This window comes from Rhinoderma darwinii, chromosome 8 (assembly GCF_050947455.1).
Source record: "Rhinoderma darwinii isolate aRhiDar2 chromosome 8, aRhiDar2.hap1, whole genome shotgun sequence".
Lineage (NCBI taxonomy): Eukaryota > Metazoa > Chordata > Amphibia > Anura > Rhinodermatidae > Rhinoderma > Rhinoderma darwinii.
Window position 1 is genome coordinate 71,044,969 of NC_134694.1, and position 144,179 is coordinate 71,189,147.

Consider the following 144,179-nt stretch of genomic DNA (forward strand, 5'->3'; position numbering starts at 1 on the left):
GACACTGTCCAATCAGCTGCGGACATCGTCAGGGCGGCTTGCGCTGTGTTCCTTCCCGCGAGAATACACACAGACTTGGTGGTTGTGCTGCAGATAACGTACGCGCACCCTCACACATGCGCGGATGGCCGTTCGCGCGCACATTGACGTTACCACTCCCGCCGCCACGGAACGAGGAGAAGAGACGAGGAGGAGAAGCATAGACGAGGAGAAGAAGAAGAGACGAGGAGGAGATCTACTTACATCAGTCGATGTGCGCTTGAACGGCCGTGCACGCAAGTCTGTGTGTGTTCTCGCGGGAAGGAACACAGCGCAATCCGCCCTGACACTGTCCGCAGCTGATTGGACTGTGTCAGAGCGAAGATATCACGCCCCTTGCCTTTTAGTTAGTTAGAAATGCCCCATTGACAGTTCAGGGGCTTATTTACATATTGGGTGCCAAATATAACGGCACCGATATGTAAATAATGGAGGGTGTTAGAAAAATTATTTTATGTGAGACAGGGTTTGTGAAGCCCTGCCTCTTTAAGGCCAGATTTACACGAACGTGGGGAAACTCGGAAGTGAAAAACGTAAAATTTTTCACATCCAAGGTGCCCCAGTGCGGGTCCCGTTTTCACGGATCCCCATAGACTTGAGCCTATGGGGGGATCCGTGAAAACGGAAGATAATAGGCCAGGTTCTATTTTTTCAACGGACCTTTCACGCGGTCATTCGAAACAATGGCCGTGTGTACGGCCCAATTGAAATACATGCGTCTGTGTGACGGCCATGTTTTAACCGCCATCACATGGATGTATTTTAACGTCCTCTGAATAATGCCTAAAAGTCAAATCTCTATGAAATTGTTATTGCTGCAAATAAAAGATGAATGTAAAGGTTGATGAATAGAACAGTTTTATCAAATAAAAAGAATACTTTATAAGGCTGAGTTCACACGGAATTTTTTTGCAGGAGGAAAATTCTGCAAGAGTCTGCAGATTTTGACCTTCCTGCACGCTGTTTGCCGTGATTTTCGCTGCGTTTTTCGCTCGCGCCCATTGAGTACTACGGGAAAAAAACTCTGTGAAATATGCTTTCTCTGCCTCCCATTGATGTCAATGGGAGGTCAGAGGCATAAATGCCCGAAGATAGGGCATGATGCTTCTTTTTACCGCGTGCGTTTTTTCCCGTTTTCAAAAAACGTGTCAAAAAACTCTGTGTGAATTGGCCCTAACAATGTCAATGTGTTGATCCTAATTTCTGGACAATTTAATGATACATTGATATAAAAAAAAAGAACCAGTTCTTGCAAAAACAAATGTCAGCGATTTCATCTGTTTCCACACAAGTTTCCACATTGTTCTTATAGGTGGGAGCAAATATGAAGATTTTTTCTAGATGCGTATTTATAAATACATGCAGTGAATATATTTAGCAAATGTGCAATATAGTCAGAAGCATGAAATATAAATGTAATAAACCACAAGAGAAAATAGTGCCGCCAGATACTCCTCATATATTACATGGAGCGACAGCGCTGACACCAGACACGAGGGTCACGACTGAAGTGTTTTACCTCATACAACTTCTTTATGAAAGGATTTCTGCCCTACATATTCCTCATACATTGTAAGACATATTGTACATGCTTCATGTGGCGGTGACATATCGTATTATGGTTCATATAGCGGCTTTACAACTCAGGGATGTAGAAGACAATGGGGCAGATTTACTAATGTGTTTGTGCCTAGAATCTGTCGAAAATGGGCCACAATTCAGCACATTTTGGCGTACTAATTTAATTTTAGAACAGATGTTTGCACCTCTCTAGGCACTTAAAAAAAAATTCCGGAAAAGGAGTGGGGCTTAACAGAAAGGAGGCGTGGTTTAAAATGCGCCAAAGATTTGGCTTCAAATTTTGTCATACATTAAGCCAAATTAAAAGTTCTATAAGGAGGAGAAAAGTGTCTAGCAAGTCTAGCGAGATGCACCAAATTTATTATACAGCCTGCACCACTGGGATGGATTTGGTGCCACTTCTGCCTGGTCTAAGTTTACACCGTCTCAAACATAGTAACTCTGCCCCATTATCTCCGCCATTTTCTGCTTCCACATGTTTTCATGTCTATCAAGTCTAAACTTACTCTCACACCTGGCACATCCATAGAAAGGAAATGTAGCCCCCTGGGTAGACCAACGTTTGAATACTCTTAGGGCATGACCACACATTGCGGAATTCCTCCGCAACTGTCCGCATCAATGCCGCACAGAATCTGCGTTGCAGATTCTGCAGCGGATCTGCACAAAATGTGCAGAAAATTGATGCGGACTGGCCGCTGCGGACTGCAGGAAAAGTGCTTCTCTTCTCCCTATTCAGTGCAGGATAGAGAGAAGGGACAGCACTTTCCCTAGTGAAAGTCAAAGAAATTCATACTTACCGCCCGTTGTCTTGGTGACGCGTCCCTCTTTCGGCATCCGGCCCGACCTCCCTGGATGACGCGGCAGTCCATGTGACCGCTGCAGCCTGTGCTTGGCCTGTGATTGGCTGCAGCCGTCACTTACACTGAAACGTCATCCTGGGAGGCCGGACTGGAGACAGACGCAGGGAGTTCTCGGTAAGTATGAACTTATATTTTTTTTTACAGATACATGTATATTGAGATCGGTAGTCACTGTCCCGGGTGCAGAAACAGTTACTGCCGATCGCGTAACTCTTTCAGCACCCTGGACAGTGACTATTTACAGACGTCTCCTAGCAACGCTCCCGTCATTACGGGAGCCCCATTGACTTCCTCAGTCTGGCTGTAGACCTAGAAATACATAGGTCCAGCCAGAATGAAGAAATGTCATGGTAGTAAAAACAATACGCTCCGCAGCACACATAAGATCTGCGGACTTCATTGCGGAATTTTGACTCTCCATTGAAGTCAATGGAGAAATTCCGCCATGAGTCCGCAACCAGTCCGCCACTGCTCCGCAACAGACAGAGCATGCTGCGGACACCAAATTCCGCTCCGCAGCCTATGCTCCGCAGCGGAATTGTACGCATCGTGTAAACGAACACTGCTAAATTAAAGTGAAAGTCAATGGAGAAACGGCTCCGCTGCGGATTAACGCTGCGGAGTGTCCGCAGCGGAATTTAAGTGAAATTCCGCCATGTGTGAACCCGCCCTTACTGTAAAGATCCCTTTCCTACATTGATGATGATACCGCTTTTCCTTCACATGTAATTGATCTCTCCTAGCCCCTCACTTATTTCATGTTCCAGTTGTTTGGGATCTCCTTGTATTTATTTATTCATATTAATAAGATCACTTCAAAGGAATCTTTTTACCAAATGCAATAATTTTTTTCAATATATTTTGTAATAGGAGACCATGAATTCCATGTAATCTTCCTCTCGCCCTCATTTGAACCCTCCCTAGCATTTCTATATCCCTTTCACAATGTGGAGCGCCAAACTGTACCCATATTCCAGACGTGGTCTTTGGGTTGAATCATGGAGGAGGATTTTAGAACATTATACATTGCTGAATCCTTCAGGCGGCCCTCAATATAGGAGAACCTCCAGTGGCCCAGCTCATTGTGTCAGTGGGAGGAGCAGCCAGTGACTACTGCACAGTTTATAGAGTTGTCATAGAAACAAAGATCTCTTTACACGGAGATAATCACCTGTCCCTGAACTGTGTCCTGATCGCTACATCCTGTGTGTGGCGGAGACATTGCTGCCATCATAGAGAATAATCAGCAGGTAGATAGATGAGCCTCCTGCACATGACATGGCAGCCACTGAGGGCGCCCCTTATCTCTGTTATGTATTGATATAGAGTGCAGGAAGGACCCGTGGCGGTAGTGTCAGGGTTAAGTCCCGGGGCAGATGTTCCCCTCCTCCCTCCCCTGGCAGAGCCCCCCTCCTCCCCCCAGGAGTGGATGGCACATAGCCTGCATGTCAGCACAGCCTGTGCGCTCCGCATGCGCGCTGCCCGCACTGCAGACTGAAGGGAGCAGCAGCAGCGCCGGCGTCTCCCTCTCCAGCCCGGGGCAGCGCGATCTGCTCACCCTTCCTGCACATCCATGGCTCCATCAGGTAGGAGGTCATGCCGTGCTGTGCCAGCGGCGCTGCCCTGATCCGCACTGCGTGATTTACTACCCATCTATCTATCAATCAGCTATGATAAGGGATTTCCCGTAAGTGTAACGTGGCTGCTGGATGCAATGGTTTATACAGGACTGTGCCAGGCAGCTGTAGGAGGAGGCTCAGAGGATCTCATCACGGGTGGGTCCTGAGCTCGGACTGGGATGAGGATGATGCTGATGCTGGGTAAATGCCCCATGGTGGGTGGGTAGAGGGGGTGGAGGGGGAGTAATGAGGCCGTGACACCTTGTTTACACCCTGATCACTGCCCACTGCCCACACACTGCCCACACTGGGTGGCATTAACTGTTTGCAGGCGGTGACATTATCATCATTATGATTATTAACCCTTCACATAGGAAGCAGGGCAGCAGCCATTCACCCACTGCTGCCCTCACATACAAGTGTCATGCACTGACTGCTGCTCCGCTCCTCCATTCATTGCATTGATGACTAGTGGACTACACGCTTACCTGTTGCCTTGTTATAATCACATGGGCTACAAGTATTAACTCCATCCTAGCTGGAAGTGCTCTCTTCTTTACCCTGCAGTTTGTGTTCCAATATTATTTCCTTCTGGCTAATAGCCTTCTATTATTCACACGTCATATTGATCCATGTTACTGTATTTCCCCATCCCAAAGGTTTGCATTTAATCAGTTAACGATTTTAATCATTTTGCTGGTAATACAGTGTCATTCATTTAAAGGGGAGTTCCTTGTTATCATTGTTATTATTAACATTCTTATTTGCTCATATTTTGCCTTGTAATATGTAAAATTGGAGTCAGACACCTCCTAATTTGCTTAAATAAAATGGATTCTGGTAATCTCGGAAATGCCAATACCAATTCAATCCAGAGATTTCCATAATGCTGACACAATGGCAGATCAAGAATGCCATTCATTTCCGTGGCACTATGTTGTACATCAGAACCTGCTTCAGTTAGGAGGTTGCTGATTCCAAAAATAGAACCTCCAAAAATCCTGACATGAATCTATATACAGTGATAAATATAGAGTTAATACATGATTAAATGGAATTTCCCTTTAAGAAATGATTTTCAGTATAATTGAATACATGATGCAATCTGACAATCCTGAATTTCATGTTGACAGATGCGCCATCGATTTCTGTTTGTCTTTCTATGACATGTTTACAGTAACAATGTTTATGGTGTTCTGTTTACTGGTGTGTCCTATATTGCAAAGTGCAATACATTTCATCATCTGCCGACTTGCTAATGGTACTTCACATGCACGTATGTCGTTACTGAGAGAGGTGGTAATTGATAGCCACCAACTCGTTAACAGATTCTATTTTCGACATAAGAAATGTTTATTTGGCCTTTAATTTCCTACTACAACCAAAATTATGTTTACAGAATTGGACTTTTGCTACGATCCAACCAAAATAACCGGTGATGGTGATAATTATATGGACCTGACTGGTGGCATAGTGGCAATGTGGAAAGCCAACCCAGTTTACTACCACCAGGTTACTACTCTTTTCCAGCTGCCAGTGGCACTGTATGTTTTAGGTTGTTTTAGCTTATCTGTTTTCTTTGTTGCAATTGAAAAATCATCCTAATTTCAGTGAGCATTGTAGATCGTTACAAATATTGCAAAATACCAAGTCATGACCTCATACCATTTGCTCTCATGTACAATTTAAAAGAATGTGAAGAACTTATTGTGTTTACAAAATGTATCAGCTACTACAGAGTATATATTGTTACCAGAAAATCCACAATCACGATTTAGGCAGCTGTAGATGTATATTAGATGTAGTCAGAAATTGTGGGCCTAACCTTTGTCTTTTCTGTTCACTCTACATGTCTTGAAAATGCATATTTTCTTCTCACTCCATGCCTACTGAGAGGGTTGGCTCTCTCTGATGTACTGTTTTAAGCACTCTGAACCAATCAGATATCTCTCCACTCCCCCTCCCCTCATTGAGAAACTGCAGCTGCATACCCCTCCTCCCCGTCTTCCATTTACTGTATTAGTCTAGATGGATTTTTTGGGGACTGAGGATTTTTTCTGAACATTTACAGAGAGACTGCAGGGAAAGGAGAACTCCAGGCTCCTAATAAGATATATTAAATTTCATGTATTCACATGTACTACTGATTAAAACAAAAATAAATTATGCTTGATACACTTTAAAGTATACCTGCTGTTACAAAACAGTAACTGAGTGGCCAGGTTCTTCCTGTTGTGAGGTTTTCCTGTGCAATGGAATGCAGGAGAAATCAGCTATAATAGATATAAAGCAAGCATAAAAGAGCATAATACTCTCCAACAGTATACAACGGTGGTGGCCATGGCAGAGGGTGGGCAATAATGATGTCAGGGCCCTGCAGCTACAACCAAGTAAGGAGTTCTCAAGACCTACTGCCTTAACACCCTTAGGCCTTATTCAGAAAAGCGTTGTATACGTCCGTGTACTGTTCGTTAAAAACACGGACAGCGCGCGGACCTATGCAATTCAATGGGGCTATTCAGACATCCGTAAATTTTCACGCAGCGTGTTTCCATCACTGCATGTCCTATTCTGGTCTGATTTTTGCGGACCACGTCGCCTAATGAAGTCTATGGGTGTGTGAAAATCACGGACAGAACACGGACGTCATACTGATGCCACACAGAATGCACACTGATGGCACACGGAACTGAAACGCATTAAATACGGTCCTTTTAGTATGTTTTTTAACCCTATTTAGGTCCATTTGGTGAAAGGTATTCTGCTTGGAGTGTCAACCTAAAGAGATACCCTGCATTGTTAGGGTATGTTCACACGTACACGTCCGATACACATTCAAATGAATGGGCAGATGTTTGCCGGCGCATTGGAGCTTTAATCATTCTGTGGAACAGTTAGCTTTTTGAACATCATATTACTATTCAGAGCATTGTGTAGACCACACTTCTCAGAAAATAAATAATCACAGCAAGCTGTATAAACATAGAACCAGCATTGTATACTGGGAGAGTTCAGCTCTGAAGCCCCTAGTTCAGCTCTGGACTATAATACTATATATCTACAGGCTAAACTCAGGACGAGTACAAATGAAATAATGAAGTGTAGTTGCAAAATTAGTAAACTTATACAGTATAGATTTCCGCATTTATCCTCTAGTTTGATGTATTGGAACCCTTCTATGTTCTTGTGTTCACAACAAAATTCAAGAAGTTCTCCCGGAAAAAACCCAAAACATGGCTAATCTAAGGGTATGTGCACAAACACTAATTACGTCCGTAATTGACGGACGTATTTCGGCCGCAAGTCCCGGACCGAACACAGTGCAGGGAGCCGGGCTCCTAGCATCATACTTATGTACGATGCTAGGAGTCCCTGCCTCGCTGCAGGACAACTGTCCCGTACTGTAATCATGTTTTCAGTACGAGACAGTTGTCTTGCAGCGAGGCAGGGACTCCTAGCATCGTACATAAGTATGATGCTAGGAGCCCGGCTCCCTGCACTGTGTTCGGTCCACTACTTGCGGCCGAAATACGTCCGTCAATTACGGACGTAATTAGTGTGTGTGCACATACCCTAACAGTTGTCGAATACTTTTAGGGTATGTTCAGACGTGGCCAATTTGACAGTAGCAGAAATTTTTGCAACAAATCTGCCCCATGCGAATATACTCTGAGATGTAAGTAAACAGACAAACTTCAGAGCCCAAAGCCTCTGTGGTCCCTGTTATTAAAGCTTGGGGTCCTAATTCTGACAGGCAGTATAGCCATATTTATTGATTGGAGAACATATTTATGCTGCTAGGCACATTCAGCCATTTATTTATTTTCTCTGTGTCCCCCTTCGGCTTTATGCTATTATTTGGTCATTTTTACATATGCTGTTTAGAAACTGGTATATTCCACAGGCCTAATAATAATGTGTGTCATGATTTACCAAGACGTCTTCTACCTTTTAGAATGTTTTTATGGATATGTTTTCATAACTATTTTATTACATATTTTGGCACCCAGATAGAAGCAAGTTGTGAATTTTATAGATAAAATTAACAAAATGTTTGGCTTGTTTTATGGTTTTGAAAAATGAATGCACAAGTTAAAGGACAGTAACCAGTGGCGTAGCTATAGGGGTCGCAGCGGTCGCAGCTGCGACCGGGCCCCTAAGCCTGGGGGGCCCACGGGCCCCCGTTGCCATACAGCATGTTTCCGAATTAAATATTCTGTGCCGTGAAGCCGGCACTTCCTGGTTACTGTCACATGGTACACTTAGTGTACCATGTGACCGTGTTGTCACGTGACATGGCTTCCAGACAGAGCAGAAGAATCGGTGCGGAGGACTCCAGGTAAGCTGCAGTTTAATGTAATGTAATGTATTGTGTTGTAATGTAATGTATTGTAATGTAATGTATTGTGTTGTGATGCCTTGTAATGTATTGTGTTGTTTGCGGTGGAGAGGGCGTTAAATCACAGCCCCCCCCCCTCCTCCACCGCAAACTGCACAATACAGTATAGTACACATGACTATGAGAGCGGGGCTGCGGCTGTGTAATACAGTCACTGCCCCGCTCCTGAGTCCTGACATGTGCGCGCCGTCAGGATGATGCGACGCTGCCGGCGCTGCACTAATGATCTGCGGCACTGAAGACAGAACATGGCGGGCGCACTACAAAACACCCCCATGTTCTGTCTTCAGTGCCTGAACCGCCGCTCATTAGTGCTCCGCCGGCCGCATCACCTCATGCTGACCGCGCGCGCACTTGTTGTCAGGAGCGAGGCAATGGCTGTATTACACAGCCGCAGCCCCGCTCTATAACGGCGGAGATCAGAGAGACCTCTCCTCTCCGCCACTATTCTCCTGAATGCTGCGATCACAGCGGACTGCAGCATTCAGGGGAAAGTGAGGAGGGGGGATGCCCCTGGATCGTGTCACAGGGAATTCCTGTGACGCGATTAAGGGACATACCATATATGGGCAGACAGCCCAGGGTCTATTGAAGGACCCCAGTGCTGTCTGACCATATTTCCTGTTAGGGCATACTGAGGTATGTCCTAACAACTGCCTGTGTACTATCAGTACACAGGCTAATGTACTGGCATATAGCTATAGGAGCACATTATTGAAGTTTAAAAATAAAGTAAAAACAAAGTAATGTTAAATAAAAAAAATACACATACACCTTTTTTACAATAAACATTAAAATAAGTCTCAATACATAAAACATGCACATAATCGGTATTGGCGCGGCTGTAATAACCTGCACAACTATTTTTTTGCATCATTTATGATGTGTACTCTGTAAAAAAATAAAATAAAAATTGCTTTCTATCACTTAGGCCCCATTTACACGACCGTGCCCGCAATCACGGCCCGCGATTGCGGGCACGGCCGGCCGCGACTGCCACCCGCATTTTCGGGCCGTGCTCCCATACTTTGTATGGGAGCACGGCCCGCAAAATGCAAAAGGACGGACATGTTCCATAATTTTCGGAACATTTCTACGGCACGGACACCCATCCGTAGCGCTACGGAAATGTGTCCGCGCTCAATGAAAGTGAATGGGTCCATTTTTGAATTTAACCTCCATGTGCCTCACATTAATAGTAATTAACCCCATCATGTACCTTACATATTAACCCATTATGACTGAGAAACATGATGGGGTTAATTACTATTAATGTGAGGCACATTCAAAATTCATCATCACACGTCGCGCCTCACATTAGAAAACGAAAGAACTTTTTTAATTTTTATTACTGTTGGCAAAGTAAATGAAGTATCGGTATCGAAGTCCAAATTTTGGTATCGTGACACCCCTACAATGTGGATCGCGTCCCCCTGGGGGTTCGTGAGTCACTCACCGAGGTCCCGGTTCCAATCAATGCTGGAGCAAGAAGCTGACATCTCCATGATCCAGCATTCCCTGTGCCCTGAGCGGCTCGACGCAGGCAGGCGGGATGTAGCGACATCATCACGCCTGCCTCGCTGAGTCACTCATAGCACACACCGGAGGAGGCGAAGGATCTTCCACTCGACGTGGGAACGGGGATAGGTAAGTAATTATGCACATATGGGGGCATTATACTGTATGGGGGGCTGATATTGTGGGGGGGGGCATTATACTGTATGGGGGCTGATATGGGGAGCATTATACGGTATGGGGCTGTTATGGGGGGGCAGTATACGTTATAGGGCATTATACTGTGTGGGGGCAGCTATGGGAGCATTAACTGTGTGGGGGCATTATACTATGGGGGCTGTTGGGCAAGGCGTCTGGGCATAGGAGTGCGCAGGGGTCTGATGATGATGGTGGTGCTGGGGACGGGTAGGGGGTCCCAAGCTGAATTCTTGCACGCGGGCCCATGAGCCTTTAGCTTCGCCCCTCACAGTAACATATATGATTTCTTTCAAGTTGCTTATAAAGCGCCAACAGATTCTATAAATCTGTGCAGAGATTGCCATCACTGACATCAGACCCTGTCACCAATGAGGCTCACAATCTAATTTGCCTTTCACATGCATAAACACACTAGGTCCAGTTTCATAGAAAGCTATACTAAAGGCTATGTACTCCTTTGGAAATCTTTTTTTTTTCTGTAAAAATTTCTCTCAGTGTGTCTTGTGCAACTTTCTAAATACTTTTTATTAAAAATTCTTATTACTTTTTGAGATACATTTGCTTTGTATCCTGTATATAGAGCAGCTGTATCGTGTGCTGAGAACTGAATCTGTCAGTTCAGCAGCACTGACGGGTTCAGTGTCAGCGGGTCCTGAGTGTCTCTGACACGCAGGATCCACCTGTAATCTATCACATCTAAGTTGTGAACTTAGATGTGATCAATAGCAGCTCGATCTGACCCCCTGACACTGAACCCGTCAGTCCCGCTGCCCTGACGGATACATATTTCAGCACTAGATACAGCTGCTCTGTATACAGTATACAAAGCAGCTGCATCTCAAAAAGTAAAAATAGTTTTTAATAAAAAGTATTTAGGAAGTTGCACAAAACACACTGATAGAACTTTTTATATATAAAAAAACCAATTTCAAAGGTGTACATACCTTTGAGCCTTTTTTAGAATGTGGGAGTAAACTAGACTACTGTATATGAAGGAAACCTATGCAAACTTGGAGAGAACATACAAACTCCATTCAGATGTTAAACCTGGAAAACCAGTACTTCAAACCACTGAGCCACCACTCTGCATATGAAGCAGCCTGTGAGTATTAGGGTATGTGCACACACACTAATTACGTCCGTAATTGACGGACGTATTTCGGCCGCAAGTACCGGACCGAACACAGTGCAGGGAGCCGGGCTCCTAGCATCATAGTTATGTACGATGCTAGGAGTCCCTGCCTCGCTGCAGGACAACTGTCCCGTATTGTAATCTTGTTTTCAGTACGGGACAGTTGTCCTGCAGCGAGGCAGAGACTCCTAGCATCGTACATAAGTCCGGGACTATGATGTTCGGTCCGGGACTTGCGGCCGAAATACGTCCGTCAATTACGGACGTAATTAGTGTGTGTGCACATACCCTTATTTTCCTCAGCACTGCTGAAAATAAAGCATTACACCAAGTCGGTTGATATCAATAGACCATCCATGCGTAACATTGGCCATTGAATTAATTGGGTACCATGTAAGGCTTCTTGTCCCCAGAGGGAGAACCCGTCTTTATAGCAGCTTTCCTCTCTATCTAATAGAGGGGTCCAGAGTAGTATATCACTCTCTATTACATTTGTATAAAACCACAATATTTTGTGTTCATTTATGTGTATGCAGACTCCTTAAAGGGTAACTAAACTTTCAACAAACTTCTGACATGTCATAGTGATATGTCAGAAGTTTTGATCAGTGGAGGTCCGAGCACGGAGACCCCCACCAATCGCTAGAACAAAGCGGCTGAGCCGCTTTTTTTCTGATCGGCTTTCCTCGGAAAGCAGATGTAGCGGTCTATGGACTCAATAGAAAGTCTATGGGCCCGTACGCCGCTAGATCGGCTTTCCGAAAAAAGCTGATCAGAAACTAGGCGGCTTAGCGCTCACCCGAGCGCTTCTGCCGCTTTGTTTTAGCGATCGGTGGCGGTCTCAGAGCTGCCCCCCACTGATCAAAACTTCTGACATTTCACTATGACATGTCTTAAGTTTGTTGAAGGTTTAGTTACACTTTAAGTTGTAGGTGATTTGCCTACTGGGAATTAAAGTGTTGCATAAGTTTTGATGGAAATTAGACATTTCTGGCTAGAGACAGAGGCGTTATAAGTAAGTGGTGCAGAAGAATACAATGATGCAATCACACTAGCTAAATATACAAATAAATGCTTCATTTTTATAGTATGTATGGATACTGTACAGTGGGACATCATCATAGTGGGAAACTCATGTAACTTGTACATCGCGGATCAAGACCTCTAAGGCTCTGTATGAAAGCATAGAATGTTAGTCACATATTCAGTATCTATGGTCTCCTTTGGGTAAATCTTTATCATAGAGCATCTGTTAGGAGTCAGACACAGATTTTCTGGGAGTTCAGCTGAGAGAAGTGATCCTATTAATGTACTGTTAGGGCCTGTTCACATCAGCGTTGGCTTTCCGCTAAGGGGTCCCGTCTGAGGTTTCCGTGGGGAAAGGCAAACGGAAACCTTAGCTTCCTCAACGGAAAGGCAAACGGAAACCTTAGCTTCCGTTTGCATCACCATTGATATCAATGGTGACGGAAACATTGCTAATGGTTTCCATTTGTCACCATTCTGTCAGGTTTCCGTTTTTTTGGACGGAAATCAATAGTGCAGAAGACTGCACTATTGATTCCATAAAAAAAACCCGGAAACCTGACGGAATGGTGACAAACTGAAACCATTAGCAATGTTTCAACCCTGCCCATACGGAAACCGGCCGTTTAGGCAAAAGTTAGCAAAATAATTGATTACTGAGGGGAGTCCGGCGACATCCGGTGCAGGCGCATCGTGCACATGTAGTCGTGGACAGTACACTTTGCTTTACTTGCAGTACACCTTGCTATTCGCATGTGCCTATTGCCGCTCATCTCAATAACTTGTATGTTATTTTACTAATTGCCTAAACGTTGGCAGGTTTAGAACACTAAATCCCAGCCATTTAATGGCATGATGGAGGTTTAGTGGCTCCCTTTACAGGGAGATTACATAAAACTATGCTTTACTCTAAAGCGCTGTGCCGTTTCGGAGAAAACATAGTTTTAATAAGTACAGGGTTCGGGGGGGGGGGGGCTGTCATGGGTGGCTCCTTTTATCTTCACTTCACACAGTTTAGCCTTATCCTCCTGTGATGGATACACATAGGGTACCTTGGCACCCATCACCCATAGGCGACCATGTTAAAAATTCACTATACATTGGTACTGGATGCCTCTAGATGCCTACGCTATACTACCCAGCAAAACAACTGTATACCCAGCGTATACCGCCCAAAGGAGGCCAAAAGAACACTCTTTTGGCTTCAATCAGTATAATGGGAGCCTATGGATACGTTTCACATATGCATCAGGAGCTTTTCTGCGTTAAACGTACAGCACAGTCTGAAAGAGGTCTAACCCAAACCACCTTGTAACGTCATTGTACATCACACTAAATTCTTTTTGATCTTAAAAAAAATGTGATAGGAGACAAAGGGAACCACAGTGAACACATAACACAGTTTTTGTATTATTAATGCATTTATTTAAGGAACAAATTATATAACACCTACTGTATACTGTAAGTTATGCGAGAACAAAGTGACAGCGGCACTTGGAAAACTATGTGCCACTTCATCTCCCCTCGGCTCCTTATGGAAATTCACAACTGGTCGGACCCGTACCAATCAGACATTGATGCTATCAATGTCTATCCTGAGACAACTTACATTTAATAACTGGTAGCGCCAACTTCAGCAGCAATGACAATATCAGACTGTCACATTGCTTTGAAGACTGTTAACCCACTGTAGAGCTGAAGAACCAACAATTGGTAGTTCATGCACGAGCTGCTTGTTTGAGGTTCTAACACTGCTTGCTTGACCAGGCTAATACAAATGCAACATTTTGAGTCTCAGCAAGTCAGGTGTAGTCTTGCTTGTGCATTATTTAGTCATTGCTTTGCTTAACCAATTCACCTTTAGGCTGGGTTCACACGAGCACATTAACGTCCGTAATGGACGGAACGTATTTCGGCCGGAAGTCCCGGACCGAACTCAGTGCAGGGAGTCGGGCTCCTAGCATCATAGTTATGTACGATGCTAGGAGTCCCTGCCTCTCCGTGGAACTACTGTCCCGTACTGAAAACATGATTACAGTACGGGACAGTTGTCCTGCAGAGAGGCAGGGACTCCTAGCATCGTACATAACTATGATGCTAGGAGCCCGGCTCCCTGCACTGAGTTCGGTCCGGGACTTCCGGCCGAAATACGTCCGTCCATTACGAACGTTAATGTGCTCGTGTGAACCCAGCCTCAGTTTCAGCTTACAGACAGGGGACTGGACAGTCAACGAAACACATTTCTGGTAAAGTGCAGTATTGACAGTTCCTTAAATTATGATGAGTTGTCCCGGTTCCAAAGTTGCATTATCACCACCATGTTTGACTATTCCTATGTTTTTCTTATGTATCCATAGAACATTAGTCAGGTTTGTAAGGTGAGAATAGCAATGGTTAACAATGATTATCTACTTGCTGCTCTCTCATGAATCCCATTTTTGCCCAATCTCTTATTGTTCTTTGAATGTCTTGAAATTTCCTGGGTTAGTAGTCACTGTGATCTTGGAACAATTTTGACAGGCTGGCTAGTCCTTGAAAAGTTTTACCTTTGTTCCAAGTCTACATGTGAATAAAATGTCTTTGGCTGTGGGTCGATAGAGATCAGAAATATCTTTTTAACCCTTCCCAGATGTAGTTCAAAAACTTTTAATTTACTTTTTTGTTTTCTCAAATTACACCTGATTGTGGCATAGCATTTTTGTAGAAACATTATGGTAACCACTTCACTCTGATGCTACAGGTAAGCTTCTATATATGGTGAAGTTTAGATACAACAGGGATATAAAATTCTAATGTCAAATTATTGGAAGCTTTTAACTTCAGTCATTGCTGCTAAAGATGATGTGACCAGTTTTTAATTTTAACTAGTCAATTCATTTTTCATATGGGTAATATCAGTGTTGAAACTTTCTTCTTTAAAATAGTAGAAATAAAAATGTTATTTGTGTTTTCTCAGGATCTGGTTCCAAATTCATTGCTATATGAGCTCCAGCATGCATGTGCCTTGATTTGTCAAAATTATTATTAGTTGAAAGATTGAAGATGTTTTACTTTTATTAAAATATAATAATGACCAGGACGGGATGAGTCCCTCAAACCAAATACCCAATGCATATACAGTGAAGGAAATAAGTATTTGATCCCTTGCTGATTTTGTAAGTTTGCCCACTGTCAAAGACATGAACAGTCTAGAATTTTTAGGCTAGGTTAATTTTACCAGTGAGATATAGATTATATAAAGAAAAAAACAGAAAATCACATAGTCAAAATTATATATATTTATTTGCATTGTGCACAGAGAAATAAGTATTTGATCCCTTTGCCAAACAAGACTTAATACTTGGTGGCAAAACCCTTGTTGGCAAGCACAGCAGTCAGATGTTTTTTGTAGTTGATGATGAGGTTTGCACACATGTCAGATGGAATTTTGGCCCACTCCTCTTTGCAGATCATCTGTAAATCATTACGATTTCGAGGCTGTCGCTTGGCAACTCGGATCTTCAGCTCCCTCCATAAGTTTTCGATGGGATTAAGGTCTGGAGACTGGCTAGGCCACTCCATGACCTTAATGTGCTTCTTTTTGAGCCACTCCTTTGTTGCCTTGGCTGTATGTTTCGGGTCATTGTCGTGCTGGAAGACCCAGCCACGAGCCATTTTCAATGTCCTGGTGGAGGGAAGGAGGTTATCACTCAGGATTTGACGGTACATGGCTCCATCCATTCTCCCATTGATGCGGTGAAGTAGTCCTGTGCCCTTAGCAGAGACACACCCCCAAAACATAATGTTTCCACCTCCATGCTTGACAGTGGGGACGGTATTCTTTGGGTCATAGGCAGCATTTCTCTTCCTCCAAACACGGCGAGTTGAGTTAATGCCAAAGAGCTCAATTTTAGTCTCATCTGACCACAGCACCTTCTCCAAATCACTCTCAGAATCATCCAGCTGTTCATTTGCAAACTTCAGACGGGCCTATACATGTGCCTTCTTGAGCAGGGGGACCTTGCGGGCACTGCAGGATTTTAATCCATTACGGCGTTATGTGTTACCAATGGTTTTCTTGGTGACTGTGGTCCCAGCTGCCTTGAGTTAATTAACAAGTTCCTCCCGTGTAGTTTTTGGCTGAGCTCTCACCTTCCTCAGGATCAAGTATACCCCACGAGGTGAGATTTTGCATGGAGCCCTAGATCGATGTGGATTGACAGTCATTTTGTATGTCTTCGATTTTCTTACTATTGCACCAACAGTTGTCTCCTTCTCACCCAGCGTCTTACTTATGGTTTTGTAGCCCATTCCAGCCTTGTGCAGGTCTATGATCTTGTCCCTGACATCCTTAGAAAGCTCTTTGGTCTTGCCCATGTTGTAGAGGTTAGAGTCAGACTGATTAATTGAGTCTGTGGACAGGAGTCTTTTATACAGGTGACCATGTAAGAGCTGTCTATAATGCAGGCACCAAGTTGATTTGGAGCGTGTAACTGGTATGGAGGAGTCTGAACTCTTAATGGTTGGTAGGGGATCAAATACTTATTTCTCTGTGCACAATGCAAATAAATATATATAATTTTGACTATGAGATTTTCTTTTTTTTTTTTTTTATATAATCTATCTCTCACTGGTAAAATTAACCTAGCCTAAAAATTCTAGACTGTTCATGACTTTGACAGTTGGCAAACGTACAAAATCAGCAAGGGATCAAATACTTATTTCCTTCACTGTATAATTCTGCTGCTGGACTACATTTTTATTTATTTTTATGAGTGCGATTATTGCTAGGTCACTAAAGAGTCAAAGTGGCTCCTGGAGTGGTCTAACTGTGGAGTGGTCTAATGTTGTCCGTCCCAGATAATGACCCATGTATGTGCTTTTCTTGCTTGATAAATGTGTTAACCATTTTTCCTTTCATATCTGAACTCTACATTGGCCCTCAGGCACTTATAATCATATCATCTATAACAGTTGCCTGGTCACAAATATAATATGTCTAAAGAGAAGATACAAATGTATTATGGGATTACCATTCTGGTAGCATAATGATGTATTTTACCGATTGTGTCTGTACCATGTTGATGATCCTGGGTGTAAACATTTGCCTTATATATTATCTTATCCTTGTATGATAATGTTGTATGAATAATCTAATATTTGCACCTTCTAATAACTAGTTGACTAGTCATTCATTATTTAGAGAATACAATGTCTAATGATTGACTGGCTGGTATATTACTTACTTTCAGAGCTATTAGGGTTTCTTCCTTAGCTGTTCTGACCACTAGTTTTTACACTTAGAAATGATGTTCTAAGGCTTCTTTCACATCTGCGTTTGGACTCCGTTCATGGGTTTCGTCGGACCTTTCCGTCAGGGGAACCCATGAACGGAAGCCAAACTGAAACAAACGTAAACCTATTGATTTCAATGGTGACGGATCCGGTGCAAATGGTTTCCGTTTGTCACGGTTGTGTAAGGGTTCCGTTGATTTGACGGAATCAATAGTGCAGTCGACTACGGTATTGATTGCATAAAAAAAATGGAACCTTTACACAACGGTACTCTAGACCTACATGGCAGATAACCACAATCCCCCTCTTCCTCTTAGTCATAGTCCAATAAATGTGCCATTAATTATATGTGGGGGAATGGCATATATAAGCCCGATACTTAGTCACCGGTGATGACTCATTAAATTGATAATAATAACAACCTACAGAAAGAGTCAATACCACACCATTGCTATAACACATATACATTTTATGGTTTAGAAAAACATTTAAAAGTACATAAAAAATGTATCAAAGATGATTGCCACAGAGTGTAAGATGGAGGCCGGACAGCACTCATCTAGAAGAGTAATAAATATATACAACATACATGTATGTAAAATATCAAAGTATCACAAGAAAGGGGTTTTAAGCTCCAAAATCAGAATAAACAATGGATAATCAATCCTAGGATATCTACGGGACTATGGGCTCAAGCAGCAATATTGACCTAGTAACAATAGTAAAGAATGAAGTAATCATTGCATAATAGTAAATGCATGTGTGTAGATGAGTAGTGTATACCCAACATAAAATAGGCGAATGTGTAAATCATCCATGCAAAATAGCAGCTGTACTGAACAAATAGATACGTATATCAAAGCATGTACATGATTGTTTAACGCTTACCCATGAAACAATGTCTGGCTGTCTGGCATCACACCCTGACGGCCGTTTCGGCAAAAAGCCTTAGTCTGTCACCGTTTACACAACGGTGACAAACGGAAACCGTTTGCACCGGATCCGTCAATGGTGATGCAAATAGAAACCTGTGGTTTCCATTTGTTTCAGTTTGGATTCCGTTCATGGGTTCCCCTAACGGAAAGGTCCGACGGGAACCCATGAACAGAGTCCCAACGCAGATGTGAACGAAGCCTAAATCACACACAAATTCAACATTAATAATTTAGTAACTTATTTAATCTTTACGTTTTGTGATTTACTATTTTCACAAAACCTGGTATGTTTCATATTTAAACATTAGTCCTGAGCATTATCTATAACTGATTGATACAGGATAATACATTGTTACATTGTTACTTCATTGTTACTGATTTCTGAAGCATCACCTGACAATCCAATAGATTTTAATATTCCTGATGCTTTGTTTCCCTGGGAGATAAGTGGTGTCTAGAAGAGGTTTATCCCCCTCTCCCTATTGAAATAAACAAACATGCATGGCTAATCTGATCATGCAGGCTTTTAGGGGAGTGAGGACAGACATCTATCTCATGTGTTACTAACAAAACTGGGAAATTATAAGAAATAAATACCAAAAGTCATGCCTGTGTTGTGCAACTGTATATGTGAATAGAAAGACATTTATGACTTTAAAAAACATGAATTGGCGAAATAATAATTATCGTCCTCCGTTTAAAGGGACTCTGTCACCAATTTATTAATTCCCTATCTCCTAACTAATCTAATAGGCGCTTTGCTCTTTCATATGCCACCACTAGGTGGTCCACAGCCCAAGGTATGGCTGTTTAAAGTGATCCCCCTTCCCTCCAGCCTCAGTCTCTCACACGGTGTGAAGCAGCTTCATTCTGATAGGACAGCGTCAGAGGCTGTGAGGTCGCTCCACCTCAGGAGAATCGCTGCTGTTACCTCCCAGTTGTCTAATAAAGGCTCATTTACATATTTAGAAAAATTCTCATAACTTTGCAAATAATAAACGTTTTTCAAAACAAATCACACTGTAGTTATCAGCAGCAAAGCGTCTATTAGACTAGTTAGGAGATAGGGAATTGATAAACTGGTGACAGAGTCTCTTTAACGTATATACCCTGGGAAAAATCTCTCAAGGCTTTGGGGAATGCCTAATAGTGGCATCCATGACCCATAGGCTATAATAATATTCATCTAATGGATATGTCATGGACTCCTATGACCCTTTTCATGATGTAAATGGATACCATTATAGCTTATGGGTGATGGATGCCACTATTGGGCACCATCACAGGCTTTGTCACTGGAGCTTTCCTGGGGCCTAGCTACCCCGGAGATAAGCCACAGAGACTGCGGCAGCTATAAAGGTCTTGCTGTCTTGCCGTTTTTAGCAGAGGGGTGGCCTCTACTGCATCAAGAAACTACATTGATAACAGTCCATATATTACGTCACTGGCGCTTCCCAATGTATACGTTTAACAAGGCTAATAAAAGATGCCATACAGTGACATCCGTCGCCATAGGCTTTTATCGCACTCATTAAATATATGCGTTTTTTTACTGGATGCCTCTGAATAGAATAGCGTAGCTGACGACACTATTCTATCCAGCGAAAAAACGGTACACACAACTTATGCCGCTTGATAATGGCTAAAAGGACACTTTTTCGGTATCTATCGGTACAATGGGAGCCTATGGGTACATTTGACGTATGAGTCAAACATACAGAAGAAACACAGTGTTAACAGGCTTTATCTGGGGCACTAACATCTGAGACCTCATTTCAAGTGGGCAAAGGCAAACCTCCAGGCCTGCACTCAGTATGTTAAAATCCAAACTTTAATAATAACTTAGCGCTCTTCCCGGGAAAGTTTTTACTTTGTTTTAAACGTATGAATTAAAGTTTGGATTTTAATGGCCAAGTGCTGGACATCACATTCTTCAATTTATCTACGGGTATGTTCACACGGCCTATTTACGGACGTAAATCGGGCGTTTTTGCCCCGAATTACGCCCGAAAATAGCGCCTCAATAGCGCTGACAAACATCTGCCCATTGAAAGCAATGGGCAGACGTTTGTCTGTTCACACGAGGCGTATATTTACGCGCCGCTGTCAAGTGACGGCGCGTAAATAGACGCCCGCGTCAAAGAAGTGACCTGTCACTTCTTTGGCCGTAATTGGAGCCGTTACTCATTGACTCCAATGAATAGCAGCGCCAATTACGTCCATAATTGACGCAGCGTTCAAGCGCCTGCACATGCCGTTACGGCTGAAATTACGGGGATGTTTTCAGGCTGAAACATCCCCGTAATTTCAGCCGTAACGGACGCCCTCGTGTGAACATACCCTACCACTTGCATCTTTTACCGACACAGAATCGTCTATGACTACAAGCACCAACATTATCAAAACGTGGTGTCTGAAACTTCTGAGGTGCATGGTAAGCGGATCCAGTTTTTTTTCGTATAAACCCCCAGGCCTCCCAGGTTATACCTAGTTCGACTTAAAGTACAACATTTATTCAAGGGAAAGGCTTTAATTGAATTCCCAACAATACATGTTTGAACAGGAAGGAAACTTATTGGAGTTCTGTAGTGCATGAGGTTGCCATGGCTATTTCATGGTTTGAGGGTCTGAGGGTTTACCCCCCCCCCCCAATTATGACCACTTAACACGAGATAGACATAGAAAGTCTTAATGTGGTGGTTAGTTCCCTGTTTGGAACTCCTGCTTGTCCCAAGAATCATGTATCTTTGGTAACTCTTTTAAACTATTGGCACTTACACCATCTATAAATCTCTGTCGTTTTTATCTCCGTCAAGTGAGGAAGTATTTCCTGCAGATCAGCCAGTTGATTTCTATCCAGACGACAGCTTTGTGCCTTATTGATCCAGGAAGCCCAGATCTTCAATGAAGATGTGACAACCTAACAAACTGAATTGTTTAAGAAGGAGGGAGAAATGACTAGTGATGCTGCCCACAGTCCTATGCCAAGGTGGTAGAACTTCAGGGACGTCTGCCAGCTTTGTTTTATCTCCTCTAGTTATTTATGTCTGTCAGCAGAAGCCCACCACTGATCAATTAAAGGGACCATTAGCTACGTAGTTGAATACAATCTTAGCAGTTGTTTATTCATGGATTGTGATAAATAGAAAACTGATGAAAATAGTATTCATTATTTGATTTTGATTTTTTGTAAAACCACTTTTTATAGGTTCTTATACTGTAGAAGTTCATTATCCATCGATATGCGTTTATAGTCAGTGTTCCCATTTTCCAATATTTCCTGTTTTCCAAATATTGTTTCTTTTTTTTTATAAAAAAAAATGGATTGAAAAGGAATAACAATGTGATATGTTTACTTTGACGCTAATGTAATTAAAAATACACATATCCTTATGTATGAACAAAGAATGCTAATGTATTCTCTATTCACAAGTCTCACATATCTTGCCTCGGTAGCAAATTCTTAAACTTATTCTGTACTGTGCTTAATGATAGCTTAATGATAGTGGAGTGCAGAAAATTGGTAATTTAGAGCAATTAACGGCAACGTCACTGTAGAACAAAAAAGCTTTTATGTGCCGTTTTTGCTGCTTATTTAGGGTATAACATGAGCTGTAGCTACTCGATAGATGGTATTGTACCATGATAATCTTCTGGTGCCTATATTCACAGGAAAATCAGGGATAAAAGGGTGCAGAAATTCCAGAGTTGTCCTATGGACGATTGATTGGTACCTGTAATGTGGAAAAATACATCCTTGTGTCTGACTGGAAGGACAGATTCTTGTGGTATACAGTCATTTAGTCCGAAATGTCAGGATCGTTATCTGAAATTCCAAATCCTTGTATTGATCTCCACATATGTACTCTCTCTCCAGAGCTTCGCTACTTGGGTTTTTTCTTTTTGAATGAAACCATTAGATCCGAGATTTAAGTGTCACCACCTGTCACATAGCACATAGTGCTGCCACTGCTTTTAGATGACTACTGGTCTCCATAGAATGCTGCTTCTACTCGAGTTGAACTATTAATGGTACATGGTAGGGAGACTTAGGCCCAGTTCACACAGAGTTTTTTTATGCTGATTTTGACGCAGAAACTGCGTCGGAATCAGCGCCAAAAAACTGCCGAATCCGCCTTTCCTTGATTTCAATGGGAGGCAGAGGCCTTTTTTCCCCACGGCTGCTTTTAGCCGCTCACGTTAAAAAAAGAGACATTCTCTTTCTTGCCGCGGTTCCGCCTCTGACCTTCCATTGAAATCAATGGAAGGCAGAGAAAGCGTTTTACGCAGTGTTTTCTGCCCGTGGCGCTCAATGGTCGCGGGCGAAAAACCGTGGCAAGAAAGTGCAGGCAGGTCAAAATCTGCCTTGAGGCAGTTTTTTTCTGCCTGCAAGTTCCACCGTGTTAACAGGGCCTTAAAGCGACCATCTGGTCCCCTCTGTGTTGTCTCAAAATGTCCACAGCGCTTCTCAGACTAAGACACTCCCTCTGTTAACGCATTGGATTTGAGCAGCTCTGGCCAATCCAAGAACAGTGGGAGTGTCTCAGACTCGTAGTCTAAGAAGCGCTGCAGCCATTTTAGGACAGCACAGAGGGGACCCTAAAACGGCGGATCCACGGCGGAGGGGCACAACTGGAGGGCACCAGTTACTATTACTGCATATACCCCATCAAATTTAAAATGTCTCGGGACCATAGGGTTGCGTTAATGGAATGCTCCCTGTGGAAAATATGCAAATAGCTCTCCTCTAAAAGCATGAATACTGTTTATACGGTGCCACATATTAGTGGCTACCCTGTAAGTTAAAGGATTGGCTGATTTAGAAAGCCCATTTTCAAATTCCCTGTTAGAGCATTCTAAATTAATATAGTGGTGTCCCTAATTCTGGACCTCCATCAATTAGCTAGAGTGGAGAGCAGCTAGAAAGAGCAGGTCACTTTTGAGAGGACTGGTATGTACATGCATTATAAAGACATGCTTGATTTAAATGGGCATCATGTAAGGATTCAATACCCATATGGTGGTGTTGTAGAATTGAAAACTTGCGGCCAGGTTTCACTGCAGATTACAGCTGATACCAGTAGTAACACCTTCTACGCTAGAAATCACAACCTCTGAATGTTTCTTGTAGCTAGCTTTTGTATTCATTAGGAACTTTTTCCCACTCTTCCCAGCAGAACTCTTCTAGTGCAGAAATATTGTTTGGTTTTCTTGACTATACATCTATAAAATCTACTCACAGATTTTCTAATAATTTTGGGAAAGTGAAGGCCGTTCTAAAATCTTACTCTTTTGATTCTTGAATTAAGTCAAGGTTTGTTTTCAGGTATGTTTTTGATCATTTAGCTTCAGTTTCTGCACTGACTATGGGACATTGGCTCCTGTATTACGGTAGTTTGATATTTAGTAGTATAACTTTTTTTCTCCTCTATCCCACAGTATTTCCTCTTGATTATTTTAGGGTTGTGTGGCATAATTGAGGTGTTGACTTTTATGAACAGATCGTAAATTCTGATGACTCTTGCATGCAGATCATGTTTGTGCAAGCACAATGGACTGGTGCGTGGCAGCTAAACATTCCTACAAGTGCGGAGTTCAGTTATGGTGGTTTTGCTTTCCACTCCTGGAAGAAACTAAAAGATTAAGGTTGTTAAAGGGCCTTCACTGTTCCAGACTTTTTATTTTTGCCTTTCAGGACAAGACTAATTTTCGTTTTTATGCTTTTGTTTTTTTCCTCACCGCCTTAAAAAAGTCCTAAGTTTTTTATTTTTTCGTTGACACAGCCTAATGAGGGCATAATTTTTACAGGACAAATTGTACTTTCTACTGTTACTATTTAAAATTATGTGCGATGTAATAGGAAGCTGGAAAAAAAATCAGAATGGGGTGGATTTGGAAAAAAACAACAGTTCCGCCATTTTCTTATGCATCGCCATATTGTGACCCTCATAACTTTTTTTTATATTTCTGTGTACAGATCTGTGTAAGGTGTCTTTTTGTACATGGAAAGATGTTGTTTTTATTACTACCATTTTGGGGAATGTCTGGCGTTTCAATCACTTTTTATTAAAAAAAAAATTTGGGGGGGGGGGGTTGAAATGGCAAAAAAACTGTTATATTTTTATAGTTGGGCCATTTTCAGATGCGGGGATACCTAATGTGTTTATGTTTATTTTTGTTTATTTTTATATGTGATCTAGGGAAAGGGGGGTAATTAGAATTTTTATATTTAAAAAAACAACAACTTTTTCCTCAATTTTTTAGCCCCCTTATGGGGCTTGAACCTGCGATCATTAGATTGCTTATGTCATAAACTGCAATATCAGTGCATTGCTATTGAGACCTACCACAGGCAGGTCTCAATAGCTATCTTCCTATAGCAGGGCTGGGAGCTTTCACAAGGCTCCCAGTTGCTAGAGGAATACACCGGTCCCGCGATCTCGCCGCGTCGGAGTCGGTGACCAGCCCCAAACAGAAAGTGACAGTGAAAACCCCTCAGATGCTGATGGTCACATCTGACACCGGCATCTGAGGAATTAAATGCTTGCGATCAGAGGTGTTTCTGATCGCAGGCATTGCTGCTGAGTCCCTGCTGTGTAACACAGCAGAGACCTGGCGGCTATGGTGCCCGCTCTACTTCTGAGCGGGCTCCATGTTCAAATACCCTTTCCGAACATTAATCTACAGATTAGCGATGTGAAAGGGTTAAGACTTGAGTAGATCTTAAAACATGTGGTGCATTTAATATATTTCTGAACTAGAAGCGTTCTGCAAGAAATGCGTTGGGAGGCTGTGATTCCTGCCAAAGGATGTGTTCCTACTGGTATTGAGTGACAGAATACCCCAAATTTATGTTTATTTATAAGTGCGGTAAATTCAGCAAATCATCAGCAATTACCGACGATTCCAATTTTCAGAGTTTTCAGAAATATATCAAATCATATTTCCTCTTCTGACATGTCTGTTTTAGTAAATAATTGTATTCCCCTTGAATTAACCATTCTGGAGCATCTTTTCTTAATAGTCTACGTTATGTCATTCATCGGTTATTCCTTCTGAAATGTATAAATACATTGGCAATGGGGTGTTACCAGTTGGGGGTGTTTCCCTGAACATTGAGCTTTGTACATTTTATTTTTGCATAGTCATTAAAAGAAAATACAGACTATTATAAAAGTCTCCCCACATAGGGAATAGTGGGCCTCATTGATCAAAACTGCCTAAAAGAAAAATACAGTCCACCTAGAAATGTATATAGTAATTTTTCTATTAGACTAATTTTATAAATGCGGCCTACTATCCCGCATGTATGGAAACTTTTTAAACACCCTATATATAACAATTAAATATTATTTAGTGTCACACATCAGAACCACAACTGCAACCAAGAATATTATGCTGAGTCCTGTCTGGTGGCAAGTATAACTGCTGACCATAAACATAAAATAGATGTTGGCCGAACACATTCTTGGCCGACAGCTATCAACCCGCACTCCCCCATAAGCATTCGGATCAGCTAAGCATGTATGTTCACTGTCATGTCGACAGGGGAGTCAGCTGCTTCCAGACACCTCTATAGCGGGAGCTAAAAATCGTCATGTTGAACTCCAACATGCCTGACCATTATTTCCTAATTCTAGACAGTCTGGTGGCCTCCATTCACATTGGATTGTCAATGAATCGATCCACCAACATGTATCTAATGTGTATGGCTAAATCAAGTCATTATCTTTTTTAGGAATATAAAAAACTTTATCATAAGTAAAGCCAAGCTTACCGAACTGAACCAGGTTTGTCAAGCAGCTTCTCAAGAATCCTGTAAGTAATTTTAGTAGGAAACATTGTGGGGGCAGGAACGGCGAGCTCAATCTTCTATAATTCATCTGCAGTATTTTGGTCACCAAGGAGACCTAGTCATTTGGATATGTTGCTGCCCTTGTATGAAAGAACAGTCTGCTGCAGTGGGCAGAGTACTTTAGAAATCCAATTCTCTGCTTTTATTATGTATGTGCCTTATATACGGATGAATATCTCTACCCCGGCATGGATGGCTAGAGAATATTTATTGGGTCACCTTTCCCACTAAGGTTCAGAAATCCATATTGTCAGGATTGGAATTATCACAGAGGTGCTCCAAACAGATGACATAATCCATGAGTCTTTGTCGCATTTTATTTTTGTAGCTTTAAAAAAAGAAGTAGATGAACGCTTCGTGTCATAAGGTATTCTTGCTGTTCTGTAATTCCGTAGTGTTAACAGTCCCTCCTTTCTTCAATCCACTATTATTGCTATCAAATTGAATATCTCATTCTGAAGGAGGCTTTAAGTAGGTAGGAATACTGACACAGAGAGACAGAAATTAATTTGATACAACATATTCAGCCAATCTGTTCTTTGTAAGTGGGGTGTGTTCCGTGAAATGTGCTTTTTGGTACAGGTTTTCTGGAGATTAAATTTGAAAAGCCATTAAATATGTTTCACGCTATAACAGAGGCAACAAATGTTAGACAAGCGGTTCCACGCTTGAGTGCCTCTACTTTATTACTAATCCAATACTCATTTCCAGTACTTGGAGCAGACGCTCAGGGCTTCATACTAACAACATTAGGAAGGAAAACAATGGAGATGCCAGATTTCCTTTCATTTTCAAGTTTAGTGACATTTCAATTGGGACCAAGCCAAATTGTAAAACTCCTTAGAGTACCAAACCCACACGGAAGGGAAACAAATGTGATATAGATGCTTTCTTTCATTTGGGGAGAATAATATTATGTTTCTAAATACCATGGCCAAGGCAAAGTGACTTGCTGCCCCCCCTTCTGTCAAACAGAACCCGGGGATCATGCCCCGCCAGTTTCCCATCCCCAGCTAGTCATTCCCGTGTAAAGTCTGTATAACTCTTTTAGCTAGTTTTTCCTTCCTCTAAGAGGCAGATAGATGTTAGAGAGGTTGCACTTGACATATGGACCAATGGACAACCTCACCTAAAAACATGAGTCAAAAGTATGTTAATAACTTGGCTCAAAAGTTTGTTAATTGCTAATAAAAACGGATCTGCAGGTTTCTTCAGCCTCGGCTAAAATCATTGCAATTTCACAACAAGAACGTGATTCCTTGGAGAGCAGCAAAGCGGAATCCACTGCAATCCAAGACTAACAACGTCTGCAAAAAAAAAAATAGAAATAAAACAAACAAAAAAACAGACGCTTGCAATAATTTCAAAGTAAGAACATCATAGTCCAAAATGGTGGAAGTAGCGTGGTGGCGGTAGGGTGATTTGCTACCTCAGACTTGGATTATGTGCGATCATGGAAAGACTAAGAATTCTACACTGTACCAGAAAATATTTTGTCCTAAATGAAAACTTGTTCTATCTCTGTTTTCTGTGCTTCTTATACTATTCCAGTCAGTTCTGCTATTGAGCTCTTGTTTCGGTTGTTGTTGGATCCAGGCAGCAGTATGTTATGGCAGCCATATTTTGCACATGAACATTTTCCGTCAGAAAACAGATATTGCGGCATGTTCCATGAAATGTTGAGAGGTAATCTCCAATAAAAGCACGGCTCCTTGGGCACAATACTTTATCTATAATATTGTATGATACAATGGCATACAGAGTGCCTACAACTCTGATTACTGGCATGGAATCCTTCATTACGCTTCACTTGCATGACTGTAATGAGGAGTAGATTGTTTGGAGCCGCGATATGTGGAGGGTGATAAATTGTGGAGGGTGATTATTGATTATTGTGGAAAGACCCCTTGAAGTTGTCCTCTATTCAGTTATTCCAGTTATACGGTATTTGCCTCTTTATCTGTGTCTTCCAAAAGTGACAGCCACTACTTAGTACTAGAGGGACTACTACTTTAATGGAGTTCCACTGAATTAATTCTCTATTGCAGAGATGTATTTGCTCTGGATACATATTTGTGCTTTACATCTTCTAACCACAAGCTCCTTCAGTCCTTGTCTCCCAGCTTCTCCAGACTCCTGAATGGCAAATATGCTTGGAGGTACAGTACATGCAGGATGATGTGGATTGTAGGGCACCTGGAGTTTTCCTGCTTTCTTTCTACTGCTATATTTATGTTACTGAGCGACCAGTGCCAGCGGTTTTCCTCAGCATGTCCCATCTCTAGTAAATGTGCAGTGTTTTCTAACCTGTTTTTTATATGTACCAAAGTGGTGTGGCATTGTGCTGCACCAAGCTGCACAATGCGTACTCGACCTAATTAGGCACGTTTGCCATTCATGGTTTTTGGAAAGATGGGTGACCGCCTTTGTGAGAGCCGTAAAGGTGGTCTGAACTTAAATATACCATACATATAACCAGAATATAAACTGTATAAAAGTAGATTTAGAACAGAACCAAGCCAAATCGCTTTGCTTAGGACATTGTTTTTTTTATTATTGTGTTGGAATATATTATTTCATGTTCACACATTTATACATCAGGCTGTCATCCTAACCTTGTAATAATTCATTTTCTACAAGAGTTACACTACACTGCTTTGAATAGCTACTGATCATGTATATAGCTTGAGATACAGCTAGATTGATCAGTATTGCCGAGGACCTGAGATGTAAATCATCAAGGCATTCTAGTGTAGACTACAGGGATATAACATGAACGATCTGTCTTCTCCCAAATAAATGACACAAGAGACTGAGTGTGGGTATAAAGTGGGGGAAGGCCACAGCTTTTATTATAGCTTGGAGGGAAAAAACCTTGTCCGCAGCTAAAAAAAGGGAGATCTTAATCTCGTTGACAATAACCATCGCCTCGCGTGCCCCGCCACCGCTGCCGCGGTGTGCATATCTTAGTTGGTATGGCAGGTGACTGTTCTCCCATCGTCCCTAGCCTGAACGGACAAGGCCCCTCCACACCGCGAGCTGTGACTAGGAACAAAGAAACAAAAGGACAAGATGAGTAATATAGAAATGACACGTATAACAAACAAAGGCACACCTGCTAACTTGCCAAGTTTACCACAACAACATAATTAGAACTGAGAGAAGAAACTATGACATTGCTTTACAACAATACAAGCCATTGGAACTACATTTTCGGGGCGGATGGGAGGGTTCCTTCCATGGCCCAGAGTGGGAGTCCAAGAGGAAGTAATTCCCCCGTGTAACGCAATTTATATGGGTGGGAGGGCCCACCCAGGATCCTGCCCGAAACCCCACTCTACCTAGGTGGAAAAGACTGCTGGGTAAATCCCTTAAGGGGACATACCCTATAGTCACCAGCCCCCAAGCCTAAACAGCATGGGGGCTGTGAGACTACAGGGATATGACATGAATGATCTGTCTTATCCCAAATAACTGACACAAGAGAATGAGTGTGGGTATAAAGTGGGGGTAGGCCACAGCTTTAATTATAGCATGGAGGAAAAAAACCTTGTCCGCAGCTAAAACCGGATGATCTTGTTCTTGTTGACAATCACCATCACATTGCGTGCCCGCCACCGGTGCCGCGGTGGGCACGTCTTAGTTGGTACGGCAGGTGACTGTTCTCCCATCGTCCCTAGCCTGAGCGGACAAGGCCCCTCCACACCGCCACAGGAGTGAGGTGTACCCCTATACCGAGCTCCTACCCCCACCAGCCAAAAGGAAAAGCGCCCTATCAATTGCATCCTGAAGGCCTGACAGGAAGATGTCCAGACCTATGTCATTGAGATGGACACCATCCTGTCACATCAAACCCTAGTTATCCCCTTCCAATTGGTGATGACGTATGACCGCTCCTCCTATGGATCTCACATGCCGAGACACCCGCATGTTGACCATACGTCTCGCCATTTCAATGGCCGAATGATTGCGAGCACCATTCTACAGTACCCTGAGGAGTATCTCAGACCACAATATGACCAACTCCGGAAAAAATGTGGCAAAACGATCAAAATCAGGCCTTATGACAGAAATGAGTTCCGCCACTCTAACAGAACATAGGTCGTTCCCCCCAGCATGCACGACCACAACTGCTGGTCCGTGCGTGACCTTGCTCAAGGCGACCACTTCAGGGAGAACCTGGAGCCATTTTAGGCCCCTGAAACCTTTCCAATTTACTTGACGGAAGCTAAGACTAGTACCCCCGGGCCGATAAGAAGCTCGTTGTGCAGCCCAATAAATGTAGGAGTGGCCCAGCAGCCACACCACAGGCCTCTTGAAACCTATAAAGAAAGAAAACAGAAATAATTATCAAACCAACAAATGAGGGTGAACATAACGGCGGAAAGCATCTGACTTCCAACGCCCCAACCTTTTAACCTCTGCCTCAGACATGCCCCCAGCCTCCGCCACAGTGGCAGCCCCAATGCGGAAAGAGTGGGTACCGTACTCAGACGGGTTTACCCCAGCAACACTCAAACAACGCTTAAATACCTTTGTAAATTGAAATTTTGTTAAGGGGGTACTATCGCTGTGGACCAAGAAACAAGGACCGGATGGACAAATTTCAACATATCTTGTGATAACGTTCACCGGGTACAAGGATGAAGAGAGCTTAAAAATGGACAACCAGGAGCCCTGCCCATATATGTCAGTTTTTGAACGACTAACCCGACGATTGAATCGGGCAGCAAAACTACATCCTCTCTGAGGAGGCCTGCTAAGGGGAAACTATCTCACCTATACGCAAAGTGCCAAAGAATGCTAACATAACAGCACACTGAAACAATAAACCCTCGTACGCGGACGCGCAGGTCTCTGCCGTGCTATCTACTAGCCGCTGCAATAATGAAAAAGAAACCGGCCTACGCATATCAACCGTTGGTTTTTCCTTTTTCCATCCCCGCAAAATCAAAGAGAAAACCGGACTCTTAGTGGCTTCCAGCAAACCCAACAACTTGAAAGCAAAGGCTACTCCAGACAAACGCTTTTGAGCCACCCCGGCAGACACCCCTTTTTCTCGCAACCAAGACAGGTAAGTAACTGTAATGCTATGGCAATTCTGAGGAGAGAGGAGCACATCCTCCTCCGCACAGGCTAACCACTCTCGCCACGCCTTACCATGACCGCTCCATGTAGCGGGAGCAATTAAGGACTGCACCAATGGTATTAGATGTTCCCCGGCAGATCCCAAAGGAAAGAGGGGCATGGGTAACCCTCCTGTTCCACCAGCGGGTGCAGGTCCCTGAAACAATGCCACTGGAAACGAGATAAATAATCAGAAATATCATTACATACACCAGGTACATGACGTGCCTTGACAACCATATTAAAAGACAAACATAAGAAAACAAGGTGACGTAATAAAGCCAGAACTGGCGGAGAACTCGAAGTAAGTTTGCTAATTGCTATGACAGTGCTCTCATTATCGGACCAAAACAATATCCTCTTATTGCGCATGTCACCTCGCCATATCTCTAAGGCAACGACGATCGGGAATAACTCCAACAGTGTCAAATTCTTAGTGAGTCCTGTTTCAATCCAATCCAGAGGCCATTGGTGGGCCGATCATTTATTGCCAAAAATCGCGCCATAAACCAAAGACCCCGCCGCATCAGTGAACAGTTCGAAATCAGCATTGCAACACTCTGGTTCAGGAAAACATGAGAGACCGTCGTATTCCGACAGAAATTTTATCCACATATGCAGATCGTCCTTCAAGGCTGCCTGCAGCCGGATGAAGTGATGAGGTAGTTTAACTCCCGCCGTAGCCAGTGACAGACGATGCGAAAAAACTCTGCCCATGGGGAATATCCTACAAGCAAAAGCTAATTGACCCAAAAGGGATTGTAAAACCTTCAGTGTCACTTTCTTTACTCTAATACACGAAACTATGCAGTTCTTCAGCCGGGCTAATTTTTCCTGTGGTAAACTAAGAATCATTCATTCAGTATCAATCATGATACCTAGGAAAGACAAAGAAGTAGAGGGACCTTCCGTTTTTTCTTCCGCCAATGGGACCCCGAATAGGGACATGAAATAACGAACACATTCTAACGTAGAACGACAAACCGGCGAATCAACTGGGCCGACGAACAAAAAATCGTCGAGATAATGCAATACCGCAAAATTACCCGATTCCGACGTCACCACACATTCGAGAAATGTGCTAAACATCTCGAAATAGCGGCAAGATATGGAACACCCCATCGGTAAACAAAGATCGACATAATATAGCCCATCCAATTGACAACCAAGCAGATGAAAACAATCAGGATGTATGGGGAGGAGGCGGAAAGCGGATTCAATATCGGACTTGGCTAACAGGACACCCTAACCTGCCTTCGATACTACTTGGACGGCCCAGTCAGAAGACATGTAAGACACTACCGCCTCCTCCTTAGGTATACCGTCATTGACTGAATCACCCTCAGGGAAAGACAAATGATGGATGAGTCTGTATTTTCCAGGTTCTTTCTTGGGGACCACACCCAAAGGAGAAATCCGAAGATTCTCCAAAGGTGGATTGGTGAAGGGGCCAGCCACGCGGCCCAGACTAACCTCTTTATCCAACTTTTCCTGAACCACTGAGGGAAATTCCATAACCGATTTTAAATTTGCAGCAAAAACAACAGCCGCTTGCCTAACGTGCGGAATATAAAAACCTTCAATTAGCATTACGGCTTCATCGGTCCTGTGATACCTGTCCAGCCATGGGCGCATCTTTTTGACGCTCACTGGTGTCCTCTGGCTTACCCGAAGGCACAAGTCTGGCAGGCATCTTACTTTTTTTTTTTTTTTTAATATATTTTTATTCAAAGCCAGAACAGTTACAAGTATGCAATGCATGTCACACATACAAGAATACATACATCAAATAACAATGTGTTCCAGCTTCAAAATTATTTTCCATTTTACTTGTCATCATTAAGTTACAAAGCAATTAATAAGGCAAAACAAAGCCAACAATTCCCTTCCCTCCCCCCAACTCTCCCCCATCTCGGTGAACATTTTCTTAACTAGACATCAGCATGCCTAGCGTGCCCTGGATACTCTGTGAACTATACCATGATGTGTGTCGAAATGTGCGCATGAACACCCCTATCTCTGCTGTGGGATAATGTTGCTCGATGAATGTACGCCAAGTTTTAAAAAATTGTTCTGTAGACCTTTCTTTGTGTCTTTCTAGGTCCGTTTTATCATATCCCAATAAAGTCTTGAGAGTAGTCACGACTTCCGCAATTTCCCGGACCGATGCCTGTAACCAGTGGCGCAAGATGCACTTCTTGATAGCCAAAAATGCCATATGTATTCCTTTCCGGGCCACTATAGGTGGTCCCTCCCCCCCTGGATCCAAGGGGATATAGTGAAACAACACTGCCTGTGGGTTTGCGTGCACCTCTTCCCAGGTGTCTTTAATAAATTGTAGAGCCAGATCCCAAAACGTCCGAATTTGTGGGCACAACCACATCCCATGAAGTAAATTAGCTTTGTGTAAGTCGCATTTAGGACAACTACGCAGATAGTGTGCTGGAGCGTCCCTATAGGATAAATTAAAGGCGTATGTTGCTCTGTGCATAAGCCGGAAGTGCATCTCACGCCACTGTTCATTTACCATGACCTTCCTCACCCTCTCCCATCCATCTCGAATTTTGCTGGAGATTTCTGGATCCTCCAGCTCCACCTCCCACGTTCTAAAGCAGGAAGTACTAAAGGAATCAAGATGAGCATTCCGAAGTTTACCATATAAACTTGCAAGACTTCTTCCCGTACCACCCTGCGGCACCATCCCATCAAATGCTCCCCGCATCTCCACTACATCAATATTGCAGACTTTGGTTTTACATAACTCTGTTACTTGAGCATATTGCAAATACTGATTTCCCCTCAAATTATATTTGCTAGAGACCTCCTGCCACGTAAGCCATCTCCCCTCCTCAACATTCATGAGTTGGCCCAGGACATTGATCCCTTCATCTCTCCACTGCGAAAACAATTTATTCTGACTCCCCTGTGGGAACATGGGGTTATCCCACAACGGCCAGAATTTAGAAAGACCATACGGAAGACCAAAAAGCTTCCGCACCGCCTTCCAGGCACCGATTGTATCTTTCAGCAACAGACTTGACTTAACATTATTAGGCAGTTGAGCATATGGCAGATGTAACAGGGCCTGCAGCGGAACCGATCCCGCCAAATCCTGCTCCAGCTGAACATTGGAGTACATATTAGTGTTATGTATCCAATCCCCTATATGCCTGCAGATGGCCGCTAAATTGTAATATCGTATAAGTGGCAGCTGAATGCCTCCATCCACTTTGGGCAGAGCCAATTTTTTATATGCAATCCTAGGTCTCTTCTTTTGCCACAAGAATTGTAAAAATGCTGTCTGTAATTTCTGGTTATCTAGATGCTTGATCAATATGGGTATGGTTTGCATTGGATATAGCAGACGAGCAAAGCTTATCATTTTTAAAAGAGCAGCTCTCCCAAACAACGACAATGGCAATGACGCCCATCGATTTAGTTCCTTATGAATTTTTTCAAACAAGGGTGAATAATTTAGCTTATAGAGGGAAGAGGGAAATTTGCCTATTTTTATCCCCAGGTATGTGATATAAGATCTGGCTATTTCCACCGTACCCTGCAAGGGTGGTCTTGCCCCTGATTCCTTCAAGTAAAGTAATTGACTCTTTTGCGCATTGACTTTATAGCCTGAGAATGACCCAAAGTATCTTAGCTTCTCCAGCACCCCCCCCCCAAATGATCCCCAGGCGATTTCAGAAACAACAGAAGATCGTCAGCAAAGCATGTCAGTTTGATCTCCTGACTGCCAACCATAATCCCTTCAAAATCCCTGGAGGACAAGAGATGTCTCGCTAGCGGTTCCAAGGCCAAGTCGAATAGCAATGGAGACAGGGGGCATCCCTGCCATGTTCCCTTCTGTAAATGTATCGGTGCTGACAGAAAACCTGTAGTGAACACCCTAGCTAGAGGTTCTGAATATAACGCTTCCAGGTAATTCCTAAACAATCCTTGTACCCCAAATCTATCTAGAACTAACCTCAGCCAATCCCAGTGGACATTATCGAAGGCCTTTTCGGCATCTAGCGTTAAAAGTGCTGGCGAATCATGTCCCTCCTTATTAGAAGTCCTCATTGCGTCTTGTACCGCCAAAACCGTGCGTATGTTTTTGACCGCCGACCTCCCCTTGACAAACCCCACCTGGTGTGGCCCAATCAAAGTCGGGAGAAACATAGCCAACCTGTCTGCCAGTATCTTCGACAATATTTTAACATCCTGATTTATCAAAGAGATTGGTCGATAAGACCCCGGGTTAGCCGGGTCTTTCCCTTCCTTGTACAATACTTTGATATAAGCTACATTGCCCGATTTCAAGAATTCCTTATTTAACAGCATATGATTATACACCGGCAATAAAATGGGCGTGACTTCCTCCCTCATAAGTTTGTAAAAATCGCTAGAAAATCCATCTGGCCCTGGCGCTTTGTTATTCGTCAATGATTTAATGGTCGATATGATCTCTTGTTCCGTGATCAATGCATTTAATGCTTCTCTATCAGAGTCCGAGAGAGATGGTAACGTTAAGGAGTCCAGAAACTCCCTCCCCTCAGTCCTCTCCGAAATGTCCTGTGCATATAGCGCAGTGTAATAATCTCCCAGTATATCATTGACGATCTTTGGATCTTTCTGTACTTCCCTGTTCCCATCTCTCAACCCCCCTATGTGAGTCGGGCGAAATTGTCCTTTCGCCATTTTGGCCAGCAGGGAGCCTGATTTGTTCCCATATCTGAAAAAATGCGCAGTTGTTTGCTCTCTCTGGAACCTTTCTTTTTTATCCAGCCACATTTCAAACTCTGCCTTAGCCGTGAGCCAGTCCCCCCTAAGCGCTAGTGTCGAGTTTGCCAAGTACGCTGTGTATTTCATGCGAAGATTTCTACTAGACTCGTTGTAATGCTTGTTGGTTTTTCGTTTAAGCGACGCCACATAAGAAATGATCCTCCCCCTCAGCACTGCCTTGGCTGTGTCCCAAAACAAGTGGCTGTTCTCCCTATGAGCTTGATTTTCCTGACTATTTTCCCCTAACCACCCCTTCAAGCATGATTGAAAGGATTCATCAGTTGCCAGAAACAACGGAAATTTCCACAATATATCCGACCCCCTTTTAAATGTATCTGCCAAGATCAGAGAAACCGGTGAATGGTCTGAAATCACCAAGTCCTCTATTCGAGCACTAAGGATCCTAGGGAGGAGCACCGGAGAAGCCATAAAATAGTCAATACGCGACCATGCGGTATGCGCATGAGAAAAATGAGTGAATTCTCTACCTAATGGAAACTGTGTTCTCCATACATCTACCATGCCCGTGGAAGACATTAATGGGGCCAAGACTTTATCGTGTGTTCTTTCAACCAACACCCTACCATCTCCCCTTCTCCTGTCCTCTGTTGTGCATAAGACTGAGTTAAGGTCCCCTCCCAGCAGAATCTGAGGTTCTTTATCCGCTAAAAGTTTTCCTTCCAGAAATTGAAAAAAGACCCGATTGTTGTCATTCGGTGCATATATACAGTACAAACTCACTCTCCCCATGGCGCCCTCTTAGATCACATGCAAATATCTGCCCCCCTCATCCCGCTCAGAAGTAATCACAGAACATTCAATTCTTTTGTGTATGAGGAGTAAAACGCCCGCCTTGCCATTAACTGCTGGAGAACCCATTACTGTGCCCACCCATAATTTGCGCATTCTCTGGAAATCACGTTCCAATAGATGGGTTTCCTGTAAAATCGCTATATCCGCTTTCAGCTTTTTCAGGTGGCGAAGAACCATCATGCGTTTATGTGGGGACTGCAGTCCCTTCACATTCCATGTTATTACTTTAGGCATCTCACAGTAATGGCAAAGCAAACCTCATCCACCGAGACAGTTTCCCCCCCCTCCTTCCCCCTCCCTAAACATAAAACAGAATTGAAACCCCAACAACAGATCATTACTAATTTCAGACTTCTCTTTTTTCGCACATTTTAGCGTGAAATCTCTGTAGATTCCACCACTAGAAACCCCTTGGTATACCATGAACTCCCTGTATACCCGGTATTACCTTTTTTGAAACAGCGTAAGGCTGTATGCGAAACAAGGCAGAAGGAAAATTCATGCTTAAACTTACATGAGGCAAAGAACCTGCAATGACCCTCGTTAAAGAGCCAGCACGCTCCGGGACGTCTCCCCGCCGCTGCGGACTGTCCTAAATGTCCAGCAGTGGCGGATGACTGAAAGGAGTTAGACGGCTTTTGAGACATTAGTTGAATCCAAATATCCGTAGCTTTCGAAGACCAGCCGACCTCCGGCCTCAGCGCCAGACGTCGTCTTAATTCCTCATCATATCTCCACCAAGCCATACCACCATGTAATTTATAAGCCGAATATATCGTATATAAATACGTAAAGAACGCAAAACTTTTTTCTGGGTGCTTTTTACTAAACACACTCGCTAAAACAGCAAAAGCTTGCACCTAATTCCCAAATTTTTTATCAACTTTAGGCTTTTTATCCTCCGTTTTTTCGAACCGTCTCTCCTTATCCACTGTTAATTGATCCGGAGATAATAATGACCATATAGCCACAAATTCACATTTTTCCACTTTTTCCCTCGTTTCCGAGGATAAATGCGTCCCCAAGGGGGCGACGCCACAAAAATACGAATCCCGAAATAGTAAACCCGTATGAACCGGGGTCGGCTCAGGCTGTGCAATGGGCGCCCCTGGAATATGCACTGAGGGGCTAGGACCTTAGCCAACATACATTTTAAAATATCCAACATTTCATCCCCGCCACTGAAGGCGGCCTTACCCCAAGCTGGAACGCAGGACAACATCAGGAGTCGGCACGGTAGGCAGCGGAGGAACTACGGTAACCACAGCAGTCGGCGCAGACGGATGTCTCTCCTGCCCTCGGTCGTGGGACCGCCTGCTCCGCCCATGTCTCCGGCTCCTATGTGAACATCTGATAAAACGACTGTCTCTACTGCTCACAGACGATGAAGAGGAATGATGACCAGACCAGCCCCTGCGGGATCTGCGGGAAAATCTCCTACTGTTCCTGCTCTTTGAACGGCGTCTCTAACCGCCCCGGCGTTCCCTGCTACGAGAACGCCCAGGAGAGCGACAGCGCCTCCTACGCCTATTGTCCAAGCAGCGACTTGACCCAGCCACAGACGGGGCCCATCTCTCTGACATGACACGCGGGCCCGGTGACACTGTCCAGCAATGGGGACCTGAGTGCCATACGTAGGCGTGCCTGGCATGCAATCAAAAACTTCATCCGAGCTGTTCAAGGCTTGAGTTCCGAGCTAAATCTGCTGCATTCCTCCCCTGTTGAGCTTGCTGCCCAGCAGAGTTAATACTAGGGGGCAGTGGTGCTGTGTTCACACTCGGAGGAGGGGGTGTTGCGGGAGGAGGTGCAGGTATGGCCGCCCCACGGCCAAACCACCTAGCTAAACGACCGGGTGGCTTGGGGACTGGCTGCTCTTCAGCCACCTCCAGAGCCACTCCGCTATCTGCAATGGGCAGACTACCAGCAGGGAGAATCGCCCTAGCGATCCCCTGCTGACCCGCCCGCCGCTCTGCTGCTAATGCAGAGCGGTCACGTGTCAGCCGTTGGAGCTGTATTAGGCAGCGCCCGGGGGTTTCTGGATGGAGGTCTGCCTCTCTGACGAGGCAGAGCCGGAGAGGGACTTAGTCTCGAGGGGGGACGGCAGCGCTGCGCAGGTCGCGCCTGTCTATCTGCAGCACGCCCAGCCACATCAGATGGCTGATCGGGGGGAGAAGTGAGCAGTGAGGAGAGCCATCCGGCTCCCTCTCTCTCAATCTTCTCGTGCAGGAGTGCCATCAACGCCGCGTCTGCTATGACTACTCTACCAGATAAGTAGGACAACAGTCTCAGAGGGTTCCTTCCAGGGTCCAGGGGGGGAGTCCAAGAGGAAGTAATTCCCCCGTGTAACGCTAATTATATATGGGTGGGAAACTCCACCCTACCTAGGGGGAAAAGACTGCTGGGTAAATCCCTTAAGGGGACATACCCTATAGTCACCAGCCCCCAAGCCTAAACAGCATGGGGGCTGTGATTCTCTTTTCCTTTGATGCTGACATATTTAGTCTGTCATAAAAAGTATTACACACTGATCAAGACTGTCTCACTGAAAACCGTCTGCAGCAACCAATCACAGTGCTGCTTTCATTTTTCCAGAGCAGAAATAAAAGCTGTATTCTGATAAGTAGCAAACAGGGGCTAATATATATATATGTACACACAGTATATATAATTAGAATATTGTACTGGCCCAATTTAAAAAATGATTTTTAATACCGTAATGTAGGCCTACTGAAAAGTATGTACAGTATATGCACTCAATATACTTGGTCGGGGCTCCTTTTGCATGAATTACTGCATCAATGCGATGTGGCATGGAGGCGATCAGCCTGTGGCACTGCTGAGGTGTTATGGAAGCCCAGGTTTCTTTTATAGTGGCCTTCACCAAGTCTGCATTGTTGGGTCTGGTGTCTCTCATCTTCCTCTTGACAATACCCCATAGATTCCCTATGGGGTTTAGGTCAGGCGAGTTTGCTGGCCAATCAAACACAGTGATACTGTGGTTATTAAACCAGGTATTGGTATATTTGGCAGTGTGGGCAGGTGCCAAGTCCTGCTGGAAAATGAAATCAGCAGATCCATAAAGCTTGTCAGCAGACGGAAGCATGAAGTGCTCTAAAATTTCCTAGTAGACGGCTGCGTAGACTCTGGACTTGATATAACACAGTGGCCCAACACCAGCAGATGACATGGCTCCCCAAACCATCACTGACTGTGGAAACTTCACACTGGACCGCAAGCAACTTGGAATGATGCCTCTCCACTCTTCCTCCAGACTCTGGGACCTTGATCTCCAAATGAAATGCAAAATTTACTTTCATCTGAAAACAGGACTTTGGACCACTGAGCAACAATGTTGGTCCACTGTGTTATATCAAGTCCGGAGTCAACACAGTCGTTTACCAGGAAATTTTTAGAGCACTTCATGCTTCCCTCTGCTGACAAGCATTATGGAGATGCTGATTTAATTTTCCAGCAGAACTTGGCACCTGCCCACACTGCCAAAAGTACCAATACCTGCCACCCCACAGCATAATCCCGGGAGTAGGGCCGGTGTGACGTTCCTTTGCAAAAGCCTCTTCATGGCGTTGCCCACGTGGTCTCCAGACCAATCTCCAGTAGTCATTGCGTCATAGACAAAAGCGGGACTCATCGCTGAAGAGGAAAGACCTCCATTCCAGCCTCCATTGCCGTGTTGCTGTGCACAATGAGAGCCTTTGAGAGCGGTGGCGTTTGGTCAATGGAACACCTGTAGCTGGACATCTGGCTCGTAGTCCAATTTCCTGCAAACTCCTTCTGATGGTTTGTGTCGACACTGGTTGCCACCCTAGGCTTGGGATGTGACGTCCAACTTCACTTGCAGTACAGAATGGATCACTACGTACCATTCTTCCTATTAGATTATCCGTCCATGCATAGGTTCGCCTCTGCGCACCACTTGCTGTCATTCCCGTTCGTTGTTGTTCTCCCAACCTCTGGGACAAGCAACGTTGAACAGTGCTGATATCTTGACCTAGGCGTGTAGCGATCTGCCAGAGTGATAAACCAAGGTCTCTCAGTTCAAGGATTCTGTCCCTCTCAGTTTGCGACAAGTGGCGATAGCCGGCACATCGACATACAGGAGGCATCGCAAATTGCCCCACTTGATCCGATTTGGAGGGTTCATGTGGCTAAAAAACTTTGCTTTCAATCTGGTTTTTATGCCCCTCCCACATGCCACAGATTGGCGCTAGGTGCTTGAAAATGTTATAATTTGCAGATATTAGCCATACCTGCTACTTCCTTGATTTGCATAACCTTACGGCTTGCCCTTCTTTGTTTTGCAATTTCAATGTTAAGGAGTATATATATATATATATATATATATATATATATATATATATATATATATATATATATATATATGTATTTATATATATCGGAGACAGCATATCTTTAAGACTACGGCCCCTTTAGCTACACCACTAGATAGATTAGATACATGGTCTCAGCAGACTGCATCAGACATGATAGGATTATATACAGTGGCTTAGATAGTGGTATCACACATAGGATTAGATACTTTGGCTAATCAGACAGTATCACACATGATAGGCCTAGATATATGGCCCCAGCAGCCAGTATCATACATGATATGCTCAGATATAGGGTCCCAGTAGTAAGTATCACACATAATAGGCTTATTAGTGAAGGTTTCAGATAGCACTAGGTTGTCAAAGGGTGCATAGATAGGGGCCCAACCCACTATAGACTGTGAAAATGTATAACACACACCAATTGGAGTAGATTTCAAGATAATTTTTTTTCTTTGCCAGTGTGCAACATTTTCATCTGTACTCAGACTTTCATCAGGCACTGAAAAAGGTAATAAAGATAAAAATAAAATGTACGTACGTACTTACGTACGTACGTATTAACTCCATATGATACAAGATATATTGTCATAAGTAGTATTATCAAACATATACACCGTGTTCTAAATTATTATGCACATTGGATTTAAGTGTCATAAACATTTAATTAGTAGTTTTTCAATTAAACTCATGGATTGTATTGTGTCTTAGGGCTCTTTGGATCATTGTAATCAATCTCAGACACCTGTGATAATTAGTTTTCCAGGTGTGCCCAATCAAAGGAAAACTACTTAAGAAGGACGTTCCACATTATTAAGCAGGCCACAGGTTTCAAGCAATATGGGAAAGAAAAAGGATCTCTCTGCTGCTGAAAAGCGTGAAATAGTGCAATACCTTGGACAAAGTATGAAAACATTGGATATTTCAAGAAAATGTAAGCGTGATCATCGTACTGTGAAAAGATTTGTGGCTGATTCAGAGCACAGACGGGTTTGTTCAGATAAAGGCATAATGAGGAATGTTTCTGCCAGACAAATTAATAGGATTAGGAGAGCAGCTGCTAAAATGCCATTGCAAAGCAGCAAACAGGTCTTTGAAGCCGCTGGTGCCTCTGGAGTCCTGCAAACCTCAAGGTGTAGGATCCTCCAGAGGTTTGCAAGTGTGAATAAAGCTATTATTCGGCCACCCCTAAACAATGCTCACAAGCAGAAACGGTTGCGCTGGGCTCAGAAATACATGAAGACTAATTTTCAAACCGTGTTGTTTACTGATGAGTGCCGTGCAACCCTGGATGGTCCAGATGGATGGAGTAGTGGATGGTTGGTGAATGGCCACCATGTCCCAACAAGGCTGCGACGTCAGCAAGGAGGTGGCGGAGTCATGTTTTGGGCTGGAATCATGGTGAGAGAGCTGGTAGGCCCCTTTAGGGTCCCTGACGGTGTGAAAATGACCTCTGCAAAGTACGTAGAGTTTATGACTGACCACTTTCTTCCGTGGTACAAAAAGAAGAACCGTGCCTTCCGTAGCAAAATTATCTTCATGCATGACAATGCACCATCTCATGCTGCGAAGAATACCTCTGTGTCATTGGCTGCTATGGGCATAAAAGGAGAGAAACTCAAGGTGTGGTCCCCATATTCCCCATATTCCCCTGACCTCAACCCTATTGAGAACCTTTGGAGCATCCCCAAGAAAAATATCTATGAGGGTGGGAGGCAGTTCACATCAAAACAGAAGCTCTGGGAGGCTATTCTGACATCCTGCAAAGATATTCAAGCAGAAACTGTCCAAATACTCACAAATTCAATGGATGCAAGAATTGTGAAGGTGATATCAAAGAAGGGGTCCTATGTTAACATGTAACTTGGCCTGCTAAGTTTTTTTGATTGAAAGAGCTTTTGATTTCTGTAAATATGACCCCCTGATGCTGCAAATTCAACAAATTACCATTTTAGTTCTCTTTACAACCTTTAAAATGTTTTGATCTCTGTTGTGCATAATAATTTGAAACAGTGCATTTTGAGTTTTTTACTTCTAAAAAAAAATCTGTTATCATTAGGAGATTTGTTCAATAAAATTTGCATTATACTTCAACGGTTGATGGCTTGAAGATTATACTGACTGTCATTTGCATCGACTATTTAGGAAAATTAACGAAAAATAACATTTGCATAATAATTTGGAATGCGGTGTAGTTAAAAAGGATACTCCTGAAATTTTCGCCATCCACTGCTCCAGTATAATAGGAGCCGTGCTAGATCTAGAATAAAACAGATATAACAATAATATATAATCAAAGTGGATCATGGTTAGAAAATCTTCAAGACAGTTGTGATGATGAGTCCCAGAACCGAACATTGGTCATAGTGAAAGGAAAAGTGACATGGATTCTATACTAAATTAAACTGCTGATTTCATACTCCTTATTTAAACCCTTGGGTTCTAGAGTCTGCAGGTTGTGTATCCAATTCGCTTCTCTACGTTTCAAAATTTGTATTCTATTTCCTCCTCTTCTGGGGATTGGCACATGTTCTATCACTTGGAATCGCAGTTGTGATATGTTGTGTCTCTTATGTATGAAGTGGGCAAGAAGGGGTAATAGAGTATTACCACAACGGATGGTGGATTTATGCTGTTTGATCCGATTTCAAATTCATTGAGTGGTCTCGCCCACATATGTCCGACCACAAGGGCATCTGATGATGTAGACTACAAAATTTCTGTTGCAAGTGAAGAAATAATTTTTGGGATAGCACGGCCTGTATGTGGATGATATGTTTTCTCGCCCTTAATTACATGGGAACATTGCATGCATGATAGGCAAGGGAATGTGTCTTTTTTGGGAGTTCTTAGAATGTCGAAATGTCTGTCTGGATACTTTCTTAGTGGAGCCTAGATCAGCTCGGATCAACCTATCTCTGAGATTTTTTTTTTGTGCAAGGCAAAAAGGGAGCCTTGAATTCCTCAATCTGGGGATATGCCTCTCTGTGGAGGGACCAATGTTCTCTTTGTTTTTGGGTACCTGAATTAGTTCTGGTACTGTTGGTATTACGGGCTATTTGTATGATGTCCTTTGGATAGCCTCTATCTCTGAATTTTTTCTCACCATTTCTGAAGTTCTGGTGGTTCTAAGATTGGTGTCATCTACAATTCTAGAAATCCTGTCAAATTGGGACTTTTGGAGAGAGGCTTTAGTTGTTTGGGGATGGTAGCTCTTATAATGTAATATACTATTCATATCCGTTTCTTTTGTGTAAAGATCAGTGGTCAAGTTTCCTTCCCCGTCCTTATGGACCATGGTGTCGAAAAAACTAATGGCTGATGTGCTGTAATTCAGAGTAAATTGTAATTCTGGCTAGATAGAATTTAGTTAGGTTGAAAATTCAAGGACTTTATTAAGGGGATCGTTCCAGATGCAAAAAATATAGTCTAGGTAACGTTTCCATAATAGTAAATGAGTGGAAAAAAGGGTATTTGGATAGACATAATGATCCTCGAAAGGGGACATATAGCAGTTAGCGTAGGGTGGCGCAACGTTAGAGCCCATGGCATTGCCCTGCCGTTGTATGTAGTAAGAGTCTTCGAAGAGGAAGAAATTGTCAGTGAGTACGGTCCTCAAGAGTTCCACGATATATATATATGTATATTTATATCGGAGACAGCATATCTTTAACCGCTTCCCGACCGCCCACTGTATATTCACGTCGGCGCTTGCTGGGCTCTGTGCAGCGCCAACGTGATTTCACGGTGGGTGTTAAAAGCGCGATCCGGGTGTCTCAGAGTAGCGCTGACACCCGGATAGCGCTGTTAACCCCTGCCTCTGGTCCCGGAGACATGACCGGGACCTAATTGGTTCAGGTCCCGGTCATGTGATCCCAGGCAAAGTTTGTTGCAGCAACGAACTGGAAAGTTTGTTACTACAACAAACTGGAAAGTTTGTTGCTACAACAAATTTTCCCGGGGACCGATTGCAGGTGATGCAGTCGGTTATAAGGCAGAACCGGAGGCCATACAACGGCCCCCGGGTCTGCCATGCACAGCAGCCTATTAGAACCAGCCGGAGGCCGGTCCTCATAAGCTTCCTGTCAGTGTGACTCTCAGCGTCACACTGACAGTTCATAATACGTTACACTACCTAGGTAGTGTAATATATTATAGCAGCGATCAGTGCTGCCAGTCTTCAAGTAAAACAAGTAAAAAGTAAAAAATAAAGTAATAAAAATGTTTTATAAAAGTGTAAAAACAAGTTATAAAAGTTACCAAAACAAAAAATGCTTTTTTTCCTATAAGTCTTTTATTATAGAAAAAAAATGAAAATGTTAAAAAAAGTACACGTATTTGGTATGACCGCGTTCACAACGACCCAAACTATAAAACTATAATATTATTTTTCCCGCACGGTGAACAGCGCAAAAAAAAAATTACAAAACTATGTCAGAATCACTATTTTTTTGGTCATCAACCCTCCAAAAATATAGAATAAAAAGTGATCAAATTGTCGCATGTACCCTAAAATAGTACCAATAAAAACTACAACCCGTCCCGCAAAAAACAAGCCCTTACACAGCTTTTTTGACTGAAAAATAAAAAAGTTATGGCTCTCAGAATATGGGGACACAAAAAATAAATAATTTTATCTAAAAGTGATTTTATTGCGCAAATGCCACAAAACATAAAAAAACTATATACATTTGGTATCGCCGTAATCGCATCGACCCGCAGAATAAAGTAAAATGTCATTTATAGCGCACGGTGAAAAGTGTAAAAAAAAAAAAAGACAAAAAACGTTGTCAGAATTTGTTTTTTTGTCACTTTGCTTGACAAAAAAAAATCTAATAAAAAGTGATAAAAAAATCACATGTACCCTAAAATGGTACCAATGAAAACTACAGATTGTCCCGCAACAAATAAGTCCTCGCACGGCTCCGGTGAAGAAAAAATAAAAAAAGTTCTGGCTCTCAGAATATAGCGACAGAAATTGTGCGCCATTTATCAGTGCGACACCGGCCACATATCTGCGGATTATTATTTATTTACCGAATTATTATACCCTCTTATTATGTCCTGATGTACTCTGCCCAATTTACACATACCCCCACATCATAAACTGAAATACCAGCAAAACCCCAAACAGTTACCAAGCAAAATCTGCGCTCCAAAAGCCAAATGGCGCTCCCTCCCTTCTGAGCCCCACAGCGTGCCCAAACACCAGCTTACATCCACATATATGATATTTTATATCTGGGAGAACCCGCTCAACATTGTATGAGGTATTTGTCTTCAGTGGCACAAACTGGGCACAACATATTGTGCATTAAAATGGCATATCAGTGGAAAATTTTAATTTTCACTTTGCACCATCCGCTGCGCATTAACGCCTTCGCGCACCACGACTTAATAGCATGTCGTGGTGCGGGGGCTTAGATATGGAGCGGGCTCATGCGCTGTGCCCGCTCAGTATTCTGCAGGTGTCTGCTGTGTATTACAGCTGACACCCGGGACTAATGGACAGGAACAGTGATCGCGCTGTTACAGGAGCCTGTAAAAATGATATTATACTGTAATACATTAGTACTGCAGTGTATTGTACCAGCAACCTAATGATCGCTCGTTCCAGTCCCCTAAAGGCACTTTTGGGAGGTTTCCACTGTTTTGGTACCTCAGGGGCTTTGCAAATGCGACATGACACCCGAAAACCATTCCAGCTAAATTTTAGCTCCAAAAGCCAAATATTGTTCCTTCCCTTCTGAGTCTTGCCGTGGGTCTAAACAGCAGTTTATTACCACATATGGCGTATAGCTGTAATCAGGACAAATTGCTTTACAAATTTTGGGGTGATTTTTCTCCTTTTTTCATTGTAAAAATGAAACATTTCTATGTTTTTTCAGAAAAAAGTAGATTTTCATTTTCACGGCCTAATTCCACTAAATTCAGCAAAAAAACTCTGGGGTCAAAATTCTAACTATACCTCTAGAAAAATTCCTTGAGGGGTGTAGTCTACAAAATGGGGTCACTTTTGGGGGGTTTCCACCGTTTTGCTCCCTCCAGGGCGTTGCAAACGCGACATGGCACTGAAAACCAATCCAGCACAATCTGCGCTTCAAAATCCAAATGGCGCTCCTTCCCTTCTGAGCTCTGCCGTGGGTCCAAACAGCAGTTTAGTACCACATATGGGGTATTGCTTTAATTGGGAGAAGTAGCTTTACAAGTCTTGGGGTGCTTTTTATTCTTTATTTCTTGCAAATATTTTTTTATTTTATATTCTTTCAGAAAAAAAATAGATTTTCCCTTTCACAGGCAAACCCCAATAAATATAGCAGAAGACCTGTGGGGTCAAGATGCTAATTATACCCCTAGATAAATTCCTTGAGGGGTGCAGTTTCCAAAACCGTGTCACTTTTGGGGGATTTCCACTGTTTTGGCACTACAAGACCTCTTCAAACCCGACATGGTGCCTAAAATATATTCTAAAAAAAGGAGGCCACAAAATCCACTAGGTGCTCCTTTGCTTCTGAGGCCGGTATTTCAGTCCATTATCACACTAGGGCCACATGTGGGATATTTCTAAAAACTGCAGAATCTGGGCAATAAATATTGTGTTGCGTTTCTCTGGTAAAACCTTCTGTGTTACAGAAAAAAATGTATTACAAATGAATTGCAGCAAAAAAAAAAAAATTTGTCAATTTCCCCTCTACATTGCTTTAATTCCTGTGAAACGCCTAAAGGGTTAAGAAACTTTCTGAATGCTGTTTTGAATACTTTGAGGGGTGCAGTATTTAATATGGGGTGATTTATGTGGTCTATCTAGTACATAAGGCCCTCAAAGCCGCTTTAGAACTGAACTGGTCCCTGTAAAAGCCGCCTTTTTAAATTTTCTTGAAAATGTGAGAAATCGCTGGTAAAGTACTAAGCCTTGTAACGTCCTAGAAAAATAAAATAATGTTCAAAAAACTATGCAAATATAAAGTAGACATATGGAATATGTGAAATAGTAACTATTTTGTGTGGTATTACTATCTGTTATAGAAGCAGATACATTTAAAATTAGAAAAATCATAATTTTTGCAAATTTTCTCGAAATTTTGGTGTTTTTCACAAATAAGCAATGAATTTATTGACTAAATTTTGCCACTAATATAAAATACAATATGTCATGAGAAAACAATCTCAGAATCGCTTGGATAGGCAAAAGCATTTCAGAGTTATTACCACATAAAGAGGCACATGTCAGATTTGAAAAAATGGGGCTGGTCCTGAAGGCCAAAATGAGCTCGGTCTTGAAAGGGTTAAGACTACGGCTCCTTTAGCTACACCACTGGATAGATTAGATACATGGTCTCAGTATATTGTATCAGACATGATAGGATTAGATACAGTGGCTTAGTAGGCGGTATCACACATATGATTAGACACAGTATTAACACTTGATTGACTTTGATGCAGGGCCCTAGAAGAAAGTATCCTTGTACTAAGGCCTTATTCACATGAACGTGTGCAATTTGCGGGTGCAAAAAACGATGATTTTCACGCATATGCCATGCTTATGACACTCTGTTTTTATGTTTACAAACATAAAAGCAGGAGGTGCTTTTATGTTATCATTAATTTATTTTACAACTGTAGCGCGAATCACGCGCGGCACACGGAAGTGCGCGAAAAACAGCCAATTATAGGACATGTCGTGAGTTTTACGCAGCGGACATACACGGAAAATCACGGACTATCTGAACGGTCCCATTCACTAACATAGGTCCGTGCGACGCGCGTGATTTTCACGCGCGTATCACGGACGTAATACAAGTTCGTGTGAATAAGGCCTTACTCTCAGGGGCAAATTTGGCATTTGTGTTGCCCCAAGCAAAGTTTTGTCTGGGGATCTAATCAAAGACACTTGTAGATAGTGCCACACACAGTGCCCCCTGTTTATAGTTTCAATCCCTCACCCTGTATGGTGCCATGCACCGTCCCCCTGTAGATAGTGCCACACACACAGTCCCCCTGCAGATAGTGCCACACAGTCCCCCTGTAGATGGTGTCACACAGTCCCTCTGTAGATGTGTGACACCCCTCCTGTATAGTGCCACACACAGTCCCCTGTAGATAGTGCTAAAAGCAGTGCTCTGTGTAGATTGCACCACACCATCACCTTGTAGATGCCACACCCCCTCTGTAGATTGTGCCACAAATCCCTGTAGATAGTGCCACACCCCCTATAGATAGTGCCTTGTGTCCCCTCTAGATAGTGCCACACACCCCCTGTAAATAGTGGCAGACACCACGTGTAGATAGTGCCACACACCCCATGTAGATAGTGCCACACATCCCCTGTAACTGGTGCCAGGCTGCCCCTGTAGGTAGTTCCACACTACCCCATATATGGTGCCACAAACCCCGTGTAGATTGTGCCACAGCCCTCCTGTAGATAGTGCCACACTGCCCATGTAGAAAGTGCCGCACAACCCATGTAGATAGTGCCACACCACCCTGTAGATAGTGTCACCCCTCCTGTAGAGAGTGCCACACACCCCCTGTAGTTTTGCGCCACACATCTCATTGTAGATAGTGCCACACACCCCCTGTAGTTAGTGCCAAAGTCCCCCTGTAAGTAGTGCCACACACACCCCCTGTAGATAGTGGCATACATCCTCCTGTAGTTAGTGCCACACACCCCGTGTAGCTAGTGCCCCCTAACAAAAAAAAGTGTACTCACCTAGCCCTGTTCCTACAACAAACAGAGCTGCATGGTCTCACAGCCTTCTCAGTCCTGTAGCCTATGAGACACCGAGACGGGACGTTTGCGTAGGCTGTGGCAATGCAGTGACATCATAGCGCAGGACTGCGCAGGGATCCTGTCCCTGCGTTTTCTGCAGGTCAAACGTGTCCTGTAGCCTAGTGAATGGTGGCACACGGATAGCTCCCTGCTCCACCATAGTATTCATTGTATCTGCGTACTAAGGATGCAGATACAATTGCCTGTTGATCTGGGGCACCGTACCAAAAACATATGCCAGGTGCTAGTGACGCCACTGGCAACAAGTTTTGATAAATAAGGCCTACTATTTCTTGCAGAGAAGAGACATATACAGTACATACATACATACATGTGTCCTGAATTTATAGCCAATAGGGGCAATAAGGGCCTCTTCACACTGCGTTTGCAGTGTCCACGTGAGGTATGTGTACTGTGCTATTCCATACAGAAATGTTCAGGTATCAGATATACAGTTTGAATGGACACTACAAACGCAGTATTAATACACACTTAGGCTACATTCACAAGAGCGTCACAGATTTACGTGCGTAAATCCGTCCGTGTGCATTGCGTTATTGCATCAGTGTGCTTTGTGCGTGGCACTCGCAAAGCAATTTTTTTCCTCTTTCAATGGAATTGATGCGCAAATAACGCACAGCTGTGCGTGGCGCTATGCGTGGTTTTCACGCACCTATTCAATTCAATTGGCGTATAGGTGCGTGAAAACGCACCAATATTGGACATGCAGTGAGTTTCACGCAACGGACTCTCTCTGCGTGACAACTCACGCATGTGTGTACAGCCCCATTGAAATGAATGGGTCCGTGTTCTGTGAGTGATTTCTACGCACAGCACACGGACGAGTTTTACGCTCGTCTGAATGAGCCCTAAGAGTATTGAAACGTAGCTGACCTCTTATTTCAGATTCTCCTTTGAGTGGCTCAGTGGCCTTGCAACTGATCAAGGACATCTCCATGGAGTTCTCATGGTTCTCCTCCCACACTTCAAAAAACATACTTACATGTTAATTGTCTTCCTATGATATTGGTCCTAGTGTGTGTGTGTTTGAGATAGTGAAATCAGATTGTGAGCCCTTAGGGAGAGAGACTGATGTTAATGGTGACAGTCTCTTTACAGCACTGCGGAATATGTTGGTTCTATATAAGCAATGCAAAATAAGTAAATACATTTATACGGAAGCAGATTTTACAGCAGTAAATGTATGATATTGTGTATGTACAGGCTGGCCATTTTTCCGTTCTTCCTGCTGCAGTTTTTGTCAATTTCTTGTTTGGAAACACTGCTGTGGGTGACTGAGCCTGGCATCGAGCATGTGCGGGCTGCATGTGGTCCATTGGTTGCTGGCTGGATACCACTGCCCTCTGGAGATGGTAAAATGAACAAAAGTGGAAATTATGTTTTTCTAAATCATATTTTTGCTTGTTTTTGAAGCATGGAGTGACACTTGTTTTACTTGTTTACTTTCTTTGTGTTTGCAATGTTTCACAAGCCGGCCATATTTCTCACAGCATAATAGACTGGAAACAAGCTATATAAACAGTTAGATTTTCTCTCATTCTTGTAGAGTACGGAGCTTACAGTGATTATTTAGGATTTATCCAGTGGCTGCAGACAGTATGAACAGACAGACATCAGGGCCATCTGCTACAGTCACCATAATAACATCACGCAGATCGGATGGGAGGCATGGATATTCACACCATTGCTGATCCTTGCTGTTAAGACTATGGAATGTAGACTGCACCAGAGGCAGAAAAGTCCTGGATTTCCAGCTGTTAAACTAGGGCTCTCAGTTTGTGCTGTCAGTCATCATACTGCTCTAGACTTAATGTACCACTTAACAATTGGCTTGGATTTCTCTAGTGATGCTAGGGTGTCAGGTTTCATTTATTGGGCACAAAAAAAACATCATAGGTGAGGTGCTAGGCAAGTATCGATTAGGATTTAGTGCCGCCATTAAATCCCGCTGTTGTCCAACATACAGGTTATGGAGGCTCATAGGTGTATAACCGCTGAGCCAGGGACTGTTGCGGTCTAAGGGGTTAATGTTAGGTGGGTAGTGTTCCCTCCCTCCTTTGCTAGTGAGTCAGGATTTTAGGGGAGGAGGGCGTTAGGATAGTGAGGTGGGACGGGTTATGCTAATGGAGAGTAGTATATAGGGTAACTCACCTCTTCGGTTGTCCTCTTTTGGCCGAATTTTCCCTCTCTCCCTCCCTTGTAGCACGATGGTGGTGGTGTTTTTTCATTGGTATTTTTCTGTCTGTAATTATGTAACAGTTTGTTTTTTCTTGTATATTTGCTGTTTCTTTATAAAAAAAACAAACAAAAAAACCTCTACATATAAAAAAGAAAAATATATAATAATAAAAAAAAAGACAACAAATGTAAAGGATACCATAAGAAAAAAAAGGAATATAAACAAGAGAACTGTGCTTCTCGTTTGACAAGGTTTTCTTTATGCTTTTCTTTGTGACACAGTGATGTCTTGCTTGGTGTAATTTTGTGTGTTGTTTGTTTCATGTCACAGCTGGCGGTATTAGAAGGGTATTTACCTACATGTCCTTGGAATAGGCAGGCATACGGGTTGTTCATTGACCTTTGTTAAGGTAATTTAGAGTTTTATATTTTGATACCGTTAAACAAATGTTATTTTATTATTTATTCAAATTAATAAAGCTGTGGCCGATCCCAGGGTCAACCCCACATTCAAAGAAGTTAAGTGTCGGTGATTAATTTATTTAAGGGGTTATTCATTTAAGTACACTACCAGTGGGTTACATTTTGTCATATGCATACTGTCGGGCCACATAGCAGTCAAGAAGTGGCACACTCTGGCTTCCTCTTCTTTCAGAGCACGGCCACCAATTACCCTACCTAAAATCTTTTGTGCATAACCATCATGCCTGCCTTTGATGATGTTACCATTCCCACCTACTCTAAAAGCTCTGCCTTTTCCCCATCATAAGGTTTATAAGTTTTTTCCATCTCATAAAGCAATGGCATATAGCTAGGTGCGACCCATTCTACAGTTTTTCCATGCACAGCAGTGCCCCCCAGCCACCCTCTGTGCAGAAAATTGCAAAATAGCATTATTCAAAGTGAAGGGAATCAGGCAGCAGTTCCCTCCAAATAATGTGTTTGGGAACTCCTGTCACGAGGGGTTCGTGGACCTACTGGGCCGTGCCGCCTTGGTGGTATGGCAGCTGGCCAATAGGGCGCAGGTCAGAGTCTATAGTTCATATAAGGTTCCTGTGGCAGCTCGGACAGTAGCAAGGCAGGCTTGGCTGGGACTAGGCAGCAGGTAGACATCATGCGTAGCGTAGCAGGACAGGCGTGGTATACAGCTCAGCGCGGCAACAGCTCAACACGGCACTAGATCAGGATACAGGAACAGGGAACACTGGGAGCAGGAAGCACTAGGGGACCATTTGCAAGACGAACTTAGGATACGACAACAACGCTCAGGCGTGGGAGGAAGGGGCTGAGACCTTCTTATAGTCCATGGTGCTCTGGGAGCAATCAGCTAAATCTCCCACATGCGTGCGCTCTGGCTACTTAAGTCTGGACTGAGCTCACGAGCGCACCCTGGTGGTCACTGTGGAACAGGACGGTCATATGTGCAGACTTCTCTGGAGAGAAGGGCATCGACTGGATGGAAGGAGTTCGTGGTCAGCGACCACTGACGTTACAACACCATTGCAGGAAAATCGTTGAAGGATCAGTAGGAGTCCAAAACAAGTGTACACTAACACACTGCAAACTAAAGTATAGTAAGTTTGTTGGCAATAAAAGATGGTGCAGGGGTCAATATTTAATATACCTGGTTAGTTCCCAATATCCTTGGTAGTCTAGGGTCATTTAAAGCGATATTCCGATCACAGAAAGTGATTTCATATTGCTCAAATGTACCATCACTTTCAGATCGGTGGGGATCTAACTGCGAGGACACCCACCAATCCTGAGAATGAAGCGGCCGCAGTGCTGCTTTAGTGTTGCGACTCCTTCAAAACGTATTCCCTACACAGCGGCTATGCAGGTCAAAACTGAGAATGATCTGCAGCACTAAACCAGCGCTGTATCCCAGCAGTTGAAATCCCCTCCCCAATCAGAAAGTGATGTCATATCTTAGCAATATGCCATCACTTTATGAGATGGGAAAATCCCTTTAATATCTTCTGTTATTTTAAATTAGTCCAAAATAACTTCCCTGCATCTTATACTTGATTCCCCAAACACAACTGTTATTAAATAATTTAAACCTATGATTCCAGGTGAATTTTCAGAATAAACCGTCATGTGCGTTTACTTGATTTACCAAAGTATTTCTGACCACAACGTCACCGGTATCATCGTGCTTATCAGCAGTTTTCCCATTCTGCATCTGTAATTGTCAGTTTTTCCTAAGCTCAGCTCCAGAAGGGGTGGCCACTAGCTGCTATGATGTTTTCCTACACATAGGACCTCTGTACCCTGTCCCTTAGCCCACACTACTGTGCCTGCTTAGCAGAGGGTTCTGATCAGTTAACCCCCAGGCGCACCACGACGCAACTGTACGTCCATGTGGCCAGTGTGTTAGCGCACAGGGACGTACAGTTACTGCGTGGTTCCCGGTGCACACTGTCGGCGACAGTGTGCAGCGGGAGGCCAGCTGTCACTGACAGCTGACACTCCACTGTATGCCGATCAGCGGCTTATTTCCGCTGATTTAGGCAATTAACCCCTTAATTGCGGTGATCGATTGCAATCATCGCATTCAGGGGTTTCTAGCACATCGGCAGACCTCACGATGAAATCGTGAGGTTTGCAGATGGCTAGCATGGCGTTCAGAGGCCAAGTAATGGCCTCCGTGTCTGCCATGTACGGAAGCCTATCAGGATCAGCCTCCTGATAGACTTCCTGTCAGAGTGACAGTGTCGGTGACAGTGTGCATCGGGAACCAGGAGGTCAGCTGTCCCTGACAGCTGACATTCCACTGTTGCCGATCAGCGGCTCATTGCCGCTGATTTAGTCAATTAACCGTTACATGCGGGGCTCGATTGCGATCTCTGTGACGTCACACTGACAGTTGGAATACGTTGCACTACCTAGTTAGTGTAATGTATTCTAGCAGCGATCAGAGCTGCAGGTAAAATAATAAAGTGTAAAAAGTAAAGAAAAAAGTAAAAAAAAAGTTAATAAAAATGTTTTACAAAAGTGTAAAAATAAAAGATTTTTTTTCCTATAATAAGTCTCTTATTAGAGGGAAAAAATGAAACCGTTAAAAAACAGTACACATATTTGGTATCACCGCATTCGTAACGACCCAATCTATAAAACTATAATGTTATTTTTACCGCACGGTGAACGCCGCAAAAAAAACAAACTAAAAACAATGCCAGAATCACAATTTTTTGGTCATCACCCCTCCCAAAATATAGAATAAAAAGTGAACAAAAAGTCGCATGTACCCGAAAATAGGACCAATAAAAACTACAACCCGTCCCGCAAAAAACAAGCCCTTACACAGCTTTTTTGACTGAAAAATAAAAAAGTTATGGCTCTCAGAATATGGTGACACAGAAAATTAATTATTTTATAAAAAAGTGATTTTATTGCGCAAACGCTGCAAAACATAAAAAAACTATATACATATGGTATCGCCGTAACCGTACCGACCCGCAGAATAAAGTAACATTTTCATTTTTAGCGCATTTGGAACGCCGTAAGAAATAAAGAATTTAAAAAGCCCAAATCACTGTTTTTGTTCACCAAAGCTCTAAATAAAATGTAATAAAATGTGATCAAAAAGTTGCATTTACTAAAAATGGTACCAATAAAAACTACAGCTCGTCCTGCCAAAAATAAGCCCTCACACCGCTCAATTCATGGAAATATAAAAAAGTTATGGCGTTTGGAAGGTGGGGAGTGAAAAACTAAAATTGAAAAACAAAAAAGGATCAGTCCTGCAAAGGTTAATTAATTTCTATTAAAAAAAATAATAATTATTACTACATGTGGGGTATTGTCATACTCGGGAGAGATTGCGTTACAAATTTAGAGCGACTTTTTCTTCTTTACTCCCTGTGAAAATGAAAAAATGCAACATTTTAATGGACAAAAATGTTTATAGTCATTTTCATGGCCTAATTCTACTAAATTCTGCAAAAAAACCTGTGTGGTATAAATGCTCACTATACCCCTAGAAAAATTCCTTGAGGGGTGTAGTTTCCCAAATGGGGTCACTTTTGGGGTGTTTCCACTGTTTTGTTCCCTCCAGGGCGTTGCAATCGCGACATGGCACTAAAAACCAATCCAGCAAAATCTGCGCTCCAAAATCCAAATGGCGCTCCTTCCCTTCTGAGCGCTGCCGTGGGTCCAAACAGCAGTTTATTACCACATATGAGGTATTTCCGTAATCGGGAGAAGATGCTTTACAAATGTTCGGGTGCATTTTCTTCTTTATTCCTTGTAAAAAAAAATCTATGTTTTTTCAGAAAAAAAGTAGATTTTCATTTTCACTGACTTACTCCAATAAATATAGCAAAATACCTGTGGGGTCAAAGTGCTAACAATACCCCTAGATAAATTCCTTGAGGGGTCTAGTTTCCAAAATGGGGTCACTTTTGGGTAGTTTCCACTGTTTTGGCACCAGAAAACCTCTTCAAACCCGACATGGGGCCTAAATTATAATCTAAAAATAAGCAGGCCCCAAAATCCACTAGGTGCTCCTTTGCTTCTGAGGCTGGTGTTTCCATCCATTAGGGCACTAGGGCCACATGTGGGATATTCCTAAAAACTGCAGTACCTGGGCAATAAATATTGAGTTGTAATTCTCTGGTAAAACCTTCTGTGTTACACAAATTTTTTAATTACAAATGAATTTCGGCAAAAAAAACTGAAATTTTTAAATTTCCCCTCTACTTTGCTTTATTTCCTGTGAAACGACTAAAGGGTTAAGAAACTTTCTGAATGCTGTTTTGAATATTTTGAGGGGTGCAGTTTTTAAAATGGGGTGATTTATTGGGGGATTCTAATATATTAGGCCCTCAAACCCACTTCAGAACTGAACTGGCCCCTGTAAAAATAGCCTTTTGAATTTTTCTTGAAAATGTGAAAAATTGCTGCTAAAGTTCTAAGCCTTGTAACATCCTAGAAAAATAAAAGGATGTTCAAAAAACGATGCAAACATAAAGTAGACATATGGGAAATGGTAACTAGTGACTATTTTGTGTGTTATTACTATCTGTTTTACAAGCAGATACATTTAAATTTAGAAAAATGCAAATTTTTGCAAATTTTCTCTAAATTTTGTTTTTTTTTCACGAATAAATATTGAATTTATCGACCAAATTTTTCCACTTTTATAAAGTACAATATGTCACGAGAAAACAATCTCAGAATCGCTAAAAGCATTCCGGAGTTATTACCACATAAAGTGACACATGTCAGATTTGAAAAAATCGGCTGTGCCACAAGCCGAAAACAGGGTGCGTCCTAAAGGGGTTAACTGGGACAAGCTGAGCTCCCCCCCTGTTCTCCTAGTCTCAATACTGAGATCAAATCATCCGCCACACACAGCAACAACAGAAGAATAGTGGTTAGGACATTATAACTAAGATTTTAGGTGGTGTTGCTCTCAACCAAGCACTAGTGTGAGATAATCTAATAACAATGGTAAACTTTCTGGTAGATACTAAATGACATGCTCTTTTTAAATGTTGCTTGTCTGTCACTTCCAGATAAGTATTTTCAATTTCTGTGCTTGCAGATGGTGTTCGTTTTTATTCCACTATTTCACAAATTATCAGTATTTTTAGCAAAATCTTTCTCATGCACTGAAAAATAGACATACCCATCTGGAATGACAATAAGTATCCAGTTTTGGAAAAGAAAAAATACAATACATACAGTGCATTCGGAAAGTCTTCAGACCCTTTCACTTTTTTCACATTTTGTTATGTTGAGGCCTTGTGCTAAAATAAAACAAATTCCAGTTTTCCCCATCATTCTGCACTCAATACCCCATAATGACAAGTGAAAACAGAATGTTAGTAATCTTTGCTAATTTATTGAAAAGGAAAAACGAAAACATTCTACTCCGTACTTAATTGAAGCACCTTTGGCAGTGATAACAGCCTCCAGTCTTCTTGGGTATGATGCCACAAGGTTTGCACACCTGGATTTGGGGATTTTCTGCCATTCTTCTCTGCAGATACTTTCAAGCTCTGTCAGGTTGGATGGGCACCGTCGGTGGACAGCCATTTTCAGGTCTCTCTAGAGATGTTCGATTGGGTTCAAGTCAGGGCTCTGGCTGGACCACTCAAGAACATTGACATTGTTCCTAAGCCGCTCCTGTGTTGTCTTGGCTGTTGCTTAGGGTCATTGTCTTGTTGGAAGGTGAACCTTCGGCCCAGTCTGAGGCCCAGAGCACTCTGAATCAGGTTTTCATTAAGAATATCTCTGTAGTTTGCTCCATACATATTTCCCTCAAACCTGACCAGTCTCCCAGTCCCACATGCTGTTAAACACTGTCATGAGGGATACGTGAACCCACTGGGCCATACCGCCTTGATGGTATGGCAGCTGGACAACAGGACACAGGTCACAGTCTATAGTTCGTATAGGGTACCTGTGGTAACTCAGACAGTAGCAAGACAGGCTCGGCTGGGAATAGGCAGCAAGCAGGCGCCAGGCGTGGTGTAACAGGACAGGCGTGGAACACAGCACAGCACGACTTCAGCTCAATATGGCACTTGACCAGGATAGAGGTTACAGGTAGCAGGAACGGGGAACACTGGGAACTGGAAAACACTAGGATACCATTTGAATAGACATACTAGGATAACGACAACAAGGCTCAGGCAAGATAGGAAGGGGCAGAGCCCTTCTTATAGTCCATGGTGCTCTGGAAGCAATCAGCTCAATCTCACACCAGTGTGCGCTCCAAGGCTGACTGAGCTTGCAAGCGCACCCTGGTGGTCACTGTGGAACAGGATGGCTGCAAATGCAGTCATCTCTGGGGAGAAGGGCGTCGGCCGGATGGAAGGAGTTCGTGGTCAGTGACCACAGACGTTACAAAAACCCCCACAGCATGATGCTGCAACCACAATGCTACACTGTAGGGATGGTATTGGGCAGGTGATGAGCAGTGCCTGGTTTCCTACAGACATGACGCTTATAATTGAGGCGATCAATCTTGGTTTCATCAGATCACAGGATCTTGTTTCTCAGTCTGAGAGTCCTTTAGATGTTTTTTTGCAAACTCCAGACAGGTTTTTATGTGTCTTTTACTGAGGAGAGGTTTCTTTTTTGCCACACTGCCATAAGGCCCAGATTGGTAGCGTTCTGCTGTGATGGTTGACCTTCTGGAAATTTCTCCCATCTGCACGCAGGATCTTCGGAGCTCAGCCAGAGTGACCATTGGGTTCTTGGTCACCCCTCTTACCAAGGCCCTTCTCCCCTGATTACGTAGTTTGGTAGAACAGCCAGCTCTAGGAAGAGTCCTGATTGTTCCAAACTTCTTCCATTTAAAAATTATGGAGGCCACTGTGCTCTTGGGAACTTTCAGTGCAGCAGAATAATTTTTTTTGTACCCTTCTCCAGATCTGTGTCTCCACTCAATCCTGTCTCTGAGCTCTACAGGCAGTTGTTTCCTCTTCATGGATTGGTTTTTCTCTGATATGCATTGTCAGCTGTGAGACCTTATATTTCCAAATCATGTCCAATCAGATGAATTTAGCACAGGTGGACTACAGTCAAGGCGTAGAAACATTATAAAGATGATCTAGAGAAATGGGAGGCCCCCACAGCTAAATTTCAAGTGTCATAGCAAAGGGTCTGAATAATTATGTCCATGCGAAATTGAGTTTTTCATATTTGATAAATTTGAAAAAAAAATCTAAAATTCTGTTTTCACTTTGTCATTATGGGGTATTGAGTTCAGAATGATGGGGAAAACTCGATTTTTTTTTATATTAGCACAAAGCCTCAACATAACAAAATGTGAAATATGTGAAAGGGTCTAAAGACTTTCCGAATGCATTGTATATAAACATGCATACATGAAGAAATGTTTTTAATGAAATGCTTTATTATTGCTCCAACGTGTCTAAAATAAAAAAACTTTCTTAAAAATATACTATAATTTTTTTGGTCTACAGCTCCTATGCAGACCTATGCATCTCCATGGTTACAGACTACAAACCATATGTAGCCTAATCCTGCAGTCATACTCCCTTCCATCTGTCCTCTACTTTTTGTAACCTAGTGAATGTTTTTTATCATGTTACATACTCATAAAAAAAGTTATAGATTTGTTTTGTTAATATAATGAGCTTTGTCTATCATTTGCCAGATTTAGGCTTCATTCACACATTTTTTTGTCTAGTGTTTTAAACTGCATTAAAAAAATGCTTTTTTAAAACACCAGAGTTTTTAAAGATATTCGCTTATCTACGCATTTTAGTGGTGTTTTAAGTTTAGTGCCATTTTGTAAGTGCCTTCTTTGAAGTCCTCTATAACCTATTGGCAAAAAAAAAAACCCAGATCCAGTATCTCAGAAAAGAAAGTCATAAACCTGATTATTTATATATATATATATATATATATATTTTTTTTTTTGTAGTTTACAAATGCATTAATTAAATGTATGGCCCAACGTAATGTGAACATAGCCTGATTGATTTTTGTTGCCATAGCCCCACCTAGTGGACATATAGATTATTACTTATATTATGCAGTTGCGTAGAGAATGTTCTATTGACCAGCAAAGCCTAAGAAACCAATTTATGTGTATTTGGTAGGGTGGAATTTAAAAGTCTGTTATGGTAATACTATTATGTATCCAAGCTGCCTCAAAATAAAGACCTTTTTTTTTTAGCATCTCCTTATAAGCAAAGTTTTATCTACATACTTTATATTAGAGTTCAATTGCAATACACAGTCTAGTTAGCAGGATGCAATTTTGTGGAGCCCTTTCAACGTTAGTTTTATACACTTTGAGGCATTGGACCATGATAAACACAGACAGCTCGGCCCTTCCCTTGGTATACCAGTAAAATCTATGAATTTATATCTTCTGATTCTAGTTTGGGCAACTCCTATCCATGTAAAAGGTCTCTGAATAATAGGCTGATCACATGGAATATCGCAGCGCGGACCCCCCTGATCAGCGGATATGGTGTTTTATGTGAACATGGCTATTTCGTTTTCACAACAACTAGCAGTTTCCTACTGTAAGTTTAGCTGAGGGTTAAATGGAAATCTCCACTTTTTTTTTTTTAAATGTACAGCATTCACAATTTTGTTAGTTGCTCCTCGGAAAGCTGCTATGTTACAGAGTGCCGTAAGGGTATGTGCACACGACTTCTTTTCAGACGTAATGGAGGCGTTTTACGCCTCGAATTACGCCTGAAAAGACGGCTCCAATACGTCGGCAAACATCTGCCCATTGCTTGTAATGGGTCTTACGATGTTCTGTGCAGACGAGCTGTCATTTTACCCATCGCTGTCAAAAGACGGCACGTAAAATTACGCCCACGTCAAAGAAGTGCAGGACACTTCTTGGGACGTAATTGGAGTTTTTTTTCATTGACTCCAATGAAAACCAGCTCCAATTCCGTCCGTAAAAGACGCCACGAAAAACGTGTGCACTTGTAAAAACGTCTGAAATTCAGGAGCTGTTTTCTCCTGAAAACAGCTCCGTAATTTCAGACGTATTTGGCGTTACCGTGTGAACATACCCTTACTGCTTTGCTGTGTAATTGCGATTGAGTCTACAGTGTACAATAAGAGTATGTTCACACAGCTCAGATTTAGGGCTTATTCAGATGAACGTATAATACGTCCGTGCAACACGCGTCATTTTCACGCGCGTCACACGGACCTATGTTAGTCAATGGGGCCGTTCAGACCATCAGTGATTTTCATATAGCATATGTGCGCTGCGTAAAACTCACGATATGTCCTATATTTGCCAGTTTTCGCGCATCACGCACCCATTGAAGTCAATGGGAGCGTGAAAACCGCGCACGCTGAGCCCGCTCCATACACTGCAGGTGTCAGCTTCTGACATGCTGCTCTAACGGCCAGGAACAGCAATTTCGCTGTTCCTGGCAGTTTAAAGGGGTTGTGCCATAAAACACATGCATTCCCTATCCACAGGATAGGGGATGCATGTGTAATCGATAAAGAGAACGGGGACCGAAAGTTACCAAAAGCGCTGCATGAGAAGCTGTGACTTCCGTGTTCTGTGTCCGGCAGCTTCATAGAGATCAATGGGATTCTTCTGCGCATGCGCGAGCGGCTCTCCATTGATCTCTATGGAGCTGCGGAACAGATAAGCCGGACACAGAACCCTGATGTCCAGGCTTCTCATGTAGCGCTTTGGGTGACTTTCGGTCCCCTGTTCTACTTATCGCTGGGGGTCCTAGCAGTGGGACCCCCAGCGATCTCACATGTAGCCCCTATCCTGTGGATAGGGGATACATGTGTTTTATGGCAAACCCCTTTACCTAGTTAAATTCCGTGGTCAATAGCGACCGCAGCATTTATAGGGGTTTTTCTATGAAGGACATTTATGACATATCCACAGAATATGTCATAAATGTCAGATAGATGCAGGACCCGGATCTATCTCTAGAAGGGGGCCCCCTAAACTACTGAACAGTAGTTACGGAAACAGTGTAGCTAGCATGCTACGCTGCTTCCATAACTGCCATTCACTACTATGGGAGTTAGGGAAACAGCGTAGTTACGCTGTTTCAGTGACTCCACATGTAACCAAGTAGCCGCTGGTTCAAGTCCCCTAGGGGAACTAATAAAATGTGTTTAAAAAAAAAAAATGGTAGATACATTTTCAGGAGTTTAAAAAAGAAAGATATTAAAAGTTCAAAAAAAAAACTTTTCCCATTTTTCCCCAAGCACAATGTAAAAAATAAAATAATTTGGTATCGCTGCGTCCGTAAAAGTCTGATCTATTACACTATACCATTATTTAACTCGCACGGTGAGTTTAAAAATGTAAAACATCAAAATACTTTTTTGGTCACCTTAGTGCTTAAAATATGAAATAAAGAAAAAAGTGATCAAAAAAATCGTACATACCAAAAATTGGGGCCAAAAAAACTACAGCTCGTCCCGCAAAAAATAAGCCCTCACACCGCTCAATCGATGAAAAAAATCTAAAAAAAATGTTGGCTCTCAGAATGTGGTGAAACAGAATAAATTATTTTTTAACAAATAATTTTTTTCCTATTTTCTATTTGTCTAAAACCTGGGTGCGTCTTATGGTCAGGTACGTCTTATAGTCCGAAAAATACGGTATATAGAAGCTGCAGCAGCATGGAGGAGATTATACAGCCGCAATGAGCAGTGTAGCTGTGAATCCAGCACTGGAATGAGATATAAGACTTACTAGAAAGCTGCAGCAGTGTCTCTGTGTCTGTGTCTATCTGCCTCTCTCTGCTCACCCCTCTCCATAAAATTCCATGGGAAGCTATAACCTGATCCCTCAGTCCATCTGGTCTTGAGGAGATGGAAAAAGTTGTAAATTCTGAGTGTATGGGTGGAGAGAGGGAGAGCCATTTTTCTTTAATAAGTTATATTACAGTTTCTTATATTTCACTTGTACTATTGATTTATGCTAAGTTTGCTGAAATGTTAGTGACTAATTTAAATAAATTACGGTTTACAGCAGCAGTGATTTTTCACAAAGCTTTTTGTCACCCCTGATGATGTAAAATCTGACACCCTTCTTCTAGAAATAACACTGCAATATTGAAAGTAAACTATGGATGAAGTACATTAATTCCATTGCAGAAAACGTTAACGCTGTTATGGTTTATTAGAAGCCATCTCTGTAGCACGCAGTACAGGGTGTCTGTCCATGTAGCTTGGGCTGATATTATTTGCAAATAATTATTTAGGTATCATAAGGCTCTTCTGATCCTGTTACTCAGGAGGACCAGAGACCCTAAAGAAGTGACCCCCAACCTTTCTTGCCTTGAGAGCCACAATCAGCACTGAGAGATGGCCACAACCACATTCAACATAAAGTGATCGTAAAAGTCAAATAGCTTATTTAAAACTTTATTTTCCATCGACATAGCTATATGAGGGCTTGTTTTTTGTGAGATGAGCTTTTTAATGGTAACATTTTAGAATACATATAACCTATTGACTAACTTTTATCAGCTTTTTGGGGGGGGGGGGGTAATGAAAAACAGCAATTCTGCTATATTTTTTAGTCTTAAATTTATGTTGTTCACCGTGTGGTATAAATAACATGATAACTTTATTCTCCAGGTCAGTATGATTGCAGTGATACCAAATTTATATAGTTTTTTTCCCCATACTGCATAATAAAAATACCCTTTTCCCAAAAATGTATTGTTGTTGTGTTTTGCATATAAATGTTAATATCTTTTGCACATGATTCCTTTTTTTATGGAGTAATCTTTGTGCAGTGTTTACTTTAACGTTGTAAATGTATAGTAAAACTTAAAGGGGTTGTCCACCACCTCCCTTCAGCCTGACCTGATATTGGCCGTGGAGAGACGATTCTGCACGCCGGTAAGGACAGTTGCCAAAGCAAGTGTCTGACGCCCGGCAAGTATCGTGCACGTGTGCTATTCTCATTATTAGGACACATACAAGAAACTTGCCTGGCATCCGCTGGCCTTTTTGGCAACTGTCCTTCTCAGCGTGCAGCAACGTCTCCCCACGCCCACTGTCCTAACAGGGTGAAGAAAGAGGCACTGGACCATTCATTTTAGTTTCTACTGTACTTGCCCTCTGTGAGATAAAAAATGATGCTTCTACTGTACTTGCCCTCCTTAAACATAATCATGGCTTCTCACCTTCTCACCCAACCTATTACCTACCCTCCTCCATGTGTTTGTTACCTGCCCTCATCTGACTACACAACCTTACTGGAGGAGTGCAGTTAATGGGTTTGGGGGAGAGGTGAGGACCATGCCATGCTATTATTGACGATGTACCTAACTACTGTATAGCAGAGAGCTTCCTATTCATGACTACTACCCCATGACTATTTCATGACTACTACTCCTCTCATGTAAGCCAGTGCCTTAGTCTGCACTACAGAAATACGTGAGTCTGCTAGACCTCTGCAAATCTTCCGGTCTAGCAGACAGCTTGCCAGCCCCACAGCAGTTTGGGGACTCCTGCCCTACAGTAAAAGTTGCCGTTAGGGTTATATTTTTTTAACAATATTCTGCATGATGAAAACATGGAAAACGCTGCAATTTTCTAATATACATTGTGTGTCAACTCCACAGCAATTTCCAAGATCTCTGTCTGTTGTCAGTGAATAGAAACATTAGTTGATCATGTCCAACCAACACAGGTGCACAACTCATTCCAGTTTATCTGGTTCTATCTAGAATTATCCCTAATTCTATCTTGCAACTTGTTTCAGAAGGATAGAATTTAAAAGGAGTTGTTCATCACATGAATGCTCCAACATGTCAGGCAACCAGGGGCGTGGCTATAGGGGGTGCAAAGGAAGCAGTCACACCCAGTCCCTTCTGCCTGAGAGTGCCCAATAGGCTTGCTGCCACATAAGGAAACGCCAGTTTAAAAAATGGTGCATGGTAGGTGGGGTGCGCTGTTACAGATCTTACATTGGGGTCCAGGAGCTTCAGGTTGCGCCTCTGTTAATGCCTGTGTCTATGTAATTACTGCAGTCATACATGCCTTGTTCTAACAGACAGGTGGCTGCTCATACTCTATTCTAGATTTCCATACCTCCCTTTTAATGCATGTGCAGATCATTAGCATATTGCGAAGATATGTGAAACTGGATCTTTACTAGACAGTTGGGTGTGTTTGATAGAATATACATTTTAAAGATTATATTTAGAATGATTAAGATTTTTTAGATGTCAAAGTTAATAAATATTGTTATTTATTTGTATATTTGCTATTACAGGTGGTGGAAACATCAGGTTTCTTTTATTGTCATTTCAGTTGCCCTTGATGTTTTATACAGCTAAGCCCAACAGAAAAAAATGCCATTGGTTAAGAGGAATATTGAACCGCGGCATTTATGTCGTGGGATAGTGCCAGATGCAGTTACCAGTGAGTTGGAGTGTGTCACCAACAGTACCCTGGCCGCCATCATCAAACAACTGGGTAGCCTAAGTAAGTGCATATCTATTCTTAAGCCCGGGACACTGATTTTGTTTAGCTTTAATATATGCTTAACAATGACATTCAACAATTTTATTAGAAGCAAGGCTAGTCTTTATATAACCCACTATTTCTAATCTGCAGGATGATGGGGCTCATGGGACCCAAGCTTCAGCCAGATTACGAATACATATCCCGCAAATCCCTTAGCAGGCCTAATTTTCTACGCCATATGACCAGTATGATTTACCTACTTAATATGAAACTGATTAGATAAATCCCATGCTTATCTAGGCATCAAATGTGCCTACATCTCTGGCTGTTAATGTGTACTGTACATGAAAATATTATACTAAAAGTGACTTCTTCTGGCATTTTCTTTAACCACGCAGCAAGAATATCCTGTTGGAACCCCAAAGTTAAAACCCCCCAGAAATGTATAGAGCACACACATACTGCACATGGCACAACCACATGCTCTGCTCCTCATCAATACCATACAGGAATCTACCACCATACTTGTAATGCTGTCTCCGGGATTTCATTGTATTCATTGACCATATGTCTGATAACGAGTAACTTCTAGGTATGTTACATCATAATAAATGTTTAACAATCTTTTAACCTCTTCCAGTTTCTATGAATTCTAGTTGTTGTACCAAGAACATACATGCTATAGAGACAGGCTCTGCGACTGCTATGGGGCCAAATGACATTGGGACCCTTTCCCTTTTCCTCATGGGTGGTTGTGAATCTACACAGCGTCTCCCTCTATATCAGCAACAAAGGAGACTAGAATCAACCAGAGGGTATCTGCCCTTTTTTCTAACAAAGGGTAAAAATAGCCAGGGACCACTTGTCCTAGAATGAGGGAATTGGGACAAACAGCACTAAGAGTTGGATTCCATTTTGTTTTTGTGTGGCCCCTCTAGCCTTGAGTTTCACGGTCAGTATTTACAGCCACTATAAGGGGTGCTCGGTTACTCAAGGCCTTAAAAGTTGTCCTCTTAAGTGCCATTAACTCATAGTTTTCCACATACTCAAACGGAGTAATAGAACACTTCTGCTTCATACTTTGAAAATCAACATAGTAAAATAATAACTATAATATTGTGCACATAAAGAGTTAAACATGATGGATAATTATTAATTTAAGATAAAATTACCAAATTAAATCAAAATCTGCCCTGTCTATCCATAAACCGAGTGATAAAATAGAATTTCATAGTTTGCAGTCCTGTTTTTTAAGTTCTGGTAATTGTTTTAGTTGTGCTATATTTCTGTTTTTTGCATTGCCCATGACGCAGGCCGACATGCAGAGGACATCTTTGGAGAGCTGTTTAATGAAGCAAACAGCTTCTACCTTCGGATGAATTCACTGCAGGAGAGAGTGGACTTGCTGGTCATCAAAGTAACTCAGTTAGACTCCACTGTGGAAGAAGGTAATCATTCACACCATATCCCTGCCGTGTATTATTATGTGGTAATTATATGACCATTGATTCGTATTAAAGTTATTTTTACACTTTTTTGGAAAGATCTGTAACTTTTCATCTTTATTTAATTACATATTTATTTAATTGAGTATTGCGTTATTTAGGGACTTTAGATTCAGATTACCCCTCAATTAGCAAATCCCAAGGACTGTGCCAGTACCTGGTTATTAGTGATGGAGGTCTACATAGTTACATAGGTTGAAAAAAAACACAGGTCCATCAAGTTCAACCTTTGTCAATCAATTATATAGAACTAATTGCTAGATTAATTGGAACCCTCAATGCCATTCGTCGTCAAATAATCATACAGCCCTTTTTTAGTAATGACATAGTATCTGTCATTACTACCTCTTGGGTTAGGGCATTCCATAGTATGAATACTCTAAGGGTATGTTCACACGCTGAGTAAAAAACGGAATTGCGGAGCTGTTTTTAGACAAAACAGCCTCTGATTTTAAGCCGTTTTTTAAGCTGAAAATGTTTTTCAGGCGTTTTTCTAGACGTTTTTGGAGCTGTAAAAACAGCTCCAAAAACGGCTCAAGAAGTGACATGCTTCTTCTTTTACAGGGTGTTTTTTTATGTTCACGCGCTGTGTTTTCAGGCGTATTTTGGGGTGTAAATGCCCGAAATACGCCTGAAAAAGTGGTAGCTGAACGCCTACAAACATCGGCCCATTGAATTCAATGGGAAAAACTGTGTTTCGTTAAGACGGGGCGTTTTTTTAAGCCGTCGTTTTAAAAAAAATGGCGAGTAAAAAAACGCACCATAAAAAGAAGGATCATGTCACTTCTTGAGACGTTTTTGGAGCTGTTTTTCATCGTGTCAATAGAAAAACAGCTCCAAAAACACCTAAAAAAACTTTTCAGCTTCGAAAACGGCTGAAAATCAGAGGCTGTTTTCTCTGAAAAGAGAGTCTTACCGCTCTTTGTTTTCTGTCCCTTAACCAATTCTTTAACCATGTGCATACATTGTCCCCCAGTTCCTGCCTCTGTACAGATGTAGCCGTCTTTATCTTGACTTTTAACGCATTAAATACACAGTGGCAAGATCCTTTATCTTGACTTTTTCAATTACTTTTCAATGGCTTTTGTTCTGTGATATCACGCTGCAGCACATTATCAGAGTCAAGATAAAGATGGCTACATCCGTAGCTTGAGTGCAAGACTGTTGTGTGGAACAGTATCAAATTATTTTACAAAATCCAGATATAGCCCATCAGCCGCATGACCAACATCCAGATTTGCACTTACCCCCTCATATAAACTGACCTGTTGGTTAGGCACGACCTGTTTTTCATAAATCCTTGCTGGTTATGAGTTATTAGATTATTCTCCGCTATATACTGTACCTTTGCAGTTCATCTCCTAGAATACACTCAAAAAGTTTACATACCACAGTTGTCAAACTTATTTGATGGGAGTTACTCAGAACCACATTCTTACCCTTCTTAAATATTGGTAAAACATCCTCCAATCCTGTGGCACTGATCCTGTTACAAGGGAGTCTAAGGCCCCATGCACACGAACGTGTTTTTGCGTCCGCAATTCCCCCGAAAATCCACGGGAGAATTGCGGACCCATTCATTTCTATGGGCCCATACACACTATCCGTGTTTTCACGGGTCCCCGCATGTCCGCAAATCCGTGCCGCACAAACTCAGGACATGTCTTATTACGGCCCGCAAATTCGATGCGGACATGCCCATAGAAGTCAATGGGCCCGTGAAAAATGCGGGTACACCTCCGTGTGTCAACCGCAGTTTGCGGATTTGCGGAAGTTTTGCTAGGCGACGACCGGGAATGAGTTCTGTCGTCATCCTGTTTTACCTAGGCTTTTTTTTTTTATCCGCATTTTGCCTTTTACATACGGATGAACTGCGGATTACATACGGATGAACTGCGGAGGACATTTCACGGAACACGGTCCTGGAATTTGCGGACCAGAAAAACACTACGGTCGTGTGCATGAGGCCTAAGAAGATGAGATACAATGGTCTGTCAAGTACCGAGCTTAATACACGTGGATGTATGCCGTCTGGGCCGAGGGCTTATAAAATATTTAACAGATGCAATATACTTCTGTGTTCAGTAGGTAATATTGGGTGGAGAACCTTGATTACTGTCCCCCTGAATATGACTTTTTTTGGACTTATATTAATTTAGTTGGCGATTTGTTTTTCTGTGGCTAACATTGCTTATGTGATTTAATTTATATTTTACCTATTGAGATCTTTGTAAGCCTAGAATTCTTCTTCTGAATCCTTAGCCTCCAATGTTTTAAATATTTTTGTTTTTGTCTTATTATATTCAATACTTCCCTATTCACCCATATTGGACTATTTTTATTCCTAGACATTTTGTTACCCGAGGTTATAAACTTACTACATGATTCATCTATATCTTTAGAAAATCTATTTAAAACTATTTTCAGTGTTTGTATTTACCATTACATTATCCCAATCTACTAGACTAAGCTCTTCCCTCAGTTGATTGAGTTTTGCTTTCCTAAAGTTCCAGATTTTTGTAGCTCCCCTTTGTACTGATTTATTGAATATTAGTTTGAAACTTAAAGAGGCTCTGTCACCAGATTCTCAAATCCCTATCTCCTATTGCATGTGATCGGCGCTGCAATGTAGATAACTGTAACGTTTTTTTTTTTTTAAAACGTTAATTTTTGGCCAAGTTATGAGCTATTTTATATATATGCAAATGAGCTTTGAAATGGACAATTGGGCGTTTTTTTTTCGTTATGTCCAACTGGGCGTGTATTGTGTTTTTAACTGGGCGTGTTTACGTGTATGACGCTGACCAATCAATGACCAGTCAGCATCATACACTCCTCTACATTTATTTACACAGCAGCGATGTGCAGCCACATACACAGAGATTAACGTTAATCAAGTGTCCTGATAATGAATACACATGAAATCCAGCCTGGACGTCATGTGTATTCAGAATCCTGACACTTCGGAATCTTTTCTGTGAGATTCCCGCAAGCCACTCGTAATCTTGTGAGATTACGGAGGTAAACGAGATTTTGTTTCCCTTGCTGGAAATCTCAAAGAAAAGAGTCAGAAGTGTCAGGATTCTGAGTACACATGACGTCCAGGCTGGATGGTCATGTGTATTCATTATCAGGACACTTGATTAACAGAGGTGGCGCATGGTACCACACCATCTAGATATCATTTTCTGGATACCTCAGGTGATTATTGTGGATTGCTGATTTGATTAAATCCTGGTTGTGTCATGGGTATTTGTATTCAACAGAATTACATAGTTTTTTAAACTGAGTAATGAATAAAGGTTATGTTTTATGAAGAGTTCCCACTCTGTGATACTACTGAAGGTGGCAGTCGTCCTGGGCCCTGGATGCCTGGTGCAGGCGACACCACCACAAATAAGGCAGCTGTGCTGCCCGGCACATTATGGGCTAGACGGCACGGGGCCCCCTCGTTTGCCCTGTAGCAGCCGCTATGGATGCTATAGCGGTAGTTCCGACACTGGCGGCAGCTGTACCAGCGGCACCTGGTTAGTAGCAGCGCTGCGGCGCCCTTCCTTCCCTCTTATTTGTGCCCTGGGCACATGCCTGGCCTGCCCCCCCCCTAGCTACACCCCTGTCCAAGTACTCCCGGACCTCCACATCTAATATTGTATCTGGCTTTACCTTCTTAACAAAACACTGCAACTTCATAGAGCTGCAATGATTTATTTAGGAGTTTCAATGCTTTCTTTTCCAACAGCAGACACACGCAATACTGCTCAACAACCTAAATTGACACTGCCATGAACATATTTTAATTGCTTGTGCTGGGATGTGTGAGGACCCATTAGGACTTAAGGATGTCTTAGACATCAATGATCCAATGATCCTGACGATAATGTCTCTCGGCAAAATTAGCAGGTCTCTTATTAAAGAGTGACTACCAAAACATCTATGTTAAAGATTCTTAGGGTATGTTCACAAACAAGAGATTTTTTGCAGACATTTCTGAATGAGGTTTGTAAAAATCCATGCACGTGCAGCAGAAACAATCCCATTTAGAAGTATGAAATGGATATTTAGTTGCAGAAATCTGCCACATGTGAACATACCCTTAGTGTATTGTAAAAAAAATAAATGTTAATTAGTATGTAAATAACTTATTTGTGACTTGTCAGGGCTGTCAGGGGTTGAAGTAATGGGCCTCCTGGGAAGAACTTCTTTGTTTGTGCTCCTATACGCTAATTCCTATGAGTGTTATCATAGGTATGTGTAAACTAATATCATACAATAAGGTTAATGTTTTTTTTTTTTTTACCTGTGCTAGAAAATGTGCTCGGAAAAAGTAATATATATAATATAGTTTAAAAAGCAATAGAACAGCATTCCTGCTGGTCTGGTCTGGTCTGCTCTCGTGAATTTATTTACAAAAATTCATATCACAGAAAATCACCCTAGATTGAATGATTTCAAAATGTAAGTTCAGCAACGTTTTGAGTTGTGTAACCCCCCATCTGGCATGTCAGAGGTGAACTGTATTTTTGAAGTGCCAATGTTGCCTGTAGTGCTCAGAGCAGACTGTCACACTAGGGGCATATATCATCTACACCATGGTGCCACCACTCGTGAAGTAGTGCCAGACAACTAGTAAGATCAACAATGTTGCCCATGCTATTATACTTACAACACAGAATTGTCCATAATATTGTGCCAGCCTACTTCTTTATTAATCCAAAACATTTACTAGGTGTTTTTCATGATGCAAAAAAACATTTTTTTAGTTACCATATTTTTGAGACTAGAATACAAACTTTTTAGCAAGACAACAAGTCTTGCTAATAGGTCTCCCTGACCATATTCTTAATGATCGGGCAGAGCTATGCAGCTTTTCACAGCCACACAGTCCTCTCTTTACCAGCCTGGCACTGATTTGTATGAGCCTGGGGAGCTGAGTAAACCACCAGACTGCCCGGTATTAACCCCCGCTCTATTAGCCTAGACCACCAAATAATAAATATGAACTCCTTCTTCTATCCTGGACTATCAAAGAAGTGGAAATTACCCTACACGACCATGGAATCAAATATAAACCCATTCCCCTACCCTAAACCACCAAGAAAGTGATGCCTTACTCTATGCCACCATGGAATCAACTATTAACCCACCTTCCAATGACCCTAGATCACCAGATACCGTGACAGTAAATGCTCTACTACCTTACACCACTTAGTCTGATTTTTTTTTTTTTCTTATTTCCTGTGGTCTAAACCTGGGTGTGTTTTATGGTCTGTTGTGTTATATAGTCTGAAAAATACATGATGTATTTATCTACGGTCTATGGATGATAACCAAAATAACCAGGTTTACAGCTATCAGAGGTGGGCATTGTTCTATTTCTACATTACTAGGCAAATTCGCCTTTCAGGAATTCTACATTTGACAACTCATTGGAGAAAAGTCATATTGGCTGTCACACGCCTGCCCCAGAACTATATAGCTAAGATGACTGAAAATAATTTTATTAACCAAAGGTGCCAGTACTAGGAAGTACAGTTACTCATGCTTTTTATGCTAGAGGAGGTAAAATTATCTTCTAAGTACACCGTATGATATTATTAAACACGTGATACATGCAAATATACTGTATGTAATGAATGGAGCTCTAGTCAGACATTTGACAAAAAAAATTCAAAAGTGATGTGATAGAAAGGGTTAGTTCTACATTGGACTAGTGTGTAACTTGTGTTGTAGTGTGCATATTTGCCGTGTATATCTCACTTTTTCCAGTTTTTTTTTAAATGTAATATGGTTGACATGTTTTCATCATAACTATAGTCTTGATTTGTCTCTGAAATCACACTATTATTTTAATGATTTATCAAGTGCAGTACGTGCTGGCATGGTACATTATTAGCATATTACTATATTATTAAGAGACGATTACTAAAATTCCACAACAAAAATAATACTATCCATGTATCTCCAAAGTCTGGCAGTAATTGAGTAGATTAACATTTCAATTAATTGAGGCACTTCTGCCCTTATGGCTCAGAAACTGTGGTCAGATCCAGGTGGTTTACTTATATAAAGCATTTGTTTCCTAAGTGTTACATTTCCTTTCTATGTGCCCCATTAATTCATTAATTAAGCCATGTGTTCATTAATTGGAAGATGAGTAAACTGCAGCATATGCTTTGGCACTATAATGTAATGCCACTTCTTCAGGTTTTTCATATTAAAGAGACCAAAATTAATAAGAGTTTGTCATCGGAACATTACAGATCATAATAACTTTCTCCACATAAATCCCTTTTGATGCTCATCAGATACTGTAGAACAGAAGTGGCAAAAAAATACCTAAAGCGTCATTGTAAGATTATGATGTCTTCTGCTGGTTACGTTCTCCAAATATCTTGGACTGTTATCTGGTGTAGGATTCCCGGATAGAAGCCATCCCATATAATAGTCGATTATATTTTGACTAGCCTAGAAAAATGTTGGAAAGTTAATAAAATTTCATCATTGGTGGAAATGCATAGACTATAATACTACCCTGGAATATTTGATAGCGCTCCTTAGGATACAGTCAAGAAATATCAACTCAGTGGAGGCAAGAGGCAAACATATATTATACAACACCTAAAGACCGATGAATAAAAGAGCCTAAATTACAAGGGAATAAATTGGTCACTCCATCTATACTGGAAAGTTATTATGTGTATGGACTGATATACTCTGAAGTCACTTCACTAAATAGTCTATTTTGCCTTTCCCCCTGTTCTATTTTTTGCTTGTATTTTTACATTTTTTTTATCTATTTTTGATCTATAAATAAATATCAATGCTGGTTTTATTATCTTAATATTCTCCTAAAATGCAAAAATGTGACTTGCTGATTTTTATTTTATAAGATTGTTATTGACCCATCATTAACAATGTGATCAATAAAAATGTGGCAGAAAAGCCATAAATACAGATTTTGCAGTAAATGGCACTTGTACATCACATAAATGCATTTTGTGTTGCACATTTGATTCCCCATGTAATGTTATTTCTAAATTGTTTGTACTTGAAGGAAGAAGAAATATTTGAAGCAAACGCAATAGACCTTTAGCATTTTTCATGTTAAAATTATATTTAATTTATATAATTCTCATAGAAGCTATGATATTTGATATGATTAAACTCTGTAGAACTTCTATAAGAAATATCTTGCATAAACAGTATCTTATGAAGTGTAACAATGCAGTTTATAAAAAAAAAAACTTAGCAGTACATTTGACCACATGACATTTTTCGGACCTTCACAATGCTCCAAATGATCAGAAATTGAGCAAAATGTAAAATGATTGAATAAGACACATGCCCTAATGTAACACTGTTTTGTACGGAGGCTGTTAGTGACCTATGGACTGGATGTCGTCTCCAGTACAACTTTTATGTTCCACTTTTTTGAGTCCCACAATAATCCGGCTTTTTTCATCAGCCGGTCCACTCCTCTACTTATCCATCTGCTGGCTTAGAGTAGTACTACCTGCTGCTGATGGAAAGCCATAGGTTGGTTGAAGTTTATTACCAGCAGTATTCACTTTTGATTTCGTCTTATTAAGTCGATTGATTATGTTATCTTGTATGTATACAAATTTTGGGATATATCCAGTTTTCATTTACAACGGTATAACAACCCTCTTTGGTTTTCTTTTGTGTGTACAGTATCATTGCAGGACATAAATATGAGGAAAGCATTTAAAAGCTCCACGGTGCAGAATCAGCAGGTGGTGTCTCGGAATTCCATACCGAATCCAGTTATGGAGATGTACCAACGCTGTGACAAGCCTCCACCGCTCAACATCCTGACCCCATACAGGTGATAAAGTCCATAGAAGCCATGTGGCATTCACCATAGAGCTACAGAGCTTCCTTCTTTCCATAGCTGTTAAGTTGACAATACACATCATAGGTATGTACTTTGTAATACTAAATGGTTTAACAGATTTATAATCCCTGTTACATGTCTTAGTTCCTCCAAAATAGTTCATATTTACATTTTTTGCCCATTTCTTATATAGCACCAACATACTCTGCAGTAGTGTACAGAAATGTCACGATATCAAATACATATACTGTACAAATACACGCTATATGATACCTAGTATATATGTTTGGTTTTGTTTTATATGTGAGATTTCAGGTATTAACACTCAAAATTGCACGGTTCCTATAAAGCAAAATTATAAGGGGCCCTTTGGACCCCATTCCACATCATCCATATACTGTATTTCAGCACAATGCTCCTGCAGTGTACCTTGTGGTGTAGTTCACAGTGCAGAAAACTGTTTTGCCTTCATCAGTCCCTAAAGCTGGACACACGCATGAGATAAAATTTGGCAAAACTATCTAATGTGTATGAGGGCCTTCCAACTATACCCGATGGCAGAAATCCAACATTCCTGATCCTTTGTTCCCGCAGGAGATAAACCACTGCCTTAATCCCCACCACCCATTGAAAACAACAGGCACGTTCAACTGTTGTATGGCCATCTAAACTACAAGGCCAGCCCTCCTATATCCCCAGGCTGCTATACCTGCTCACTCACTAGCTCACCTAATCAAAATAAGCTGAGTTCACACATCGCGGCGAAAAACGCAACATACAAACCCTGCCTAAAAGCTCCATTTAGAGAAATTTGTAAACTATAGGGGAAGTTACCAGTCTGCTTGCAGATTTAAATAAACTATAGTAGTTGGGTTGAAATGTTCTTTCTGTATCCCAGGAACGCTTAACTCAGGTTTAAAGTTCATTCTTCTCATACTGTGCATGAAACAGCCACCATCTGCTATTTCTATCATTTATTTATAAAGCCTAAACATATTCAGCCTTACAGTAGGATTAAAGAAATTCTGCTGCGATGCATTTTATAGAAAACTTGAACAGGCAAAAAACTGTAGTGAGATCCCGGCTAATGAGAGGAAAAGGAACTTGTGAGAAATGGACAGAAGTTTAGACTTAAACACAGCAGTGGATAAAGGGTATTAATAAGGTTGGCTGCGAAACAGATCAAGTACTCAGACCTGAGAGATTCTCATTCTTTCATCCTCCGCATGAAGTGCAGGTATCGCATTTGATATGTCATTTCTGTGAAGTGACAGAATCAGGCATGGCGGTAGCTTCTGCATTCCTGACTACAGTCTCTAGTATAGGAATTGATCCTGATTCTTAGAAGGGCATTAGGTAAATCTACATACTGTATAAAAAGTGTGTTTTAAAATGCAGAGTTTGAAGTCTGACAAGGATGATGAGGGACACATAAAGGATATTATATAGCAAACATTCACAATGACGTGCTTGATAGCAACACCTTGTTTGTAACCTGCAAAAAGAACACCCTTTGTGCTGCTATGGCCGTAGTTTTACTACCCATGTACCCATGCATGGCTACAGACAAATGCACACTAAGGGTATGTTCACACGGCCTATTTTCGCCCGTTTTTCGGGCCGTAAACGCCTGAAAAACGGCAGAAAAATTGGAAGCAGAATGCCTCCAAACATCTGCCCATTGATTTCAATGGGAAAACGGCGGAGCATTTTTGGCGGCGTTTTTTTACGTGCAAAAAAAGGCAGCGAAAAAGAGGAGCAGGACACTTCTTGGGATGTTTTTGGAGCCATTTTCCATAGACTCTATTGAAAAAAGCTACAAAAACGGCCGTAAAAAAACGCAGCGAAAATCGTGAGTGACACAAAAAACGTCTGAAAATCAGGAGCTGTTTTCTCTTGAAAACAGCTCCGTATTTGAGACGGTTTTGACTCTGCATGTGAACATACCCTATCACCCACACTCCTAAAATTGCAATGATAGAAGCGGTTGGGGAATCCCAGGCTGAAATACCTTTTGTCTAGGCGCTGATTATGGAATCGGGGAAATATGGGGGAGGTAAGGCAAAAAACATCTCAGAATGGTGGCATGGCTCATAAAGCACTCTGCCAATCAGAGACAACTGCACAGTACTGTTTGTCCCTACCTGGCACTGATCTGTATGACCAATGCAGGGCAGGAAAGGGAAGCTGAAGGTGAGGAACTTATCACTCCTTCGACTTTCCTAGACAACTAGGGAAATGGAAATTAACCCCTCCACTACATCACCAGGGATGTGGCATTACACCCCCCCCCCCCTTCAACCCTTCACTACCTTAGACCAGAAGGGAAGCTGACATTAACTCTTTCACTAATTTAAACCATTGGGGATGATGGCATTAACCCCTCCAGGACTTGTGATAACCAGGAAAGTCTGATATTAGTCTGAAACATTTCTTTCCTTGTATTTTCTTGTCTAAACTTGGGTGTGTCTTATAGTCTAAAAAATACGGATTAGTTGTAATGATTGTTTACACAGAAAACATAAAACATTGAATCTGGTACCTTCTCTGGGAAGTTCATTTAAATCCTCAGAAAAGTCATTATGTTTATTAAAGATTCAAGCATTGCCATGAGATTCTTCTGAAAATTCCCATTTACATGGAATTGCGCATGTTTATACTATACTTATACTCTGTCTGCAAAAATTTATAATTAAAGAAAGACTCCATCAGGCAAACAAATAGTCCCTAATTGGTCCCTTTGTGGCCCCCTCCACAACCGCAAGATTAAAAAGCTACATTCAAGCATTGGATCCTGGTCGTCACCTTTATCTCCAAAGAACCTGGTACCAGAAGTACTGGTGGGGTCTACTTGCCTCCAGCACTTCTATTTTGACGGGGCTCTGAAGAGTTTTTACTAGATCTGTGTTTGCTTCCTCTCAAATAACCTTTTTCCCAATTTTAGGGATGACAAGAAAGATGGTCTTCGATTCTACACAGATCCTTCATATTTCTTTAATTTATGGAAGGAAAAGATGTTACAAGCTACTGAAGACAAGAGGAAGGAGAAGAGGAGACAAAAAGTAAGTGTTACAAAATCTGCACTATTCCTCCAATCCCATTTAGAATTCTTCAGAATAAAGGATAATCTCATGATTTTGGTTGTAGTCTAACACCATAACTATTTTGCACGACAAAACCTTTCTCCTGCTTGGTTAGACTTTACACTAATTTCTTGCAGTATTCAGGCTAGTTTTTATAAAAATGTACTCCAATATGCTCCCCATTTAAATTTCTCAAGGGTTCCCAACAAACCAATTCAGACCATAAAAGTGCCCATACACATTAGATAACAGTCTGCCGAACCTTAGGCAATTAGGCATTTTATGGTAGTCTCTGGGGCAGGTACTTTATTGGTAGTATCTGGGGCAGGCACTTTAATGCAGTATCTGGGGGAAGCACTTTATGGTAGTATCTGGGGGAGGGCACTTTAGTGCAGTATCTGGGGGAGGCACCTTATGATAGTATCGGGATCGGCACTTTATGGTAGTATCTGGGGCAGGCACTTTAAAGGGGTTGTGCCATAAAACACATGTATCCCCTATCCACAGGAAAGGGGATACACGTGTGATCGCTGGGGGTCCGACTGCTGGGGCCCCCATCGATAAGGAGAATGGGGGACCGAAAGTCACCCAGAGCGCTACATGAGAGGCTTGTACTTCCGGGTTCTGTGTCCGGCTTATGTGTTCGGCATCTGCGTTGCAGATTCTGTTACGGCTCTGCCTAAAATGGGCATTAAATCGATGCGGACTAGCCATTGTGTATTGAGGTGAAAGTACTTTCCCTTCTCTCTATCAGTGCAGGATAAAGAGAAGGGACAGCCCTTTCCCTAGTAAAAGTAAAAGAAATTCATACTTACCCGGCCGTTGTCTTGGTGACGCGTCCCTCTCTTGACATCCAGCCCGACCTCCCTGGATGACGCGGCAGTCTATGTGACCGCTGCAGCCTGTGATTGGCCTGTAATTGGCTGTCACTTGGACTGAAACGTCATCCCGGGAGGCCGGACTGGAGGAAGAAGCAGGGAGTTCTCGGTAAGTATGAACTTCTATTTTTTTTACAGGTTGATGTACATTGTGATCGAAAGTCACTGTCCAGGGTGCTGAAACAGTTACTGACGATCGTTTAACTCTTTCAGCACCCTGGACAGTGACTATTTACTGACGTCGCCTAGCAACGCTTCCGTAATTACGGGTGCACACACGTAGTCACCCGTAATTACAGGAGCCCCATTGACTTCTATGGGCCTGCCCGTGCCGTAATAACGACCCGTGATTACGGTCGTTTTTACGTTAGTGTGCATGGGGCTTCAGTCTGGCTGTAGACCTAGAAATACATAGGTCCAGCCAGAATGAAGAAAGATCATGTTCGTAAAACAAATACGCTACGCAGCACACATAACATCTGCGGACTTCATTGCCGTATTTTGACTCTCCACTGAAGTCAATGGAGAAATTCCGCAATGAGTCCGCAACTAGTCCGCTACACGTCCGCAACAACCAGTGTATGCTGTGGACACCAAATTCCGCACCGCAGCCTATGCTCCGCAGCGGAATTGTCTGCAACGTGTAAACGAATCTAACTAAAAAGGTGTGGAAAGCTATGTAGAAACGTGTACGCTGCGGATTTCCGCAGCGGAATTCCAGAGCAATTCCACCACGTCTGGTCATGCCCTAAGTGAGAGATCAGGCTCTCTATAAATTAGAACCAGTACTCTGGTATATCTGATTGTCAAATACTTCATTGCTAATATTAGGTAACAGAAGCAGGGCCCAGTGGATGGGCAAAGACCAGAGCTTTATGTAGTGGTATCAGTAGCATTTAAAGGGAACCTGTCACCAGCATTTCACCTATTGAACTCTACTCACCCCTTGCTGGCCACTGTTGTCAAAAGTTCGCAAACTGCTCCTCTGACTATAAATAACGGTGCGCAAATATTTTGCGCCGCTATGGTGTCCCGTGGTGCGCACGCATCAGAACAGAACGTCAAGGTGCAAGCCCAGGATTTCATGTGTGCTGGTGGAGGCGAGGAGCTGTCAATCAAAAGTAAGGAGGCGAGGTTAACTCGAAATAGCTTGAGGAATGAAGATATGACTCTTTTCCAATTAAGATATGACTCTTTTATGCTAATTAGCATATGTCATGGGAGCACAAAAATATGGAATACTAAAGGTACAGAGCCTACTTAGAAGATAATTCTAGGTTATATAAAAATGATTTTTCACCCACTTCCACCAGGTATTGCTGGTTTAATAAGTGAAATGCTGGTAAAGGGTTCCTTTAATGGAGATTTTCGAAGGAAAACTTTTTTTGCGACTTTAAATGATAAATGAGTACTACTTACATATAGATGGACGCTGCATAGGTCAAATGCGCCTTTCCTCCGTTTACATTGGCAGTCATGTGACCACAGAACTCCGTTTCTCAGTTTCAGGTCAATAAAGTGGGTGGGTCACTGAGAGCTTTTTTTTTTCTTCTGATCCTAAACCCCTCCTCTACATCAAAATGCTGCTTGAAGGCACCACAAGGAGGATAACACACAAGGATGGGAATGTATTTGGGCCACATGCTGTTGTGATGCGCCGACAACTTGGGGTGCGTTTAGCCCAGTGACGTAGGGGACAGGTGGCCGTAACCACTGACTACCAATGTACTGTGGGCACTGACATGGTCAAGTGACCAGCACTAAAAGAGCTGTTACGACGCATCTGACCAATGCAGCGCTTTTCTATAGGTAAGTAGTCCTCACTTGTCATTTACAGCAACAATAAAAATTTTTACCTGGAAAACCCCTTTAAGATAAAGCTGGCCATACACTTGTTATAGCTGTCAGCTGTTCCTCCTGTTCCACCATATACTATACATGCACACTTGGCCGAGAGTGCCTGTTTTTTTTTTAATGGTGCGAGGTGAATAAGCCACTGCCAGACTCTTCAGGCAGTGGCTGGTCTCCTGCGGGAACAAAGGATCTCCATTCAGGTGAGAGTCAGGAAACCCGCATACACATTAGCTAGTCAGCCGATCCCACCAAAATTGGTGGGTTCGGTCAGCTAATCTAATGTTCAGTTTAAAGGGGTTATCCGGGTTAATAAAATGTATTCACTTCAATGGGACAGTGGTAAAATACCTTGCACGGCTGCGTGCAAGTACGGACCAGGACAAGAACCATTTAAACACTGAAGAGGCTGTGATGCTCGTACGAGGGCCGCAGTCCCTTCATACAACTGATTGAAACGGGGCTAATGTGACCCATCTTGTGTCAAATCGAAAAAGATTATAGACCCCTGTCCTACAGTATATCATATTATTTAGTGCATTGATTTCTCTAGTAAGTTTATAGATATTGGGATTACATTAGAGTTCAGTATTGCATTAATAAAACCATTCGAATCATCTTTCATGCTAACCTCTGCATACTAAAGGTAAATTAAAGAGGATTTTCCCACAAGACATAAGTGTCATAAACTAGTAAATCAGATGTCACTGAGATGCTGATTTAAAGGTGGCAAACGGTATAGCTGAAGTTCTTCTTTTCACTTTTGAAAAAATGTCAGCCTATAAAAAATAGACTGAGGGCAATATCTTATTAAGTAAAAAAAACATAATTACAAAACTTTTGTCTACTGCTCTAACTTTTGATTTACAAGTACTGTATATGGCTGTTTTTATGCTCTGGTATTCCCTATTGTAGTCAATGGGGTAAAACAGGCAAACCTGTAAAGTATTGTGCCAGTCCAAAAAATGCATGGTTTTATATCAGAGGCGGACTGACTATTCTTGGCCCCTAGGTAATAAGGTTCATTGTCCCCTTACCACCAATTTGCACCATGATACTTTTTTCTTTTACCTATTTATCTTATTATTTAATTTCCTTACATTACCGCTTCAAGCTACTTTGTATATATACTTTATATGTGAGGTTTTCTTTAAGACTTGTTGTCAGGAATCCTTTTCCCTTAATTTTTGCATACAGTATATATCTAGTTGTATAGACGTGACAACATAATGATACATTTAAAAAATAAAAAGTATCGTGACTTGACCCAACAACTCCAACCCATACAGTTCCCAAATAATATTAGGGCACAATAATATTGCCATACACATTTCACACTAGCCCTATGGCTGGCTCATTTCTAAATCTGGTGAGAGGGGGTTGGGTGCTGTCCCAGGGAGGCCTGGCTTGTCCCACTGTGGCTGGGCCAGATGGCATGACGTCATTGCAATGACCCAAAAAATAAAGTATTTGAAGCAGCACAAATCCCGATATCAGGAGCAGTGTCACGCTGTAAAATCAGACAAACCCAGTCTGATATAGTGTAATCCTCAGCAAAGCTTGAGAAAGACCCTCCACTTGTCACGGATCGAAACGTTGCCATATTTTACTGGATGTTTGACCAATAAAATAATATATTGATTGAAATTTGGGAGATGTGTGCTGTTTTCAACCATGCTTTTGCTGGTCATTGCAATGACGTAATTTGATAAATATCGACAGCAAATTTTAACAGACGTGTTCTGCATTTAGACTTTAACTTCTGGTACCATGGATATTCCCCTACATCACTGGGCCCTCAGGCAGTACCCAAATGCCCAAGTGGTCAGTCCACCCCTATTTTAAATTTTCAAAGCCTATATTAAAAAAACTTTCCATGTATTTGATATACAGTGAAGGAAATAAGTATTTGATCCCTTGCTGATTTTGTAAGTTTGCCCACTGTCAAAGACATGAACAGTCTAGAATTTTTAGGCTAGGTTAATTTTACCAGTGAGAGATAGATTATATAAAAAAAAACTGAAAATCACATTGTCAAAATTATATATATTTATTTGCATTGTGCACAGAGGAATAAGTATTTGATCCCTTTGGCAAACAAGACTTAATACTTGGTGGCAAAACCCTTGTTGGCAAGCACATCAGTCAGACGTTTTTTGTAGTTGATGATGAGGTTTGCACACATGTTAGATGGAATTTTGGCCCACTCCTCTTTGCAGATCATCTGTAAATCATTACGATTTCGAGGCTGTCGCTTGGCAACTCGGATCTTCAGCTCCCTCCATAAGTTTTCGATGGGATTAAGGTCTGGAGACTGGCTAGGCCACTCCATGACCTTAATGTGCTTCTTTTGTTGCCTTGGCTGTATGTTTCGGGTCATTGTCGTGCTGGAAGACCCAGCCACGAGCCATTTTTAATGTCCTGGTGGAGGGAAGGAGGTTGTCACTCAGGATTTGACGGTACATGGCTCCATCCATTCTCCCATTGATGCGGTGAAGTAGTCCTGTGCCTTTAGCAGAAAAACACCCCCAAAACATAATGTTTCCACCTCCATGCTTGACAGTGGGGACGGTGTTCTTTGGGTCATAGGCAGCATTTCTCTTCCTCCAAACATGGCGAGTTGAGTTAATGCCAAAGAGCTCAATTTTAGTCTCATGTGACCACAGCACCTTCTCCCAATCACTCTCAGAATCATCCAGATGTTCATTTGCAAACTTCAGACGGGCCTGTACATGTGCCTTCTTGAGCAGGGGGACCTTGCGGGCACTGCAGGATTTTAATCCATTACGGCGTAATGTGTTGCCAATGGTTTTCTTGGTGACTGTGGTCCCAGCTGCCTTGAGATCATTAACAAGTTCTCCCCGTGTAGTTTTCGGCTGTACTCTCACCTTCCTCAGGATCAAGGATACTCCACGAGGTGAGATTTTGCATGGAGCCCCAGATCGATGTCGATTGACAGTCATTTTGTATGTCTTCCATTTTCTTACTATTGCACCAACAGTTGTCTCCTTCTCACCCAGCGTCTTACTTATGGTTTTGTAGCCCATTCCAGCCTTGTGCAGGTCTATGATCTTGTCCCTGACATCCTTAGAAAGCTCTTTGGTCTTGCCCATGTTGTAGAGGTTAGAGTCAGACTGAATAATTGAGTCTGTGGACAGGAGACTTTTATACAGGTGACCATTTAAGACAGCTGTCTTTAATGCAGGCACCAAGTTGATTTGGAGCGTGTAACTAGTCTGGAGGAGGCTGAACTCTTAATGGTTGGTAGGGGATCAAATACTTATGTCTCTGTGCACAATGCAAATAAATATATATAATTTTGACAATGTGATTTTCAGTTTTTTTTATTTTTATATAATCTATCTCTCACTGGTAAAATTAACCTAGCCTAAAAATTCTAGACTGTTCATGACTTTGACAGTGGGCAAACTTACAAAATCAGCAAGGGATCAAAAACTTATTTCCTTCACTGTAATTGGTCGGAAAGGTATGCAGTGGAGGCAGCTGTCTCGGGTGCACCTAAGTACTCTTTCTGATCGTAAAGAAGGCATTGACTGACAAAGACAGAAGTCCTGTTCCTGGTAACCAAATTGATGATAGAGATCATGGCAGAAATAGTAAGTTACATGTGAGCTTCAAATTTGTATTGTACAAGGAATATGTGGCACTATAATAACTTTTATATCGACAGCACTATTCTACATTTTCTTCTAATAGTACAGTTACACTGACACTTTGGGGTGGGATAATAACCAACCATGAAGTAAACAGTACAGATCTGTGTGACAGAAAGTGTAGTGCGCTTCTCACTGATGATTATATGTTGTGACGTGTGAACGTCTTGTCACCCAGACATGTCACGCGATGGCATAGTAATTTTCATTTAGTCCCAGCAGGAACATTGTCTCCAGCATATCTGTGTGCAAGGAGGAAGCAGTGTGTCTTTCAGCTTGAGGCTGTTGTCTATGTTGTATTTTTGCATTAGGCAGCAAGTTCATTTTATTTTAGAAATAGATATTATGACATTTTATGCATAATTTTATTTCCTACTATAAATCTGCCCTAAGTCTTTCCAAGAAGAAACAAGTTATGCATCATTCTATAGAGCAGAGTTTCCCTACCTTTCCAGGCTCGAGGCACCCCTGGAAAAGAAAAAATTCCTTAGGGCACCGCCACCATATTTAGTTTTTCAAAAGACAAAAAATGGCTAAAAACAAGCAGTACACTCTTACGGTAAGTTCATATGGCGTTTTTGTAAGGCAGAAAATATCTGTCTTAAAAGTCCTACAGGAATCCCACTAAGAACAATGGGGCGTAATTTTGGGCGTTTCTTAGCGCAGAATCCAACGCGGATTCCATGTCAAAATCAGTTCCAAAAAACGCCATGTGAACTGACTCTTATAAACCCTGAAGACAGGTCCTTTGCAACTGAGCTGTCACATGAACGGATGTTGCGGTGGGGAAATAAAATGTATGACAGACTTAACAAGGATGGCTGAAAAATTCCCCGCTTTCTTTCACACATCTATAGAGTACTTTAATGATACAATTCTGGATGCCTATAGCCACCACAATGGAAAGCTCACCTGCAAATGAATTTGTATAGCTCACATTGAACTTATTGGGAGCTGTATATATCCGTATGCAGTAAACTCTCTCTAGTGTTGGCTGCAGGCTGCCCAAATTTTGTCATATAACTACGTATGGAGGTAAGCAGGGGATTCAGAGCGGTGTACCCTTTAGGCTACGCATACCCAAAGTTGAGAAACACTGCTCCTTTAGGACATTTTTCATGATGTCTGTGAGTAACACTAACCTGCTCTGACCACAGATGCCTCTACAGTGCTCAGGGGTAGGTTAGCAAGAGGATATAAGACTGCAGGATCAGATTACAAACAGGGAATGTTTGTAGTCTGTAACTATGGCATCGACCTGGTGCACAGGGGTCTGCATTGGCGCTATAAATACAATATGGTAAGACATTTTTATCAAAAAGGTTTTTTTTGGTTTTTTTTATAGCACATTTATTAGAACAAGAAAAATGGTTACAAAGATTCTTATAGCTCTTAATGTTTTTTACACCTCTATTTTGTATACTCCCAGGAACAGAGGCAGGTGGAAGATCCCACCCGGGAAGTGAAGAAGGTTCGGAAAGCTCGGAACCGAAGGCTAGAATGGAACATGATGGCATATGATAAGGAGTTCAGGCCAGATAACAGGTTCTCACCATCTCCATATCATGTGACTTCATCCGAGGGATCACTGTCCCCTGATAATAGGCAGGTTCCACGCACAATATGTCCACATTGAAATATCTTTAAACTGGGAAGCAAATGGAAGTTTCTTATTTTGGGTTGGCTGGATGGAGGGGATTATATGTACAATTTAATTTCCTAAAAACTTTGATACACTTGATAAAGTGTAAGCAGATTTTACTATATAAATGCATATGTGTTTGTTCTAGATTTCTATAAAATATAAATTTAGTTGTTATTGCTAATATTCAGAGAAATTAGCATATTGATTTAACCCCTTTCATCCTGGGTTGAGATGTCAGCACCATTAGCTATAATAGATCATATGTACTTCCAGCTTTGACATTATATATTTTTTTGTTTTATAATATTAGGTCGTATGCTTCAGATCTTGATCACTCATATCCTGCCAGCCCCAACCACCCTACTCAGCAGATCCTGGCTGCTGTCCCTCACTTGACCGCAGAGAACAAAGAGATCATCCTAATGGCCACTCAAGCGCAAGAGCATGGCTACCGCACATCAGCTCCAGGTAGCCGACAGAACAGTCTGAACAGAGCCCAGCAGGCTCATGTACCACAGCCACCAGAGGCCATACTCAATGGCCCACGGCCTCAGGTCCTGAAGGATTATGGGTAAGTGACACATTTGATCATGTCTGTAGAGAGGAGAGTGAGACAGCTTCTTTTCATTAACTATCTCAGCAGTCAAACAAACCTAAATGAAATGTCTTGTAGTAGTTGAATTAGCTGAATATAATGACCAAAAGTTTTGCATTGCACTTATTCTAAATTTGCAAATATTTCTGAAAGTTATGACTAATGTGTAATTTGCAATCTGTGACATTAATTGTTAGGGATTGCTTCAGTTAGATCTTTAAGTTGTTAGTTATTTCAAAGGCCTTTACAAATCAGATCAGTGATCCCAGTCCATGAAAGACCATTTACATGTACTCCCAAGTCTAAACATTGTAACTCATAGTAACTATAATGATCTGTAACTTTAGATGATTTATAACTTGTATTTCCCCATATATGTTTTTCCCATGGTTTTCCCACCAGCCCATTAGTGTGTTGTACTACTACAGCCCCTGTATGCCAAGCCTGTTGGCAGAATATAATTTACCATAAACACCATCCTGCTTTTTGCTGTAGAGTCTCCGCTCTCCATATCTCCTGCAAGTCTTCTTGACTAGGTGTCCTGCTGACTTATCACTATAACTAAAAAAAATTTTTATCAAGTAACTTTTTATTAGAACAAAAAAGGTTTTACATTTTTTCACAATACATGTACGTACAAATACAAAAAGTACGAGCAATACAAAGAAATACAAAACACATGCCCCCCCCAGAACCCCTTCCCCTTTCCCCAACCTGGTACACCTGGGAATTTGTCTGGCCCAATCCTTATAAACGTTGTTTCAGCAAATATTAAACATCACCCGACAGTCATGTCATTAATGGCATCTATCAGCAGTGTTCTTATCAGTGTCATATTGATACATCCGCTCTATACCACCATACTTCTAAATAAGATTCTTAGATACACCTGTAACACCGATAGCTGCGGGCCGTCAGGTTTACTCACCTCCTGACAGCCGCAGCCTTCGACCAGTGAGCGCTGACCCGCATCTCCTCAGGGGACGCCAGCACTCACTTCCGCTTCATTCTGCTGTGTCCCGTAGGGCACCTGAATTAGATACCCAAATTGGCTCATGAGCACTCTGGACTATAAGAAGGGCCCTTCCTGCATTGCCTGAGCGTTGTTGTCGTTTACCTATGTTCGTCTCTGCAAATGGTCCCTTAAGTGATTTCCAGTTTCCAGTGTTCCCGTTCCTGCTACCTGTATCCTGTGTCCCGTGCTATCCTGGTTCATGTGCCATTTAGAGTTGGAGTCGTGTTGTGCTGTGTACTACGCCTTCCTGGTTAAACCACGCCTGGTGTCTGCCTGCTGCCAAGGTCCCATCCGAGCCTGTCTTCGCTACTGTCGAAGTTACCACAGGTACACTTATTCGAACTATTGACTTTGACTTGTACCCTGTTGACCAGCTGCTAAACCGTCAAGGCGGTACAGCCCAGTGGGTCCACGCACCCAACATGACAGTACGCTCAGGTTATGGACCCCGCTGGTCAATCCAAGACCATGACAACGTCACAAGTGATGCGTGCAGATATGCTAGACCTTCGGTCTCGACAGGACTAACTCCTCCAGGCGTTGAACATTATTGCACGTCGGCTGGATGAGCAAGCTGCTGTTCCTCCTACTACACCTCCTGGCAGTGCTAATCCCCGATTTTCTCTGCCGCTGCCTCATCCCTATGATGGAGACGCGAGGACCTGCAGGGGATTTTTGAACCAGTGCCAAATCCACTTCAGTCTGTATGCAATAGCATTTTGCACTGATGGCGCAAGGGTCACTTTCATCATCTCTCTCCTCACTGGCAAGGCCCTAGCATGGGCGAACCCTATCTGGGAGAGAAAAGGACCAGACACACGTGACTTCCAACGGTTCCTACGGATATTTTGCACGGTGTTTGAGAAGCCTGGACGAGTCTCGTCGGCAGCTGCCTCCTTTCTGAACTTTCGCCAGGGAGACACTTCCGTGGGCGAGTATGCCATCCACTTCCGCATTCTGGCGGGATAGTTGTTGTGGAACAATGAGGCCTTGGTGGCTACATTCTGGTAGGGACTGTCTCCTGAGATTAAGGACGAGCTTGCCGCCCGATACCTGCCATCTACCCTGGATGACCTCATCCTTCTGGCCGCCCAGATTGACATAAGGATCCGAGAACGGTTCCAAGAGGCCCATCGGGAGGGAGGACTCCCTAACCCGGCTCCTACTTTGCAGCAGCCCCTTCTGTCCTCATCAGCTATTCCTCCAAAGGAGTCTTTGTCTGTATTGCGGCCTCAGAGGCCATCTTGTGCGTCTGTGCCCCCAAAAGCCCCAGAGCCTAGGGTTGGTTGGAGAGACAACCCTGGGTGAAGAAGGACTTTCTTCTAAATTGTCCATTCCCGTGACCATTGTGTCCCGCGAAAAGACGCACCGGGTCGCTGCCTATCTGGACTCTGGATCTGCAGCTAACTTCACTCAGAGAGACCCTGTGCATCTTCTCCAGTTGCCCACAATCCCTCTGGAGAGGCCTTTGATTGTTGCCTCGGTGAATGGACTATCTCTGCCAGACCCGGTTGTAGCTGTGACTAAGCCACTGAAGCTCCAAGTGGGAGTCCTTCATTCCGAGCTCATCTCATTTTTTGTCCTGTCTATGGCCATCAACCCTGTGCTGCTGGGCCTGCCCTGGCTCCGACTACATGCCCCAGTTCTGGATTGGAATTCTGGAGAGGTTCTCCAGTGGAGTTCCGTGTGCCTCAACCGCTGCTGGGTACAGATCCATCCGGTTCAGCCTCCTCTGCCTCAGTCTTTGACAGGATTGCCTTCTCATTATTCTATGTTCTCGGATGTCTTCAGCAAGAAGGAGGTGGAGATGCTGCCCCCACATCAGCGTATGAATGTCCTATCGAGCTGATTCATGATGCATCCCTTCCCCATGGTAGGGTACATCCTCTCTCCTTGCCAGACACTCAGTTCATGTCCGCCTATATTAAGGAGAATCTGGAGAGGGGCTTCATATGGAAGTCTTCCTCCCCGGCAGGAGCCGGGTTCTTCTTCGTCAAGAAAAAGGATGGTTCTCTGCAACCCTGCATCGACTACTGGGGTCTCAACCAGATAATGGTAAAAAATAGATATCCGTTGCCATTGACTTCAGAACTGGTTTGATCGCATACGAGGAGCCAAAAAATTTTCTAAGTTAGACCTGCGACGGGTTTATAACCTAATCCGGATTTGCCGTGGTGACGATTGGAAGACGGCATTTAACACCTGTGACGGACACTATGAATACCTAGTAATGCCCTTCGGCCTGTGTAACGCTCCCGCGGTCTTCAAAGAGTTCGTTAATGACATCTTCCGTGACCTCCTCTATGTTTGTGTTGTGGTTTATCTTGATGACATCTTGATTTTTTCTCCAGATCCGATGACTCATCAGAGACATGTCCATCAAGTTTTGCTGCAATTAAGGGAGAATCGCCTGTACGCCAAGTTCGAAAAGTGCGTGTTAGAGAGAAATTCTCTACACTTCTTGGGCTACATCATCTCGGATCAAAGCCTCAAGATGGATCCTGAGAAGGTAAAGGCCGTCCTGGAATGGCCACGTCCTCAAGGCTTAAGGTCCATACAGCATTGCCTGGGATTCGCCAATTTCTACAGACAGTTCATTCCAAACTTCTCCTCACTGACATCTCCTATCTCTACCCTCACCAAAAAAGGCATGAACGCCATGGTGTGGACTCCAGAAGCGGTATCCGCTTTTATTATCCTGAAGAGTGCCTTCACGTCAGCCTCTATCCTCCATCATCCAGATGTATGTAGACAGTTTTCGTTGGAGGTGCACGCCTCTTCTGTTGGTGCTGTTGCACTTCTGTTCCAGAGAGGTTCCAAGGGCAAGGCAGTGGTATGTGGCTACTACTCTAAACTCTTCTCTTCCGCAGAATGCAACTACTCGATTGGGGATCGGTAGTTACTCGCCATCAGATTGGCCCTGGAGGAGTGGAGACATGTACTAGAGGGTGAAGTTCATCCCATCCTGATATTCACTGACCACAAGAATCTCACCTATCTCCAGACAGCCCAATGGTTGAACCCCTGCCCCTTCCTACATTGCCTGAGCGTTGTTGTCGCTTACCTATGTTCATCTCTGCAAATGGTCCCTTAAGTGTTTCTCAGTTCCCAGTGTTCCCGTTCCTGCTACCTGTATCCTGGGTCCCAGACTATCCTGGTTCAAGTGCCGTTTAGAGTTGGAGTCGTGTTGTGCTGTGTACTACGCCTTCCTGGTTACACCACTCCTGGTGTCTGCCTGCTGCCAAGGTCCCCTCCGAGCCTGTCTTCGCTACTGTCAGAAGTTACCACAGGTACACCTATACGAACTATTGACTTTGACTTGTACCCTGTTGGCCAGCTGTTATACCGTCAAGGCGGTGCGGCCCAGTGGGTCCACGCACCCAACGTGACAACACCCCTATCTCTTATCAACTCAACAGAAGCCAGATCCAAGCCGTCTAGCCAGAGAGCCCACATCTCCTCGTATTTTTTTAAGGCACCCCTTTTCAAATACAGTAAAATTATAGACTCTATTTTGAAATGTTTCCATTTCTATCAGGAGGAGAAGTGGAGGCAGAGCTGAGAATCTCTCCAGCATTTATTCTTGCAGCTCTTAGGGCGGACCTTCTTATGTTAATGCCACTTGACCTATTGTCATCTTCCTCTCTGCCTACTTGTCTTGCACTCTCATCCTTATCTGCTAGAAGTGGCAAAATATTAACATATCATAGTAATTTATGTGCTCAAACTTTTAAACACATATTTGGTTGGTTTAAAAGCCATATACATTATTACATGTTCCAGGGCTTCTATTTAGACTATTCATTGACAATGAGTGGATCTGTCCCCTCTCTGCAGACTTCTTTACAGAGATGGCAAGTGTGGAAAGTTTTTTTTTTTAAAGGGCCTGTGTACAAATGTGTCTAAGGGGTGCTCAAACTTTCTAATATATGTGCAGCTCTAAATGTCTCTGAACATTATGGCAGATGAGGAGGTAGTGGTGCAGTCTACAGCTATGTCCTATATATGCAACATAGACTTTAGTGTTGGAGCTCAATCTTTAATGCTGCACAAATAGGACATCTCTGGGGACTGTATAACTACCTCCTCCTGTGACCTGATGTGTAAAGTTTATTGAATGCATGGGAAATATTTCAGATAGCCATCTTGTGGATTTATGTTCAGCTGTACATATAGATACACTGGTTCCTAGGTAGAAAGTTTCAGCACCTTGGAGAGTTCACAGCTTCTTTCCATGTAAATCAGCGACACCAGCAAGTGTTAAATCCCAGACACGGCGCCAGATGCCATTCACATCGATTGCCAAGAAGCATTTAGCTGACTTTTGTGACAGATATAGAAATATCAGATTGTGGGAGAGGACTAACACACAACACTTGGACTGCGTCCATCTCATTCTGTATAATCTTTTATAGGCTGTCAGATGTTGCAGCTTTCTGAATGAATCGATTTTAATCTGAACGCAGAAGTTACTATGACTGGGCATATGTCTAAATAATTAGACAGCCATTTATCTTTTATATGTTGCCCACTGGTGGGCAGGGATGTAGTAGGTCTATAGTAAAGAAAACGTTGGTAGGGGTATTTATAAGCTTATATACTGTACGTAGAGATGCTGTAGGATTTATTTTACAAACAGCAGTTAACAGGAAGGCCTTTCAAGTGTGGGTTCACTCTTGTTGAATGCTCACTAAGGTGAAGCTACACTTAAAAGTTAAAGGAAGCATTGATGTAATTTAAAAAAAATATATATATATGGAATTTTTTATAATGAGCACTTTTCTTTTATTAAAAACGTTGCTTCCTTTCAGTGTTGCAGCTTCTATGTACATAGAAGCAGCAGAATGACGCTGTCAGCCGAATCCGTCAGTGAGCTGATTTGATGTCTCGGCTGACTGCGGCTCCTGTGTGCCTCTGACACCTCATCTGAACCTAATACTGATAAAATCTAACTCTGGACAAAACGTATATATTGTGTAATGCCTAGTGCAAGGCCTCAAGGTGCATGACACAGGGATTCTCCCTTTGGTGTTTATTGAATCTTTGTGCCATTCACCATCCTCTCAGGTTCTGCATGAGGCATAAAACACGCATAGAGTTCCTTTAAAAGGCTGCATCTTTTTATATTTTTTAAAATTTAACGAACAAAATATAATCCATGTAAAAAAAGTTCAGTAACTTTGTAAATATTTTACTTCAACTTTGCTCAATGCCTACAGAGTTTGCCCTGGTTATTTGCATACTAATAAATGTTTACTGCAGACACACTATTATATCATACCAGCCAACAGTCTGAACCGGACCACACAAGGGGCCGGGGTATGCAAACTTGCATTAACAGAGGTGTTTCTATTATGTTCTGGCAACATTTCTAGATGGAGCGGATGAGGAGAAGAAATGTCTCCCGCTTTGGAATTTAAATGTTGGGAGGCATGCATTATTCTTATGCTACCAATTAAATTAATTGATTCATTAACTGCACCAATTTTACTCCAGTTACATATTTTTTAGATGATATTGTCATATGATAAGAGATAACTTGTCTGCTTCCTCATACCGTTTTATATCACGCAATACTTACACAAAAAGAGGCAGGCCACACAGAGTTTACACTGAAATATTTACTTACATGTAAAAGTAACTATAATTTTCCAAATGTCATAATTTATTTATTAGTTGTTTTTCTCTGTGGCTCTCATCAATAATTTGTGACTTTCCAGATGAACAATTTAGTCTGTCAATTTAGTCAACACTTGCTTTCCTGGATCAAGGATAAATATAATAGGTACCGCTCTTCTGCATAGGATAGGACTTCCTGCCCAGTACATATTTATTTCTCCAGGGTGCACTTGTACCCTGTTTTTTTTCTATTTCTTGTTTATATACAAGGACCTTATTGTCAAATACCTTTATAGAAATACACTAACTCATTTTGCATTTTTAAAAATCAGTGCTATACACTTTTTGGTCAAATAGTGATGTTTGTGAGTTTATAAAATGAATTGTAATGTATTATCTTAATGCTTGCATGTCTAATAAGATGCACATATTACAGAATATTGAATTATTCACTTACAGGAATTGCAATGTGTTTCTTTTTTCTTTTAGTGGACAACAAGGTCCAAGGACTGAATATTTTGTGCCTCCTGCCCCACCACCACCGCCTCCTGTAATTCCTTCTGCACAAACAGCTTTTGACAGCCCAATTTCAGCACCCACTCCCGTAGCTCCCAATGTAGCTACCACCATGTCTTCATATATCCCTGCCCCACCTCCAGCTCCTCCCTGCCCATACTCTATCTCTCCTCCTCAAACTGGTTCTTTGGGACCACCCATTGCGCCTCCCCCACCCCCTCCAGGCCCTCTAACTCTTACAGCTTCACCTGCTCATTCAGCTTCCCCTCCCACTCTCACTGTGGAACCAAGGAAACCGCAGATTCCACTTATTCCTATGAGTGATGCTAGGAGCGACCTCCTGGCTGCAATCCGCAGAGGTAAGTGGTCATTTTCTGACCTCCATAACAAACAGTACATGTACGCAATGTGATAAAGTAAAGCTTTCAAAAGTTATAAATGGTATATTTATTTCTGGAAATACTTGTAATTCACTGTTGCTTGGTTACTTGTAACCAAAATGTTTACCATGGAAACATTTGAGAATTGATTCCCTCTCACAAGCTCTGAAGCTGTCTAGTGGTAAGTGGCCATTAACTAATTACATCTTTAATTACAAGACGTCTGCTAGTTTGACTACAGGGACATGTATGAAAGAAAACAAGATGATGGCAAGAGGTTTGGCCCCTCACTGTATTACATCCTTGGCAACTGGGAAATAAGGCATAGTAATAAGGTATATGCTGTATGTACACTATATGGCCAAAAGTATGCCGACCCCTGGCCATCACACCTATATGAGATTGTTAAACATCCCATTCTAAAACCATGGCTGTTAACATGGAGTTGGTCCCCCTTTTACGGCTATAACAGCCTCCACTCTTCTGGGTAGGCTCTCCATGTGATTTTGTAGTGCGTACAGGGGCAGATTAAGGGTACAATAGCGATCAAGTGTGCCCCCCAAAACTCTAAAGACACTGTACGTATATTTGCAGATTTCTGTTTAGGCGGCCACAGATCTGGCACGGTTCTGAATTCACTGTAAGAGCAGAATGAGCCATACAGAAGAGAAAAAGCAGAATTCTTTGAGACCCTAAAGTGGTCAGGAGCTTTAAATTGATCGTGGTTTCTGGAAAAAAAAATGCTGCGCGTGAATATAACCTTAAAGAACCAGTCTCTGTTGTTTAACTCTACATTTACCTTAAGATAACGTAAATATATACAGCACCAGAACCAAGCTCAGTACATAAATACAGTACCAAAACAAAGCCCAGTACATTTGTACAGCACCAGAACAAAGCTCAGTACATATATACAAAAGCAGGACAATGCTCAGTACATAAATGCAGCACCAGAACTAAGCTCAGTACATATATACAGCACCAGACCCAAGCTCAGTACATATATACAAAAGCAAGACAAGGCTCAGTTAATAAATACAGCATCAGAACTAAGCACAGTACTAAGATACATCACCAGAACCAATCTCAATACATAAATACAGCACCAGGACAAAATTCAGTACAAAGACATCACCAGACCCAAGTACAATACATACATACAGCACCAGGACAAGGCCCAGTAGATAAAAACAGCACCAGAACTAAGCTCAGTACATATATACAGCACCATACCAAAGCTCAGTACATATATACAGCAGCAGAACCAAGCTCACTACATAAATACAGTACCAGGACAAAATCAGTACATAAATAAAGGACCAAGCTGAGTACATAAATACAGCACCAGACCCAAGCTCGGTACATAGATTAAGCACCAGGAACAAGCTCAGTACAGAAATACTGAGTACATAAATACTCATAAATGTACATAAAAATACATACTAAATGCTGAGTACATAAATACAGAAGCAGAACCAAACTCAGTAGATAAATACAGCACCAGAAGAAAGATCAGTAAATAAATACAGCACTTGACCAAGCTCAGTACATATATACAATACCAGAACCAAGCTCAGTAAATAAATACAGCACCAGAATCAAGCTCAGTACATATATACAGCACCAGAACAAAGCTCAGTACATATATACTGCAGCAGATCCAAGCTCAGTAAACAAATACAGAACCAAGCTCAGTAAATAAATACAGTAGCAGCACAAATACAGCTCAGTACAGAGATAATTTGCACATTCAGTATAACCCCTGCCGTATAGGTTTGTACGGCGTAAAACTACAACTCCCATCATGGCTGTCACAATGGCAAGGATATGCTGGGAGTTGCTGTTTCACCAACAAACAAAAAAACATACCATCCATCATCTCGCTGCAGATCATACAGTGTATACAGTACTAATTAGAGGCAGAAAATTTACATTGAGTGACTCACAGGTGAAGTCTTATATTCTAGTCGTTCTTTTTCTCTTTTGTTCTCCATCCGGTCCAGACCTCTATGATGACTTCTCCTGGCCATGGCCCTTTCTGCAGTTTGCCGCTCAGATGTCTTTAGCTTCTCACTTTTCAAACATTTCCGCACCTATAAACAAAGATGGCGCCACACACTACGCCCCTAATTATAATAGCACCATACACTCAGTCCCTGATTATAATAGCACCATACACTGTGTCCCACACACACAAAGTGCTCCCCATAGAGTCCCCTGTAGATAGTGCCCCTCTTAGAGCCCCGTGTAGATAGTGCCCCCTGTAGATTGTGCCCCTCATAGAGCCCCCTTCAGATAGGGCCCCTAATAGAGCCCCCTGTAGACAGTGCCCCACATAGAGCTCCCTGTAGACAGTGCCCCACATAGAGCCCCCTGTACATAGTGCCCTTCATACATAGTGCCACTATAGAGCCCCTTGTATATAGTGCCCCCTATAGAGCCTCCTGTAGATACTGCTCCCCATAGAGCCCCCTGTAGATAGTGCCCCCAGTAGATAGTTCCCCCATAGAGCCCCCTGGAGATAGTGCCCTACATAGACCTCCTTTAGATAGAACCACTCACAGTTAACTGAAAAACATCCCATTCCCGCACTGTCCTCTAGCAACGCAGGCCGTCTGGTCTCTTCAAACCAAGGCTGCGGGAGCTGAACGACGCCAGCAGGGCAATGACGTCATCACGCCGCTTGTGTTATTGAAAAGCGCTGAATGGCAGGGCGAGGAACTAATGTTCGTTGTCCTGCCAGCACTAGTGATCTGTTTAATTATATCTGCGTCCTATATACACAGATGCAATTATAGTGCTGTTGGGCCGCCTCTGCAACCTTGGGCCCTGGGCACTTGCCCAGATTGCCCTTATTATAATCCGCCCCTGAGTGTGTAGGAATTTGTGCACGTTCATCCAGAAGAGCATTTGTGAGGTCAAGCACTGATGTTGTAATCAGCAATCCAATTCATCCCAAAGGTGTTGGATGGGGTGGAGGTTAGGGCTCTGTGCAGGCCACAGTATTAAACAATTGTTGCGCTCAACCAGTGTCTATATGTAATGGAAGTAGGAAATAGCCTTTCTCCTCCGACTCCAGGAATAAAAGGCAGATTAGATCAGTTGCCTCCAATCAAAACCGCAACAGACTTCTCACACAGATGGTATAATATGCTCTTACTATTAAAGAAAAACATATAGGTGGACATCGTCCTTTGATTCGCACTTTAAAATCTGTATTTATACTCACAAACATCAGTAAAAACATGCATATATCAATAAAAGTCCATGCTGTATTCAGCCATGTTTTCCCGACTCTAGTTTAGGCCTCCTTCACACGGCAGGGTTTCCCGGCCGGGTGCCGTCCGTTCATAAATCGGCCGGCACCCGGCTGCATTAGGAATAATAGACCCCTAATGGGGCTATTCACACGACCGATTTTTTGACGGCTGGGAAAACCGCCCGTCAAAAAATAGGACATGCTCTATTTTCGCCCGGGTATCTCCTCCCCCTCACAGCGCAGAGTGCATGTGAGGAGGAGGAGTTGATGCCATTCTGACGAATGGCATCGCTGTACACGGTGTGGCAGGGCCAGGGTGTACAGCAGGTGGAAGGGAGCGCTGCGCTGGCTCCCTTCTCCTGCTTGTTTTAAAAGCGCCCTGACCCGGCGACACCTTTGATGGCGCCGCTAGCAGCTGCAGCAGCTGCTGCTGCTGCTACTACTGTAGCGACGCCACTATAGCAGAGCGGGGAGGTATCTCCCCGCTCTGCTATGTGCTAGCCGCACTTTAGCTCCTTGAAGGAGCGGAATCCCCGGGTGTTCGGGGATTCCGCTCCTGGACAGAGCGCTTGATGTCTCTGTCCATATCTGGGCAGTGACATCAGGGGAAACTCCTGAAGTGGAATCCCCGAACACATGGGGATTCCCCTTCAGGAGTTGCCGCTGATGTCACTGTCCGGATCTGCCCGGCCCGGCACGGATGCATAACTTTATGCAAACCGGCCGGGCAGAATGGCCGATTTTGCCGGCCGGCACTCGGGCTCAGACGCGACCCGGTCGTGTGAATCCTGAACTGCTTCCTCCGATGCATGTAGTAAGCGCATTTATAGTCAGCTTGAAAAACAGCAGTATATACTTTAAGGGGGTTTTCAGTCCCTAAAAATTGATGGCCTATACTCAGGATATGCCATTAATATCTGATCATTCGGGGTCTGACTCCCGGGACCCCTGCAGATTAGCTGTTTTGAAGCGGCGACACACTTGTGAATCGCCGACACACTTGTATAGGCTGGGTTCACACGTGGCGGAATTTCACTTAAATTCCGCTGCGGACACTCCGCAGCGTTAATCCGCAGCGGAGCCGTTTCTCCATTGACTTCCACTTTAATTTAGCAGTGTTCGTTTAGACGATGCGTAAAATTCCGCTGCGGAGCATAGGCTGCGGAGCGGAATTTGGTGTCCGCAGCATGCTCTGTCTGTTGCGGAGCAGTGGCGGACTGGTTGCGGACTCATTGCGGAAGTTCTCCATTGACTTCAATGGAGATTCTAATTTCCGCAATGAAGTCCGCAGCTGTCATGCACATGTTATGTGTGCTGCGGATGCGTTTTGCTTTTTTAACTTGACATTTCTTCATTCTGGCTGGACCTATGTATTTCTAGGTCTACAGCCAGACTGAGGAAGTCAATGGGGCTCCCGTAATGACGGGAGCGTTGCTAGGAGACGTCAGTAAATAGTCACTGTCCAGGGTGCTGAAAGAGTTAAGCGATCGGCAGTAACTGTTTCTGCACCCGGGACAGTGACTACCGATCCCAATATACAGCAACCTGTCAAAAAATAGAAGTTCATACTTACCGAGAACTCCCTGCTTCTGTCTCCTGTCCGGCTTCCCAGGATGACGTTTCAGTGTAAGTGACGGCTGCAGCCAATCACAGGCTGCAGCGGTCACATGGACTGCCGCGTCATCCAGGGAGGTCGGGCTGGATGCCGAAGGAGGGACGCGTCACCAAGACAACGGCCGGTAAGTATGAAAGTCGTTTACTTTCACTAGGGAAAGTGCTGTCCCTTCTCTCTATCCTGCACTGATAGAGAGAAGGGAAGCACTTTTCCCGCAGTCCGCAGCAGCTAGTCCGCATCAATTTACTGCACATTTGGGCAGATCCGCAGCCGTAATCCGCAACCCGGATTAGGTGCGGCATTGATGCGGACAGTTGCGGAGGAATTCCGCCACGTGGGGCCATGCCCTAAATGGGAGAAGGCTGTAATACTGTGACGCGCTGCTACAAGTTTGTTGGCGATTCACAGTACGAGCAGATAAGGAATGAAAGGGGGAACAGCGCTCGTATGAGTACTGTGACCCCTTCAAAACAGCTTCTCAGTGTGGGGTCCCGGGAGTCATACCCTGGCCGATCAGATATGCTGAGGATAGGCCGTCAATTTTTAGGGACTGGTCAACCCTTTTAACCCCTTCCCGCACCTTGGCGTAAATGCACGTCCAGGTGAGCAGTAACTTCACGCACCTGGGCGTGCAGTTACGTCCGCGCTTTAACAGTTAACTGCCGCGCGGCGCTACACCGCAGCGGCGGTTAACTGTGCAGGGCGTCTGCCCTGCTCTCCCCGTTGCCGACCAGCGGCCTGTCGCCGCTGAAATCGGCAATTAACCCCTTCGATGCGGTGGTCGATTGCGATCACCACATCGAAGAGCTTTACAGCGGATCGGCAGCCCCCCACATGCATTTGCGGGGGCTGGCGATCCTTATCATGGCAACCAGAGGCCAGACAATGACCTCCGGGTTGCCATGTACGGAAGCCTCGGAGGACTGTCACGTCACAATGACAGTTAGAACACATTACACTACGTGTGTAGTGTAATGTGTTCCAGCAGCGATCAGAGCTGCAAGTCTAAGTGTCCCCTAGTGGGACAAGTAAAAAAAGTAAAAAAAAGATAATAAAAATGTTTTTAAAAAGTTTAAAAATAAAAGTTAGAAGTGACATAAACAAAGAATATTTTTTTTCCTATAATAAGTCTTTTATTATAGGAAAAAAATTAACACGTTAAAAAAAGTACACATATTTGGTATCACCACGTTTGTGACGTCTCCAACTATAAAACTGTAATATTATTTTTCCCGCACGGTGAACACCGCAAAAAAAATAAACGAAATTGTGCCCAAATCACAATTTTTTGGTTACCAACCCTCCCAAAATATACAATAAAAAGTGATCAAAAAGTCGCATGTACGCCAAAATTGTACCGATACAAACTACATCCCGTCCCGCAAAAAACAAGCCCTTACACCGCTTTTTTGACTAAAAAATAAAAAAGTTATCGCTCTCAGAATATGGTGACACAAAAGATTATTTATTTTATAAATAAGTGATTTTATTGCACAAACGCTGCAAAACATAAAAAAATTATATACATCTGGTATCGCCGTAATCGTATCGACCCGCAGAATAAAGTAAAATGGTCATTTATAGCCCAGGGTGAAGGCCATAAAAAAACGAATAAAAAACATTGTCAGAATTGATGGTTTTTGGTCACCTTGCTTGCCAAAAAATGGAATAAAACGTGATCAAAAAAATTTCTGTTACCCCAAAATGGTACCAATGAAAACCTACAGATTGTCCCGCAAAGAATAAACCCTCACGCAGCTCCGGTGGAGAAAAAATAAAACAGTTCTGGCTCTCAGAATATGGCGATGCAAAATGTGCAGTGTTCCAAAAGCAGATAAGATCGGGTGCCATTTATCAGTGCGACACCGGCCACATATCTGCGGATTATTATGTATTTACTGCATTATTATACCCTCTTATTATACCCTGATGTACCCCGCACAGATAACATATGCCCCCACATTATAAACTGAAACACCAGTAAAACCCCAAACAGAACAACTACCACCAAGCTACATCTGCGCCCCAAAAGCCAAATGGCGTCCCTCCCTTCTGAGCCCTGCAGCATGCCTAAACACCAGTTTACGTCCACAGATATGGCATCGCCATACCCGGGAGAAGCCGGTTAATATTCAGTGGCACAAACTGGGCATAACATGTAGTGCACTAAAATGGCATATGAGTGGAAAATTGTAATTTTCACTCCGCACCATGCGCTGCACATTAACCCCTTTGCGCACCATGACATAGCATGTCTTAGTGTGGGGGGTGATGTATGGAGCGTCTGACGTGAAAAATAAAGAATTTTAAATGGCAAAATCGCTGTTTTCTTGGTCACATTGGCTCTACCTAAAAATGTAATAAAAAGTGCTCAAAAAGTTATATGTACCAAAAAATGGTACCAATAAAAACGACCGCTCGTCCCCCAATAAATAAGCCCTCATACCGCTCTATTGACTGAAAAATAAAAAAGTTGTGGCTCTTGGAACGCGGGGAGGAAAAAACTAAAAAGGAAAATAAAAAAATGGATCAGTCCAGAAAGGGTTAATTACTTTCTAATGAAAACCATTTATGACCACATGTGGGGTATTGCCGTACTCGGAAGAAATTGCTTTACAAATGTTGGGTGCTTTTTCCCCCTTTATCCTTTGTGAAATTGAAAAAATGCAACATTTTAGTGGAAGAAATGTTGATATTCATTTTCACGGCCTAATTCTAATAAATCCTGCAAAAGACTTGAGGGGTCTAAATGCCCACTATATCCCTAGATAGATTCTTTATGTGGTTCTAATTTCCACTTTTGGGGGGTTTCCACTGTTTTGGTCCCTCGGGGGCTTTGCAAATGCGACATGGCACCCAAAAACCATTTCAGCTAAATTTGAGCTCCAAAAGCCAAATAGCACTCCTTCCCTTCTAAGCCTTGCTGTGGGTCCAGAAAGCAGTTTATTACCACATATGGCATATTTCCATAATCGGGAGAAATTTTTTACAAATGTTGGGGTGCTTTTTCTCCTTTATTCCTTGTAAAAATTAAAAATGGCTACCCTTTTTCAGAAAAAAAGTTGATTTTTACCTTTACAGAATAATTCCAATGAATTCAGCAAAACAAAAATGGGGTTAAAATGCTAACTTTACCCCTAGAAAAATTCCTTGATGAGTGTAGTTTCCAAAATGGGGTCACTTTCCGGGGGTTTCCACTATTTTGTTCCCTCCAGTGCATTTCAAACGCGACACGGCACTGAAAACTATTCCAGCAAAATCAGAATTTCAAATTCCAAATGGTGCTCCTTCCCTTCTAAGTCCTGCTGTGGGTCCAAACAGCAGTTTATTACCACATATGGGGTATTGCTATAATCAGAAGAAATTGCTTTACATATGTTGGGGTGTTTTTTCTCTTTTATTGCTTGAAAAAATTAAAAATGTCTAAGTTTTTTCAGAAAAAAAGTAGATTTTCATCTTCACATACTAATTCAAATAAATTTAGCAAAAAATCTGTGGGTTCAAAATGCTAACTATACCCCTAGATAAATTCCCTGAGGGGTGTAGTTTTCAAAATGAGGTCACTTTTGGGGGTCTTAATTGATTTGGCCCCACAAGACCTCTTCAAACCTGACATGGTACCTAAAATATATGCTAAAAAAAAGAAGGCCCCAAAATCCACTAGGTGCTCCTTTGCTTCTGAGGCCTGTATTTCAGTAAATTAGCACACTAGGGCCACATGTGGGGTATTTCTAAAAACTGCAGAGTCTGGGCAATAAATAATAAGTTACATTTCTCGGGTAAAACCTTCTGTGGTATAGAATTTTTTTTATTACAAATTAATTTTGTAAAAAAAAAATGAAATTTGTAACTTTAACGTCTACTTTGCTTTAATTCATGTGAAATGCCTAAAGGGTTAATACACTTTTTGAATGCTGTTTTGAATACCTTGAGGGGTGCAGTTTTCAAAATGGGGTGATTTATGGGGACTTTCTAACATATAAGGCCCTCAAAGCCACTTCAGAACTGAACTGGTCTTTGTAAAAATCGCCTTTTGAAATTTTCTTGAAAATATGAGAAATCGCTGCTAAAGTTCTAAGTCTTGTAACATCCTAGAAAAATAAAAGAATGTTCAAAAAACGATGCCAAACTAAAGTAGACATATGGGAAATGTTAACTAGTGACTATTTTGTGTGGTATTACTATCTGTTTTACAAGCAGATACATTTAAATGTTGAAAAATGCTAATTTTTGCAAATTTTCTCCAAATCTTGGTGTTTTTTTTACAAATAAATATTGAATTTATCAACCAAATTTTTTCACTAACATAAAGTACAATATGTCACGAGAAAACAATCTCAGAATCGCTTGGATAGGTAAAAGCATTCCGGAGTTATTACCACATAAAGTGACACATGTCAGATTTGAAAAATCGGCTTCGTCCTGAAGGCTAAAACAGGCTCAGTCCTGAAGGGGTTAATGTCAAAAGTACATAATTCTATACAATAATACAGAATAAAAATAAAAACAGATATATAATATGTCATCTGAGATTATTCCCATAAAAAATATTCTAAAAAAACAATTAAATAAAATTAATCTACAGATGTAAATGCATATGGATACTAGATACACTGATTTTTTTCAACCCAAACAATATTGCTTTTAACTTGCGTGATTATTCAGTAATCCAATATTATTTTTCAGTCAGATTTCTCCCCTTATTCCCTATATCATGACGAAAGTGACACTCTATCAGTCTAACCTTTGTTTCGTGACTTGTGTCACATGATCAAAATGGACCAGTAGGATTTCACTACCAACTCATCCATGCAAACAGCACTCGACTCCAAGAAACCGATACATTTCAACATTGCCTTCACAGCATGCAGATAAGAAGTAACATCCCGACTAGCCAATTCTTACTAGAACTAACAACATAAACTGTCTATTCATTTGGCTGCATGTACTGTAATCAAATATGAAGAAGGAGAAAACAATTAGAAAAAGGTAGAAAGCCGTTCACTTAACTATCTGCATAAGCAAGAGAAGAGATCCTCTACTACAGTAATTACCCTATTTATTATAGGAGTATAATCCTATGTGCAATACCAATTAGTCATCCCAATTTCCATATACAAGAAACGCTAATATTAAAATGTCCTATTTCTACATAAAACCTTTTAAAGACTGTACTATAAAAACTTGCATAGACCCGATATATAAATGGGAAATCAATTTCCCTTCATTCAGTGAAATCCCAATGTGCAAGTTTCTCTAAACCCCAAATGTGGCATTTATTCAAAAGGGCTTCTAATCAACCAGAAAAAGTTTTATTTTAAAATGTATATTTAATACCCTAGGTGCCATCGTCCCCATGTTTTACATTCAATCCATTTAATTTTTACTAATTTCTTTTTTATTCCCCACCCCCTTCATGATTAGTTCATTAACTCCATACCCCAGAAAGGCAGCCTCCTTTAGGGAACAACCATGACATTTTTTAAAGTGTGCCGAGACACTATGAGACTACCCACATATTGGAGGCCAAAAGGACAGAGCAGGTCATATATTAGGGCATATATTACACCCTCATGCTTCACATGTGATATCCCCCTTTTCCCCTATTGAATTCTACAGATTGGGATTTCGTTTTGAGGGATTCAATCTTAAAGGTAGATCTCCTTTCTACATTTTTACACCCCTTACAAAAACCACAGCGAGTCAACTAATTCCTAGATTTAGCCTTTTTATTCCCAATATAACTATGTGTAACTAAATCATTAATGTTAGGTGCTTTTTTATAAATAATCCCCAGATTTGAGGGTACAATATTCCCTATTATAGGATCCACTTTTAATATTCCCCAAAGCTTTTTAATGATGTTACGAACAATATTGGCATTTTTGCCATAGTTAGTTACAAAAAGAAAACTGGATGTTTGCAGGTCACTTGAGTTCTCCCACACTAGACTTGTCACACCATCTTTTTGGACCTTGCTTTGTGCACTGGGGCACAGTCATGTTTGAACAGAAAAGGGTCTTCCACAAACTGTTGCCAAAAAGTTGGAAGAATACAATTTTGTAACGTCTTTGTATGCAGTAGCATTAACATTACCCTTAAATGAAGGGGCTCAGCTCAAACCATCAAAATAATCACTCCTCCACCCAATTTTACAGTAGGCACTATGCATTCTGGTAGGTAACGTTCTACTGAAATCCACCAAACCCAGACTCATCCATCAGACTGCCAGATAGAGAAACGTGATACACCACTCCAGAGAACATGTCTCCACTGCTCCAGAGTCCAGCGGTGGTGTGTTTTAAACCACTCCAGCCGAAGCTTGGCATTGAGCTTGGTGATCTTAGGCTTGTGTGCAGCTGCTCGACCATGGAAACCCATTTCATGAAGCTCCCGACACACAGTTCTTGTGCTGATGTCACTCCTGGAGGCAGTTAGGAACTCTGTAGTGAGTGATGTAACAAAGGATAGGCGATTGTTATGCACCGCCCTCTTCAGCACTAAGTGGCCCTTCTCTGTAAGTTTTCGTGGCTTACCGCTTCATGACTAAGTTGTTGTTACTTATAGACGATTCCACTTCACAATAATAGCACTTATAGTTGACAGGGGCAGATGTAGCAGATCAGAAAGTTCACAAAATATCTTGCAGTTACATTTGGCCATATACTGTATGTTACTATATATGCTGTGTACACGTTGCTAGATCTGTATTTAACTTCATAGTGAATGTAGCTTTAACTTTTTCTAGAATTATGTTTAGATCATGTGGGGAGGTAAAGACATTATTTACATGCCAACAAACCTACAAGTGATTCTTACCTTTATTCTCGAATGTCTCAATGCCAAGGATTTCCTAATAATTTTTAGGTATCATATATTGTATATTATATTAGTACCACTTTGGTACATCAGATTAGTGTAACCAAGTAACTTCTTACATTTCAATGAGCTTCGATACCTGGCACAGCCCATGGACAGAAATTACGCTGTTATTGTAAAAAAAAAAGCAGACCACGTTTTGTAACTTAAGACAACTCCGATAGAGTTCATTGCATTTCTAAAGAAATTTATCAGGTTATACCATTGAAAATCAACACTTGTAGAAGTAACCTATCAGGGAGGAGCAGGTCAGTCAGTATATCTTTGTTGTCTTATGTTGTCAAATGGGCTGTCATTGTCATGGGGTAGAGAATGGCACAGTCATGTGGAAATGAGGCTGGCTCTGTTATGGGGGACTATGGTTGGTACTCATGGCTGCTCACCTGTCAGGGAGGAATCATTTTGATTCACGGACGAGGTAAATGTGAGGTATTTTTTTTAATTAGTTGTTATTTGTGTTGTAGTCCCTGTCATGGGAACACTGGGTGTTGCTCAATCAATTTTCAATAGATACTCAATCTTTCTCCTATCGACAATAGGCTAACAAAGTATCAACTCAAGATTGTTATGGCCATATGTTTGTAGTCTACTATCTAATAAATATCTGCTGTGATGTCCTATCAGCCTATCTATATATATATATATATATATATATATACATATGTATAAATAAATATAGGTGCTATGCCAGAGCATGCCAATTCATGATACGGTTGAACGGCCATGTTGTACACAATAGTCCTTACTTATCAAAACGGCATAACAGTAAGATGGTAGCCCATAGCAACCAATCAGGGCTCATCTTTCATTTTTCCTGAAGCAGTTTACGAAATGAAAGCTGAGCTCTGAATAGTTTGCTATGGGCAACAATGATAGTTTTGATAAATGAGGCCCAATGTATGTTGTATTCTAGGGTTTGTTCGTCCAGTGACATGATGTAGTTATACTGGTGTCAAGGAGGAAGAGTTGCCCATATCAACTAATTAGAGTGCAGCCCTCATTTTTCAGGGAGCGCTTTGGAAAATTTAAAGCGACAGCTTGATTGGTTGCTATAGGTAACTCTTACACTTTGCACCAGTTTTCATAAATCTCATCTTTTTCAAGAATTCTGGTTCAATCTAAATAAATCTGTATCATTTACCTGCACTCATCTTTTTTTCATTACTGCTGAACTTCTGTTGCATATTGTTGTTGTTTAGGTATCCAACTTCGGAAAGTTCAAGAGCAGAGAGAACAGGAGGCAAAGAAGGAGCCAGTTGGGAACGATGTGGCTACAATTTTGTCCCGCAGGATTGCTGTGGAATACAGTGAGTCTGATGACGACTCGGAATTAGAGGAGAATGAATGGTCCGATTAAAGAATTGAAGTCTCCATGTTCCTTTTATTGTCAATGCCGACTCTCACATAACTTCTGCAACGAATACAAAATGGACACATAATGTATTATACATTGTAACGCACTGGTGCAGCTACCAATATCTCTGAGCTCTGTCTGTTGATGTTTGTGTATATTTACATAGCTGAAAAATCCCCACTTGCGTAGATGAGTCAAGTATACTATTATATGTAAGAATATAGTCAACTGCTGTGTGCTGTTGTAGTTACTATGGTATATAGTAATAATTTACAGTATGCATAAACATATTGCATTCAGACAAGAAATACTTGAGCTGCACAATTTTGTCCTTTCTATGTTTCATTTCGCTGTATGTGGCAATATAGAAGACAAGCAACAGTGTCATGTTATTTTAAAGCACAACTTTGCGGGTCATAATAAAGTATTTGAGAGGACTAATATAGCTAAAGGGTTTATGACTTAAATAGAACGGTAATATGTAATATATAGGCATGAAATCTTTCAATTTTCACAAGTCTCGTTAAATAAATGGCTTTGGTGTACACACAGCACCATTAAAATCATAGACACTAATTATTTATACTACTTTCATAGTCATTTAATGTATTCCTATCTGTCTATTCTGGGGCTGTCCTAACCCTTATTTTAGGATAAAATTGACAGTACAATATTTATTTTTAAAAATGTAAAATTGTTTCTTTGTTCAAACTAATCTTTATATCACTCTTAGGCTCTGTTCCCATCTGCGTTGGAGGCTCCAATAAGAGGCTCCGTCACAGATCCTGTCATATTTGTGGACAAAATAGCCCAGCATACAGCACTATTTTGTCTGGCAAAATGACGAAAACCCGATGGAACCCATTGAAGTCAATGGGTTCCGTCGGGCGCCTTTGGTGTCCGTCATATGACGGATCTGGCACTTCCATTATTTTCGTTATTCTGTTTCTATGATGGAACAGAATGGTGGAAATATGAGCGCAAATGTGTACAGAGCCTTTTTTGAATTAGCAAATTGTCTCTCTAGAAGCTCCCCTTCTCTATAAGGCGGATCTGAGTATTTCAAAGCTACATTCAAGTATATGGTGAACTGGTCAAGTCATAGTTCGGAGAGGTTTTAGTACAAATGTTGCACACATACTGTATGTTCATGAGCTTCTGTCGCACATAGGTTCTCCTGTTTCACGGATTTAAAGGAAATCTGTCACTAGGTTCTTTAGATTAAGGCATCTGTTGTGCTTTAGTAGGCATAGTTGTGCCCATATTAAAAAAAAAAAATCAGTTGGCATTAAAAGAGCTTGCAACAAATTACAGCCTTTTTCCACTTGTCTACAGAATGGAGAGAAGTTACATTGCACTTCCTTGCTACCATAAAAGTGTTGTATGAGAATAGAAAAAAAAAAGTCTGCTTTTATTTCCGGAAACAGTGCCACTCTTCTTTATGGACTGTCTGGTATTGTCTCAACCCTATTTAAATTGACAAGAGTGGTGCTGTTTCTTAAAGAAAGCATCAATTGTTTACAAATCCCATATAAAGGGAACCTGTCACGTTGAAAAACAGTCCTATCTGTGGACATCATGTTATAGAGCAGAGGGAGCAGAGTGGAATGGTATATATAGTTTTGTGGGAAAAGATTCAGTAGAATTTTAAATTTATTGATCTAAATCTCTGCTCAATCTGGACTTAGGAGTCCAGTGGACGGTCTCACTCAGTATAGCTGTCAATCAATGATTAGGACCACCCACTGAACTAATAAGCCCAGGAACAGCAGGGATTTAAATGACTAAAATACAGGTTATACAGAATTTTTGTTCCCACTAAACCATATATCAATCTGCTTAGCTCCTCCTGCTCTATAACTGTCTGCCTGCAGATCAAGTTGTTTATCAATGTGACAGGTTCCCTTTAAGGCCCTAAAAAGTTCTAAAAAAATGACAGTGCTTACTTTACTTGTATTTAATGCCTGTTTACTGTATATATGACTCATACATGCTGCACAATGGTAAGCTTGGTCATATGTAAATCCTAATACTATACGTACAGAAAAGCCTCATCAATTGTGCGTGGGTCATTGCATTGCTCAGTTGCCATATGGCATGTTTATATTAATACCTGCTTCCCTGGTGTCTATGAATGGTCAATATGATCACACAAGACATCAGATTTGATTTTGCTAATTCTTTCAGGGGTTAATGCATGCTTTCCTGGTGGTCTAGGTTAGTGGACGAGTTAAGGTCAGCTTTTCTGGTGATCTAGGATAGTGTAGAATTTAATATCTGGTGTCCAGAGTCTTACCTCCTCAGACTTCAGCCATGTCTCTGTCCCCATACAGATTAGTGCAGGGCAGGGATACAGAGGATGATGCAGCTTTTATTGAACATCTGCACAGTTCTTTTCAATAATTAAGCAGATCGCTTTATGAGCGCTCTGTCTGAGCCTAAGTAGTTTGCACACCCCAGTTAAAGGGCTGCTGCACCCCTCACCCACACCTGGAAATGGCTCTGATGAAAAAGCCAAAAATGACTATAGATATAGTTATAGATGTGCTCTTATCTCCTAATGTAGTCTTCATTACAATTCGGCCCAAGGGGGTCACATTAGAAGGGAGAGTATTGTTGTTTACCCTCTTCCCACATACATATTTCTATATCAGAAAATTCGAGCATGTCTATTGCTCTATAACTTCAGCTATATAGCTGGAGAATCCCTTTAATTAATAAAAATGTCAGAATCAAAGGACGATTACAAGATTCATGATTCCAATTACAAGGTCATTTATCTCATTTTGCCTCAATTTCAATGGAATCTGAATTCTGCAAGATGCGGACTATGATCCTTGTGTGCTATGTAAGCGCAGACTTTATTAGTCACTCCAGATATTTTCTATCTCACCCACTTCAGAGACAGCATGGACTAACTCCTCCTGCTCCTCAAACCGTTCCGTTCATCCAGTCTCCTAGGAAACAATATTTCAGCTGCAACATCAAAGCTTTTCCATAGATTTCCCCTTTGCATCTTGTTGTCGAATCATACAGCACAGCCTAAAATAGTACGCACCCTTCAGTTATTTTCATTTTCCTCATTCACATGAAATCCTCATTCCCTGTATTCAGATCCCTGATATCTGTCTTAAATACATGAGCAAATGTTATATTTATAACAATTGGGTAGTATTTATATTTTCTGTATATACTCAGTGTATACTCAGTGTATATTAAAGGAATTCTCTGGTTTATAACACGTTGGCTTCAAACATTACAAAGTTAAGGGGGATTTTCCCATAACTGACTGACATAAATGAACATGCCATAAAAATCAGATGGGTATCGGGTAATATGACTGCATCTCCAGTGGTGTCAGTGCCCCCTCTCCTTATTCATATTGTCTTAAAGAAGCTCATTCAGAGGATAATGGGACACATGGTTTGTCAGGCTTCAACATCCACCAGCATAAACAGGCCCCCAAATTGAAATATTGACAAGGCGGTAGACTTACAGAATGCTTTCCTTTCAAATTTGCTCTGATTTAAGAAAAATTTTAAGATAAAATGAAAAATAGATGTTCTTTTCAAGTGTAGAATAATGCCATCTTACAAACTATATTTCCAGTCTACCAGTGTGCTAAGATACGTGAAGCACAGGGCTAACTGTAGTAGCACCTATATTGGTTGTCATCCAGCAGTGAAGAGTAGTCAATGAGCCAAAACTAGATGCAATACATTTTAGTCTACCTTATAGTTAAGTGAATCCCCACATATGACCAAACTCACCTAGTCTAATGTATATTGCTTCCCAAAGAAAAATGGTGAATATGACATTCTGCAGAATCTGCACCTTGTTCCTAAATGCTCATTTTATTAAATAGGCCTTGAATAGATTTGAAGTCTTGTCACTTACTAAAAACTTATTTACAACAGATCCAAGCACTAGGAAGACAGAAAACCAAAGAAAAACTTTACCTTCTTCCCCCTGTTTGCATATTTTTGTAAAAAATAAAAAAAACGTTTAGGAAGGGAATACAGAGGTATTTGCTTCTATATACGAGCCCTAAGAATGTAGTGAATTCCAGCGGTCATACAGAGTCAGAGACACTTTTTGAAGGGGGTTCTTGATCGTGTGACTCAATTCTATTACCTACCTAGGCTTCATAAGAGATTAGGAAAGGGGTTGTAAAAAATTGACCAGCCCTTTATATGTATTGGTTAATCAGATAACGGTTTTCCCTAGACAATATGTCTCCATCTTGCAGCCAAATAGTAAAAGACCTGAACTGTGTATGACATTAAATATACAGAATAAGTTCAATATGGTCCTAATGTAAGCCATATTTTATCTTAAAATGACAGAATTAGGCCCCCTGCACACGGGCGTAGCTGTGTCCACGGTCCGTGATTATGGCATGGACAGGCAGCGGAGTGTCATCTGCGGGCCGTCCACAATCACGGACCGTGCAAACACAAGATGTGCATTCATTTCAATGAGCTCCGGGCAATGCACGGACCGTGGAAACCACGGTCGTGTGCATTGGCCCATAACTTAGCATGTGTTTTATACTATCCGCAATTACGGGTAGTATACAGCTGCAAAACGGCGGTCGTGTGTATGACCCTAATGCTATGATGTTTACGTAACATTTCTCTTGTGTGGTGAATTTTAGCCTAAGCATAGCATGCCATCCGACTCTTAAAATAAGGCATAGTACAATACTACCAGTGGATCAGTCCAGGACTTTTTCTTTCCTATGTTGTATTGCACAATACTGTTGCACTTTATTTGATGTCATTTGGGCAATGACATGTATGACACTGATATAAATATTTATATGTTTGGTGAATTAACATTTTGGAAATATAAAAACTTGTGACTGAACTTTAATACAAGGGCAGAGATCTTTAAATATTATATGGAAAGTTTTATATTAGAGCAGCAGGGCAGAGGGAGCATACCTGTATTACTTCTGTATGTGTTTCTTGCACACAAATCATTCTGACGTATTACTATGGGAATCAACAAGTATATAATAATGTTAGAGATATAGTAGACAGAGTCATACACCGATAAGTTGGTGGCTATTAGGCAGGTGCCTAATTTTTCCCTGTGGAAATTCTGTATCATGAAAGAGCATTTCTAAAATTAAAAAAATATCTGTGAATATAAGTCATAGACTTACAGCACTGCCCAGCTGTTCAAATTGTATTCAGCCACTTCTATTTCTGAGTTGCTGTTTTCCAGAGGTTAAAGGCTGGATTCTAGCTCCCATAGAGGCTGTGAATGGCATATCTGCCTAGTAATGCAAAAGTATAGGAGTATTTATCACTGGATAACAAGGCAGATTTACCATTCAGGAATCTGGGAACATTGGATAACAACCCCTATGGGAGCTGTAACAACAGCCATATTGTTTGCCACCCAGCAATCCAAGAAACCTATATAACCTATATAAGTAATGGCTAAATAGAATTTGCAATTTAAAGAACTTACAGTTGATATTTTTCAAATTTGATTTTAAGTGTACACACTTTTGTAATGCATTCAGATATTTAGTTTCTAGGTGCTGAAGTCTAGGGAGAACATTTTAATGAAATTAATATATAAAATAGCATTTGCATTTAGTAAAAATTTTGTCGACTGGAAAGATTAAACCATCCAAAAATCAAGATTTACTTTCACAGGATATGCCATAAATGTCTCATAGATGGGGGTTCTGCTTCTGGCTCTGTTTTTTCCTTTACCCTCATACACTTGAATGACCAGAGCCGTGCACATGTGGTGCCACATTACCATCAGTCTTCTGAACCTCATCTGGTGGCCACCTATCCCGTAGATATGCCATAAATGTATATACAGTGAAACCTCTTTGAGATAACAACCCTAAATTACAGTGATAAATGGTTTTCTGGGGGTGGCCCTCTCAAGTAAAAGGCAAATATACCTAGCAGATAGGGAAATTGAAAATCCATTACAGAAACGTCTGGTCTAGATGGAGCGTGGCTGCTCAAGGAGGTGCCTTTTGGAGAGATTTCACTGTTGTTGTAACACCCCTTTAAATAATGTCTCCAGTTTGGAAATAGTTTATATAAAAAATGAATTCAGTTAGCTATGGGAGAGATCCTAATCTAAGGCAAGGTTTCTACTATGATTCTATAATGATCTTGTGATCAGATTATTATCATGATTGTTTATGATTGTATAAAGAGTGTTTATATGCAGGGATTATTTTATTGGATGCAAACGTTTCCGTTACAAGACTGATTGAAGTATAACTATCGAGACCATTCATTCCATGCCGAAAACCTAAAATGGGTCGCAACATCAAAAGAGGAAATCAATGCTTCCCTGGTCCCCCGCTGGACTTTATTTACCTGGCTCCACCCACATGTGACCGCTGTAGCCTGTGTTTGGCTGCAGTGGTCACATGTTGAGCCGACACATCATCACTAAAGGCCGATAAACAGAGACCCACGCGGGACCAGGGAAGCATAAACATGGGAGCACCTGGGGGATTGATAAGGTGAGTATACTTTATTTTTTATTTTAAAAGAAATCTGCAGTTGCGGATTTTGCTGCGGATCTGCATGTAATCTGCAGCGCAATCCATAACACTAGGATTTGATTTTAATTTTCCAACTGGGAAAAATTCACAACAAATACGTGCTCAAACTGTGCCTGACTGAACGTTATCAACCAATGAAGTGCTGTTTTCTTTTTTAGTTTGCCTACTGTATATTATATCTTGTGTTATGACAGTCTGTAGTATGGCTGTTCATACCTTCCTGACAGAATCTGGTAAGAATTTTTAAATTAGCCAGGATTATTTGTTCTATATTGTTGCCAATTTTCTTTCTGTCTGATTCATACTGAATACAACAGACAAAACCCTGTAGATGCCTCCATACAGATATAGCCATCCTTAACTTAACTCTGATAACTTGCTGCAGCATGATATCTTATCGCAACGAAAACCATTGAAAAGCCATTAAAAAAGTCAAGTTAAAATTTCTTGCAACAATCTATTTAAGCCGTTAAGTGTCAAGTTAAAGATTGTTACATCTGTATGAAATTGGAGACATATAGAGGTACAGAGGCCCCATACACCTCTATGGGTGCAATATTACAGCCTTATACAACTTGGAGATTGAACAGAGCCATAATACACTTGTGTTCATAAGCCCTAAGGGTATGTGCACACGAGAAGTGGCTTTTACGTCTGAAAAGACAGACTGTTTTCAGGAGAAAACAGCTGCGTCGTTTGAGATGTAAAAGCTCCTCGCATTATGTGAGGCGTCTTTGACGCTCGTAAATCTTGAGCTGCTCTTCATTGACTTCAATGAAGAACGGCTCAAATTACGTTGCAAAGAAGTGTCCTGCACTTCTTTGCCGAGGCAGTCATTTTACGCGTCGTCGCTTGACAGCTGTCAAACGACGACGCATAAATGACAGGTCGTCGGCACAGTACGTCGGCAAACCCATTCAAATGAATGGGCAGATGTTTGCCGACGTATTGTAGCCCTATTTTCAGGCGTAATTCGAGGCATAATACTCCTCGTTTACGTCTGAAAATAGGTCGTGTGAACCCAGCCTTAGAGTGGTAAGAGTAACTCCAAGCAGCGATACACTAACAAAAAAACCCTTTCTTCCATTACAATCACCGATAGTACAAAACCATGAAATGAACTTAAACGGTGCATGGAAAGTCAACTTTCTTCACTATAGCTCCTGTTGTACTACATTTCCTATAAGCTTCAGAGAGCAAAGCATCATGGATGATGTAGTTGATCAAACACTGTAATATGACATTTACCAATTCTAGAATAGAGTTACCTCAAGAGACCAAGTGGACAAAGCCAAAGTGAGAGCCAAGTCTTTCATCAGTAAAGAAGTGATCAACATATGATTGTGGTATATATGTTGCTGCCTGTATTTATTTCTTACTGTACACAGCTGTTAACTGTAAGCAAGTGCTCTGTGTAGTGGACTATGTAGTGTATGCACACACTAGCCCAGGACACGTAAGGTCAGCATAAGCTTTATTTCTGTATGATCGTCCATAGGACTACAATGAAATGCTGCTTGTTATTACAGTATTTAAAGAGATTGATGTATTTGTTTTAAGAACACAGAGACAATGCCTCTAATTGCATGTGTTAATTCATGACAATAAATATATTACGATGGTGTGTGTGTCTTAATATAACAGGTTAATGAGTCATGGACTGTACCACAATTATCTCACAGTCAGAAGGGGTCAAATTGTTGGCAGTTCTGTCCATAGACTGATTCATATTATTGGGATAGTTACCATATAATGGATTCACAGGTTTCCTTCTACTGGATAAGAAGGACGTTATATGGGTCGGTTTCCCTTAGTTGTTTTTTTTTATCCAAAAACTGAACAGATCCCAGAAGAGGAAAGGAAAAAGCTTCCCAAGTTTTCTCTTTGGAATGATTTTATTTAGTTTGGATTTGTTTTTCTTTTTTAGTTAAAGAAACAAAATAGGGAAGAATGGACCCACATTAAGATCCACATATATTCTTACATAGTGGATTAGTACAGTACAATGCATGTGAATGAGGTTTAAAGGGGTTGGCTGAGATTGGGGTTGGCTGTATCAGAAAAAGGGGTCAGCCTCCATATAAGAACCCCTCCTACCAAACATTTATGCCATGGCCTATGGTTATGCCATAAATGTCTGAGATGAGAGTACCCCCTTTACATAAAAGCAATATTAATTCAAAAACTTATGTGTTTTCTCATTTTACTTTTTTTGTAATATTGCATTTTTTTTTGTAATTATTCAGTGTGACAAATATACCATAATATACAGGGGTGTGCATAAGTAGGTATACAGTTTAAATAATAGGTAAATATAATAATAATAGGTATACAGTTTAAATAGTATTTTATAGAATTTTAAGAAAAGAATTGAGTACAATCTCTTATATGCTCTTATTGACGCCGCTCACTATTTATACATTGCTGTAATGTAGTTTTTACGCTCACGCACACTTTGGCACAAAGTTCTGTATTGGCATTAATTTCTTGGCATGCTTCTTTATAAACTGAATCCTGTTATCAACTGTGTGTGGTTTTCTTGAATATACCTTATCTTTGATAAGATAGGTCCAATTACCTCTTTACATGAATGGGTCGCCCAAACTGTAAACCCAGGGTGATTCAACTGTTCTTCAATTGTTGCAAGGGGGTTTTCTGTTGAGTAATAAACCCAGTTGTGCCTATTAACAGCACCTGAAAGTTTGAAGTTGGCTTCATCGGACCAAGTTATTTTTCTAATAATGCCGTCTCCTTGTGTTTCTTCATTCAAAATTTACTCACAAAATTGTAATTCGACTATTTGAAAAAACTCCCCCTGTATACCTACTCATGCACCCCCTGTATATTGAAAGGGGCAAACACTTTTTACTTCACTACTGTATATGTGTGGTCCTCCTTGCAAGATTATGGCTTTTCATGCTGTTTGTGCAGAGTATGTGTCAATTTGAGAAACGAAAATAAATTTGTGTAAGGCGGGATTCACACGAGCATATTTGGTCCGTAAAAAACGGAACGTATTTCGGCCGCAAGTCCCAGACCGAACACACTGCAGGGAGCCGGGCTCCTAGCATCATAGTTATGTACGGAGTCCCTGCCTCGCTGTGGGACAATTGTCCCGTACTGAAAATAGGATTACAGGACGGGACAGTTGTCCCGCAGCGAGGCAGGGACTCCTGGCGTCGTACATAACTTTGATGCTAGGAGCCCAGCTCCCTGCAGTTTGTTCGGTCTGGGACTTCCGGCCGAAATACGTTCCGCCCTTTACGGACTGAACATGCTCGTGTGAATCCAGCCTAAGGCTACAAATATAGCATTTGTCATCTTGACTCTAACTTGCTGCAATGAGATAATTTATCACTTAAGTCATTGAAAACTAGAGATGATCGAACCGGGACAACCGAACCCGGTTTCAGTCCGAACATCGGGAAAAGTTCGGTTCGCAGCGAATCCGAACTTCACCGGGTTCGACCGAACACGTTTTGACCGAGCCCGGTCAAAAATATTATACAAATCGGCAGCCACTTGTCTCTATCAATCACTGATAGAGAAAAGAGGCTGCTGATTAAAAATAAAATAAAAAGCATTTCATACGTACCCGGTCGTTGTCTTGGTGACGAGTCCCTCTTCTTCCTCCAGTCCGAGCTTCTTTCCTGACGCGGCAGCCTGTGATTGGCTGCAGAGGCTGCTGCAGCCTGTGATTGGCTGCAGAGGCCGCGGCAGCCTGTGATTGGCTGCAGCGGTCACATGGGCTGTAACGTCATCCAGGAATGTCATGCCGGATGTCGAGAGGGACGCGTCACCAAGGCAACGGCCGGGAGACCGGACTGGAGGAAGCAGAAAGTTCTCGGTAAGTATGAACGTCTTTTTTTTTTACAGGTTACTCTATATTCTGATCGGAATTCACTGTCCAGGGTGCTGAAACAGTTACTGCCGATCAGTTAACTCTTTCAGCACCCTGGACAGTGACTATTTACTGACGTCGACTAGCAACGCTGCCGTAATGACGGGTGCACACATGTAGCCACCCGTCATTACGGGGCCTCATGCACACGACCGTAAAAATACCCGTTATTACGGGTCGTAATTACGACCCGACATAGCGGGCCCATAGACTTCTGTTAGCCACGGGTACTTTCCCGTTTTCTCACGGGAAGGTGCCCGTGCCGTTAAAAAGATAGAACATGTTCTATATTTTTATTTTACGGGCCGTGCTCCTATACTTTATAATGGGAGCACGGCTCGGAAAAACGACCGGCTGCCCGTGGCCGGCTGTGCTCATCTCCTGAAATACTCTGTGCTGCCTTAAACTCTGTGGACAGGTCAGGATCCTGTTTCTTTTAAATGCTGCTGGAGAACCGGCTCGATCCACTATATAAGGCTGCGCTACAGTGCTTGGGAATAAGTGACTGGGGCAGAAGAGGATGGAGGCGCAGCCTTATATAGTGGATCGAGCGGGTTCCCCAGCAGCATTTAAAAGAAACAGGATCCTGACCTGTCCACAGAGTTTAAGGCAGCACAGAGTATTTCAGGAGATGAGCGTGCGGATCTTGTGCGCGGTGGTGACTAGCCAATCATGTGAAGGTGTTATTGAGGACAGGAGTGGAGGAGAGGTAACAGACTGAGAGTTACGTAATGGTAAGAGCAGAGTTCACAGCAGCACAGAATCTGCACGCTCCTCCCCTGAAATATTCTGTGCTGCTGTGAACTCTGCTCTTACCATTACGTAGCTCTCAGTCTGTTACCTCTCCTCCACTCCTGTCCTCAATAACACCTTCACATGATTGGCAAGTCACCACCCCGCACAAGATCCGCACGCTCATCTCCTGAAATACTCTGTGCTGCTGTGAACTCTGCTCTTACCATTACGTGGTGACTTTGTGTTTTTTGGCTAGGATTTTCCTTACATCATTACCATGATGAATATAAATGTTACTTTTACACATTTCATGGCAACCTGGAACAGACGACTGGTTCTCTATTTCCCAAACACTCTTTTCTGCATTGCAAGAGTGCGAATGTAAAGTAGACACCTGGCAGAGTCTTCATACCAGACACAGACAACTGAGGGCCCCTGTGTGGGGCCCCTTCTGCTAGCATTACTGCTACTGACATCTTTCATAATTAAAATGATTATTGGTTGTAAAAACTAATTTTACTGTTATCTCTAATGTTAATTTCCCCTGCTGTGATGGGTAACATCGATGGTAGTCTAGGGTAGTGAAGGGGATAATGGAATACCTCCCAACTTTCAAGTATCAGAAAGAGGGACAACCGATGTGGCACGGCAATTTTATTTCTTTTAAACCATGCCCCTAATCCCACCCAATCCCCGGCTATACACACGCAGTTTAGCCCACCCAGTATCATGCTCCCATAGTGCCTCCCACACAGTATAATGCCAAATAGCTGCCCCCACACAGTATAATGCCGTCTAGCTGCCAACATACAGTATAATGGCCCATAGATGCACCCATACAGTATAAAGCCAACACAGATACTCGCATACAATATAATCCCCACACAGATGCCCCCATGCAGTATAATGCCAAAACAAATTCCCCCATACTGCATAATGCTGCCCCATGGAGCATAATGCCCCCATAGCTGCTCCAGACATTATAATGCCGCCATACAGTATAATGCCCACACAGATGCCCCCATACAGTATAATGCCCCCCGCAGCTGCCCCATACAGCATAATGCCCCATAGCTACGCCATACAGCTTAATGCCCCATACAGCATAATGCCCCCATAGCTGCCCCATACTGTATAATGCCCCCATAGCTGGCCTTATATCGTATAATGCCTCCATAGCTGCCCCCCTAGTGACAGTGCCCACATATAAAGTGCCACTGCCCTTGTAGATAGTGCCACAGTGCCCATGTAGATAGTGCCCATTTAAATAGTGCCCATGTAGATAGTGCCCCAATATAGTGCCACAGTGTCCATGTTGATAGTGACACATCCCCCTTGACGATAGCACAACCCCCCTGTAGATAGCGCTACCCCCTGTAGTTAGCGCCATTGGGACACTCTCTAGGAGTGGAATCCCAAGCCAAAGCATAGGCCAGGGATTCCACTCCTAGAGGAAAGCCCTGATGACAGTGACGTCAGTGGCTACTCCTTTAGCGGAATCCCCGTTGCCGACTCTGGCAGGGGATTCCGCTACAGGAGCAGCCTCTGACGTCAATGTCCATTTATGTACAGTGACCGCGGGGTTTCCTTTAGGAGCGGAATCCCTGGCCAGATCATCGGAAACGGGGATTCCGCTCAATCTGTAGCCACTGACGTCACTGTCCATATATGGAAAGAGAGTGTGGGCAGCACAGCAGAACAAGAGAAGCCTCCAGGGCCCAGATGGGTGCCGACCTCCAGGGATCTGACTTTTAAATCCCACAATGTCCAAACAAGAAGTAGAAAAGAGAGGCAGCACTCCAAACACATGTTGTCAGAAAAGTGGATTTTTTTCTCCCATCAGTGCAATAAACAGTGCATTGGAGTGCTGCCTCTCTTTTCTACTTTACTGTCCATATATGGACAGTGACGTCAAGGGCTTCCCCGAGCACAGCGCTAAAAGTAGCGCTGTGCCCGGGCAGTCCTCGGCGAGTGGAGGAGCTCCCTCTGCTCCTCCACTCTGAACTAATTCTGAAGCAGGGAGCTGATGGCTTCAGCATTGGGTTCAACTGTACCATATCCTAACTGTATAACATACCCACGGCCGCCCGGGACAGTGGGACACCGCCCGGAATCCGAGACTGTCCCGCTGAATCAGAGACGGTTGGGAGGTATGGATAATGGCAACATCCCCTATGATCTAGGGCAGTGAAGGGTTTTTCACTTGTGTCTAGAGCACGGAAGAGGCTAATGATAACATCCCTGGTGGTCCAGGGCAACGAAGGGTTTAATGATAACATCCCTTGTGGTCTAGAGTAGTGAATGGGTGAATAATAACTTTCCGGCAGTCTAGCGCAGTGAAGGGGATACCTTCCTGTGCACAGGTTAACTACTTGTGCTGATGCCTGCAGGACTCCTTCCTTTTCCCCCTCTATTTGAGGCTGTAGAGTGCTCAGACACAAAGATATAGTATTATTAACCAATCACAGACCAGCTCCGACAGTCTTAGAATATTTGTGATTGGTTGACTTGGTTTCAGTGTCTGTGTAATCTGAGAGACCCGTGGAGATTGTGATCAGGGGGAAGTAAGGGGCCATTCACATACACTACTGTTCAAAAGTTTAGGGTCACTTAGAAATTTCCTTATTTTTGCAAGTAAAGCACCGTTTTTTTCAATGAAGATAATATTAAATTAATAAGAAATACACTCTATACATTGTTAATGTGCTAAATGACTATTCTAGCTGCAAATGTCTGGTTTTTAATGCAATATCTACATAGGTGTATAGAGGCCCATTTCCAGCAACCATCACTCCAGTGTTCTAATGGTACATTGTGTTTGCTAACTGTGTTAGAAGGCTAATGGATGATTAGAAAACCCTTGTGCAATTATGTTAGCACCGCTGTAAACAGTTTTGCTGTTTAGAGGAGCTATGAAACTGACCTTCCTTTGAGCTAGTTGAGAATCTGGAGCATTACATTTGTGGGTTCGATTAAACTCTCAAAATGGCTAGAAAAAGAGAGCTTTCGTGTGAAACTCGACAGTCTATTCTTGTTCTTAGAAATGAAGGCTATTCCATGCGAGAAATTGCCAAGAAACTGAAGATTTCCTACAACGGTGTGTACTACTCCCTTCAGAGGACAGCACAAACAGGCTCTAACCAGAGTAGAAAGAGAAGTGGGAGGCCCAGCTGCACAACTGAGCAACAAGACAAGTACATTAGAGTCCCTAGTTTGAGAAATAGACGCCTCACAGGTCCTCAACTGGCAGCTTCATTAAATAGTACCCGCAAAACGCCAGTATCAACGTCTACAATGAAGAGGCGACTCCGGGAAGCTGGCCTTCAGGGCAGAGTGGCAAAGAAAAAGCCATATCTGAGACTGGCTAATAAAAGGAAAGTATTAATATGGGCAAAAGCACACAGACATTGGACAGAGGAAGATTGGAAAAAAGTGTTCTGGACAGACGAATCGAAGTTTGAGGTGTTTGGATCACACAGAAGAACATTTGTGAGACGCAGAACAACTGAAAAGATGCTGGAAGAGTGCCTGACGCCATCTGTCAAGCATGGTGTACGTAATGTGATGGTCTGGGGTTGCTTTGGTGCTGGTAAAGTGGGAGATTTGTACAAGGTAAAAGGGATTTTGAATAAGGAAGGCTATCACTCCATTTTGCAACGCCATGCCATACACTGTGGACAGCGCTTGATTGGAGCCAATTTCATCCTACAACAGGACAATGACCCAAAGCACACCTCCAAATTATGCAAGAACTATTTAGGGAAGAAGCAGGCAGCTGGTATTCTATCTGTAATGGAGTGGCCAGCACAGTCACCAGATCTCAACCCCATAGAGCTGTTGTGGGAGCAGCTTGACCGTATGGTATGCAAGAAGTGCCCATCAAGCCAATCCAACTTGTGGGAGGGGCTTCTGGAAGCATGGGGTGAAATTTCTCCCGTTTACCTCAGCAAATTAACAGCTAGAATGCCAAAGGTCTGCAATGCTGTAATTGCGGCAAATGAAGCATTCTTTGACGAAAGCAAAGTTTGAAGGAGAAAATTATTATCGGAAATAAAAATCATTATTTCTAACCTTGTCAATGTCTTGACTATATTTTCTAGTCATTTTGCAACTCATTTGATAAATATAACTGTGAGTTTTCATGGAAAACACAAAACTGTCTGGGTGACCCCAAACTTTTGAACGGTAGTGTACGTCCATTGTCCCTGTCAGTTTCCCTCCGGCGTGTTTCAGAAAAGCTGTAGGAAAACTGATGCTAGAACGGATACCATAGCTTCTGACACATGGGACATAAGTTGTGTTAACTGCAACTGTTCTTATGTCTGGCTCCCTGGGAGGTGTGGCGCCGTATCCTATATTAAAGTACTGTTTACTGGATGAACGCCGGGTGCTGCTGCATCCACCTTCCACCAGCAAACGGCGTCGGAGAATAAGCAACAAAACACCGGGTGTTGCTGCATCCACCTTCCGCCAGCAACCAGGTGTGGTGTGGGTAGGAGATGTGACGTGGGATTGGGTAGCTGTAAAGGCGCCAAATACTAGCTCCTCCCTGAAATTAGGACTAGTGTTTTGCGGCTTTGCTTGTTGCATACACGGCTCTGCTCCCACGATAACCAAACAAAGCTGATCAGAGAGGTTTTTGGTGAGATTACCAGAACCTGGACCACAACAAAAAAAACTTCTGACATGCCAGGATCACATCAGAAGTTTTGTGAAAGGACAAGTACACAACATGTATCTAATCTATCATGTATCCAATCTTTCACAAACTATGCACCACTCTGATAAAATTGGCACATTTTCAGACTTTAGAATACCTTTTTGGTGGACCATTGTGACAAAAACAGATTTTAAAAATGGATGGAAAAAAATGATGACAGCTAACAACAACTAACGACAAAACTAATGGTTTTGTAGTAAAAAATTGTGAAAAAGCCTCATGGCAACTGAGTCTTCTTTCACACTACCTTTAGTATACCGTCAGAGGAAGAGAGGATCGAAAGATTAAACAGAAAGCAACGGTTCCATTCGAATTACCATTGATTCCACACATGTAGCTTGTACTGCTGCTTTGAACACTCCTGTCTCTTTCCCCAGTTCTGCAGGGGCTGCAGTTATGTCCCCTCTTCCCACCAGTGAGCAGGTCTTGTCACAGAGACATAATATATCTAGGGACCCTGTTATGGAGGATGATTTACAGGGGTTGAAACAACAATTAGCTTCTATGCCTACAAAACAGGACATGGAAAATTATATTCAACACTTGAAGACTACTTATAAATCAGTGATTCAATCTCTTACCACCAATCAGTGGCGTAACTACCGCTGTAGCAGCCGTAGCAGCTGCTACGGGACACGCAGCATGAGGACCGAATTGTGCACCGGTCGCACTTGTGCGCATGCGTGACCAGCGCTCCTTTCATTTTTATTGAACTACGCAGACGACGGAAGTCCAAGGTTTCTCATGGAGAACTTCGGGGGACTTTCGGTCCCCCTTTCTCTTTATCGCTGGCAGCGATCACACATGTATCCCCTATCCTGTGGATAGGGGATACATCTCTTTTGTAGGGCAAACTATAGGCCGTTTTTTTGGGGGTGGAGTTGGAGGCTGTATGGCGTTATCTACAGGGGGGCTGCATGGCGTTATCTACAGGGCGGCTGTGTGGCGTTATCTACAGGGGGCTGTATGGCGTTATCTACAGGGGGGTTTGGGGCTGTATGCCGTTATCTACAGGGGGTTTGTATGGCGTTATCTACAGGGTGGCTGTATGGCATTATCTACAGGGGGGGCTGTATGGCGTTATCTACAGGGGGGGTTGTATGGCGTTATCTACAGGGGGCCTGTATGGCGTTATCTACAGGGGGAGGGCTGTATGGCATTATCTACAGGGGTAGGGCTGTATGGCGTTATCTACAGGGGGGCTGTATGGCGTTATCTACAGGGGGCTGTATGGCGTTATCTACAGGGGGGCTGTATGGCGTTATCTACAGGGGGGCTGTATGGCGTTATCGACAGGCACTGCATGGCGTTATCTACAGTGGGAGGGCTGTATGGCGTTATCTACAGGTGGAGGGCTGTATGGCGTTATCTACAGGGGGCTGTAAGGTGTTATCTACAGGGGGCTGTATGGCGTTATCTACAGGGGGGCTGTATGGCGTTATCTACAGTGGGAGGGCTGTATAGCGTTATCTACAGGGGGAGGGCTGTATAGCGTTATCTACAGGGGGCTGTAAGGCGTCATCTACAGGGGGCTGTATGGCGTTATCTACAGGGGCTGTATGGTGTTATCTACAGGGGGAGGGCTGTATGGCATTATCTACAGGGGGCTGTATGGCATTATCTATAGGGGAGGGCTGTATGGCGTTATCTACAGGGGGCTGTAAGGCGTTATCTACAGGGGGCTGTAAGGCGTTATCTACAGGGGGCTGTGTATGGCGCTATCTATAGGGGGCGCTGTGTGGCGGAATCTATACGGAGTCACTATCTACAAGGGGGGTTTTGTGATACCCAGGGGATGGGGGGCCCCAGTCAAAAGTTTGCTTTGGGGCCCAGTCTTTCCTAGTTACGCCCCTGCCACCAATCTCTCTCATTTAACTGATCAAGTACAGCGTATAGAGGGAGATATTTCTGCTGTATCTGCTCAACAAACATCTCAGGCGGATCGCTTGGATCAACACTCCTAACAGATTCACATGCTCTTTAATTTGGCAGAGGATCATGAAAATAGGAACAATATCAGGGTTAGGGGTGTGCCCGAAGCAATATCTCCTGTACAGCTAATACCCACTTTACAGAAGCTCTTTAACTCCTTACTAGACTGCCCAGCTGATGAGATTTTGGAGATAGATCAGTCATATAGAACCCTTGGTCCTCGCAACCCGGACCCTGTCAGAACAAGAGAAGTCATTTGCAGCGTTACTTTTTTCATTCTTAAGGAACAAATCAAGCGAAGGTCTCATGATAAAGGTGATCTACTGCTGAATGGCGCAAAGCTTCAGTTGTTGTCTGACCTCTCTAAGATGACTTTAGACAAACGCAGGGCGCTTCGACCTTTGCTGGATGTTTTGAGAGAGGGATGTTCCTGACTTTTGTGCTGATCTTAATTTACCATGAATCTCCATTCCTAATTGGCCTACTGCTCCACCACCAACTCAACAGGTGCCTCAATGCCAGCGTGGACACTCTCCCGCATCTCCTGGGGGTCAACCTAGGGGTCGCATTGTGGAGCCGAAATGATTGACTCTTGTTGGAATTTCTCCTGGTAGTCATTAGATTTCTTTACCCTGCTCACCAATGATAAGTTTCCACATGCAATTTCTGTGACTATCCTATTGAGGGTTGTTTCCAATGCTTGTTCTCCCTTTTTTCCTATTTTATTTTTTATGACCAAGATATGCTTATACTTTTCTTTTTGATACAGATGAATGGCTTGCCATTGATAGTGCTGGGGCTCGTGCAGGATGTCGGTTGAACTTATCCTGACACTTCTCTCCTTAGGGACTCACTGGTTACTGGTCTATCTGTGCCTTGTTTTCTCCCTGATTTAGTATCTAGAAGTGGGTGATAGTTCTCATCCTCCTAATTGTTACCCTTCCCCTTTCTTGTGTGTTGTGTGTATTTCCCTTCCTTGATTTGTCTTGTCGATGTCTTTACATATTTACTTAATATGTGTTGTACTATTTCATTTGACACTACAGTTGAAAGAGGTGGCAAGTGAGATGGCTCAATTGCAGTTTGGTACCCTTAATGTTAGTGGACTTTACGTCCCAGAAAAACGCTCACACATATTGTATAACATGCATAAGGTTCATCTTTTGTTCCTGCAAGAAATCCATTTTAAAGTAGGCCATACGCCACAGTTTACTAACTGATAATATCCAGTTTAGTATCATAGCGCCAAACCTGAGGCCAAATCTAAGGGTGTCAGTATTTGTATTCATAGATCTCTCCCTCACAAGGTATTAAAGGTGTTGACTGATGCAGAAGGTCGTTATTTAGTTCTAAAATTTTCTATTTGTGACAAGGTTTTTACCCTAGCACGTGTGTTTCGACTGATTCTAAAAAGGCTGGAGGAGTTTGCGGAAGTCCTCCTAATTGTGAGCAGCGATTTTAATTTAACCTTCGATTGCAGGTTTAATACTTCCTAGGGAAGGAGTTTTGTTACTCAATTCCAGATGGCTGTCTTGAAGGACATTATGCACTCTCACATCTGAGGTGGGGACTATGTTGTGGTCAGATCATGCGCCGGTCTTCATGTCATTGACCTTTCTCAACTGACGAAAAACTTCCAATCTTGGAAGATTAAGGATAACCTTTTGCGTGTCATGTCAGCAATCAAAGAGACAGCAATCAAAGAGACAATTGAAACGTTTCTAGCCACTTATGCTCATGACCCTACCCCTCTCCCGACACAGTGGGAAGCTCTGAAATGTGTGGTGAGAGTTGTACTTATACAAAGCTCGTATAAAAAGGGAGAAAGGGGTTGCTATTACTAGGCTTCTCGCACAAATAAGAGATCTAGAATCTGGACATAAACGTGTACAATCTTCACACGTTTTTGCAGACCTCATGACTGCCAGAGAATCATTGCGTTCTCTAATTGATCAATCCTATGCTAGATTTAGAGATCGGATACGTAAACACTCCTATGAATTTGCGGATAAATGCAGTAGACCTTTGGCACGGTTTTACATCCCCGCACACAAGCGTCTTACATCCCTTAAATTAAATCATCATCTGGCACTGATGTTAATAACCCGGTAGGCATCACTGAATGCTTCAAACAATATTATTTTTCCTTGTATAATAATAAAGGACATTTTCATGATATGCTGGCGGATGCGCTGCGAGACAAAGTGGATCGTTATGTGACTGAAATGAATCAGGTCTTGAGGAAGAGCTCTTGGATATGGAGGTGGAGCAAGCGATTAAAGAATTTCCAATGGGTAAAAGCCCAGGACCTGATGGTTTTAACAACAGGTTCTACAAGACATTTAGAGAACAACTGGCTTCGTTCTTAATGGAAGTCTTTAACTCCATCTCCTCTACTTGTTCCTTTATTCCTCAATCTCTAGAGGCTCACATAACCCTCTTGCCAAAACCGGGAAAGGACCTCACGACATGCGCCAACTTTAGACCTATCTCTTTGATAAATGTAAATGAGAAAATTTAGGCGAAATGATTGCCTCTCGTCTCTCTCCGTTGTAACCCAGCTTGATCTGTGATGACCAGGTGGGGTTTGTACGTGGAAAGATGGCGCGTGACAATACTAGCAAAACCCTTCTTCTATCACCTTATAGTCAGACGCATGCCAACATGTTTATTATCTGTAGATGCCGAGAAGGCGTTTGATCGAGTGCATTGGGTGTTTCTCTGTAGTGTCTTGGCTCAGATTGGAATTGGCCCTAACCTGTTAAGTAAAATTATGGCTTTGTATCATAGACCCAAAGCTCAAGTTAAAGTTAATGGGCTCTTGTCGGATTCGTTGACAATCACCAATGGCACCAGACAGGGATGTCCCCTGTCACCCCTGCTGTATGTATTGGTTATGGAGCACAGGCTGTGGCATTGTGGAGTAACTCCAGCATTAAAGGCATTTGAATTGGTACCCAACATCATAAATTGTCACTTTATGCTGGTGATCTTCTCTTATATATCACAGACCCTATGATTTCTGTGCCCTCGTTGATTTAGGAGTTTGTGCAATTTGGCCAACTGAGTAATTTTAATGTAAATTACACTAAATCAGAGGCCCTGAATATATCCCTAGGTGCTTCTCTTGCTGCCCATCTCGCTCTGGTCTTCCCTTCAAATGGCAACCCACTTCTCTGAAATATTTGGGCATACAAATTCCCATCCACTTGCCTGATTTATTTAAGTTAAATTACATTCACACCTTGCGGGACTTGGAGGGATATGGCTGTGGGCGTATGTCGTGGTTTGGTTGCATCAACACTATTAAAATGGACATTTTACCAAAATTTTTGTAGATATTCCAAACGGTTCCTATTGTGGTGGCTGACACTTTTTATAAAATGCTACATCAGGCCATTACCAAATTTGTATGGGGCTCTTCAAGACATCGTATTAGGTACTCTGTTCTATGTTGTCCTAAATTGGCAGGGGGCACGGGTTTGAGGGGTTTCAAACGTTGTTATCATCAAGCCGCACTACTGATGAGGGTTGTGGATTGGTTCCGTTCGTAAGGGAATGTCTCCGCTTGCACTATCTTCTCTGCCATGGCCGGATAGATCGCAAAGACCAATGACTTACTTGCCCTTTCTCACGCGTCAATTTCTTGCAGTTTGGGAGCGAGTGATTTGTACTTCTGACCTCTCCCACAGACCTGGTCCATTGACTCCTCTCTTTGATGATCCTTCCTTTCTTCCGGCAGTTGCGGTGGACATAACCCAGTGCTTGGGGAGGCAAGATGGTATTTGTTTGGCTCAAACCTTTTAGTCCACTGGTGATATCCTTCCTCTTAATACTATTACAGACTCCTGTCTGGGGAGGCGTGCAGTATGGTGGCCATATTTTCAATTAAGATCGTACTTATCCTCCTTTGGGGACTGTACTATTTTTCTGCAAGACAGGACTCCTATGGAGCTTTATCTCTCACTATCTTCTTTGCCATCACACATGTTGTCTTATTTGCATGGGATCCTCCAGCCTTCTTACTCTTCTGCTCAGTTGGCATTCACTGCGGCCTGGGACAGGGAGATGGGGATTCAACATTCTGACGAGGATTGGCAAACGGCGTTCTTGTTAGCTCACAGGTTGCCGACCGCCTATTTTGCACAGGAAATAATTTATGAAAATCGCACATGATGGTACTGATGTCCTGCTTTTCTCCATTGGATATTCCCTATTGTGTCGGAGGATTGTTGGAGATGTAGTAGTGCCCCTGGAAATATGTTGCACATTTGGTGGGATTGCCCCAGGCCTCGTCCTTTTTGGGGGATATTTTATGACCTTGGAAATAAACTTACGGATACTTCTATTATTGCCTCTCCTTCTGTTGGATTACATTCTATGATTCCTGGGTCACTCCCACACCTTAAGAGGGGCTTCTTTAGGCACTTTCCAACTGCAGCTAGAACTGTGATTCCTCGCCATTGGAAGTCCACTACTGTGCCTTCCTTACAGGAATGGGTAAACGAGATGAACAACATCATGAGAATGGAGGACTTGATGGCGATTGATAGCGGTAAATTCGACACCTTGTCCGGAGTTGGGCAGTCTGGTCCCTGTTCTGGGATAGTGCTGACCTGCCTCGCTGGCTAGATGACCTCTTATAGAATACCTGCTTACTAGTTGCTCTGCCACCCTTTTCTATGTGTATTTGTTGTCTTTATTCTTGTGTCCCTTGTCTTATCCCTATCCTTTGTGTTCATTATATACTATGTTATATGTATATCTTATCTATATTGATTATTTTTCGGCCTTTGATTTGTATTTTGGCATTTAGCTCTGATTGCCCTTTTAGTGTGGGGTCATGGTTAATTTCGAGGTGTGGTCTGGGGGTCTTAATTTATTTAGAGGCTTGGAGTCTGAATGAATTTTGGGGTCTGGTCTGAGGTCTGAATCTATTTTAGCATCTGATCTGGCATCCAAATTTATTTTGAGGTCTGATCTGGAGTCTGAATTTATTTAGGGGTCTATGACTTGAATATATATTAGGGTCTGAGTCTGCTAGTGAAACCCCAGAAAATAATGGCCTATTTATGCACTACTGTTGCCCTTAATAATAACTAAAATGATGGTGGGCTCCCATCAGATTTTTTTGCCAAGCTGCCTCCACCTACCTTTATCCGACCCTGTAGAAATGATGATAAGATGATCCCTTTGTATTGTACTGTATACTCTGTGTCAGTGATGTCGTATTTATTTACTGTCTCTTTAAGATATTGTAGGTTGATCTGCTTACCTGCTTTACACTTCTGAGGAGTGCTGAATCAGGAGGAGGACATATTATTTTGTAAAAGCTGCATATTTTATGTTGTGGATTATTTTCCATGATGGCTTGCTACTGTAATTTTAAAGCATTTGGCCCCGGGAGACACGGCCTGAATGTCATGTTGGTTAGTAGGTATTGCCGCGCTGTAATAGCACTGGAGATGTGACACAGCATGGCGACACTGCGTCCTCACACAGGGGGCAGTCCTTAGTGCATATAAAGCAGCTGTTACTGTCTAATGAGGTTCAGTAGTCAAAGAAAAGTCCAAGAGAGAACAAACAGTGTTATTGCCGGGTGCTGTGAGTTACGTTGGTACTAGATGGCACGAGTAATGGCCCTAAACACAAGAGTGCATACAGAGCCTTACATGTTGGCCTTACACCACCCAGGCCAACATTACAAAAGTTAATACTGCAATTTAAAGGGAAAGCACCATCATAAAATGACATAATATTTAAATCAGGTGTTTAATTTAAAAATATTTTAAACTAGGGGCGTGGTCAGCTATGAAAGAGCGAAGACGTGCAGACTTGAGAGCTTCTTCACAAGCCTCACTCAAATTGACTAGCATCCAGCATAAAAGATGGGAACAGCCCATAAAAAGATCAAGACCAGATCTTCTACCTGTCCCTCCTCTCCCCAAGGCAATATTTTGGGGGCATATTTTGACAGGATGACCCCTGTGCAGCTACCAGCTCCGCACCAGACCAAGGCCAAAATCAAGATATCCGCTCAGCCTCCCTTCCTTCCACCGCAGGACACCAGCAGCCCTGCCACACAGGCTGCTGCAGTCAGCTTGATGGCCGCAGCAGAACCGCCACCGATAGCTTGCCTCTTACCTCTGCCTCCACCCACCGTTGGTGGAAAATTCCCGGTGACGACCGCCATTCAAGATGGACAATGGAACCCTTCCAAGTCCGATCCTCAGCCTGCACAGCTGACCGAAGACCCTCCGACAGCAGCCTCATATGAGGGAATCATGGGAGACGTAGCGCTGCCACCCCTGCTCCCTTCGGACTTCCCTGCACCCGACACTTTCATCAAGGCCATGTATGAGATTTCACAAAATGCCTGCTGGCCCTCAGAATCAGGGACAAGGGTGAGGAGAACTCACCCGTCGACCTCCCCGGAGGATGTCTCCTTCTGCAACCACTCTCCACAGCATGACAGGTCTCATGTGGCCACTTGCATATCCGGGCCTGGTGGAAACACTCTTTCCTCTGAGACGTCAGCACCTATGGAACTGGGCCCTGCTGAACCTCCGTTATTGGACTTGAATACTCTGGCTCAGTCATCAGCCAACACGCTGCAGGCCACCTCCAGTCAGCTGGAAGCCATAAACTCTGAGTACAGGGGTCACAGACCCCAAGCACCTCTCTCCCCTAAAGAGTCACCCCAAGTGCCCTGTGGCGGAACGGGTGACGGTTACAGGCATTGTACCCAAATGCAGGTTAAACCTGCCGCAAACCGCCGCGCTCCCGCCATCCGGGTGCCATAGCTTAGATGGCACCCGGAGCTAGATGTGGATATGTCCCCTCAAACTGCATTACGTTGTGCTTGATAACCAGTTGATTTGTATTGTATTGTATTCAGTGCTGCTTCACTGTCCTCCCCCTCTAGGGTTAATCTTATACTGAAGGAGAATGAGTCACAGGCTGCAAGCGGGAACTTATCTAATGTAAATAAGAAAAAGGGAGGGGTGAGTGAGGGATATAGTGGTGCTGGATGAGTTCTCAGTTAGTTGCTGCCCAGGAGAGGATGAGATAGCAGTGTGAGCTGCAGGCAGGGGCTGTCTACCTCAGAGATGGTACCTGACCTAGGGACAGTAATAGAGGACAAGTGCTGGAGTCCCATCTAACTAAGGAGGATCTGGAGACACCCCAAAGGATGAAAGGTACAGTGGAGAGACCCCATAGTGAGGTAGCCTGTCCCATCCAGCCCAGAGGAGAGAAGCAGCAGTACATTGTTTCTATGTGTGTCTGTCCCTGTTAATAAACGCGCTGCTGTGGCTTGTCCCCTGTTAATCTGTGTCGCCTGAATCTATCGCCCACATTCTCTTGGCGTAAACCGACCCCCACTGACCCGGTTTCGCCACATTTGGTGGCAGCGGTGGGATAGATTCAGCCCGTTCTAGGGGAAGCGGCAGGGGATAGGTACCCTAGTACCATCCGGCGCTTCGCGGCCAGACCTCAAGGGCGGACTGCCACACGTGCTGCAGTACAGGGGGACCACAGGCACCTAAATCCCCAGTCATGGAGCCTGACTCTATGGATCCTCCCGGCGGAGCAGAGGCTGTCCCCTACGGCAGCTACCTCCGAATTACACTCCAAGAGCTGTGCCGGTTCCGGCACATTGCCTTCTCGTCCCGCGACATCAAGGATCGGCTGATTGAGAAGCTCCAAGCCTGGGACCTGGCGAACCCGGCCGAGATGGGAGAGATGGCCGAGGGCCATCTCGGACGCCCAGGCCCTGCGGATGGAGGATCTGCTGACCACTCTGGGGCCTCAAAGCTCCGAGGCCGAGCGCCTGATCATCGTTGGGGCTGTGGCCCGTGCAGTGGCACCCCCAGAACCAACAACCCCAATCCCTGCCGGGCCCCAAAGACCCCAACTACGATACAACGACCTCCCCAAGTTGGATCCTTCGTCCACGGATATCGATGCGCACCTAACCATGCTGGAGACACAGCTACAGGTGCATGACATCCCCACCACCGAATGGGCTCGCTACGTGGGGCCCAGCCTGCAAGGGAGGGCCCTTGAAGTCTACCGGAGCCTAGGTCCAGAGGACGGACGGGACTACAGTTGCCTCCGGGACGCCCTGCTGAAGAGGTATGCGATCACCCCAGAGACTTACAGAGAGCGGTTCCGTAATTTGACGCTCGCCGGCCATGGTACCCATGTGGAACTGGCAGCCCAGCTCCGCTTAAGCTGCTCCAGGTGGGCCGAGGGGAAGAAGGCCTTCAGTCGGGAGGCCCTGAAGGACCTCGTCATTTTGGAGCAACTCCTCTCCAGGATGGAGGTCCCCGTTCATGCCTGGGTCGCGGACCGCCACCCCAGCACCCCTGAAGATGCCGCCACCCTGGCCGACGAGTTCTTGGCCCACCGACCCCAGTGGAGAAGCCTTCCGCGCCAGGACCAACGCCGAGAGCTCCGAGCCCCTACCAAAATAGCGGAACCACCCCGGCCAACTTCGATGAGACCCCAGCCGCAGCCTACGGCTGCCCCGATCCCTCCAAGGGTCCGCGGCCCTACGAACTCCCGCCAGTGTTATGGGTGCCACCAGCCGGGGCACATCCGACGGGACTGCCCCCTGGCCCAATCAACGGTGCCCTTTCCCAGACCAACCCCAACCCGGGTCGCCTTTTGCCCGGAGGCGGGCGACCCTGATGAGTGTGACCACCTCCTAGATGCACCAGAGGTGGAGGAGGTGGTCTACCACGTAGAGCTTGCGAGCCTCGTGATGAACCAGGTCCCTGCCAACATGCAGGGCCACCGACAGCCCGTGGTGCTGGGATGCTGCACCGTCGAAGGACTCCGTGACTCGGGGGCATCCCTCACCCTGGTAAGAGCGGACCTGGTTCCCCAGGCTAAGGTTCTTCCCCAGCGATTAGCCCGGATTGCCCTGGCGGACGGACAGCAGCGGTCCATTCCCCGCGCCAGAGTCTACCTGGACTGGGGCCCCGGAAAAGGGGAGGTCGAAGTCGGGCTCATGCCGGATCTCCCCGCCGATGTCTTATTGGGGAACGACCTTGGGAACGGTCTCACAAGTCAGTTCGCGGGGGCCGTGACCTGCAGCCAAGCCCGGGAGAACCTTTACCGGCCTCCACCACCGACCCGTGTAACCACCGAGGCTCCTCTCCCGGAAGCCCCGCCCCCCGAACCGCCGGTGGTAAGTACCCAAGCCCCTGACGCCTCACAACTGACCGACCCGACGAACCCCCCGACAGACCTGGGGGAGGTGGATAGGGTCGCTTTTAGGGAGGCCCAGCATACGGATCCTTCCCTGTCCTCTGCCCGTAGCCTGGCCGATCGACCACCCAGTGGAGGGGCCCAGGCAGGGTTCCAGTGGGACAACGGGCTGTTGTACCGGGTCGAAGCCCCGACCAAGCCCGAGTCACCCTGGACCGCCTCCAAACAGCTGCTTGTTCCCCAAGCCTACCGTGCACGACTGTTAGCCCTGGCCCACGATATACCCGCGGCAGGTCACACTGGGACCAGGTCCACCAGGGCCCGGCTCTCGAAGGCTTTCTTTTGGCCAGGGCTGACTGAGGACGTGCGGCGGTACCGAGCTTCGTGCCCTGTCTGCCAACGGGTGGCGGGGGCCCCACGCAAGGTGCCGCTCAAGCAGCTGCCCCTCATCCGAGAGCCCTTCCAGCGGGTGGCCATAGATCTGGTTGGCCCCATTAATCCCCCCAGCCGAGGGGGAAAGTGTTACATCCTAACCCTGGTAGACTTCGTTACCAGATACCTGGACGCAGTGGCTCTGTCCTCCATAGATGCCGAGCACGTCGCCCAGGGACTCATGGACATCTTCAGCCGGGTGGGGTTCCCGCGTGAGGTACTCACAGACCAGGGATCTCAATTCCAGGGAGAACTCATGCAGGACTTCTGGAATCGGCACGGGGTGAGTTCTCTAAGAACCACCGCCTACCACCCCCAAACGAACGGACTGTGTGAAAGGTTCAACGGTACCCTCAAGCAGTTGCTACTCCGATACGTCCACTCGGAGGGGAGAGACTGGGACCGCTCCTTGCAGCAGCTTCTCTTTGCCTATCGAGAGGTGCCGCAGGAGTCTACCGGGCACTCCCCATTCGAGTTGCTGTTCGCGAGGTGGGTCCGGGGACCCTTGGACTTAGTCCGGGAAGGTTGGGAAGGGAAGTTTGCAAGCCCGGAGATCCCGGTAGTAGAGTATGTGAGCCAAATGCGGGAGCGCATAGCACGGCTGATGGATTTGGCCCATCAGCGATTGGAAGTAGCTCGAAGCCGTCAACGGGACGAGTACAATTGTAGCGCCCGACCCCGAGAGCTGGGGGTGGGGGAGAAGGTACTGGTCCTCGCGCCAGTACGAGGCAACAAGTTGCAGGCCAATTGGGCTGGACCGTACACTGTAGTGGGGCGACAGGGGACGACGAACTACCTAGTAGCCCACGACAAGGAAGAAAAGCGGGTATGGAACTACCACATAAACCGGCTCAAGGCCTATGTGGTAAGGGAGGTAGGAGCGGTCGCGATATGCTGCCCACCCATGGAAAACCCTGACGTGTACCGCATCCCTGACCTACTGGCAGAGGCCCGACGCCAGACAGGGCTGGCAGATGTGCAGCTTGAAGTCCAGCTATCGCGCTTGCAGAGTAGGGAGATGGGGGAGGTGTTAGCAGCCCAGGAGGCCCTGTTCACCGCGTCCCCCGGACGTACCTCCCTAGTCGCTCACGAGGTCGACACTGGAGGAGCCCGACCCCTGAGGCAGCCCGCGTTCCGAGTGGCTCCCTCAGTGCTGACCGCGATGAGAAAAGAAGTAGAAGAAATGCTGGAGATGGGGGTCATTATACCATCTCACAGTCCTTGGGCCGCCGGCGTTGTGTTGGTCCCCAAGAAGGACAAAACCACAAGGTTCTGTGTAGACTACCGGCGGCTGAACGAGGTAACCGTTACGGATGCCTATCCGATGCCCCGGATTGATGAGCTGCTCGATAGGCTGGGAGGGGCACGCTTCGTGTCCACTCTGGTTCTCAGCAAGGGCTACTGGCAGATTCCTCTGACCAAGGAAGCCCAAGAGCGCTCGGCGTTCATCACCCCGTTCGGCCTGTTTGAATTTACGTGCATGCCGTTCGGGATGAAGAACGCCCCCGCAACCTTCCAGAGGGTGGTCGACCGGATCCTCGTGGGGTGTCAGGAGTTTGCCCAGGCCTACCTGGACGATATCGCTATCTTTAGCGAGACTTGGGAGGAACACATGGGGCACGTGGCGCAGATCCTGGAGTACATCCGGTACGCCGGCCTCACCATCCGCCCCGACACGTGCCAGATGGGGATGGCAGAAGTCGCCTACCTGGGGCACCGAGTGGGCAGCGGACAGATCCGCCCCGAGCCGGCCAAGGTGGAGGCCATTCTCCATTGGCCCCGGCCGGCCAACCAGAAGCAGGTTAGGGCCTTTCTGGGAGTCCCAGGGTACTACCGAAAATTCATCCCGCAGTATAGTACCCTGGCCAAGCCCTTGACCGACTTGACGTCCAAAAGGTTCAGTCGACTGATGCCCTGGTCCCCTGACTGTGAAGCGGCCTTCGGGAGCCTTAAGACTGCCCTCTCCACCTCCCCTGTCCTGGCTGCCCCTGACTTCCACTGGCGGTTCATAGTCCAAACCGATGCCTCAGACGTCGGGCTGGGAGCGGTACTGAGCCAAGTGGACCAGGCGGGCCATGAACACCCGGTCGCGTACCTCTCCCGGAAGTTGCTGGACCGAGAGAGGGCATACGCAACCATTGAGAAGGAGTGCCTGGCTGTCGTGTGGGCTCTAAAGAAGCTCCAGCCCTACGTTTATGGGAGGGAGTTCACAATAGTCACAGACCACAGTCCTCTCAGTTGGTTGAACCGAACCGCCGGGGACAATGGGCATTTACTACGGTGGAGCCTGGCCTTACAATCCTATAACTTTACCATCTCATAAAAAGCGCCGGGACCACGGGAATGTTGATGGACTCTCTCGGCAGCAGGACACTGATGGGCGGAGACTGACAGCACCGGGCCCAGATCTCATCACTGACCCGACAGAGGGTCAGCAGGACTGATTCTGGATCTAAACTGGGGGAGGTCTGTGGCGGAACGGGTGACGGTTACAGGCATTGTACCCAAATACAGGTTAAGCCTGCCGCAAACCGTCGCACTCCCGCCATCCGGGTGCCATAGCTTAGATGGCACCCGGTGCTAGATGTGGATATGTCCCCTCAAACTGCATTACGTTATGTTTGATAACCAGTTGATTTGTATTGTATTGTATTCAGTGCTGCTTCACTGTCCTCCCCCTCTAGGGTTAATCTTATACTGAAGGAGAATGAGTCACAGGCTGCAAGTGGGAACTTATCTAATGTAAATAAGAAAAAGGGAGGGGTGAGTGAGGGATATAGTGGTGCTGGATGAGTTCTCAGTTAGTTGCTGCCCAGGAGAGGATGAGATAGCAGTGTGAGCTGCAGGCAGGGGCTGTCTACCTCAGAGATGGTACCTGACCTAGGGACAGTAATAGAGGACAAGTGCTGGAGTCCCATCTAACTAAGGAGGATCTGGAGACACCCCAAAGGATGAAAGGTACAGTGGAGAGACCCCATAGTGAGGTAGCCTGTCCCATCCAGCCCAGAGGGGAGAAGCAGCGGTACATTGTTTCTATGTGTGTCTGTCCCTGTTAATAAACGCGCCGCTGTGGCTTGTCCCCTGTTAATCTGTGTCGCCTGAATCTATCGCCCACATTCTCTTGGCGTAAACCGACCCCCACTGACCCGGTTTCGTCACATGCCCTCTCAAGCACCCATCCTAATCCAACAAGCTTCAGTGCGAATTGGGGTCTCCCCTTCCTGGTCCTCTGGTACCTCTTGGAGTAGCCCCTCTCATCAACCCACGACCATACCACCCTTAACCCATCAAGGGTTTCTTCCTTCTCAATGGACTTTACCTCCATCATATAGTCACAATTATGGCCCTACTTCCTCTTGTGCCGGACCCCCGCTCTGGAACTTAAGTTAAGCGGGCTCTACAGCCCTGCCTGTCTGTGAACCACCATACTCTGGGGAAAATAGACCAGCTACTCTTTCTGATATATGCCTGATGGTTCAAATGTTACCCACAAGGGCTGATATGTCCTCCTTTGCCAAACAGATTGTGGAAGAATGTAAACTGGAGTTTACCCAGTTCCGGGCTGAGCTTTCCTCACTCTATGCAAGGGTAGACACACTTGATCACAAACACATTGCTGACACGGCAACCCTTGCACCTCTACAATCCACTATCCAGCCACACTCCAACCTTCATATCCGTGGTCTCCTTGAATTGCTTCCTACGTCTGATCTCTTCTCCACACTATCCAACATTTTCAATAACCTACTGGTCTGTCCTCCTAACACCCACATAGAAATTGACTGAGCCCATCGGGTCCTATGTCCTCCGAGTCTTGACGAGCACCGACCAAGGGATGTCATATGCCGGATTAATTTCTATGCCATAAAGGGCTTCATTTTGCAAAAAACTAGACAACAGCCCACCATCTTTCACCACAGTTTGCAAATACGTATCTTACCAGATTTGTCTAGACACACATTGGCACAAAGGTCGACTCTCAAACCACTCTTAGAGATTCTTTAAGCCCAAGGTCTCTCCTATAGATGGGGCTTCCCCTTTGCCCTGATGGTTAGAAGTGATGCCACACGTATACCCTACGATTAACTGATGACTTGCCAAATTTCTTGCGGGACTTAAACTTTCCTCACATTTCAATACAGGAGTGGTCCTCATTGCAATCCTCTGTGGGCAGGGGATCGCAGTTTAGTCACCCATCCAACCGAAACCCAAATCCTACTGGGGGATGCCCCCAACGGGGCCCTAGAAGCAGGTCTGGATACCGGCAAGAACGAGACCCCACACCGCCATGGAGGCGGCCAGTTCTGCATGATGTCAGACTTTGCGCTGTAGCCTGCACGTACCTACCTGGTACTCTATTGCAAGCCATAATCGTGTTATCAGAATTTGATAATCCATCCACTGGTCTAGATAAATCTTAAATGTCTAACCTGACTTTTTGTTATTGACCATTTGTCTATTATGTTCTACATATACCTCTCCCCATCACTTCAGTTTGATGTATACTGCTAGCTGTTTATATTTACCATATCATATTTCAAGGGGCGCAGATAGCTCTTATGCATATCTGTCACTCCTCCTCCCCGGTAGGTAACGGACATATTGCAGGCGCCACAGGTACCTTTTGGTCCCTCACACACTTGTACTTAGTATACACGGCAGTTTCCCCTGAACTGCCTTTTTTGTTAATGTATTTGTTTTTCATTTTATATCCCTAGATCGTTGCCATCCCCATTTCCCTTCATGGTGACCCTGGTCCTGCTTTTTCTACCTCCTCCGGAACACCTCACCGAACAGTTTTATCTATCTCCATGGCTGACATCACTATAGCCTCCTTCAATACAAAGGGGCTGAACACCCCAGAAAATTGGGAGCAAATTCTACACCACCTTCACAAACGTAAGGTACATAAGGTCCTGTTTTCAGGAGACACACTTCAAGGAGGGTTAGGCCCCCACCATCAAACATAAATTATACACACACTAGCACCTAAATAATAACCCACATTACAGATCTTGTGGCGTTGCCATAGCACTTCATAAATCCTTCACCCACCAAGTCATATACTTCGTAGCAGATCCTGAAGTTCGGTATATTATTCTAGTTCTAAACATTGGCGGCCGTGAGTTCACAGTGATCAATGCATATGCCCCCAACCAAGGCCAAGTTCCCTTCCTCATAAAACTCATAGACACTGCCCTACCCATAGTGTGGGGGACTGTGGTGCTATGCGGAGACTTTAGCCTTACTTTAGATCCGACCGTGGATAATTTACTGGTCACTCCAGTATAACATACAGTGCTATTAAAAAGGTGAAACGTGCCCTGTTACAACTTCAGCTCTGTGACACATGGCGCATTCAACATGCCTCTGACAAAGATTACAGCTTTTATTATCATCCGCATGGTACCTACAGTCGCCCGGACTATGTCCTTCGCCAACACCATGCCCTCCGCTGGATAACTTCCACGTCCATTGGCAATATTCTGTGGTCAGACCATTTCTCACTAAGGGTTCCTGGTCCGGGAGACTCAACGAGTCTCTACTCTTTGATGAGGTCTGCAATGCTGACCTGCTAAAAACCATTGAACGTTTCATCTCCGATCATGCCCACAATACCACCTCTCCTGTGATGCAGTGGAAGGCTCTTAAATGTGTACTCAGGGGGGTCCTCATAAAACATGGGGCTCATCTTAAAAAAGAAAGGGCCCACTCCCTTAAAATTACCCTTCAAAAAATTAGCTCTCCTGAACTGGCTCATAAGCGTGGGCTTTCTATCTCGATTTTGCGGGACCTACAAAGTCCTCGCAAAGAAGCCAGACGTTTACTGAACACATCTCCAAATTTGGCAACAAAAGCAGACACATGTTAGCCAGAGCCCTAAAGAGCCAGATTGCACAATCGCACATACCATGCATTAGATCCCCGATGTAACATCCATGGCCGTGGACCGTCAGATTTACTCACCCCCTGACGGCCGCAGCCATGGTCCTGTGAGCGCTGACCCGCTTCTCCTCCTCAGGAGATGCCAGCGCTCACTTCTGCTCTGCTGTGCCCCGTAGGGTGCACGCACGCTCGTACCTGAATCTGTTAGGTAATTAGCCCATGATCCTGGACTATAAGAAGGGCTCTGCCCCTTTCTGCCTTGCAGTGGCGGATTAAGTAGACCATGGGCCCTGGGCTGTTACCCAAACTTGGGCCCCCCTTCCTCACCGCCGCCCTGCCGTAACTATTTTTAACACTACCTTTTTGGGCAAGCATTAACAGTGTTACGGTTTCCCTTGTCACAGGGCTGTGTCCCTACATACTGACAGTATCACACTGTGCAGGGACACAACCTCCTGACAAGGGGAATTGTCTATCAGTCCTGGACTGCAGAAAGACTTTTTGTGAAATACAAGGATTCCTATAATAAACATGTCAGGAGAGGTGACAGATTCTCTATAAATCTAGTGACTCACAGGTGACGACGTCTCAGATTCTAGAAGTTTTTTTCCTCTTTTCTTCTCCATCCGGTCCAGCACTCATGACGACTTCTCCCGGCCATGACTCATTTCTGCAGAATTTGCCACTCAGACGTCTCCTCACTTTTCCAACATTTCCACACCTATAAACGAAAATAAAGTTATCATGGTGCCACATACTGTGCCCCTAAATATAATAGCACCAAACACTGCGCCCCTGAATATAATAATACCACACACTGTAAAACACCACATACACACAGCCCCCTGTACATAGTGCCACACACAGTCCCTGTAGATATTACACACCCCCATAGATATCGCCATACACAGCCCCCTCTATATATCACACATCCCCCCGTAGAGAGTGTTACACACAGCCCCCTAAAGATAGTGCCATACAGCCCCCTGTAGAGAGCGCCACACAGCCCTCCCCCTCTTGTAAATAGCACCAAAAAGCCCCCCCTATAAAGAGCGCCACACACATACCACTGTGGATAGCACTACACAGCCCCCCCTTGTATATAGTGCCACACAGCGCTCCCCCTTGTATATAGTGCCACACAGCGCTCCCCCTTGTATATAGTGCCACACAGCACTCCCCTTGTATATATCCCCCTTGTATATAGTGCCACACAGCACTCCCCTTGTATATATCCCCCTTGTATATAGTGGCACACAGCGCTCCCCCTTGTATATAGTGCCACAAGGTTATGTACACATTTAAAAACTTTATATCATAATTATATATATATTAGTATGTGTGTGATTGATTGATTTTATTAAAAAATATTTTCACTTTTTGAGATACAGCTGCTTTGTATCCGTCAGGTCAGCAGGACTGACCGGATCAGTGACACGCAGGATCCACCTCAAATCTATCACATCTAAGATTATAATTTAGCGCAAGGCCCGTTTCACTGATCCCGTCAGTCCTGCTGACCTGACGGATACAGGATACAAAGCAGCTGTATCTCAAAAAGTGAAAATATTTTTTAATAAAACGGAATTACAAAGTTGCACCAAACACACATTTTTATAAAAAGAAAAAAAAAAAGACGTGATTTTTGCGACGTTTTTTTCCGTAGACAATGCAGGTTTCCTTTTTTATCGTTTTTATGCACACTTTTTTGCTATTTTAGAATTTTTATTCATAAAGTTTGAAAATAATAGTAAAAAAAATAAGCTTTTTTACGTTTCAGCTATTTTTTTTTGGTAATAACATAGTTTTACCCTAAAATAGACCTTTTATTTGTAATCGTCATTGTTTACCGTAAATTTTAATATATTACATGTCTATATTAGAGTAATTGGGTCAGCGCTAGCGTTACAACAATGTTTGGCGGGGAACGTTTTTTTTTGGGGTGGGTATTTTATGTGTATTTATTATTAAATTTTTTTTTGCACTTTACTTTATTATTTTTTTATTACTGTGGTCTGTCCCTCAAAGGTCAAAAAAGACCTTTGGGGAACTTTATATATTTTTTTTCTTTCTTTTACACCATCTTTTCCCCTGTAACTGGAGCTGCACAGCAGCCCCAGTTACAGGGGAAATCAGCCCTCTCATAGTGACGATTGTCACTAATAGGGCTGTGCTGGGTCTAGTAAGACCCAGCAGCAGCCTGCCACTAACGGCACCCGGCGATCATGTGACCAGTCACATGATCACCGGGAGGAATAGAGACAGCGCCGCTGCTGCTGCCTCTATTCCTATACACAGCGTTCATTGAACGCTGTGTAAGAAGACATCGGAGAAGACAGAAGCAGCGAAAGCTGCTTCTGTCTTCTCCTCAGGGTCCCCGGCAGTCACTGACAGCCGGAGACCCGACATTCAGCTGCCGAATCGCGCGGGCAGCAAGTTAAAACCCGAGCCGTAGAAAGTCTATGGCTCGGGTTTTAAGGACCCGTCCCTGACCGCTGGCCGTAAAAATACAGCCAGCGGACGGGAAACAGTTGGGCAGGAGGATAAGCCGACTAACCTCAGCGCCGGTGACCGCCCGCCCGGGTCTTCTCTTGCAGCTTTAGAGCAACAGAACAGCCGTCCGTCGCTGTTCTGTTACTCATGGCGGCGCCCGCACTTGTCAGGGAGGCGTGTCCTACCCCTTTC

At 43.2% G+C, this 144,179-nt stretch overlaps 1 protein-coding gene across 5 annotated transcripts; it reads left to right on the forward strand.

Moving 5' to 3' along the window:
* Positions 1–3,862: 3,862 nt before the first annotated feature.
* Positions 3,863–117,196, forward strand: LOC142659517 (actin-binding protein WASF3-like). Of its 5 annotated transcripts, none has more exons than XM_075835726.1 (9): positions 3,863–4,069; positions 66,241–66,414; positions 67,710–67,844; positions 75,594–75,747; positions 78,701–78,818; positions 86,672–86,787; positions 87,198–87,458; positions 94,606–94,991; positions 107,965–117,196. In XM_075835726.1, exons 2-9 carry the CDS (start codon positions 66,282–66,284, stop codon positions 108,120–108,122), a joined length of 1,461 nt encoding a protein of 486 aa, XP_075691841.1. In that variant the 5' UTR covers positions 3,863–4,069; positions 66,241–66,281; the 3' UTR covers positions 108,123–117,196. The 5 variants fall into 5 exon arrangements, with proteins under 5 accessions (XP_075691841.1, XP_075691839.1, XP_075691837.1 ...); XM_075835724.1 differs by having other exon boundaries at positions 3,864–4,069; positions 66,203–66,414; positions 86,672–86,847; XM_075835722.1 differs by having other exon boundaries at positions 3,865–4,069; positions 86,672–86,847.
* Positions 117,197–144,179: the final 26,983 nt, after the last annotated feature.

Bases quoted from the DNA above. Each gene is read 5' to 3' on its own strand.
- LOC142659517 (XM_075835724.1), top strand. From the start codon at position 66,282: ATGCCATTGGTTAAGAGGAATATTGAACCGCGGCATTTATGTCGTGGG. The intron at 78,819-86,671 runs GTAAGTGTTACA...GTATACTCCCAG, and splicing joins AGGAGAAGAGGAGACAAAAA to GAACAGAGGCAGGTGGAAGA. The intron at 86,848-87,197 runs GCAGGTTCCACG...TTATAATATTAG, and splicing joins TCACTGTCCCCTGATAATAG to GTCGTATGCTTCAGATCTTG.